Source organism: Adiantum capillus-veneris, chromosome 18 (assembly GCF_014529385.1).
Source record: "Adiantum capillus-veneris isolate H3 chromosome 18, ASM1452938v2, whole genome shotgun sequence".
Lineage (NCBI taxonomy): Eukaryota > Viridiplantae > Streptophyta > Polypodiopsida > Polypodiales > Pteridaceae > Adiantum > Adiantum capillus-veneris.
Window position 1 is genome coordinate 113,691,399 of NC_140948.1, and position 144,179 is coordinate 113,835,577.

The 144,179-nt window shown below is 44.5% G+C and overlaps 1 protein-coding gene across 1 annotated transcript; it reads left to right on the top strand.

The window, feature by feature from the left end:
• The first annotated feature begins 4,765 nt into the window (after positions 1 to 4,765).
• On the top strand, positions 4,766 to 106,793 carry APEM9 (3-phosphoinositide-dependent protein kinase-1). The gene is made up of 6 exons (XM_086489158.1): positions 4,766 to 5,082; positions 33,327 to 33,509; positions 66,732 to 66,809; positions 104,934 to 105,204; positions 105,400 to 105,815; positions 105,951 to 106,793. The coding sequence occupies exons 1-6, from the start codon at positions 4,958 to 4,960 to the stop codon at positions 106,096 to 106,098; spliced, it is 1,221 nt and encodes a 406-aa protein (XP_086345284.1). The 5' UTR covers positions 4,766 to 4,957; the 3' UTR covers positions 106,099 to 106,793.
• The last annotated feature ends 37,386 nt before the right edge of the window (positions 106,794 to 144,179 follow it).

The window sequence follows — 144,179 nt, forward strand, 5'->3', positions numbered from 1 at the left end:
TATCATCACCTGCAGTAGCGTCGCGGGTACCCTCCTTGAGATGATCCGGCCGGCCATCATTGGCAAGATCAGGCATACTTTGCTCAAAATCGAATGTCATATTGATATTCGAATCCATGGCGACACAGTGCGGTGCAAGGAGTAGTCAGAAAAAATACTTGAGATTGAGAGCACTAGCAAAGTGTGATTAGCCTTGCTAATTCCGTCAAAATTGATAGTATCCCGATGGAAATTGATTCGAATTGTCCGTCGTATATGGAATTCCACAAGTCCTTGATAGCCGAATCAATTAGACTTGAAAGCGTTAATTGATTTTACCATTTAATTGTACTTTGAACTCCCGTCGGAATGGTTTTCTTTAAATCTATGAGTTTCTGCCGATAATGCGCAGAGTATTTGGCTCGAAGTTTGTGTCGGCCTCGTCGATGCTATGCCGCACCTCTCCGGCCCTTGCCGAATCCGCACGTGGAGGAAGGGGGTGGGGTACCCCACTGTGGGTACCACCCCTTAGTGTTGAAATTTGGTTGTGGCCACTAACCCCCAAGGGGGTTGGGCGCTCGTATAGTGGGGAAAAAGCTTCACACAGCGGCTATGGCCGCTCAGAGTAGCGTGCGAGTAGGCAAAAACGCCATGGCCGCCACTGTGGTGAGGTAGGGGCTCTGGCCCAGTGACGTAAAATACTCCCCCGTTGCCTGGCGCGCAGTCGCAGAGCCCGCGAGTGGCATTTTTTATGCAGGTCCGCCTCGGCGGCTCCTCCTTGCAAGGGGGGTTGCCCACGGACTGCTTGCCTTGTCGTCCTCCTCTCACAGGAGAGGTGTTCCACGACTTGGTGACCCCGAAATGCAACTTGCTCATGCAAAGTTGTGTGGCTCCCCTCCTCCACGGCTGTGCCTTTCCAAAAAAAGAACCAAGCTCTTGATACCAATGTTAGACGAGGGGAACTAGAACCTAAGAGTCCACCACCCAACCACCAACTATATAGCATAGCCCCTGGCCCTTTGCCCTAGTTGGACTCCGTTTCCACACTACCTAGCCCGGCCCTACCCTTGTCTAGTCTGGCCTTGCCGGTGTCCTCACATCACTCTTGAATAACAGAATTTGATTTTGAGAATAATAAATCCGTGTTGTATGCTCTCCTCCTCTAAGTGATACACATGCTCTTTAAAATCCTATCATGGACTCTCTCTCATCTTCTTTGATTTGTTCAAAAGGTTCATTTTCTAAGTGTAAAGTAAAAATGCAGAGGGAAGGTAGAAATGAATAGGGTATTGTAGTTAGAAAGGTCATGCAAATTAAAAGAAATTTTGTGCAGAATCCTTACAAATCTCTTACTTTCTCTCTTAGTTGTCAAAAATTATTGGACAACAATAAATCCACATGTAACAAGTTTAGAGTTAGGCTTACCTTAAATTAGCACCAAAAAGCAAGCCAACCTTGATGCTTCAATGCTTTGTTTCAAGTGAGAGCTCCGATTTCTTGAGGTTGTCCATCACTTACCAAAGCTCTTTCAAAGTGAGAACAAAAGAGAAGTAAGAGGTAGTCAATTCCAATAAGAAGTAGATTTGCACAACTTGGGTTTTATAAGATGGGATTCGGTGTTGTGTGCATGCATCCACTTTAATGTTTTGGATTAGTAATGCATGGTAAGAACTTGTTATTTATAAGTTTACTTACATTGTCCCTCCTCCTTAAAGAAGTACCTGCTTCAACAATTGTTGAGATTTCAGGAATATACACGATCCTTGACATACATGTCAACCAAATGATGTATGTATATCAAGAGGAGGGTAGAAGATCACTCACCTTCAAGCATTTCATCTTGCAACATGTAGTTTCTTGGTTCATAGTCATAGCTATGTGGCAATAAATCCCTTTCCTCATATCATTATCACAAAGCTTCCCACATTGGAAAACATGAACGAAGTTTGCATCATTGTTCTCTTTACATCTATTACACCCCCAATAGTTTTCTGATCCATTTCTATGGGACATCCCTTGCAACCATCACATGACACATGCTTGTAATATGTATTAGCCCTTGCTTTGAGCTGCAATCTACTACTTTCATGCTTTCTTTGATATCCCCGTCTGATCATTCTTGCTATAATTTGCCAGTCACATCATCAAACTTCATTAGATTTTGGCACCTAGAACTAGCCTTGCCCATTTTGAGCATAACTCACATTCCAAGAGATGATGTTGCAAGAAGAATCTCATCTAGGACATTGTGCTTGGTAAAGGGCACCACCCTCGAGACCATGATGGTCCAACAACCTTGAGTCAAGATCTTAGCAAGGATTTTACTTCCCTTATAAACACCCCCAATCAAAGCACAAGCTTTCCTACTAATACACGCTTTGAATACCATGCAATGGCCCAAAACTTGCATAACCAAATCTATTTTGCAAGTTAGTGAAAGCTTTGAAAGGTTATGGTGAATAGCATAATGAGCCATTCATGCTGGAAATGAACACAATCATTGCATTCCATTTTCTTTGAGAATAAATAGCCTTCTTATGTAGGCAACACAAGTGACCTTTACACATCCACAAGGGACAATTGACTTTTCTCTTCAAGGTAATATTATAGCTTGACCCTTGACCCTTCACATGGCCGATAGGGCATCTCATGGCACACATGGATTATCACAAGGTTTCACATGGGTAATGCTTACATGGATTACACATTGGATAGAGGGAGTTCTTGGGGCGTTTAACAAACCCCCCACCTCACCAACCCTCCCTGTTGTGGTTTTTGTTGCACAATAGGTTGATGGTGGTAAGTAGCACTCACACAAATTGCGTTCAAAGCACACAAAGGGTGAGGTACATCAATTATCTCCCCTAACACAAAGGGTGTAGACACACAATCCTCCCCTAGAACACAACTAGTAGAAGGAACACAAAAGTACACACAAACTAGGGATGAGGAGAACACTTCTTCGGTGCGGCACACAAACTGAGGCTACACAATGATATTCATAGAGCTATATTTTGTTGTTGGTTTAGAGAGTTTTTAATTTTTTCCTCCACACATAAAGTTACTACTTTATTGTAGTCGTTGTTGCCATGTTGCCAATGTTGATAGTTTTTGATTGCTTGATGTTGTTTTGTCGATGATGTTTCTGACCAAGCCATATGTGGTAGTCTATCACAAGTGATTAATGCCTTTGTAGTTTTAGAATACATGGCAAAAGTGCTCGTTGTGTTTGCCTTTGAGGACGGTCTTATTGTTATGATGACAAAATTGTCTACTCTTACATGGTTGGACACAAGTGCAATGTCATAGGTACAATCATACATTGGGATAAGTGATGCTTGATGGTTTGTGGATATCTGGGTTTTTACAATTTGGAGTGATCAAAATTTGCATACACAACATGCTTTGTTCAGGTTTTCCATACAATGTTGCAGTTGTGACATTCTTGAAAATGTGCAAAACGGTGAAGAAATTAGCTTGACAAAAGCTTTGTCAAGAAAACGAACTACCTCTGTCGGCGTGAAAGTGCCCTTCTAAAGCGGTGTTAATATATTAATAGCTATACGGTAAGAAAAACCTAAGGACTTAAGGGCTTGAAAGGCCATGGGAACAACTCTTAATAAGAACTCAAGGCAAAGGGGCATGTTGGGGCAGTAGGGCCGCGAGCAGGGGGGACCCATTAAGGGTGGAACTAAAAGTGCTCTCAGTATCAGTTGAGCGCATGGACTTGGAATTTGAACTAGGGCATAAAAAGGTAGCACAGAGGCAGCGTCAATCGGCGGTGTTAGCACAAGGAATCTCACCGGATGCGACGGGTGGCAGCCAACTAGATTCGGATTTAAAATCTTTATCAACCCTAACTTGGTGCCGGCCTGGATTGTGCCAATGAGCGGGCAGTCAAATTTGGGATAGGCCTTTGTGTCTCTTCAAAAAAATCAAAAAACTCTTTAAATGGGGTATTCCCCACGTGGTCAACAAGCAGCAAAAGGGAATTTTTTCTTCTTCCCTCACCAAAAATAAGTGCTTGGAGCACTAAATGCTCTCAAATACACACACTTGCTCTATCTTTGATGCAGAAAAACAAAGAGGTAAGTTGGAAAAACTTGAGGCTTTATTTAATGGAGAATTCGATCATGCATGTGGAAAAAGCAGCATACAATGGGCTAGAGTGGGCAATATCCAATGGGAAAATTTGAGTGGAAGTATACACAATATTCTAGCAAACCTTGCCCAGAGACACATTTGTCTTGTAGACAATAATCTAGCAAATCCAACCTTGAGGCATAATAGCCTTCCATCCCTGTAAGACCTCCCTCTCCTTCTCTCACCATACTCTTGGGATTAGTTATAGTAGTTTCATTGTTGGATGGTGAAGAGCTTTCTTATACCTCCTCTCTCCAAGAATTTTGCGGGCCATTTTGAGACCTCACTTTATTATTTGTTATAGAATGCTAATGTAAGCCTTCACCTTGTTTATTATGTACCTTGTAGCAATAAGGGTCTTTACACAGATGGACAAACACCTCATCATTATCGTCATTTTGCTATATAGCCTTACCATGCAGTGCCTCATTAGTACCCCACACGAGGTCCCTTACGAGGGATGTTGGGCCCATATTAGGCGACGTGGTACACGCTTGATCTCCACCGTCATATAATCACGTAAACTAGGCATCAGTGAACTAGTGAGTAAACTAGGGTAGTGTACACCCACTAGGCTATGCGCTCGTAGAGCGTAGGTAAAGAAGGTGTGCCATTTGTGAGATGTTGACGTGGCGTTCAATGTGAGAAAAGCAGGTATCTACGTGTGTTTCCTCTCTAAAGCTTGGGCAAAGCTTGCGAACAGCAAAAGTAAGCGCAACAGACAGAAGTGATAGCGAGGGCGAAATTTGCAGGCGCGACAACACACACACACACACACACACAGAGAGAGAGAGAGAGAGAGAGAGAGAGAGAGAGAGAGAGAGAGAGAGCCGACATGGCTGTGGCTTCTTGTTCGTCTTCGGTCATGGAGTGCCGGCCGCTGCCGTTGTCATCATCAGGAGAAAGTGATTGTTCCTCATGGGACAATGAATTATGGAAAGATATTGATGTCGCTGAAAGGTTGGTCCATCTCTTCCCGTCCCCATTCTGCTTGGGTTGGAACAAATCTATCAAACTGGTGTTATCATAAACAATGAATTATGGAAAGATATTGATGTCGCTGAAAGGTTGGTCCATCTTTTCCCGTCCCCATTCTGCTTGGGTTGGAACAAAATCTATCAAACTGGTGTTATGATAAACGAAACCGCTTACATTGTTAAAATCTATCAACTGGTATTGTCATAAACAAAACCCATTACATCTATGTGAAGATTTTGGTTTACAACCTTCAAATCCGAAGATTCTTGGTTACGTGGAAGAGAAATTGGTTTGAAGTTGGAGAAAAAAACCGTCCCATTATTGTGATGAAGCTGCTGGGTCCATCCTGCATGCTCTTATTACAATGTTTCAGACACATAGTCGGATCCAAATTAAGCACCAATGTACCCAGTAATGCTCCATGTCCATAGTAACCTGAACTTATGGTAAAGGCAGGATTTTTTTCCACCAAATATTATAGTAGATCTGTACTTAGCAAGTGCTAAACTTTATCATGGCTGCCCATCATCTCGGGATTGTGATGTTTTGAAAAGTAGCTCTTTATTGTCATATACATGTGGTAGTGATGCGTGTGAAAACACTAATGACTGTCGGGGCATTTTTTCCCTCAGTAGGAGGTTTTTTTCTCCGTGCATTGTATATATGCCCATGACTCTAGGGCTATCTTATGTATTCAGTGCACACTAAGTAATACACTCTTTGCTGTGTGCCTTGAGCTTCCTTTGTCTTCTCCAAGGTGCGCGTGTTTCCTTGCAACCCTAATTCCAACAATTGGTATCAGAGCAGGTTGCGTCCACCCGGGCTTTCGCCAGTAGCTCTAGCACACGCTTGCTTACTTTCTCCGATTTCTGTGAGCTTTGGTGAGCGTTAGCAGGTCGACAAATATTTCGAGAGATCTCATAGAGCTTGGTATACCTAGAATTTTTATTTGGTCTTGTTTTGACCTCCGTTTCTACTACAGACAGTACTACGTAGGCTATTTCGTCATTTTGTGCAGGATTTCTGTCAGTGCCGTCTTCTGCATGATAGGTCCCTTACAATCTTCTACTGTTTGTGCTATATAGCATGTGTTGTTTCCGCTTCGTTTCTCCTTTTTTCGGACAGTTTTCACATCATGTGCAGCCATTCGCTATGACTGACAACAGCATAGATGTGTTCAAGATGTTTGCTGTTGAGGACAGATTAGATGGGGACAATTATCCTATGTGGGCTTACATGTCCTTGTGTCAAAGGGCGTTTGGAACATTGTGCAGGACATTGATGTACATCGTGGCTTGAGGATGTTGCAGGTTTTACTGTAAGGATTGTTGCTGTTAGAACTGTTTTGCCTACGGTTGAGCAAGCTCGTTGGGATGTAAGAGATGTGTAGGCTAATGCATTGATCGCATTGTCTGTGAAGCGCACTATTACTCCTCACATTCGTTTAGCAAAAATTGCAAAACAGTCTTGGGATATCCTGGTTGGTCTATATGTAAGTTGCAATGAGGCTAAAATTGCATTCTTGCGTAAAGAGATGAAACTGAAGATTATGCATGAGGAAGATGAAATGGACACTTTCCTTGCTGGTGTCAAGGTTATAAATGAGTAACTTATTTCTGCAGGCGAAGTCATTTCTGACGGTTTCCTTGTGCAGACTGTTCTTGATACTTTGTCAGATTCTTACGAGACTTTTGCTAGTACTTGGAGATTCTTGACCAAGGAAATCATTATGCACGTTACTGTTGCAAGAGTCACTTTCCAGAAAAAAACAGTGCAAACAGCGCGTGCAATTGAATAGGCCTTGCTGCTCAAAGAAAAAGTGGTAACACTAATGCAGTCACTTCTCATGGTTCTTTTGCGAGTCAAAAGGCACCTGTTCTTAATGCTTCTGCTGGCAACACTTCGTATGGAAATTCTGGTAAAAAGGGCAAAAAGAAGATGCGTTGCCAGTATTTTAAAGCTAATGATCACTTGAACAAGCAGTGTCCTAAATTAAAGGCAAAAGAGGCTGGTTCCACTACAAATGCAGCTATTGTTGAGTCTTCTGTGAAAGGAGATTATAATGCTGATGTTGATGCGAAATGGGCTTTTAGTGCAGAGTGCACTTATGATCCTTCTGTCCAGGATGTATTTATGTTAGTAACTGCAGATGCTCATGTGTGGTACTTTGACAGTGGTGCTACAAAGCACATTACGTCTCATTATGAATTGTTTACCTCTCTCGAGAATTTCCCTCATGAGAATTCAATCACTTATGCAAACAATACCTCTTTTCCAGTTAAGGGAGTTTGGAAAGATTGTGCTTACTGCTGCAAATGGCCGTTCTTTCACTCTTGTTGATACATTATATATACTTGGGCTTTTAGTGCAGAGTGCACTTATGATCCTTTTGTCCATGATGTATTTATGTCAGTAACTGCAAATGCTCATGTGTGGTACTTTGACAGTGGTGCTACAAAGCACATTATGTCTCATTATGAATTGTTTACCTCTCTCGAGAATGTCCCTCACGAGAATTCAGTCACTTATGCAACAATACCTCTTATCCGGTTAAGGGAGTTTGGAAAGATTGTGCTTACTGTTGCAAATGGCCGTTCTTTCACTCTTGTTGATACATTATATATACTTGGGATCAAGAAGAATCTTTTGTCTGTATGTGCACTTGCTAGACTTGGTCTTGTAGTCAAATTTGTTGATGACAGATGTACAATACATGATCTCAGTTTTGGTGATGAAATTGTTGCATTAGGCATTTTATGCCTTGGGCTGTATAAGTTCACTTTGTATGAAGGTAGAATTTTGCAAATGTAGTTCTGGATTCAAAGGCTGTTTCATATGCAAAACTTTGGCATGTACGTTTTGGGCATCTGAATCTTGTCAGTTTGCTGCGTTTGTAGAAATATGATATGGTTGCTTCTTTGCCGCCTCTTGAAGCGCCTGTCAAACATGTTTGTGAAGGTTGTATTTTGGGTAAGATACAGCGTCCTAAGTTTCTAAAGGATGGTTTAGTTAGGGCCACATGCAGGTTGCAGCTTGTGTATAGTGATGTTTGTGGGTCCATGCAAACTCCGTCCTTGGACAATTACCTTTACTTAATGAATTTCATTGACGATTACTCAAGGCATGCATGGGTATATCCGCTTAATGCGAAGTCCGAAGTGTTTATGTGCTTCAAACAATGTCTAGCTATGGTTGAAAATGTCTCGAAATGTACTATGGGCACCCTCTGTTCCGATAAAGGGGGGGAGTATATGTCTCGTGAATTTAATGCATTTCTGGCTAGTCGTGGGATAAAACACCAATGTACAATGGCGTACACACCTTAGCAAAATGGTGTTGCTAAGAGGAAAAGCATGTCACTTACGGAATGGCACGATGTATCGTCAAAAGTCAAGCTTTGCCGCATTCGTTTTGGCTTGAGGCCGCCACTTATGTACTTAACAGGTGTTCTACGAAAGCTTTGCAGTCTATGACTCCATATGAAGCATGGCATGATAGAAAGCCTTCTATTGAGCACATGTGTGTTTTTTGGTTGTTTGGCTTATGCTTTGGTGCCACAAACACAACACAGCAAGGTGGAATTTGTACATATGTACGGAACAAATCAGTACGGTACCGTACGTACCGTATTGTTCAGTACGGCAAAAAAAAATTTCGGCTGAAACTCCACGAACTGGTCACGCTAGGGTGGCTTTCAGATTGCGATGATATTTTGAAGGAGAGAGAGCCTTAGACTTTTTTAATCGACCAATATTATTAGAAGGCTCTCTGTTGTGTTACAGAGGAGTGCACAGAGACCTGCAGAGCCGAGCTACGCGCATGAAAAGGTACTGCTTCTGCCACCATGCACTCCGTACTCTTCTCGCACTCCGTACTCCTCGTATGTGCACTCTTTGGCATTTGCACTGTGCAAAATTCAATATGCCACGTAAAACCAACCACACCTGGTCGCTGCACATTGTTTGGATTTTCTCATGGAGGATATTGGAAAACTTTCATGGGTGTAGTCCATAGTTGCAGATGTAGTCAAGGTCACCACATTCTTTCGCAAGAAACATCAGGCTCTTGCTATCTTCCGCAGCGATAGCACTTTGGATATGGTGCGACCTTCAAAAACGAGGTTTGCCTACATTTACTTGGTTTTACAGAGGCTCTACAAACTTAGAGATCCACTACTCCAGACAGTGGTGGATCCAAAATGGCGAGACATGTCAAGATCGCAGGATGAATCTACAAAATACTTGCAGAGGAGGATCCTTGATGAGAGCTTTTGGCAGGAAGTGTACGCTCTTTCAGTGGATCTCAAGCCAGTCTACGTCCTCCTTCGATTGACGGATATGGAGGGATTGACCTTGGGACTAGTCTATCATCTGTTTATGCAGATGAAAGACCACGTTTCCAAATGCTCTCTATTGACTCTTGATCGGTAAGGGGTTCCTCATGTTCTAATGGTTATCTGTTTTAATCATCATGTTTAACTTGTATTGACTCATGTTTTGATATTTCAACCGATCAGATTTATTAGGGTGTGTTGAGAGCCGTTGGACAACCCTAAAGCAGTCCCATACATGCGATGGCTACCATGCTTCATCCTCTCTACACGTTGCCAGATCTATGGAGTGATACCTTGCTCAACACAAAACAATCAGAGTATGTTGGGCTCATGTTTTCAGAGGATGATCAGCTTGGGATAGACAAGGAATTCACCAACTACATGAATGGCATTGGCGCTTCTTTCATGAGAGTAGTTTCTTTGAGAAATGATGCCACAAAGTCTCCTTTGACGTGGTGGCACTCGTATGGGAGAGTTGGTCTTCCCAACCTCTCATGCCTTGCTCTTCGTATCCTTTCTCAGGTTAGCATCCTGCCATCCATGATTCCATTTATATATGTAAGGTGCAGCGAAAGTGAATGTTGAACTTTGCTCAAGATTAGTGCTCCGAACTGTGCTCAAGGGTTTCTTTTACTTACGGAAGGGAGAGCCTTCCGTTCCTTTAGTGAGAGAGTGCAATGGACATAAACAAAGTGAATAAACACTGTGAATGAAGGTGCATGAGACTGAGAGATAGAGAGAGAAGAATTCGACACCAGAATGTTGTCAAAACCCTCCTCTGAAGGCCCCACTCTCTATGGCGAGAATGGTCTATTATTGATTGCACAAATCTCTACAATGCTTCGGACTTGCTGACGATGAGGACGACGACGAGACTGGCTGAAATCTGAAAGTGCTAATGGCTGAAATTTGCAAATCTTTATCTGTTGAATTCTGACTCTATATCGGAGACGATGTCGATGGCGACGATGCAACGACGACGTGTTGAAAATGCAGATGCTGAAATTTGTGTTTTGCGGGCTGAAACTGTAAACTTCGTCGGATCTGACCGTGCGGCGAGGATCTGCTGCGGGAAGGTGAGATCTGCGAGGTTCGTGGGTTCTACTGTGGAAACTGACTGCTGAAAATTGAAAACGCTGAGTCTAAGGCTGATTCCGTTGCGAAGGTCTGCAAAAACACTGAGGTTGATCTGCAAACCAAAAACGCTAGGGGCTGAATTCTTGTCCTTGTTGCAAAAACGCTAGGGATCTGCTGTCCCGCTTTTGCGGGGCTGCTCTACACTGCAAAAACCCTAGGGCTGATTTGGTTACTGCTGTCTCTAGGAAACTGCAAGTGCAAAACGCTGGCTGATTTGTCTTATGGTGAAAACGCTAGGCCTTGCCTGTTGCAAAACGCTAGGGTTCCTCTGTTGGGGGTCCTGTTGAGAAGGTGCCTGTTGAGCAAGTGCTCCTGCTGCCTCTTTTGCTAGAAAGTGCTAGCTCTAGGTTTCTAATTATAGATACTTAGTGTATTTGCCCTACCCAGTTTCCAATAAAAGTCACTTAAAAATAATAAGTGAAAAATGTCAAAAATAGGAAAAATAGGTCTATGCACTGTAAAAATGCTCTTAATGGGTTCTGATGGAAATCTGATGATCATGCTGTGTGCAACCAGAGGATATGCATCTTCTAAGTGTCTGGACATGCACGGTCTACGAACAGACTCACAAAAGTGCCAGATCACTTCCTATTCTAGACTGACTTGATTGAACTGAACCTTGGTCATTGCTGTAGCTTGTCCACGGACACATAGTGTTGGATGTGTCACGTGACAATATACTACTTTTAACTTCATCTATATATTTATTTTCACTCTCCTAATTGTGTGTGCATTGATGATTGCGCTCTTGCTTGAGCACTGAGCAGGATTGCTCGGCTAGAGCATGTGAGCGCAATTGGAGTGCTTACTCTCTCATACACACGAAGATTCGAAATCACCTTAGCACTTCTCAATTGAAGAAGTTGGTGTATTGTAGAGCTAACATGAGGCTCGTGCGGAATTACCATTCTTTGGGGCAACCCAAATAGGTAAATTATCTTGATGTTGGCCACTTTGGACTCAAGCTGCAAGCATATGCCATAAATAAGCCATTTAAACTTGATTTTACTCCTCAACAGGTGGATACGACAGAGCTGAAAATGGTAGATGATCCTAGACCAGAGGAGGTGGACCAACAGATCAAAGACGAGCAACAACAGATTCATAGAGAGCTTGAGAGCGTGGATCGTCGTGTGACTAGATCACGTGCACGAGCTCTTAGCCTTCCTTTACGCATGGTGACTCCAGATCCAGGCACTGTGAGACGAGAGAGTATTCGTAGGGGGAAGCTTCCTATTCGCTCCTATCGCAGGCGAGCGAATGAAGCTGTCCGGCTCATCCATGCAGAGATTGTTGATATGCCTGAGGAGGCTTGTGGTGCAGAGGTGCTTGTACTAGAGTTGACATATGCTGAGCCTGACTCTGAGTTTGATGAGGAGGGCAATGTCCTTGATGATGGGGGCTTGCTCTCTACCAACCATTCATCTATCGCATCTGACACAGACTTTTGAGGCTGCACGTCTTAGTGCATGCTTTGGAGGGCAGGCTCCAGCATACTTTTATTGTTATTATGGCATTGTAGTATTTCACAGTACATTGTTTTGGATCTTGATTCAGTTTGTATGGTATATGCCGAATTCTGGCTGATGCCATGGACATGATGTTTGTAGTTGTTACTTGGATTTATGATTTATGGTTTTATCATTGAGTATTGAGGCTTGAGTCATTAAGTTTTATGATCAATATGTTCATTTTAAGCATTCCATTGTTAATTTGTTAATGAGGCTGAAGTTTGAAAGGTCTGTGAACTTAAATGTAGTGTAATTTTCTTCTTTTACAAATGGTACGTACCTATCACGTACCTAAAGGTTTGTTTAATACGGAAGTACGTTCCATATGTACCTAAACCGTACCGTACACTACGTACCTTTCCACCTTGCAACACAGAAAATTGGATGATAAGGGTGTCAAGTGCATTTTTGTTGGTTATAGTGCTGAAAGCAAAGGTTACAGGTTGTACCATCCCAAAACAAAGTGTATCTTGTGTTGGGTTAAAGACCTAAATAACCCCTTTTTTGTACATTTTTATACTTTGTCCAGGTTCATATTGAACCTAATATGAACCTGGACACATTTTTAAAAGGTCACTTATAATAAAAGTGGGAAAACCCAAAACTCACTTATTGAGTTTTTCCCAAAAACGTGAGCTCTCTCTCTCTCTCTCCCTCATCGTTCTGCTAGTGCTTCCTCTCCTGCTGGCTTTCGCCACCCCTCTCTGCACACACACTGCACTTCCTCGCGTGCTCTTTCACTTGCACACACCGCCGCGCGCTCAACAACTGGTATCAGAGCTAGATTATGGTTTCAGAAGCTTTGTGCAGGTGGTTGGATAGTAGGCGAAAGGCTTCTCTCGCGTCAAATTTCCGCTTTCATTGCGAAGCCCCTTACTTCCGGTGTCACCTAGGGTGATTAGGGTTCCCAAAACAGCCTAAAACAGGCTAAAATTAGGTCAAAACAGGTAAAACCCAGAAAATTACAGGTCAAAACAGCAAAACGCAGGTGTTCTAAATCGATTCCCGTGAATGCCCCTTGCTTTTCCCACTCAAAACAGGTCCATTTGATGCAAATTGATGCGCCAAAACAGTAAATTTGCAGAAAATTCAGAATTGGACTGTCTTTATGTACACAAATTGAGGTTTATGTACGCCTTTTGTGGGTTTATGCAAGTACGCATTGGGGATACTTGTCAATTGCTGAAATTTTCAGCACATTGTATGCAACGTGCGGTACATCGTGATCACTGAAAATTTTCAGATTTTGTGTAGACACTTTCTGCTGCATTTTTATCCGTGCAAATGGCCTCTACTTCCTCGTCGTCTGATGGCAAGAGCTTGATGGAAATCAAGCGATTTGACAGTACAGGTTTCGACCTATTGCAACTGGCCCGTACGGCGGTAGGCGTTGGCTTTCACCCGAAATTCTTTACTTTATACACACACACAGAGCACTTTGCAAAGGAGACCTGTAACGGGAGTTAACACTTAAACACACACACGGCTCGGAAGCTAGAATGCTCCGAGCAGACGCCGACAACCTGTAGGCCCCAAAATTGGCGCCCCTTTCGGTATTTCTTTATTCTTTAGGAGGGTAAATTACAAGGTAAGGTCTTGGGAATCCTTCACGTGTATCCACCTAGATACCATTTGATTTGGCCAAATTTCGGCAGCATAACAGCCCCAAAACTTGCGCGAAACCAATTCCCCTGTTGGAACTCGCTTGCACTGGCGTATACCCTCTGATTCCTGTCCAAAAACAGTAAAATCAGTCCAAAAACAGTAAAATCAGCAGGCTGTATTTACTGGTTTTTGCCCTGTTTTCAGCCCCAAACAGTCCCCTAACTGTCCTCTGCCAGTGGGGCACAATTCCCAATGGTCCTGGCGTCCGTACGGCTGAAAAACAGTGAATTTACAGCGCATACACAGCGCTGATTTTGCACCTGAACGGTGAGGTTATGACCCTCACTAGTGCCTGCTTTGGAGCAGCAGCTAGCTACCCCTGTTCCTGCTCAAGGAGGCTCTTGCCTCAGCACAAAAGCATGAACCCACACAACTGTACATCAGTCAAATGAGTAGCCCTCTTGTGGGGCATCACATAACTGCACGTAGGGGGGGGAGAGAGCAGTGTGTAGTGTGCAGGGCATCACTCCTAGCACCACACTGTACATGAGAGGGAAAGGAAGCACTCCATAGCTCTTAACCTGGGACAAAAGCTGAATGAGGCCTCTCCCAGCATAAAAATCAGCACCCATTTTTCTGCAAGAGGAAAGTTCACGAAAATGTGACACTTGGCGCATTTTCAAGCATTTTTCCGTTTCGGGTTTGCCGCTTAAAAATATCCTGACCGGTTGCCCAGTTGACTTCACGGCAGAGTTATAAAATGTTCCCCTAGTCATACCGGAGGTAATGACGCGAAGACATTTCACGGCCCAAAATAGCAGTTCCCTAAATTTTAGGAGATGCTTCCGTTGGGCTCCCACTGGTCTTCTGACCATCTATCCTCATTGGGACCGCATCCAAAAATGTAATGTGGCCCAATTGTCGGATACTTTTTGTTGGTAGTCCCACCTTGACTTTACGCCTTAATTGAGTTCACTTTCTAGTATCCACCAACTTGCTAAGTGCGATGGGGGGAACCTATATGATCTTGCTCTGAGCCTAGACATCCTCTTACCATACGAATTCCAGTGCCGACCACTTCCCGTCTGCGGGTGAATCTACCGTTCACATTGGCCATACAATGTCCGACCGTTTGCTACTTCAAAAAGAGGGTCTTAAACAAATAAAATAAACCCCATTGGAAAGAAACCGACAACCAAGGTTAGCAGTTGCCACATCTCTGTGACATGGTTAATAACTGCCACGTCCTCGTGACACCTATGGCAGGACAAGATGCAGGGGATTTTGTTCCTCAAGGATTGTGAGGACGCCCTTTTGGCTGTAAAGCCTGAGGATATGCCGGATGAGGATTGGGCCAAGCTCAACAAGAGGGGAAAGTCCTATATCAAAATGGCTGTGACCGATGACATTCTGGTGGACATAAAGGGCTTAGACTGTGCACATGCAATTTGGCATAAGTTGAAGGCCACTTATGAGAATGCAACCCCTGTGAATCAGGTGCATTTGATGCGCAAACTGGTGAACATGATGCTTGACGAAGCCCAGTCGGCTTCTGAGCACTTAAGTGCTTTCACCAGTGTTATGAGTCAGCTATAGGATACTGGGCTTCAACCTTTTGATGACAAGTTGAAAGCCATATTTTTTTGTTGATGACTTTGCCAGACTCTTGGGAAACGCTTGTGGTTTCTTTGAGTAATAGCCCCAACCTCACATATGATGGAGTGCGAGGCTCCATCTTAAATGAGGAAATTAGACGCAAGTCTAGTGGTGGGGAAGGTGGCAGTTCTGCTTACTGCGAGAGGCAGAAGTCAGAAGCAAAATACAGGTACCAAGACTCAAAACAGGAGCAAAAGCAAGTCTAGGGATAAGGATGCGACTTGTTACCAGTGTGGCAGAAAAGGCCATAAGAAGCCAGATTGCAGGTATTTCAAGAAAGAGCAGGAAAGAAAGAAGGAATCACAGGAGAAGAAGAAGACAGAGGATAAGAAAGGGGAAAAATCAGCAGGTACCTCCTCCAAGGATTCGGAGACTGTCAATGTATTCTCTAGTGTGGTTATCACAGAGTTATCCGACAGTGAGGAGATCTTGGTTGTAGCTTCATGCCCCTCATATTTTGTTGTAGCAATTGCAGAAGACATGCTTATCTCACGTAGAGATGTCATTGATGCATTGCTAAGTGCAAATGATGGCCTTACACAGTCTTGGATAGTAGACTCGGGTGCCTCATTTCATGTGACTCCATCTGTGGAGTGTTTTGCTTCTTATCATGCAGGCAAGTATGGCAAGGTTTACCTTGGGGATAACCATGCTTGTGACATTGAAGGAATGGGCACTGTGCGCTTGGCATTAAACAATGGTCAAGAGTTTATGCTTAAAGATGTAAGGTATATACCAGGCATCAAGAAGAGTCTATTGTCTGTTGGCCAGATGGATGCACAGGGTTATACAACCATTTTTGCTTGGGGTTCATGGAAGTTGCTTAAGGGATCAATGCTCATTGTCAAGGGATGCAAGAGTGGTACTTTGTACTATTTTCATGGCAAAGCTTTGCCTGGCAAGTTTCTTGCAGTGGCCGAAGTTGCTTCTCATTTGGAGTTGTGGCACAAAAGACTTGGCCATATGAGCCAGAAGGGACTTGATGTGCTCTCCTCTTTGAAGAGGGTTGATGTAAAGGGCACCAAGTTAGATTTTTGTAATGATTGTTTGTATGGTAAACAAAAGAAGTCTTCTTATTATTTTGGTGTCTCGCGCAAAGCTAATGCTCTTGATTTAATTCACTCCGATGTATGTTCAATGCCTGTTAAGTCTTTTGGTGGTGCATCATACTTTGTTACATTCATTGATGATTGCACTAGGAAAGGCCGTGCATATTTGTTAAAGAATAAGAGTGAGACATTTAATGCATTTAAGAGGTTTCATGCTTTTGTGACCACGCAAAAGGGTAGTAAGCTTAAATGTCTGAGATCTGACAATGGGGGGGAGTACACGTCTGCTGAATTTCAGCGTTATTGCGAAGAATATGGGATTAAAAGGGAGTTGACAGCCCCTTATAATCCATCTTCTAATGGTGTGGCTGAGAGGTATAACCGTACTTTATGTGAGAGAGTGCGTTGCATGTTGTCCACGGCTAATCTCCGTCATGGGTTTTGGGGAGAGGCTTTGAAAACTGCAGTTCATGTATGCAATCGCTCTCCTAACAGTATGCTAAAAAATGACATTCCAGAGGAGGTTTGGTCTGGCAAACCTGCCTCTTATGATCATTTGAGAGTGTTTGGCTGCGAGGCTTTTGTCCATGTTCGTAATGACTTGAGGACAAAGCTAGATGCCAAGTCCATCCAAGGACTCTTCCTAGGTTATGGGGAAGAGGGTGAAATGGGCTACAGGATATGGTTGCCTCAGTTTAAGAGGGTAGTACGCAGCCGAGATGTAGCGTTCAATGAGGCTAAATTGCTGAAAAATGCTACATCTTATGAAATTGACAAGAAATCGGTCAAATTTTAGCCTCTCTTGCCACCTATTGATGTTGAAAAAGAGCCTAAGGATGCATTACCGCAAGCTGAAATTGATAATCAGCCGGTCAACCTTGAGCCAGAAGAGGTAGGACATGATTTAGATGCTCCAAATGAGGATGGATAGCCACCTGTCATGGCTGAAAATGATTTTCAGCAGCATGAGCATGCTGAAAATGAGTTGCCTCCTGATGTAGAACCTGTGCTGCCTGAGAATGTAGATCATTGGGTACGCAGGTCTACTCGTGTCAGAAGGTTGATACAACGCTTTGACCCCTCTTTGCATCATGTTATGTTGACAGATGAGGGTGAGCCTCTTACATATAAAGAGGCAAAATCATGTGAGTTAAAGCAGTAAGTGGGAGCTTGCGATGCAAGAGGAAATCAAATCTTTGCATGCAAACAATACTTGGGATCTTGTGCCATTGCCTAAAGGAAGAAAGGCTCTTCCTAACAAATGGGTTTACAAGGTTAAATGTGTTGATGGAAAGCCCAATATAAAGCAAGGTTAGTTGCCAAAGGGTATGCACAGAAAGAGGGGATTGACTTTCAAGAGATCTTTTCTCTTGTTGTAAAGCTTACGAAATTGCGTGTCCTTTTTGCTCTCGCTGCAGTGCTTGACTTAGAATTGAATCAAATGGATGTAAAAACAGCTTTTCTTCATGGTGACATTGATGAAGATATCTACATGAAGCAACCTGAGGGTTTTGTAGTTCCTGATAGAAAGGAACTTGTATGCAAACTAAGAAGGGCACTGTATGGTTTGAGGCAGTCATCACGTCAGTGGTACAAAAAGTTTGATACTTTTATGCTGTCTCAAGGCTTTAAACGCAGCCATTCAGACCATTGTTTGTATACAAAGAAGGATAATGATGGAAGTCCTATAATCCTTGTGCTATATGTAGATGATATGTTGATTGCTGGGAAGCATAAGTCTACCATTGATGCTCTTAAACGTCAGCTGAATTCAGCTTTTGCAATGAAGGATTTAGGTGATGCTGAGCACATCTTGGGCATGAGAATCAAGAGAGATAGAAAGCTGAAATTGCTCTTCTTGTCTCAAGAAAAGTACATTGCTAAAGTACTTGACAGGTTTAACATGGCTGAAGCTAAGTCACTTGGAGTACCTTTACCTCCACACACAAAACTTAGCAAAGCCGATTGCCCAAAGGATGACGTGGCAGTGAATGCTATGAAGGGAATCCCTTATGCATTAGCTTGTGGTTCTCTTATGTATGCTATGGTTGCCACTCGTCCTGACATTGCCCATGCGGTGGGAGTTGTTAGTAGATACATGTCCAATCTCGGCAAAGCACATTGGGAAGCTGTGAAATGCATTCTGAGATACTTGTCAGGTACACAATCTAGGTGTATATGCTATGGCAAAAGTGACCTGAAGTTGCAGGGCTATTGTGATGCAGATATGGCAGGTGACTTGGATACCAGGAAGTCAACTAGTGACTATGTGTTTGCTATTGCTGGTGGTGCTGTCTCTTGGTGTTCACGACTGCAGAAAATTGTGGCATTGAGTACTACTGAGGCTGAATATATTTCAGCCACTGAGGCTTCTAAAGAGGCCATGTGGTTGGGCAGACTTGTCAAAGAGCTTGGTATGCCGGCTAGTACTCCTGTCTTGGGATGTGATAGTCAAAGTGCTGTCTATTTGGCCAAGAATGCCATGTTTCATGCACGGAGAAAGCACATTGATGTGCGATACGACTTCATACGACAGGTATTGGAGGATGGTCTATTCACCTTGACTAAGATTCACTCACAGGATAACCTTGCAGATGTTCTCACCAAGAGTCTTGCTAATGCTCAACATGAGCATTGCATACAGCTGGTGGGAGTTGGTTAACTTAAAGGCGTCATTTATGCCTTTAAGTGGGAGGTTGTTGGGTTAAAGGCCTAAATAACCCCTTTTTTGTACATTTTTATACTTTGTCCAGACACATTTTTTAAAGGTCACTTATAATAAAAGTGGGAAAACCCAAAACTCACTTATTGAGTAAACGTGAGCTCTCTCTCTCTCTCCCTCATTGTTTTGCTAGTGCTTCCTCTCCTGCTGGCTTTCGCACCCCTCTCTGTACACATTGCACTTCCTCGCTTGCTCTTTCACTTGTACACACCGCCGCGCGCCCAACATCTTGGTTTTCAAGGGATGTTGTGTTTGTGGAAGATTCTGTTTAGTCCTTGTTGTCATGTACTAGAGATAGTAATGTAAGCTCACAGGACATTTATGACAGTTTGTTGTCTCTTTTCAGTGGTGGAAGTTCGAATGTAAATTCAAATGAGGCAAATGTACAGTCTATGGGGGTTTTTGAAAATGTTACAGACCAGTCTATTACTGATGCAGATGTACATGATGTACTTGATGAGGAAAGGGTTGAGAATGAGCAGGCTAGAGGTATGCCAAAATGGTTGGTGCATACTTTGCGTGACAGTAAATTGGATGCACCGTTGTCTAGTCGTTCGCGTTCAGGTTCTTGCCATGCATCAGATTGTTATGGTTTGGCTGTTTCTAGCTTATGTGATGTTGAGGGACCTCTGTCTTTTTTGCTATAAGGCTCGACTTGTTGCAAAGGGTTATGCACGGCAAAAAGACATAGATTATGAAGAGATTTTTGCTCCCACTTGTCGTATGACTACTGTGCGTTTCTATGTGCATTGGGAGCTCATTTTGGTTGGGATGTACATCAGTCAGACATTGTTATTTCTTTCTTGAATGGTGACATATTTGAGGAAGTTTATGTAACGTAGCTTCGTGGTTTTGTCAAGAAAGGACAAGAGGATAAAGTGTGCAGATGTAAGAAAGCTTTGTATGGGTTGAAGCAATCTCCTCGTGCTTCGCATGAGAAAGTTGTAATGTGCAGCGGAATGAATGTTGTATTTTCTCAAGATTAGTGATCTTTATTGCTCAAGGTTCCTTTTAGTTCTTAGGGAAAGAGAGAGCTTTCCGTCTTATGGAGAGTGCTATGATCACGAACAAAGTGAGTGGATATTGTGCGTGCAAGTGAATGAGACTGAGAGAAGGAGAGAGAAGAGATATGACATCCGAGAGTTTGTAAAACCCTCCTCCGAAGGCCCCACTCTCGTCGGCGAGAGTGGTCTAACTTTGATTGCACAAAGGTGTACAATGCTAATGCAATGGATTGATGCAATGGGACTATGCCGATGACAACGACGGTGATGACGACGATGACTCGATGGCTGAATCAGTGATCTTTGGCTGGGCTGAAACTGGCTGTTTTACTGCTGTCTTGATGGCTGAAAATGATCGGCTATGTCGGGGGTCATGCTGAGGATGAAAACGCTGATGTTGTTAGCTGGAATTGTTGCAGATCTGCAAGATATGGCAGCGTTTTTAATGGGCTGCCAACCTGTTGCAAAAACGCCAACTTAGGCTGTGAAAAACGCTACAAACGCTGAAGGGCTGAGATCCAAAAACGCTAGGCCTTGGGGCCGATCTATAGGGAAACTAACGCCAGAAGTGGGAACTCCAATGGCGATGGCTGAAGCTGTGGAAAGAAAAACGCCAGGCTGGGGTGAAGTTGCAAAAACGCCAGGGATGGTCTGAGGGGGTACTGCCGAGAAGTTGCCTGCTGAGCGGGAAGCTCCTACTGCCTCTTCTGCCAGAAAGTGCTAACTTGGGTTTGCTTATATATTAACTTAGCAAAATTGCCCTACCTACTTTTGTTGGAAAGTCACTTAAAAATAATAAGTGAAAATACCAATAAATAGGAAAATAGGCTAAATGCATTGGAAAATTCCCCTGACTGAGCTAATGGATTCTGATGGGAATTCCGATGATCATGCTGTGTGCAACCAGAGGATATGCATCTATGCTAAGTGACTGTGCATGCACGGTCTACGAATAGACTCACAAAAGTGCCAGATCACTGCTAATCTAAACTTGACTTGATTGACGGGAACCCTGCTATGGCGTAGCTTGTCCACGGATGTAACTAAGTCAGACTTTGTAAATAATTAATTTATTTACGAGAAAAGAATTATCTAATTAGTTGTGTGCACACCAGAATAGACCTAGCAGTTCTAAGGCCTCAGGTGAGCTTAAATGCGGGCTAGAACACCTCAGAGGGACCTTAGCAGAAATTACCCTGAAGCCCTAGTGATTGGGAAATCGGGTCTTTAGAAAGGGGTAAGCAGTAGCCTCATATTTTAGGCTCAGGAAAAATACGCGCGTCAGTACAAGCACATGAATGAGATGGGGTCCTTAGAACAGTGACCCTAAGGCAAATAAAGCTAATAAAGCCTTAGGGTAAGTTTCGTTAAATTAAATTTAACGGTCCGTGCCCGGGCAGGCGGCCGGACAAGTGTGAACAGATAAAGGCGGTGCAGTGCCAGTGCGGCATTGCGCCGGTAAACCTTTGGTGTTCTCATAAAAGAATCATTGGTAGCAGTTGTTAGTTAGTTGCACATTTTTTTAAATTAATGAGCTAGAAGTTTTTAAAGTCAAAAGTTGAATGGTTTTTAAGTTTTTAAAGTAAGTGTGCCAAGTGGCACACTTACCAATGCAAACTAACTCTCTCTCACTCTCACTCTCACCCTCTCTCTCTTCCTAGCGCCCCCTCTCCCTGATGGCTATTTAGGAGCCCCCCCTCCCCCATTTTCAGGGCTGGCAGTGCACCTACCCCCCCTAATGTGAGCGTGCTCTACGCGGTGGTGCCCTCCATTGAAGCTTGAGAGCAGCCCCTTGCGACATATGTGGTAGCCTTGTGCTCCCATTGTCAAGAACAAAGGATCTCACAGTCATAGACACCTTCTGGTGAAGTTTCATCGCGAGAAGCTGCCGTAGACGCTCTCTTAGCAGAGTGCGGCTGCTGTAATTCTCTGTTTTCAGCCCCTAATCACCTCGATTAGGGCTGTTTTCAGCAGATCAGCCATAGAAATTCTCTTCTCTCTCCTTATCCTAAGTCTACATCAAGTTTGGCGCGATTCCATCGCGAAGAAGACCTCTGTTAAATGTTTCGGCATAGGGGTGTGCACAGGTAAGAATTTCAGGTTATGTGCAGAAAATTACAGCAAGCATGTGCGTGTGCATTTTGCTTGTTTCTCTTTTGTGTTCGATGCATGAATGAATGAGCATGAAGGCAACACATAACGGAAGATGGACTCTCCTCCGTGAGAGCTTCCGATGAGCTGTTTTGGAAGATAGACTCTCTTTTCGAGTGCTTCCAACCAGTCTCGCAGAAGATGGGAAATCCCCTAAGAAGAAAGAAAGTGGAAACACTTTCTCAGTCAGTAGTCAGAACAGAACAGAAGAAAGAATAGAGGACGGGCGTATGCCCCGTTCTTGTGCTTGTAAAGATTCTCCCTTAGTAATAAAGATATTCTCTTTATGGGGGGGGGACTAGCCCATCTTTTGGTCCCCAATGGAGTGTCAAGTTTTCTCTCTCCCACTAATTCTCTTGAGTATTTGAAGTGCAATTAAACGTCAGTTTACGCTTCCGTATCTTTGTGACAACGGACACATAGGGTTGCACGTGACATCCCCTCCTTTTCAAAGTGAGGTACTGATACCGAACTGTATGGCGTCGAGGGAGATCGCCAACAGCATCCGGAATCCTGGAAGGGACTCTTCGCCGGCCCACTCTGCTGTGTGGGTCGAGCGGTACTTGAACTTCATAAAGGTCTGCAACGCTTGCTTCTTTGGGCCGCGCCGAAAGCGACTCAAAATCTTCTGTGGCTCCTTTGATGTTTTAACTTCGTCTAGAGACCTACTTCTTTCGTCTTCAAGAATCTCCATGGCAGAAAATTCCTGAAACCATCTCCAACACAAAACCATGAACATACCCATTCCATGTAAAGTGAAGGAAAAAAATATTGTCTTCTCTAAAGACTGTGTATGCAATGTAGACGAACATAAAGACGGAGTGACAACCCGTTCATCAAACGCATGCAAACAATGAGGTCGAATCTTTTCTGTTTGATCGAAATCAATCAACTGTGGCAAATCACAATGGAAATGCCCATGCTTGGTGCTCATACTATCACGTGATCTTTTGGAAAGTGTGTCATGCCAAGGAAGAGACATGGAATGCGACTTCCTGACATACAAACTTTTCAACTTTTCATGAACAGTCCGCATATATTCATGCTTATCCATGAGAGAAATGTGCTCAACATACAATATGTCATGCCTAGTAAAAGGGATCACATAACGATGCTGACTAAAATACAGGAAACCTTCACGAATGAAACATTCGAACAATGCGTGTGTATCAATCATGCGAACACATAATACTTCCTATGAGGGTGCTTTGGACCAAGGCTCGAGAGCCAAGATCGGTTCGTCCTGAATGATCGAATCGTCCTGTGGGGGTTCTTTGGACCTCAACTCGAAAGCCAAGATCGGATCTTCGTGATTGATCGAATCTAGAACGAGGTTAGCTTCGCTAGAAAAAGCATCCACTAACACATTATCCTTGTGAACAATCACATCATCTTCATGCAACTCATCATGCTTGTGAGAAATCACATCCTGATCATGCAAATCATCATGCTTGTCATTTGCATCCAAATCATCATGCTTATCTTTGTCATCCAAATCATTGTGCTTATCATTGTCAATCAAAACATCATGCAAGTCATTGTCAATCAAATCATCATCATGCTTCACACAATCATGCAGATCCTGTGTGTCATGCTTTGGAGAAGAAGAGACTGAGAGAGTCTCCGTCTCCTGAATCTCTTGCATCTGTGTCGGCACGGGATACAAGAGTCGCAAGAACTCTTGCATGTGTCGATCTCGCCGTTCTTGTCTTGCCTTTCTTTCGGCTTCTCTTTCTGCTTTTTCTTCTGCGTGTTTGCGTTTCATTTCTAAATTCTGTTTCAAAAACAATTGCTCCAAAGCCTCCATAAGAGTTAGTGCAATCGGTGTCGTAGATGGGGAAGGGTCAGAAAAACCTCCTGTTGGGGAAAATTCTTCTTCGCCTCTCTCATGCTCATCACCTCCAAGCGAAGTATCCATTCCGCTTCGAGTGATGATCATTCTGAAGTCGTGGGTTCTTGTAGGTTCTTGTGGGTTCTTAAGTTCACGAGGAACTTGGGTTCTTGGGGGTCTTGGGTTCTTAAGTTCACGAGGAACTTGGGTTCTTGCGGGTCGTGGGTTCTTGAGGTTTCTTTTGCTTGCAAATCGCGTTGACAAGGATCTTCTCTTCACCCGAGTTCTACCCTTTTCTGCGGGCGCACCCCTTGGCGGCCTTGCGCTCACACCAAGGTTGCTTTTTCCCACCTCACGTCGATTAGCCGGCCGCTAAGTGCACGGTCCGCTCTCAATGAGTGAAAAGAGACACAAGGGGAGGTTGGACAAGCCCTTCTTTCTTGGGATTCCTGTCACTCTTCAACAAAACACGATTAGGAATCGCCATGCCCAAGTAAACTTGGGTTCGGGCGATCGCAACAAGCAAAAAAATTCTTGTGGTTCTTGTGGTTCTTTCCTTGAGTGATGCAGAACACTTCCAAAGCTCTGATACCAATGTAATGTGCAGCGGAATGAATGTTGTATTTTCTCAAGATTAGTGATCTTTATTGCTCAAGGTTCCTTTTAGTTCTTAGGGAAAGAGAGAGCTTTCCGTCTTATGGAGAGTGCTATGATCACGAACAAAGTGAGTGGATATTGTGCGTGCAAGTGAATGAGACTGAGAGAAGGAGAGAGAAGAGATACGACACCCGAGAGTTTGTAAAACCCTCCTCCGAAGGCCCCACTCTCCTCGGCGAGAGTGGTCTAACTTTGATTGCACAAAGGTGTACAATGCTAATGCAATGGATTGATGCAATGGGACTATGCCGACGACGACGACGGTGATAACGACGACGACTCGATGGCTGAATCTGTGATCTTCTTTGGCTGAATTTGTGGACTGTTTTCGGGGCTGAAACTGGCTGTTTTACTGCTGTCTTGATGGCTGAAAATGATCGGCTATGTCGGTGGTCATGCTGAGGATGAAAACGCTGATGTTGCTGGCTGGAATTGCTGCAGATCTGCAAGATATGGCAGCGTTTTTAATGGGCTGTCAACCTGCTGCAAAAATGCCAACTAAGGCTGTGGGTTTAGGCTGTGAAAAACGCTACAAACGTTGAAGGGCTGAGATCCCAAAACGCTAGGCCTTGGGGCTGATCTGTAGGGAAACTAACGCTAGAAGTGGGAACTCCAATGGCGATGGCTAAAGCTGTGGAAAGAAAAACGCCAGGCTGGGGTGAAGATGCAAAAACGCCAAGGATGGTCTGAGGGGGTACTGCTGGGGTACTGCTGAGAAGTTGCCTGTTGAGCGGGAAGCTCCTGCTGCCTCTTTTGCCAGAAAGTGTTAACTTGGGTTTGCTTATATATTAACTTGGGTTTGCTTATATATTAACTTAGCAAAATTGCCCTACCTACTTTTGTTGGAAAGTCACTTAAAAATAATAAGTGAAAATACCAATAAATAGGAAAATAGGCTAAATGCACTGGAAAATTCCCCTGACTGATGCTAATGGATTCTGATGGGAATTCCGATGATCATGCTGTGTGCAACCAGAGGATATGCATCTATGCTAAGTGACTGGGCATGCACGGTCTACGAATAGACTCACAAAAGTGCCAGATCACTGCTAATCTAAACTTGACTTGACTGACAGGAACCCTGCTATGGTGTAGCTTGTCCACGGACACATAGGGTTGGGATGTGTCACGTGACAAAAGCTGATACTCATTTGGTCACACGAGGCTTTCGTAACAGTCCAACAGAAAGCACATTGTATGTAAAGCGTGAGGGTGATGTACTTCTCATCGTCGTTCCCTATGTGGATGATTTGCTGATCACTAGACCAAATGAGAGACATATTGCTGAATTTAAGGCTGATTGAATGCTACTTTCAAGATGAAAGATTCGGGTTTGTTGCATCATTACTTGGGTATACAGTTTAAGCAGTGTGATGGTGGTATTGCCCGGTGTCAGATAAATTACATAGAGACATTGCTATGTAAGTTTGGACTTGAGGATTGCAAACCTGTTGCCACTCCCATGGAAACAGGTTTGAAATTGAGTCTTCATGATGCTAATGATCCTGCTGATTTCACTCTTTACCAAACTGCTGTTGGGCTGCCTTATTTATGTATGCAACACGAGGCCGGATATTCAGATTCCATTCTTACAGGTCAACAGATTTATGCATAGCCGAGGGTCTAAGCATTGACAGACTGCCAAGAGGATTTTCGCTACTTGAGTGGCACTTTACATCTTGGCTTGTTTTATCCCAGGGGAGGATCATTGCCGCCGGATTTACATGCTTTTTCGGACTCGGATTGGGCTGGTTGTTTTGACACGCGAATGTCCACTAGTGGTTTTTGTTTCATGCTCGGCAGTTCATGTATATCATGGTCGAGGAAGAAGCAACCTATTGTGGCCACTTCGAGTTGTGAGGCTGAGTAGAGGGCAGTCTTCACAGCTACGGTTGAGTGTGTATGTCTCAGATGCCTTATGAATGATTTGGATGTTGGACAGGACACTGGCAGCACTATCTACATTGACAGTTAGAGCGCATTCACAGTTGCAAGGAACCCAATTTTTCATGCTTGCACAAAGCACATTGAGGTGCATTACCACTATGTTAAGGAGAGGCTCTCAGCAGGATAAATCAGCTTGGCTTATGTCCCAACACAGGACAACCTTGCAGATCTTTTCACAAAGGCATTGTCCCGTCAGAATTTCGAAGCTTTCCGCAAAGCTTTGGGCTTACTCCCCTTTGTGGGCTGATCATGTTCTCAGGGCATGGCACTTCCCTATACTCTATGTGCCAGCTCTTGTTCACCCGCATCACTCCCAAGGGAGATTTGTTACCATATACATGTGGTAGTGATGTCTGTGAACACACTTAGGACAGCCGGGGCATTTTCTCCCTCACTAGGAGGTTTTTTCCCTGTGCATTGTATATACTGTTAGATTTACACCACTCTGTTGCTTCACAGGTCTAGGGCATACATGTACGGCTAGTATGTCTTTGGGCTTGCCACCCATAGTGTAGGTTGTACTTGGTCCGACCGCCCGAGTTTGGGACCGGCCGTCCACCTTGTCCTGGCGTCCTCATATGACATTTATTCCTTGTTGGGTCATCGGGGATTTTTGCAGGCATTGCCCTACCTCCCCTTGGGCTCCTATTTATCGGGCTAGTGGAGTACCCACTTCCAACATCTGGTTATTGTGTATTGGGTCTTCTGCTCATGATAGTCATAGGGGGCTGATCGCCCCCTCTTCACCATATTAGCGTTTTGGTGTTGTCTACTCTCTCTCTCTCTCTCTCACACACACACACACACACACACACACACACACACACACACACACACACAAACACACACAAGTGCACTCACATGGTATCAGTCGCCAATTGAGTCCAAGGCGCATCATCCGCATCAGGTTTTCCTCCAAAGGACTGGATCAGCCAGCTTTTCTGCAAAAATCTGCCAGCGTTTTTGTATCAGCCAGGCAAGGCTCAGGCGATGACTTTTTCAACCTGCGTTTTTTGCAAGAACCTGCAGATCTACTGGTTTCTCACCTAGCGCTGGCCTTTTCAGGCTTTTTCCTTGCCGGAAAACCCCTTCCTCTATCAGCGTTTTCTGCTGCCGATGCGTTTTACCTTGGGAGAAGCTGCGTTTTTGGGAGCATCTGTGTTTTCAGTAGAGAAGGGGAGCGCTTGGCCACGCCCTCTACAGATCTTGCCCTCCTACCCGGCTTGGCATCTGGTGCCTTGCCGGCGTGATTCCTCTTCATCTGCTACAGATTTCAGCCATATACACCTACTGTTTTCTCTGTTTTCAGCCCACCTGGGGCTGTGCCATTGATTCACCACCCTCCCTACACCCTCTGCATCACTCCGGACCCTGCCGGGAGGGTACAGGCATGCTGAAAATTGCTGGACAGCAGCGTTTTCATCACCTCGCCGTTGTGTTTTTGGGTGGACAGCAGCCACTTGGCTTGTGTTTTTCACAGAGGACGAAGTTACCTCCTGCTAGGACACCATCTGGTGGTGGTCCATGCGGTCTCTCAATGACTGCTGCAGTACACGGTATCTTCGACATTGGCTTGATCATCTACGGGCATACGACCCTTGGGAGACCCATTCATTTTAGCCATCATTCGGCAGTTGCAGACTCCAAAGGGGGTGGTGACTTGTGGTTTGCTATGGACACACCACCCATGCACTCATCAGAGGAGTTCACACGAGATATGGCTTTGCTCATGGCATATGGGATTCCCACATTCCCAGAGAGGACACCACCATCTTGGGTGGACGGACACTTACCACTTGACCTCGACAGGTCAGATCACTTGCTTGCACAAGAGCATCTACATGGACTTAGGGAGAGGATCTTGGATCCCTTCTCGGACAAGTTCATTGCTTGGATCTACAGACTGGATTAGGACTTCAGTGCTTTGGACTCTCTTGGAGAGTTTACCTGTAAGATGCGGGAGATCAGGCATCATTACGGGACTACATATGGAGTCACCCGGAGCTTGTCTTGGATGGTAGTGCAGTTGCTCTTCTACACTCCTGATCATTTGGATTGCTACCTTCAGAGTTGCCTACACTCACCCTCGGTAACCTCACAAGAGACTTATCCCCCGACGTTGGCATTAGACCACTCCCTGCTCATTCAGATTGAGAGCCACACCGAGATGCGGTTGGGTGGCACTGTTGGCGCGTATTCTGTTTTGGTTGACACCAGAGGATTGGAGGCAGGAGATACATGCAAGACGGTGGAGACAGATTGTTCTTACCACTTCTCTCCCCATAGATTATTCACAACGCAGACTGCTCAGTATAGCTTCCCTACTTCTACAGGATGATTACGGTGTAGACAGCTTTGTCTGACCACCCCTCTTCTCAGAGACCCTTCCTAGTGCAGACTATTGAGTCTGGCTTTCCCCTCATCTTGGATTGCCCTACCTACTGACAGAACACCATCCGGTGGTGGTCGGTGCGGTTTTCCGGTGATTGCTGTAGCTTACGGTAGCTTCTACAATGTAAATTGTTTAGTCTGGCTTTCCTTGATTTGAAGGAGTTTACGGTGTTGATTGCTACATTTGGCCTTCCTTGAGTTTTACGTAGCCTAGCCACCTGGCCACACTGGGTTACAGGTTCATGCGTTGACAGGCTTCCGATCATTCTCATGACAGTTCTTGGGCTTCCCCATTTGCTTCATACGTTTTGACTACAGACACCACAGATCCTATTGGGCAGGACACTTGCAGGTCTATTGGTACTTCTTTCACGACAAGGAGTTGTTTTCACACTCAGTTCGGGACCTTCACGCAGTATCTTCACCCTGTATCGGCGGAGTACAGCAGTTTGCTACACTGCTCGTGACGGCACTTTACCATGGAAATCTCTCGGGGACACCCCAAACTGCTGCTACACTCATGGAGTATCCTTCAGTGGACATTGCAATAGACATCTTCATCAATTGCGTCACATCTTCGGCTTCACGCGGTTTGTTCAGCATCAGGTGCTGAGAGGGGGTGCTAGATTTACACCACTCTGCTGCTTCACAGGTCTAGGGCATACATGTACGGCTAGTATGTCTATGGGATGGCCACCCATAGTCTAGGTTGTACCTGGTCCAGCCGCCCGAGTGGGGGACCGGGCGCCTACCTTGTACGGGCACGCTCATATTACATTTATTCCTTGTTGGGTCGTGGGGGATTTTTCCAGGCATTGCCCTTCCTCGCCTTGGACACCTATTTATGGGGGCAGGGGGGTACCCACTTCCAACATCTGGTTATTGTGTATTGGGTTGTGGGGGATTTTTCAAGGCATTGCCCTTCCTCGCCTTGGACACCTATTTATGGGGGCAGGGGGGTACCCACTTCCAACATCTGGTTATTGTGTATTGGGTCTTCTGCTCATGGTAGCCATGGGGGATTGATCGTCCCCTCTTCACCATATCAGCGTTTTGGTTGTCTACTCTCTCTCTCCCGCACATGCGCTCTCATATATACGCCCATCACTCTAGGGCTATCTTATCTTTCCATTGCACACTAAGTAATACACTCTCTGTTGTGTGCCTTGAGCTTTCTTCGTCTTCTCCAAGCTGTGTGTTTCATTGCAACCCTAATTCCAACACTCTTAACTCTACACAAATCTGTACCTATTTTCTGGTGCTAATGACGTGAGTAGAGATAGGCCACTCTGCTGCTTCATGATAGCCTAACATGCTTGTACGGCTAGTGTGTCTCTTGGGCTTGCCAACCACTGCATATGCATTTAGATTGCATGTGGTCTTGGCTGGATGCTTTTGGTTTGGCCACCCAGTTTTTGGTCGTGCACCCTTTCATCCTGCTTTCATAGGATTCCCGTATTGATGGGTTGTTGGGTTTATTGGTGGACAATGGACATTGCCCGACCCAATCCTCAGCTGCTAGGCGTGGTCTGGGGTCCCTTGACGACGACGTATCTGTGGTGCCAACCCCATGGGGGGTGCACCTTCATGGTCCCCCCCCCTGTAACCGGCCCGTAGGGCGGTAGGCGTTGGCTTTCACCCGAAATTCTTTACTTTATACACACACACAGAGCACTTTGCAAAGAGAACCTGCTATGGGAATTAACAATTAATCACACACACAGCTCGGAAGCTAGAATGCTCCGAGCAGACGCCGACAACCTGTAGGCCCCAAAATTGGCGCCCCTTTCGGTATTTCTTTATTCTTTAGGAGGGTAAATTACAAGGTAAGGTCCTGGGAATCCTTCACGTGTATCCACCTAGATACCATTTGATTTGGCCAAATTTCGGCAGCATAACAGCCCCAAAACTTGCGCGAAACCAATTCCCCTGCTGGAACTCGCTTGCACTGTCGTATACCCTCTGATTCCTGTCCAAAAACAGTAAATTCAGCACGCTGTATTTACTGGTTTTTGCCCTGTTTTCAGCCCCAAACAGTCCCCTAACTGTCCTTTGCCAGTGGGGCACGATTCCCAATGATCCTGGCGTCCGTATGGCTGAAAAACAGTGAATTTACAGCGCATACACAGCGCTGATTTTGCACCTGTACGGTGAGGTTATGACCCTCACCAGTGCCTGCTTTGGAGCAGCAGTTAGCTACTCCTGTTTCTGCTCAAGGAGGCTCTTGCCTCAGCACAAAAGCATGAACCCACACAACTGTACATCAGTCAAATGAGTAGCCCTCTTGTGGGGCATCACATAACTGCACGTAGGGGAGAGAGAGAGCAGTGTGTAGTGTGCAGGGCATCACTCCTAGCACCACACTGTACATGAGAGGGAAAGAAAGCACTCCATAGCTCTTAACCTGTGACAGGTTGCAAATGAGGCCTCTCCCAGCATAAAAATCAGCGCCCATTTTTCTGCAAGAGGAAAGTTCACCAAAATGTGACACTTGGCGCATTTTCAAGCATTTTCCCGTTTCGGGTTCGCCGCTTAAAAATATCCCAACCGTTGCGTCAGTTGACTTCGCGGCAGAGTTATAAAGTGTTCCCCTAGTCATACCGGAGGTAATGACGCGAACACATTTCACGGCCCAAAATAGCAGTTCCCTAAATTTTAGGAGATGCTTCCGTTGGGCTCCCACTGGTCTTGTGACCATCTATCCTCATTGGGACCGCATCCAAAAGTGCAATGTGGCCCAACTGTCGGATACTTTTTGTTGGTAGTCCCACCTTGACTTTACGCCTTAATTGAGTTCACTTCCTAGTATCCACCAACTTGCTAAGTGCGACGGGGGGACCTATATGATCTTGCTCTGAGCCTAGACATCCTCTTACCATACGAATTCCAGTGCCGACCACTTCCCGTCTGCGGGTGAATCTACCGTTCACATTGGCCATACAATGTCCGACCGTTTGCTACTTCAAAAAGAGGGTCTTAAACAAATAAAATAAACCCCATTGGAAAGAAACCAACAACCAAGGTTAGCAGTTGCCACATCTCTGTAACATGGTTAATAACTGCCACGTCCTCGTGACACCCCCCCCTCCCTCTCTCTCCTTGTCTCCTCTCACTTCTGCTCCACTCTGACAATAGTTTGTTGTCCAAGCTCAAGGTGATGATCCTCTTCTTCATGTTTGGAAAAGCATCAAAGTTAAGCACATGCTGTCAAGTTTTCAACATTGTGTTTAGCTTGTAGGTCAATAAATTTTCAATATAGTTGTATTAGCATCTAAGAATTTACTCGTTTGTCTTTTGTTTGTGTTACTGTATTGAGGTAAAATTTCGTCCTTGCACCATCTTGTCCTTTGTTCTGACTTCTTTAAATTTGAGTTCTTCTTCAAAGTTTATTGAAGTAAGCTTCTCTCATCTATTTTACCCAACCTCTTTTCTGTGAACAGTCTTAAGTAAGTAATATTTTCTTTCTAACTGATTTTTGGTTTGAAGCAAATAAGATGATTAGTGGTTTAGTTTTTCTTCATTTTCCTTTTCTGCCTACTGGCTTGCTTTTGTGTTTTGTGCGAGTATTTTAGTCCCTTTTTGAGTTCATAAATTCAAACTATTTAGACCTTATGAAGGTGTCTCTCTCCCCCCCCATCCCCCCCAGAAAAAACCACCACCACCTCTCCTGATCCCAATGTTGATGTTAGCAATCGATGTTAAGAGTTTTCTTGGGAAACACATACTGCTCTTAACGTATGGACCTTATCTTTTTTTTTTTCCCCTCTTGATTGTGAACAATGTCTTATCTATGGATGCTCATTTTCTTCTCGGACTTCAACCATACAAAGCATATGCTATAGAAATGGATGTCATAAGTGTCAGACTTGCATAATTTGTCCAGAGCAGCTATTTACACCTTGTAAATTGTCTACTTGGACTCAGAATGTGTAGGGCGATGCTAGCTACTGAGCATTTTTGAGCATTTCGTCTTGTTCTTGTATTCTTTGGGTTCACTTGAGAGGACATGAGATGTGGTTGTCTGTGGTTCTGCTTGCCAAAGGTGGCACCTCTGCTTGTTATTGTGCTCTTTGAGTTAAATAAGGCACTTGAGAGGATTATAAACTACATGGGATGTGGTTATGGGTGTTTTGCCTGCAGTTTTGAGGGTGAACTTTACAATATCTAAGTTGATTGTGAGTTTTTTGAAGGACCGCACCTTAAAGTTCTTCCTTTTTATTTTAACTGTGCAGGTATTTGGTTAGTTCACAGTTTAATGAAGCTGCAGAATTATCTTCTACAGTTTTGAGAAAGCTTGTGGTGACATGGGAATCCGTTGAGCATAGCATGCACACTGGCATTGATGACAATAATATGGAGGGCATCATGGAGGCTGCAGGAATGGTGCTAGTTCAAGCCTATCATGAAAGTGGCAGGTCAGTCTTTTTCTTTTTCTCGAAACTGTTGAGCTTAATATTTTTGCCCGCGAAGGCTAGTAGCTGAGGTGGGAATTCTTGTTAGATAGGTGTAAGACATACGTTGTGCATGTTGTCAAGAATTTCCAAGGATGGACCTGTGATCGATGTCAGTAGCCTCGAAAAAATAATTACGATATGTTGAACACCCATAAAATGTTTAAAAATAGTCATCTTACAAAATGTTACTCGGAATCTCGGACAATCAGAAATGCTATATCATTTGTTTATCATGAGAAACACACAAGCACTAGAAAACTGACATCTAGGATAAGAACTTCTCTGTTGGCTGCTATAAATTTCTGGCATTTTTTTTTTCAAGGAAAAGATCCTTCCATTAGTTAAGAACATTGCCCAATGGGCTACAATCTGCCCCTGCTAGAGAGGAGGCATCTCCCGATGAAAAGGTAAGATATGCACAAAGATGGCTAAATCAGGATATGGGAGGAGGAAACAACCACGCTGGTGGGGGGTACCACCATCCAGGCGCTCCACGAACCATGGTGACCCTGGTCGCCAAAGTCGCAGGAAGGCTTTGCGGTGCTCCCACATGTGGTCGGAGCTGCCCTAAAGTCTCTCAAATTGTCCCTTGAGTATATGGATAAGCTCCATTCAGATGTCATGTACTGTCTCCGTAGGTGGGACGGGTTGAACCTCGAAGATGCGGAAGCATTGGGCTCTCCAGATGAACCACAGTGTCAGGCTGCAGATGAGCTCCCAACAACTCTCTCTATCTCTGCTCCACTCTTGAGGTACAAGCTTTGTGCCTGGTTGGAGTGTAGGCGGGCCCTTCTGTATCGCAATCATCTTGCTGATTGAAGCCATCTCAAAACAAAGTGCTTGGTGGGGGGGGGGGGGGGGGGGGGGGGGGGGGGTTGAATCACCGAGCAAAAAAAACTGAGCAAAGATAAATCCGAGCAAATTGATACAAGATCAACAATGGTGAAAGAAATAGTTCATGCCATGCACATTACTTTCACTACCAAAAATATTCATAGAAAATGAGATTTTAAAACCATTATGAAAACTGAATACTCGAGAGACAAGCAATCTCTTTATACTCAAAACATATATACTTCAATTCCATGTGGCATATCTCCCTCAAAAATAGCCCACCAAAAATGTGGCACCTAGATTGTTCAAAAAAGTCAACACACAACCTCGTAAGCCTACAATACTATCCAAGAACCTCCTAAAGCATGAAACAACTCCACTTTTGTAAGCAAGCAAAACCAATACCGCACAATAACTCGATTTCAATTATAAAAGCCTACACGTCAACAATACCATACCATGCCCATGATTAGATATTGGTTAGTTAGCCTATGCGGATTACAAAGTAGCCGACCAAGTGAACGTGTAAATTAGTGCGTACAGTTCTAGATTGCACTCTACCAATCATGAAAGTCATTGCACTCGATCAAAACTTTGATTCATCAGTTTGCTTACGAATGTACCTTGAGAGGAGAACATGCAAGCTTTGTTCATTATAATTGAGCAACCCACAGTTCATTTTGACCACTCAATTGGACATTATGAATTCATGCCCACTTCTGTCTTGTTCACCTCTCAAGTGCTTAATAATAGGAATTGTTATCAAAGTCCGAAATTGTGTCAAAACAATACCAAAAGCTTCACTAGTGTGTTGTTTTTGGAATCAAATAAATAACATTAGCTTCATAGTTTTACGAGGGTTTCTTATTGCTGGTTTTTTGTTCCAACAAGACTATTTTGGTCCCACAGTTTTGAAAAAATGAAAAACGTTTCAAAACATCCACATGTAATAGAGAAGGGTGGTCGCATTGAAAATGAAAAACCAGAAGTCAATATTGGGAACTCAAAATGTATCACTCTCTTTATTTATAGAGGTTGTTAGGGTGCATATACCTTTCTACATTCTATTTCTCTCATCTTTAGCTTTCCCTCAACATTTTTTTTGTAAAATTATTGGTTTTAGGTGTTGAGGAGACATGTAAGACGATCAAGAAGCTGCAAGAGATCTGAAATGGATATTGTAGGAGGGATTAATTTACCAGGGTTGCGGAGGGAAGAGTTGGTGAGATGACCGTCGAAGGGGATGGGGCCCATGAAAGAGGAGGAGCCTCTTGCTGTTTTGGCTCTGGACATGCCTAATGCGCCGTTTTCTTTGCATGTGGTATTGCATGCCACAACAGATTCCCTGGTGTGCTTGGCGAAAAAAAAAAAAGAAATGACCCTACTCACATGACCCTACCCCTCCCTAGTCTTTTGCTGCAACTAGTCCGCGCCGGCGCAAACAGGTTGCAGCAAAAGACTAGGGAGGGGTAGGTCATGCGAGTAGGGTCATTTCTTTTTAAAAAAACGCCAAGCACACCAGGGAATCTGTTGTAGCATGCAATGCCACATGCAAAGAAAACGGCGCATTAGGCATGTCCAGAGCCAAAACAGCAAGAGGCTCCTCCTCTTTCATGGGCCCCATCCCCTTCGACCGTCATCTCACCAACTCCGGCGCGGACTGGTTGCAACAACAGAACATGGAGGAGAAGGGTCATGCGGTAGGGTATTCAAGGCGGCGGTGTTTGGGAAAATTGTGCCTCAGCTTACCCGGAGCTGGCAGTGTCGATGATAACCGTGAGGGGTATTGCGGGCTTGCCGATGTAGAGAACAACGAAAAATTGGCCGAACGTCGGCAACAATGTCACTAGCTTGGTTTGCAAAGCCGGCACATTTCGAGCATATAGATCACGGCCATGGTACTGTGTGGAGTTTATGCTCCTAATAGGTAGACAGGGAAGGTTAGGCTTCCTGAAGGATGGAGGGGGGAGCGGACTGGTGTAATGTAATTAGCTGCAGCAATGAAGGGGGTGCATAGGAAGAATCCGACCAAGCATGCTAGGCAGTACTGCATAAGCAGGAAATGGGTAGTTGAATATAGCAGAAACATTCTCTCTCTCTCTCTCTCTCTCTCTCTCTCTCTCTCTCTCTCTCTCTCTCTCTCTCTGCAACTGGAGTAGAAGAGTCTACTGTTCTCTTATATTCGTCCGGAGGTGTACTGCGCTGGAGCCTGGAGGCCTCTCTGCTTTTATATTGCCGCAAGATGAGGCGTCGCGAATGACTAGAATACAAAATCATCGGTAAATCGTGCTGGTAACGCTGAGCAACGTTCGTTGTATTATTATTGCGCCCTTCCCGCTATATTTAATTAAAGGCCAGCGCCAATAAAACAGTGCCAAGGCGTGCTCTTCAATTACACACCATCATAGGGAGGTTGCGCCATATCCAAGCTGGAAGCCCAAAGATTAGTAGGTGCTGCCCAAAGATGGGCATAGCTCATTGCGTAGCTGCTTTCCCGCCTATCTTTCAAGCCAAAGGAAACCTTCATCAACTGTCTTCGAGCTTCCTTGTATCTGCAACAACCAGCGCTTGGTGTGCAGTACGTCAGTTCATTGTTTCTGTCCGCGCGGACTGGTTGCAACAACAGAACAGGGAGGAGAACTGTCATGCGGTAGGGTATTCAAGGCGGCGGCGTTCGGGAAAATTGTGCCTCAACTTACACCCCTGGCCTCTCTGTTCCCGTAGTGTGAGACCCCTGGCCCCTCCTTTCCAGTCTGCAAGATGCGTGGACGTGGAGGTTGGCACTCCCTATACCTGACATTAGACACTGTTGTGCAGTAGCTCATAGAGACAACCTCCCTCCAGAGTCGAGCCCCTTCTCCTCCCTCGAGCACGTGGCCCTTGTGGCCATGCGCGTCGACAATCGACTGCAGCGTGTCCGCTCAATAAACCCCAAACACTCATCACCCCCCCAAAACTCCAACTAGCAATGAAATGGAGATGCAGTTGCGCAACGGCCTACATCAACTCCATGCTGCGCTTGCCATGCTTGGCCCAATCTTAAGAAGTCGGCTCCGCTTTACCGCGCGAACATGCCTCTCTGCTTTTCTGGAGACGACCTTATAATTAAAAAAAAAACCTTCATCGTATATCGTGAACCTGTTGGAACCGTTGCGCGGACTTGTTTCGACACGTTTCACTAGGGCCGAGACAATGTGAGAGACCAACAAGTAACCTTATTGCAGTGGTTTCCAATGCAAGCAAAAAGGCTGCGGTAAAATACCCTTATTGCATTGCTGCCAATGCGAGCAAAAAAGGCTCGAAGAGGCTTGCCAATCGAAGAGGCTTCGACAGTAAGTTTTTCTGCGTGCAAAGCTTTGAGACAAAATCTGTCAACACGAAAGAGCATGTGTCGTTTGTGAAAAGGGCACTCGAGATAGAGCTAAGTATGCACACTTTACACAGAAGGTGATTTCCACCTTATGATGCCAAAAACGTTAATATGCTTGCTTTTTCTAAATATACACTCACCATCACGGTGCCAAAGGGGAGGCCCGATATGGAGAGGTCTTCAATGGCCCCATATGCTTATGTCGAAGTCTCCACTTTAAACACAACTGTGACAACAGCCTTAGCAAGGACACCTACAATCCTCCCAATCAAAGTGTGAATGCCGGAAAAAGTACAAGAAACCAAAGCACCAAGAAGGAAATGGAGCGGAGAAGAACTAATCGGGTAGAAGCAAGACCCATGTCCATGTGCCAAAAATTTGTAGGAACTATATTTGAATGAATGTGTTCAATTAGAACAATTGCAGAGGCAGGGCAAGGGGCTGATTGCAAAAACAAAGGGTGTTATATGCACATGAGCCAAAGCTACTTATAAAGATACAATTGAAGAGCATGTTTTGTCGAAACCAGTCTTAATGTTAATAAGACAGGTGACTTGTTGTACATGTTACAATGATGCCGCAACGTAAGGCACCCACAAAAAGTAGCCAAAGTTTTGCACTCAGAATATAATCAGGGACATGCTTAACATGATCATTGCTAGTCAACATATTGAAAAGGATGTGGAAGACTTGGTGCATTTCCACATACAATAGGTACATTAAAGTTACAGTTTGCAAGCCCAGAAAGAGTTGAAGGAAGCTGACTGCTCGTCTAATCTCCCTCGATGTTTATTGCTATTGCCAGCCTGCAAAAAAAAGTACTTGGCCTATGTGTCCCAGTTAAAAAGAACATGTCCTTCAGCCTATTGATGGAAATGTATTCCTCATGGATAATACAATTGGAAAGTGTTAGAACAATAGACGGTAGGTGCCCTCAGCTTGTCGCAAGCACCGACAGCTCTGTCGTAACAGTCCCACACCCACGCGGAATGGTTCCGACAAATTCTCTGCTGACAGCCGAGGACTATTTCTTTTGCTCCATGATTGAAGGGATTTGGACATTTTTTTTGTTCTATCGAATAGATTTGCTTTATTTAATGTTATGAATGTTTTGATGTCATGAATGCAACAATTTATCTTCTTTCTTGATGATTTTGTTTATAAGTAGAGTGACTATTGATTTTGGTTCAAAAATCCCAAATAGCTAGCAATTGGTAATCACATTGAGCATGGCCATTGTTGTTAGGTAAAGTGAGCTTGAAGATAGAGGCTATGGAAGGAAGGAAAAGCTTCGATTTTCTTTTTATAATGATATTTAGATATATATTCTTCAATATTTAGAGCCGTTCTGAAATTGGTTAGTTCTTCACAATTACAAAGCCACTAGAGCTCAAACAGTGTCATGTAGTTGCATTGTGTGATAAAGCTTATTCTATTTGTGGCGTAAAGGCTTCCTAATCTCAATGTTTTTGATGTTATAACACTGCAACTTCATCTTTGGTATCTCCTCATAAGAATCAAGATATGCTGTGATTTTGTTATCACGGCTTACTGATAGCTAGACTTTAACTTATGCTTGGCGTTCAACATGGAATGAGTGTATTGATTACAACGAGTGTATTGATTACATGATAAATGACATTGTGTAAATTATGATTATTAGTAGTGATTAAACAATGATTTAAGGGGTTGTTTATATTTTTGAAAACTTGGGCGTAGTCCTGCAATTAGGAGATACTCTCAAAGAAAAGGAAGAGGGTATTGGGCTCACTATTCTCTATGCAATAATCAAGTGTGCTTTGTGTCAGTTATCATAGAGGACTTTGATGACAATGATCTTCATGGTGAGGAGGGCGACAACATAGATATTGGAAAACCCGCTTGCACTTTTGCAATTTTCTCTAAGTAATAAAGAATGTCTGAAGGAACTTGCTCGGTTATTTTGTTTCTCGAAAATACTCGCTCCCCAATTTGTATAACCAAGTGCTGGGCCCATGAGAGTGGACCAAGCTGTAGCACCCGAGGTGTCCGAAAGGTTGTCTTGTTGACATCTCCCTGCGCGATTCTAATTTGATGATATTTGCTTTTCAAATCAATCGTGCTGAAAGAAGAGGATCCCTGGAGTCGGTCAAGAATACCATCTATCCTTGGAATTGGAAATCTGTTCTTGATGGTGATTTTATTGAGAGCTCTATAGTCAATGCACATTCTCCAAGATCCATCTTTCTTTAAAACCAACAACACCGGAGAGCAGTAGGGTGAAGTACTCGGTTGGTTAAGACCCTTTTCCAAAAGGTCTTTCACTTGGTTCATAATCTCTTCATTCTGGGCTCGGTTAACACAATAAGGTGGCCGATTCGGTGGTGTGCTTCTAGGTATCAGATCAATAGTGTGATCCTCAGGATGAGATGGTGGCAACTCGCTTGGCAGGCCCTCAGAAAAGCAATCGGCATGAGTGTGGAGAAAATCTTTGCGTTCTTTATAAGTTCAGACATATTCGTTCTATGTTCATCATTTAACTCTTTCAAGTAGATCGAATAAACAAACAGACTGGGTTTCAATAATTTGGAAACGACCAAAGCCGATACGATAGGGACAAACTCGCCCTTCAATTTCACATCAAGTACAAATTTTCGACCCTTTTTATTTGTCAATGTCACTTTCTTTGCCCGATAATCGACCACGGCGTTGTTCTTATGGTACAAGGGACTCCAAGGAGGACGTCACAACCTTCCAAGGGCATTATGTAAAAGTCCTAGTGTCCCAAATACCCATGACAATGCAATCGAAGTTTGCCAATGACAAGTGTAATGGCTATGTCCCGTCCGGGTGCTTCTAGAACTGCCTCTGCTGGTGGTCCCATCCTATCCGGTGTAATCTCGAGCCGCACCGCCAATTTCGGTGAAATGAAGTTTGCCTTGGATCCTCCGTCGAAGAAAATTAGGGCTTCTTGATCTTTCCCTTTGCCCCAAGCTCGGCAAAGTTCTGTACTTTCATCAATCATTTCTGGGTCAGTACCCATGCAATCTGAAACCAGTCTTGCTTTTATCTTGCCTTTTCTGCCACGTTCCTTTGCTGCTCTCGAACTCTCTGGCCTGTCTTCATTCTGTTCTTGCTGTGTCTTTTTGGGGCACTTTGCGGAGACGTGTCCGTGTTCCCCGCATCCAAAGCACTTCCCATCTTTGATGTAATTGGCCCTCTCTCGAAGAGTGAGCCGGGGTCGTGTATCCTTGTCTTTCTTTTCTTGGGAAATCTTTCTCTTTTCTACTTTCATTGTGAGAGGTCTGTTGGGTTCTCTGAGTCAAGATCTCATCGGTGCGGCAAGTCAAATTTCTCGAATGTATTGCAAAACCCTTTTTCGCATGACCCATCAATTCTTGAATAGAATTAGACTTTTGTTCCAGGCAGTAGTCTCGGATCTTCTCTATAGGGAGTCCGCAGTAAAACCGCTCAATCTGTTCCTTTAAAGAGATGTTAAATGAAGATGTTGGTAGAAAAGAGTTCTAAAATCTCTCGCAATAAGCGTCCAAAGAATCTCCCTTGGTCATCCGAAGATGATTCCAAGCAGTTCGTATATCTCGTTCGTGCTCTCGAGTCAGCCAAGAAGAAATAAAGAGCCTTTTGAATTTCAACCATTTAACTGGAGCCTCCTTCAGCAAAAGAAGAGTGGACCACCATGTTCGAGCATTTCCTTTGAAGAAAGATGTAGCCCTCCTAATCTTGGAGTGCTTTGAGGAATGCCCTCCAAAAAAGGCTTTGTCAAATTGTTGAATGAAGGCCAAAGCCCTTGGAGCATCTCGGAACCCAGAAAAGGATTTAAATGTAATCGACTGTCCACCTTCTTTGAATTCTTTTACTTTCTTACGTTTTGGGACACAACATGTCAACAGCAGGAGTACAGATGGACCCGACCAAGATTGACACTATACGTTATTGGCCCGATTTGAAGAATGTTCATGAAGTAGAAGCTTGTAGGGCTTATGTTCTTACTACCGGTGGTTCATTCGAAAGTTTGTAGAGGTTGCTTCCCCTTTGCACAATATGACACAGAAAGGAGTCCCTTTCTCGTGGGGACCCACAGAGGTGACTGCCTTTCAGACATTAAAAGAGAAATTGACTACGGGACTAGTATTGACTTTGCCGGATTTGCAAAATTCATTCAAAGTGTATTGTGATGCTTGTGGTCGTAGTCTGGGTGTGGTCTTAATGCAAGAAGGCCATGTCATTGCCTATGAGAGCCGATTGTTTTCAAGGCCGGAATTGACAGCACAGATTTACGAGAAAGAGCTTTTGGCGGTTATCCATGCTCTTACTCAGTGGCAACATTACCTACTCGGAGCCGATTTTACGGTCTTCAGTGATCATATGAGTTTACGCTACTTCTTGTCACAGAAGCAGCTTTCGGAAAAGTAGATGCGGTGGGCTAACATCTTGTCACAGTTTCACTTCCAGATTGTCCATGTTCAGGGACAGAAGACATTGGTGGCAAATGCTTTGTCCCGGAAGCCGTCAGTCTGGGCTATTTCCGCGATTCATCATAGAAGCTTCGAGGACATGGTTGATTAGTACGCCACAGATCCAGATTTTTTCTGATGTATTCACTCGAATACAGAATGGGGAGGTAGTAGCCAGAGTAACAGGGAACAACCGGAACGTGCCCTTGCCATTACTGGAATGCGTTTCCACCCAAACCAGGCATCCGAAACGGGAACATTCACGGAACGTCAGTGGGAGCGGCGGAACAGCAGCCTGTCCAGCACGCCATTTAAAAAAATAAAACCGTTTAAAAAAAAAACAGAGTCGTTCAGCGAGTGTGTTTGAACGTTTTGGGGGAGGTGGGGGGGTGGTGGCTTTCTTATATAATGCCTCATCCCTCCCTCAAGCCTTCAAGCTCTCAAGACTCAAGTCTCAACCTTTAGCCTCAAGGCTCGCCGCCGCCCGCCACGTCGCTGAGCCTCAAGCCTCACATGCTCTAGCCTCTCTGCGTCCCTTGGGCCTCAAGCCTTCAAGCCTCAAGCTTGAAGCTCGGAGCTCTCTCCATTCATTCTCCCTCTCTCGAGTCTCGTCTACGGTCTCTCCCCCTCTCTCTTGCCACTTGGGCCTCAAGGCTTTAAGCCTCAAGGCTCAAGAGTCAACTTTCAAAGTTTCAAGCCCTCAAGCTTCAAGTCTCTCCCTCTCTCCCTCTTTTGCTCAAGCCTCAAGACTCAAGTTTCAAGCTCCATGCCGCAACCTCTCTCTCTCTCTCTCTCTCTCTCTCTCTCTCTCTCTCTCTCTCTCTCAAGCTCCCTCCCTCTCTCGAGTGACGAGTCTCATGGTCCAAGCTTCCACATCAAGTGACGTGTGGCCTTGGACGCGAAGAAGACGAAGGATGAAGCTTCATGGTGGGACGAAGTGCATTCCCGAGTGTTGGGAAAGGCTGGTGGTGCACGTGTATGGAAGTGCAAACTATGTGGCTTTAGAGCCTCTCATTGCATCCACGTCCAAGGTGGTTGCTTTTATCAACAACCACAACATACTTCGAGCCGAGTTCTTGAAGCGATCGGGGGTCTAAGTGCTTCTAAAGTATTGTGAGACCGGCTTCGTCTACAATTATCTAATGGTAAGCCGCTTTAAAAGTGCAATGCGGTAGCTCTTCATCAATACAGAGTTTGCTTAGACTTCCCATGCAAGTAAAGTCGTAGGGATCAGTTGTATAGGGAAGGTAGAAAATCCTGAGTTTTGGGAGTCTCTAAAGACTATTGACAAAATGGTGAAACCAATGATCCACTTGCTTAGAGTGATGGATGGTATGTAACCTTGCATTGGCAAGGTCTATGAAGCAATGGATCGCATGGTCGAGGCGCTTGAAGATCATGGGAAGGACCCAGATAGGCTCAAGAAATCAAAGAGCTTTGCTGGAATGCCTATAGTTCACCTCTTCATGGTGTAGCTTTTGTGTTGGACCCAGAGTTCCAGGGTGCAGGGCAGGAGCATGATTCCGAGGTACACATTGGAACACCATCTTGAAGAAGCTTCACCCTAATCGTGACACGCAACGCAAAATCAAGGATCAACTTGCATTTTACAGGGATATGCAAGGATCATTTGGGACAGCCGATGCCCAAATTGATTGCACCAAGATTTCCTCCGTCTTGTGGTGGCAAGAAAATGGTTCAGATGGTCCTGCTCTTCAGCGACTTGCCGTCTACATTCTCAACCAAGCGGTTAGCTCCTCTAGCTTGGAGCAATTGTGGAGTGTATATAGCCACATTGCATCTAGAAAGAGAAACCGACTTGGAGTGGAGAAAGCAAATGACCTTGTTTTTGTTAGTGCAAACTTAAGAATGCTTTGCAAGTCAGCATCCAAAGTGACAGATTCTACAGTGGGAGATGGAAGCAGAGGCAGAGGTGCTTGGAGAGGCAAGAAGATCTACGCATGAGGATGAGCCTATGCAGGTGGGTTGGGATGATATTCACGACGTACAAGACTCCACTACAGACTGCATTGGATGCGAAGTGGATGAAGGAGGAGGATCTAGCAGATACTCCTTAGATTTTGGAACTTTACCTTAAAGCATTCGGTTTAGCATAGTCTACTCCGACAGAACCCCGATTTCAACATGGGTGAATCTAGTGCAGCGGGCTTGCACAAGAGGAGAGTCACTCCGCTCCTTTGTCAACGGATTACCCTGATTTTTGAATAGAGTCACTTATGTCCCTTTGGGTTTCAAGGATATTGATGGGCTGACAATATTCTGCTGTACGACTTTATGAATTGGAATTCCCGAAAATGAAAGGAAAATGATTGATTTGTACTTGACTTGTTTGAGTGCAGGAACCGGAAGACGAAATGATTGCAGCCTTTCGGTCTCATAAATCTCTATAGACATGATTGTAATAAGGATTAGTTAATCGGGCATCTGTTAGGTCCCGACTTGATCTAGATGCGATTATTAAATATGTTGCCGATTAATCATGGTCTGAGATTTGGAATGAGTTTGAATGTGAGTTGTCATGTGATGTCTTGTGATGTCCTGTGATGTCCGGTGATGTGACTGCCGATTTGTACAAGTGCTAGATGTGTTGTGTCTAGTGCGTCGGTACTAACAATAAGTGTCTACTAAGACAGTTTATGGCCTCTGTTTGTTTTGAAAGTGTAATCGAGGGCGATTACAATTCTTTCAAGAGGGGGGTATGTCACAAACTAGTGAGGTGGTTGGCCCTTGAACACACTCACACCCTGTTGACGTGGCTGGACCCCGGGAATTGCGTCGACAGGCTGACCTGGTACTATACGGACAGCCGGAAATTACGCTGACATGCTGACGTAGTTGTGTACGGATGTCTGTGATTTTCGTTGACAGCTGTACGGATTTTTTGTAAATTGCGACGGCTGCTTTTGGAAGTTCAACTGCTTTTGGGAACTTTGCTTTTGAGTTTAAAGCTTTTGGGGGCTCTGCTTTTAGCGACCCCATGTAATCTCTATAAGTGGCCTTTGGGGCTCATTACTTAGAACATCTGGACGCAGAGTCGGAGAGTGAGCACCCGTGGGCCCTCTTTGTACTTTGCACACAGATTAATATAAAAAGAAATACCGAAAGGGGTGCCAGTCTTTGGGGTCAATACCTCTTGGCACGGAACTACGCCGAGCCGTGTCGTCTTTGTGAACTGTTTTGAAGTGATTCTCTGTTGTGTCATGGTAGAATCTTGATTTGGGGTGTCCCAAGTTTGTTACAACATCTACATGGACTTTGGGAGAGGATCTTGGATCTCTTCTTGAACAAGTTCATTGCTTGGATCTATAGACTGGAGTGGGACTTCAATGCTTTGGACTCTCTTGGAGAGTTTAGTTGCGAAATGCGGGAGATCAGGCATCCCGCGACAACATCCGGAGTCATCTGGAGCTTGGCTTGGATGGTAGTGCAGTTGCTCTTCTACACTCTTGATCATTTGGATTGCTACCTTCAGAGCTGCTTACACTCATCCTTGGTAACCTTACAACAGACTTAGCCCCTGACTTGAACAATATGCCACTCCCAGCTCATTCACATTGAGAGCCACCGGTTTGGTGGTGTGGTTGGCGCGGATTTTGTTTTGGTTTACACCGCGGATTGGAGGCAGGAGATACATGCAAGACGGTGCAGACAGATTGGTGTGGCCTTTCATCTTCCCAAAGATAATTCATAGCGTAGACTGCTCAGTTCTGCTTCCCTTCTTCATATAGGACAATTACGGTGCAGAGAACTTGGTCTGACCACACCTCTTCTCAGAGGCCCTTCACAACGTAGACTGGTTAGTCTGGCTTTCCCCTCATCTTGGATTACCCTATCTACTGACAGGACACCATTCGATGGTGGTCCGTGCGGTCTATCCGTGACTGCTATAGCTTACAGTAGCTTCTACAGTGCAGACTGTTTAGTGTGGCTTTCCTTGTTTCGAAGGAGTTTACGGCGCAGATTGCTACATCTGGCCTTCCTGGAGTTTTACAGAGCTTAGCCACTTGGCCACACTGGGTTAGAGGTTCATGCATTGACAAGCTTCCGGCCATTCTCATGATAGTTCCTAGGCTTCCCCATTTTCTTGAGTGGTTTGACTACAGACACCACATATCCTATTGGGCAGGACACTTGCAGATCTATTGGCACTTCTTTCACGACAAGGAGTTGTTTTTACACTCAGTTCGGGACCTTCACAGAGTATCTTCACCCTGTATTGGCGGAGAACAACGGTTTGCTACATTGCTCGTGAAGGTCATGACACCCCAGACTATTGCTACACTCGCGGTGTTCGCCGGAGTATTGTCCTTTAGTGGAGGTTGCAACAGACATCTTCATCATTTGCCTCACATCTTCAGTTTCATGCGGTTTGCTCAGCATCAGGTGCTGAGAGAGGGTGTTAGATTTACACCACTTTGCTATTTTACACAAGTCTAGGGCACTTCCTTTTACGGCTAGTGTCTTTGGGCTGGCCAGCCATACACTAGGTTGTACCTTGTACCTTGTCCGGCCGTTCGAGTTTGGGGCCGGCCGTCCACTTGAGTTGGGCGCCCACCTTGGCACTCGTATATATGGGGCCAGGGGGATACACACCACATATTATTATCATCTGATCATTGTACGGGTCTTCTGCTCTGGTAGTCGTGGGGGCCTAGTCGGCAATCGCCCCCTCTGCCACACACAGTGTTTTGTGTTGTCTACTCTCTCTCTCTCTCTCTCTCTCTCTCTCTCTCTCTCTCTCTCTCTCTCTCTCTCTCTCAGAGTCGCGTATATTACAATGCCCATGTTGTAGCACCAACTTATTGCGGCTACTTGCAAGAGCCTAGAGCAATACAATCGGAGGTTCTGTAAAGCGTTGCTCTCAGTAACCTCCTACAGGTTTGTGCCATTGACAGAGCAGATTGAGAAGTATTATTGTGGACTGCCTAAAGGGCTTCGAAACCACTGCACAATGAATAGAGTGGCCACTGTTACTCAGCTTATGGAGGTTGCCAACACTAGAAATGCTTTGTTGAGAGGAGAAAACAGTGGATTCTAGGGCAATGTGAAAGGGGGACCAGCCCAAGAAAAAATAAAGCAAAGAAACCTAGTGCAAAAGCGGCTCCCGAAGCGTCGAAGGGATCAGATTAGAGAAGGAAAGCTAAGGACTTAGGCGAGGCGTCAGAAGGACAGACCGAGAAAAAGAAAAGGAAGCCTTTTGTGCGCAAGTTGCTCAAGGAAAAGAAGGCTTTAATGGTTGAGAACAAATGTATCATATGTAAGCAACCTGGTCATTTTGCTGCAGATTGTCTACAGAGAAAGAGGCTGGAAGAGGCCAGTTGACTCAGCAAACAAAGAGGACAGGAGAGGCAAGAAGCCCAAACCCACGGCAACTATGGTGTCAAATATGGTGGGTGATAGGCCAAGTTCAGATGCCAGTGAGCTATGCAGAGCATGGGGTAAAGTTAGAGATGAGACAACACTTATCTTTTTTCATCCAAGTGCTAAAGCAAACTTTATCTTACCAGAATTGGCCATCAAGTTGGGCATCAAAGCTGAAGGGATGGGGTACACAGAAAAGGCAGGGTTGGCATGTCATGCCACTCAAAGTGTGTTACGTCTATCATTGGAAAGCCGCATCTGCATATCCAGTCATATGCGAACATAGAGGAATTTTACATCATGCTACTGGAAGGGTGCGATGTGCTGTTGGGAATCCCGTGGATGTTTCGTATACATGGAGTGCTGGATGTCTTCAACGAGAAGATCACCCTTTAGCATAGGGGCAAAACTCACATCCTTGATGTAAAGCTTAAAGGGGAGTCTGTCCCTATTGTTTCTGCTTCGGCTATCACTTCTGTAATTAAGAATCATCTTTCCGCGTACTTGATTTTTGCACGTGATGTTTTAGATAATTGTTAATCAAATTTTTGTGTGCTAGATAAAGAAAGGTCAGCATTTTTGCGAGAGTTTAGTCACTGTTTTTTTGATTCATTACTGTCGCGGTTGCCACCGGAGAGGCCTGACGATCATGTGATAGATTTGGTGTGTTAGGTGCACGGAATGAATCTTGAACTTTGCTCAAGATAAGTGCTCTAAACTGTGCTCAAGCGTTCCTTTTACTTACGGAAGGGAGAGCCTTCCGTTCCTTTAGTGAGAGAGTGCAATGGACACAAACAAAGTGGTGAACACTGTGAATGAAGGTGCTGAGACTGAGAGATAGAGAGAGAAGAATACGACACCAGAATGTTGTCAAACCCTCCTCGGAAGGCCCCACTCTCTATAGCGAGAGCGGTCTACTATTGATTGCACAAATCTCTACAATGCTTGGACTTGCCGATGATGTCGACGACGACGAGACGGGCTGAAAACTAAGAATGCTAAGGGCTGAAATTTGCAAATCTTGTATCTGCTGTATTTTGACTTTATGTCGATGACGATGTCGATGACGACGATGCGACGACGACGCGCTGAAAACGCAGATGCAAACTTCGCGGGATCTGACCGTGCGGCGAGGATCTGCTGCGGGAAGGTGAGATTTGCGAGGTTTCGGGGTTCTATTGTGGAGTCTGACTGCTGAAAACTGAAAGCGTTGTTGCTACTGCTGCTTCTGTGGCGAAGATCTGCAAAAACGCTAGGTCTGTGGCTGATCCAAAAACACGAGGCTGATTTGGGGTTTCGCGGTGGAAATCTGCTAATGCTAGGGCTGATCTGCTGTTGTGGGGGAATCTGTTAACGCTAGGACTGGTCTGCGGTCTACTGAAACCGGCCTGTTCAATCCAAAAAGGGCGGTAGACTTTACTTCAAACCTTGATTTAGCTTTCACCCATTATTAGTCGTCTATTTTAGCAGTACTTTCAAGACACAACAAAGGGGAGAGGGATACAGGCTGCTAGATTGCACCTGTATGAGTAGACAGACACCAGATTGGCCCCTAACTTAGGCGCCCCTTTCGGTATTTCTTTATTGTTCAAAAGAGGGAATAAACGCTGTGGTTCCCTACAAGCTGCCCCGCACAAACTCGGCTGAATTTCCTCTGTTCCAGCCCGATTTCGGCAGCATAACTGTACTAGAACCCTTCACGGTCAGTATTCCCACGCATTAAATGACTTTCCCGACGCATACGGGCACTTTGCAAAACCTGGCGAGAATCTGCAGCACGCTGAATTCTCTGTTTTCAGCCCTGAAAATGTGCCAGATCACTTGTACAGCGGTCCGCTTGCGTCCCCGAACCTCCTGGGGGTATTAGGGTCCGTTTAGGGCCAAAACCCTAAACCTGCAAAAATACACAGCAGGCTGTAATTCACTGTTTCGGGCTCCGTTTCGCGTGCCGGTCGCATCCGTAGCAAGTCCTCGAGCTCCCGCACCTGTAGGGCTACTTGCCCTTTGAATCGGACGAGATTTCTGGCATGAAACCTCTCCGAATTCACCTGTACCTGCAAGGGGATTAGCCGCTAGCTAATCCAGTACCTGTGCAAGAGGCTCTTGCCTCGGCAATCGCGCATGAACCCACACAACTGTACATTGGTCAAATGAAGAGCCCACTAGAGAGGCATTACATACTGCCAAAGGGGAGAGAGAGGGCAGTGCGTAGCGTGCAGGGCATCACTCCTGGCACCGCACTGTGCATAAGAGGGAAAGCAAGCACTCCATAGCTCTTAACCTGTGACAAAAACTGAAAATGAGGCTCTCCCCCTGCTAAATTCAGCGCCACTTCTTGTTGCATGAGGCAAGTGCACCAGAAGGTGCCACTTGGCACATTTATAAGCATTTTCCCGTTTCGGGGTTGCCGCCTAAAAATATCCCAACCGGTTGCCCTGTTGACTTCACGGCAGAGTAAGAAAATGTTCCCCTTGTCATTCCAAAGGTAATGACGTCAACACATTTTCAGGTCCCAAAATAGCAGTTCCCTAAATTTTAGGAGATGCTGCCATTGTATCTTTCTAGGTCATCCGACCCTCTTTGTACACTGCGGCCACATCCAGAACTGAAATGTAGCCTCTGTAGCAAAGGATTCCACTTTGGCTAGTCAATGACCCCACTTTGGCTAACCATAGTCTTTGTCCAACCTTAGTGCTCTCTTGTCCTCAAGCCTGGACTCCCTCTGGACAGTTCCACACTAGCTATGCAATGCAGGGCAGTTAGATTTCCCGAGGGGTGTTTCTAAAAAGTGAAAGTAAATAGATAATAAGAAAGAAATCAACAAAAAGGATAGATAGTAGTCACACGCTGGTGACATCTACTGTCGTCGTGAATCTGCAAGTGCAAAAACGCTGGCTGATATGATGCAAAAACGCTAGGCCTTCTGCAATGCTGAAAACGCTAGAGTTGTCGGGGGGGTTGATCTTGCTGAAAAGTTACCTGTCGAGCAAGGTGCTCCTGCTGTCTCTTCTGCCAAAAAGTGCTAGCTTTGGTTTGCTTATATATTATCTTAGCAAAATTGCCCTACCTACTTTCAAACAAAGTCACTTAAAATATTAAGTGAACAATGCCAAAAATATAGAAAATAGGTCTATGCATTGTTAAAATGCTACTGATGGGATCTGACTGGAATCTGATGGTCATGCTATGTGCAACCAGAGGATATGCATCTAATCTAAGTGTCTGGACATGCACAGTTTGCGAACAGACTCACAAAAGTGCTAGATCACTTCCTATTCTAGACTGACTTGATTGAACCAAACCCTGGTCATGCTGTAGCTTGTCCACGGACACAGAGGGTTGGATGTGTCAAGTGACATGGTGCCAGGTTGTAGCCCATCAAATAGGCCTCCCTATAGGGCTAGTGCGGCTCAACAGAAAGAGATTATGGGCCAAGTGGAGGAGCTGTTAGAGAAAGGGGTGATTCAACCTAGTTCTTCACCCTTTTGCTCCCGAGTGCTTCTAGTGCAGAAGAAGGATGGCTCTTGGCGCATGTGTATTGATTACCGTGCGTGAAATAAGAATACCATTAAGAACATTATTCCTATTCCTAGGATTGATGATATTCTTGACCGACTAGAGGGTGCTGCAATTTTCAGCAGGATAGACCTTAAGAGGGGGTACCATCAGATTCGTATCAGGCTAGAGGATGTGCACAAGACTGCGTTTAGGACGACATTTGGTTTGTATGAGTTCTTAGTGATGCCGTTCGGTCTTACAAATGCTCTTGCTACGTTTAATAGGATGATGGATCAGATTTTTCGCCCACATCAAAATGTTGTTGGCACATTCTTTGACGACATGATAGTCTACTCAAAGAATGAAGAGGAGCATAGGCGTCACTTGACTGTTGTCTTCTAAGAGCCGCGCAGTCACAAGTTGCTTGTTAATCCTAAGAAAAGTGAGTTCTTCTTGGAAGAGATTCACTTTCTTGGCCACATAGTGTCAAAGAATGGTGTCCAAATGGATCTTGCCAAGGTTGAATCAATTAGGACATGGCCAGATTTGAAGACTCTACATTATGTTCGCAGCTTCTTGGGATTATGCTCTCACTACAAAAGGTTTATCAGGAATTTTACCGAGATTGCTTCACCCCTTCATGCTCTACAAAAGAAAGAGGTCACGTTCAAGTGGACACAGAGAGAGATTTCAGCTTTTAATCTCTTAAACGAAAAGATGACTTTGGATCCACTAATTGTTTTACCAGACTTTAGGAAGTCATTTGTGGTCCAGTGTGATGCCTGTGGCAACAGTATTGGGGCAGTGTTAATGAAACCGGCCCGTAGGGCGGTAGTCTTTGGCTTTCACCTGAAATTCTTTACTTTAGACACACACAGAGAGAACTTTGGAAAGGTAACCTGCAACGGCACACACACGGCTCGGAAGCTAGAATGCTCCGAATAGACGCCGACAACCTGTAGGCCCCAAAATTGACGTCCCTTTCGGTATTTCTTTATACTTTAAGAAGGTAGATTACAAAGAAGAGTCCTGAGAATTTTTTACCTGTATCCAGTTAGATCCTGGATTCATCTAGGTATATAAAAATTTCGGCAGCATAACAGCCCCAAAACTTGCTAGAAACCAATTCCCCTGCTCGAACTCACTTCCACTGACATAAACCCTCTGATTTCTGCCCAAAAACAGTAAATTCAACACGCTGTATTTTACTGGTTTTTGCCCTGTTTTCAGCCCTAAACAGTCCTTGAACTGTCCTCTAGCTGTGGGGCATTGGTCCCAATGGTTCTGGCATCCGTGGCATCCGTATGGCTGAAAAACAATCCAATTTTAGCGCATAACCAATGCTGAAAACGCACCTGTACGATAAGGTTATCACCCTCACCGGTGCCTGCTTTTGGAGCAGCAGTTAGCTACTCCCTGTTCCTGCTCAGAGAGGCTCTTGCCTCAGCAAAAATGCATAAGACCTCACAACTGTACATGAGTCAAATGAAGCCCTCGTGGGGCATCACATTACTTCACGTAGGGAAGAGAGAGCGCAATGTCAGGTGTGCAGGGCATGACTTCTTGCTCCACATTGTACATGAGAGAAAGCTTGCAGTCAATAGCTCTTAACCTATGACAGCTTTGCAAATGAGGCTTCCCCAGCTACAAATCAAGCGCCCCCTCTTCTACATGAGGCAAGTTCATGAAAATGTGCCACCCTTGGCACGTTTACACACAGTTTTCTGTTTCGGGCTTGCCGCTTAAAATTCTCCCGATTGGTTGCCCAGTTGACTTTGCAATAGAGTTCTAAAATGTTCCCCTCCGGAATGACGCGAACAGGTTTCATGGCCCAAAATAGCAATCCCCTAAATTTTAGGGGATGCTTCCATTGGACTCCCACTGGTCATCTGACCATCTATCCCCACTGGGACCGCATCCAAAAATGCAATGTAGCCCAGCTATCGGGTTTCCTTTGGTGGCCCCACCTTGGCATTGTGCCTTTATTGAGTTCACTTCCTAGTATCCACCAACCTGCTAAGTGCGACGGGGGGACCTACATGATCTTGAACTGAGCCTATATATCCTTTTACTATACGAGTTCCAATCGACCAACTTTCCGTCTGCGGGTGAAACTACCGTTGACATTGGTCATACAATGTCCGACCATTTGCAACTTCAAAATGAGGGTCTCAAAAATTAAACAAAAATCATTGGAAAGAATCCAACCAACAACTAAGGCTAGCAGTTGCCATGTCCTCGTGACAGAGTTAACAGTTGCCACGTCCTCATGACATACCCCCCTCTTGAAATCGCAAAGGTCCTCGATTGCATACCATAAATACACGCCACTGATGATCTTGTGTTGTTAATACTCTTTTATCATCGCATGTATCTGCAAGAAAGGTCGTAACACATAGACACAAATGACTTAATGAGACCTTCATACTTTTGTCATTTCCATCTATTACATTGAATTCACATGTACATTTGATGTGCTAGCTCTATCATTACCCCTCCTTTACACACATTGGGTTGGGGCATAAGTAGGCTGTAACCTTAAAGGCTTCAAGGTAAAGTTGTAATACATTTGGTGACTCTGAGAGTTCATGCTCTTCCATCCACTTTGCATCCATAGGTGATAGTTCTTGAACTTCACCAAGTAGCGTCTTGCAACCTGTTCTCAACATATCGATCTGCCTCAAAGATCTTGTCCGTTGTATGCAAAATGGGAGGAACTTTTTTGCCGCCTTCAATGATCTCAAAAGGTGCCTTGCCAGTCGACAAATGTACCGTATTGTTGTACGCATACTCAAGCATAGGTAAATATTGTTCCCACTTGCCCTTATTATCTGACACATAGCATTTCAGCAGACCCAAGACAGTAGAATTAGTCTCTTCTGACTATCCATAAGTTTGTGGATGAAACGAAGAAGAGAATTTGAGCGTAGTGCCCATGTTCTCAAACAATCCTCTCCAAAACAAACTTGTCATGCGAGGATCACGATCACTGACAATTCGATTGTGGCATACCGTGGTACTTGAACACATTGTACATGAATAAAAAAGTAACCTGTGACTGCGTAGCTCTTCAAACACAATGGTTAAGTGACGCCTATGCTCCTCTTCATTCTTCGAATAGACTATCGAAGGTCTCAACAAATTGTTGATGCGAGCGGAAAATCCGGTCCATCATTCTGTTGAATGGGGCAAGAGCATTTGTTAGACCAAACGACATCACTAGAATCTCATAGAGACTAAATGTCGTTCTAAATGCAGTCTTGTACACATCGCTGGCCTTACACAAATCTGACGGTACCCACTCTTAAGGTCTATCCTGCTGTAAATTGCAGCACCCTCTAAACGATCGAGAATATCATCAATCCTTTGAATAGGAAACCTATTCATACACATGCGCCATGACTAGGAGCACTGTGGAGCAAAAGGGTAAAGAACTAGGCTGAATCAGCCCCTTCTCTAATAACTCCTCAACCTGGCCCATAATCTCTTTCTGTTGCCCCACGCTTTTGGTGGGCTACACCCTGGCACCAAATCTATCCGATGGTCCTTAGGTCTCTCCGGCGGCAATCGTGACGGTAATGAATCAAAAAAATAGTCACTAAACTCTTGCAAAAATGCCGATCTTTCTTTATCTAACACAAATAAATTTGACTGACAATTATCTGAGACATCACGTGTAAAAATCAAGTACACAGAAAGATGATTCTTTATTACAGAAGTGATAGCCGAAGCAGATACAATAGGGACAGACTCCCCTTGAGCTTTACATCCAAAACATGAGTTTTGCCCCTATGTTGAAGGGTGATCGTCTTGCCGAAGGCATGCAGCACGCCATGCACTCTGAACATCCACGGAATTCCAAGTAGCGCATCGCACCCTTCCAATGGCATGATGTAAAATTCTTCTGTGTTTACGTGTGACTGAATATGCAGACGCAACTTTCCAATAATGGGGGTAACACACTCTGAGTGGCCAGGACATGCCAACCCTGCCACTTCCGTGTACCCCATCTCTTCAGCTCTGATGCCCAGCTTCATAGCTAACTTTGTTGAGATAAAGTTTGCTTTGGCACTTGGATCAAAGAAGATTAGTGCCGTCTGATCTCTAACTTTACCCCATGCTCTGCATAACTCGCTGGCATCTTTACTGGGCTGTCACCCACCATATCTGGCACCAAACCTGCCGTGGGTTTAGGCTTCTTGCCTTTCTGGTCCTCTTTATCATCTGAGTCAACTGGTCTTTTCCTTTGTAGATAATTTGTAGCGAAGTGACCAGGCTGCTCGCATATAAAGCATTTGTTTTCAGCCATTAGGACCTTCTTTTCCTCGAGCGACTTACGCACAAAAGGCTTCCTTTTCTGTTTTTTTGCCTGCGCTCCAGAAGTCCCGGTTGAGTCCTTATCCTTGTTGGCCTTTTTTGATCCCTATGACGCCTCGGAAGCCGTTTTCACAAAGGGCTTCTTCGTTGAATTTTTCTTCTGCTGCCCTCCTTTCTCGTTGCTCGGAAACCCACTGTCCTCTCCTTTCAACAAGGCGTTAACAACTTCCATGAGTTGGGTGAGGGTAGCCACTCTGTTCTTGGTACATTAGTCCCGAAGCCCTGGAGGCAGCCCACAACAGTACTTTTCTATCTGCTCTATCAATGGCACAAATCTGTAGGAGGTTACTGAGAGTAACGCTTTACAAAACCTCCGATTGTACTCCAGCAAACTCTTACAAGTAGCCGAAGTAAGCTGGTGCCAATTTGTCATGACGTCGGCTTCAATTTTATTTGATAGCAAAGGAGATGCAAACATTTGCTTGAAGTAGACCCATGTGGCGGGTACCTGTCCTTGCATTAACAATGCCGTCCACCATGTAAGCGCATTGTCTTTCAACAAAGTGGCAGCTTTCCTTACCTTAGGCCTCTGTAAAATTCCCTCTTGCATAAGCTGTATCAAACTGCTGGAGGAAAGTAAGAGCCTTTGCCTTATCCTCGAAGCCACTGAAAGTACTAAACTTTACAGCTGCACCACCTTCTCTATAAGACGGTTTATGGCTTTTGTCGGTTTTGCAGGCGTAATCGCGGTCGATTACAATGCTTTCAAGAGGGGGGTATGTCACAAAGTGATGACGTGGCGGACAGCAGAAACCCTAATTTCTGCCAGAAACCCTAAAATTCATGCAAACCCTAATTTTTGCCAAAAACCCTAAATTCCGGAAATCGCGGAGGCGGATTATTATTATTATTATTTTTTTGGAAAATGATGAGCGACGCGAATTTTGCTTTTGCTTTTTTATAAAAAAAAAGAGAAAAGACTCTAAGAGAGAGAGAGAACTGATGCTTTTGATTTTGAAAGCTTTTGGGGCTCTGCTTTTGGGCATCCCTTGTAACCTTTAAATTAGTGGTGAGGGCCTCACTTCTCAGAGGATCTGGACGCAGAGTCTGAGAGTGAAACCCTAACCGCTCTCTTGTACTTTGATGATTGATTAATACAAAAAGAAATACCGAAAGGGGCGCCAGTCTTTGGGGCCAATATCTCTAGGCACGGAAGTCCGCCGGGCCAGTGCAAATCTATTGTGATCTGTGAATTGTTTTGAAGTGGTTATTTGGTGCTGTCGCGGTTGATTCTTGACTTGGAGTGTCCAAGTCTGTTACAGTGGTATCAGAGCACGGCCGATTTCTCTTCTACGGGAAATCCGATCCCCGAATTTTTTTTCCGCGGCACCTATGGCTTCAGGCAATGATCAGTCGACTCCCTCTGCATCTGGAGATGCGGGCTGGGATCACAACGAAGATTCAGGCAGAGAGTATGGCCCGCCTTGGCCTACTTAGGCGGAGTGGCAGAGAACCACAACACCACTCCCGAAACCCGCTCTCAAGAAACCTTCTGCCTCCAAGAAATATACGGAGAAGGAACTGGAGAACGTGGTTGATGCACGGATTGCTCAGCTTTTTGACACGCAAAAGAAAGCCAAAAAGCATGGCAAAAAGCAGAAGAAAGGCACTGACTTCCCGGGATATTTGGGTCGTCGGTCGACATTTGACAAGGCAAAGAAATTGAAGAAGCGCGTCAAGTTTGAAGACCTACCCAGTTCTTCTTCTTCTTCTTCTGACAGTTCTTCTAGCTCCTCGGATTAGAGCGAAGAAGACAGAAAAGGTAAAAAGCGAAGCAAGAAGCAACGCTTTGGAAAGGGCAAGCAAAAGGCAAAGAAGGCTACATCTCGCCCAGAGACTGACAGTTCTACTGAGGACTCGTCTACAGACAGCTCAGATTCCGATGACGGAAAGTTTTATGCGAACAAGAAGAATTTTTACAAAGCCAACCAGTATGACTTTCTCGAAGATAAAAGCAAGAAAGTCCGAGAGTTTAAGGAAGGTGGCCACTCGATCAAGTTTGATACTTTTTTAGGATACTCGGATGCTTCAAAGGCTGTGTCTTTTTTCAGCAGTTTGACATCGCTTTCGCGGGAGGACGCTATTCAGAGCACTCCAAGATTCGGAGAGCTGCCTCTTACTTTAAGGGGAATGCTCGTACTTGGTGGTCCACGCTTCTATTAAGCAAGACTGTGCCAGTTACATGGCTGAAATTCAAGAGGCTTTTTATTTCTTCTTGGTTGACTCAAGAGTTTGAGCGAGATATACGAGCTGCTTGGAACCATCTCCGGATGACCAAGAGCGATACAGTGAATTCTTATTGTGAAAGATTCTGGAGCTCTTTTCTACCCGCCTCTTCATTCAAGAAGATCTCGTTCAAAGAACAGATTGAGCGGACTACCTTGGGTCTACCTACAGAGATCCGAGATCACTGCTTGGAACAGAAGTCGGCTTCTATTCAGGAGTTGATGAGTCATGCGAAGCGGGGCTTTGCCATTCACTCTGGTAGTCTGACCTACCCCACAGATGAGGCCATGACACAACGAGCCGAACAGACTTCTGGGAATGAAAGTAGAATGAAAAAGAGTAACCCAGAGAAAAAAAAAAAGGATGCACGACCCAAGCTTACTCCTGAGGAGAGATCTCGCTTCATCAGAGAGGGGAAGTGCTTTGGATGCGGGGAACATGGACATATTTCCGCGAAGTGCCCTGATACGGCACAGAAAGAACAACATGATAAAAACGACGACAGGTTTGAGAGTTCGAGAGCAGCTGAGGAATGTGGCAGAAAAGGCAGATAGAAAAGCAGAACTGGTACCACATGGCGTGGGACGTGCAGCGAATCTAATGAATGAAAGTACAAACTTTGCCGCTTTCGGGGCAAAGTGAAGGATCGGGAAGCTCTTTTGAAGGAGCCAAGGCCAACTTCTTTTCACTTGGAATTGGTGGCTCGATTTGGAACTACGCCCGACAGACTGACGCCACAGGCGGAGGTAGTTCGACTGGCACCCGGATGGGATGTTGCCATTACACCGAGCATTGGCAAACTTCGTTTGCAATGACAGGGGTGTTCAGGGCACGTGAGTGATGTTCTACTCGGGATCCCTTGGTACCACAAGAACTACACCGTGGTTGACTACCGGACCGAGAAAGTGACTTTGATAAATGAAGGGTTTAGAGATTGTACTTGATGAACTTCAGTTTTCTTACTCATTCTTTTGGGAGAACTGAACGATGGATAAAGGTTGAATATGTTTTGACTTGAAGAAAAGAACGCCAAGATTTTTTTTCTCCACGCTCATGCCGATTGCTTTTGAGAGGGCCTGAAGATCATACCATTGATCTGATATCTGGAAGCACGCCACCGAATCGGCCACCTTATCGTGTGAGCCGAGTACAAAATGAAAAGATTATGAACTCAGTGAAAGACCTCTTGGAAAAGGGTCTTGTCCAGCCTAGTACTTCACCGTATTGCTCTCCAGTGTTGTTGGTTTTGAAGAAAGACGGATCTTGGAGAATGTGCATCGATTATAGCACTCTCAACAAAATCACCATCAAGAACAGATTTCCGATTCCTAGGATCGATGATATACTCGACAGGTTACAGGGATCCTCGTGCTTTAGCAGGATTGACTTGAAGAGTGGATATCATCAGATCAGGATAGCACCAGGAGATTTCTACAAGACACCTTTTCGGACGACTTTTGGGTTATTTGAGTTTTTGGTGATGCCTTTTGGCTTAACCAATGCTCCTGCGACATTTAACCGGATGATGAACAGGATTTTTCGAGAGTACAGGCTATTTGTTGGCACTTTCTTTGACGACATCATTGTTTTCTCCAAGAATGAGGCAGAACACAAAGATCATCTGCTTCAAGTCTTTCAAGCATTACGAGATCACACATTAGTGATTAATGCTAAGAAAAGTGAATTTTTCCTACCAGAGATACACTTTTTGGGACACATTGTGTCAGCAGCACAGCAGGAGTGCAAATGGACCCGGCCAAGATAGAGACTATCCGTGATTGGCCCGATTTGAGGAATGTCCATGAAGTTAGAAGCTTCTTAAGACTGTGTTCGTACTACAGGCGGTTCATACGAAAGTTTGCAGAGGTTGCTTCCCCTTTGCATACCTTGACACAGAAAGGAGTACCTTTTTTGTGGGGACCCACAGAGGTGACTGCCTTTCGGACATTGAAAGAGAAATTGACTACGAGACCTATTTTGACTTTGTCGGAATTGCAGAAGTCATTTGAAGTATATTGTGATGCTTGTGGTCGTAGTCTGGGTGCGGTCTTGCTGCAAGAAGGCCATGTCATAGCTTACGAGAGCCGTTTGTTCTCTAGGCCGGAGATGACAGCACAGATCTATGGGAAAGAGCTTTTGGCGGTTATCCATGCTCTTACTCAGTGGCGGCATTACCTACTCGGAGCGGATTTCATTGTCTTGACAGACCTTGAGAGTTTGTGCTACTTCTTGTCACAGAAGCAGCTTTCGGAAAAGCAGATGCGGTGGGCGAACATCTTGTCACAGTTTCACTTCCAGATTGTCCATGTGCAGGGACAGAAGAATGTGGTGGCAGAGGCTTTGTCTCGGAAACCGTTGGTTCTGGCTATTTCCGCGATACATCATAGGAGCTTCGAGGATATGGTCGATCAGTATGCCACACATACAGATTTTGCAGATATTTTCACACGGATACGGGATGGGGAGACAGTAGCGGGATACTCCCTTCGGGAAGGCTACTTGATGAAAAAGACTATGTTGTGCGTTACACAGCCGTTGAGGGAAAAGGTTATGACTGAATGCCACTGTCCACCTTTTACGGGTCACCGCGGCATTGCTACCACCATGAAAGGGGTAGAGAGATATTTCTTTTGGCCGAGACTCAAGAAAGATGTGGAAGAGTTTGTGCGCAGTTGCTTGGTATGCTAGAAGGTCAAGTTTGACAGGCATAAAGCACAGGGATTGTTACAGCCTTTACCCATACCCACCCGCCCCTGGGAAAGTATAGCAATGGATTTCATTTTTGATCTCCCGAGAACACAGAGTGGTCACGATGGTATCTGGACTGTTATTGACAGATTTAGCAAACAGGCTCATTTCATTCCAGTGAAGAAAACAGTCAAGCCGGATCACTTGGCGAGACTGTTTGTGGCCCAGATTTTCAGATTACATGGCATGCCTGAGACAATTGTCTCCGACAGAGACCCCAGATTTACGAGTTTGTTTTGGAAGGCAATTTGGGAGAACATTGGCACGCGGTTGCAGTTCTCGTCATCGTTCCACCCGCAGACTGATGGGCAATCCGAGATTGCCAATTCAGTGGTTCTAGATTTATTGAAGTCTTATATCTCAGATCAGAAGACTCAATGGGAAAGATATTTACCTTTGGTGGAATTTGCCTACAATAACACGATACACTCGTCGACAGGGAAGGCGCCATTTGAGATTGTTGAAGGTGCTGCAAAGGTTCCATCCTTCCTGAGCACGAAAGATAAGATCTTTGAAGCGGATGAATATACGCGAGATCTGGATACGGCTTTTGCCAAGGTTCGCGAGACTTTGCAGAAGTCTCAAGAACGACAGAAAAAGGCAGCGGATCGCCATCGTCGCGACATGAAATTGAAGGAGGATGATTTGGTGCTCTTACGTTTTGAGAAGGCACGCTTACGAAAGAACAAGGGAAAGGAGAGGCTTTTTCCAAAGCTTAGTATGCGATACTACGGCCCTTTCCAGATTACTGAAAAGATAAATGAAGTCTCCTTCCGACTGAAACTCCCAGATACTTGGAGGATTCACAATGCATTTCATGTGAATCTCTTGAAACCTTTTAAAGGTGATGTGCCTGATGATGGGGAGCCTGATGAGCAACTCGAAGTGGAAGAAAATGAGGAGATCCTTGTTCCTGAACAGATTTTGGCACATAAGGATACGAAGAATAAGGGTAAAGTCCGAAGGCGGTTCTTGGTTAAGTTCAAGAATTATCCTGCACTTGATGCGAAGTGGATGGAGGAGGAGGACCTAGCAGATACTCCTCAGATTGTGAAACTTTACCTCGATGCTTTTGGTTTAGCATAGTCTACTCCAAATGGAACCCAGAATTCAGCTTCGCCGAAGATCTGGTGCAGTGGGAGGCACAAGAGGGGAGTTACTCCACTCCTTTGTCAACAGATGCCTCGATTTTGATACTAAAGTCACTGATGTCTCTTTGAGCTTCAGGGATATTGAGAGCTGACAGTATTCTGCTGAATGACTTTATGAAATGGAATTCCTGATTATGATACTGATTTGTTCTTGACTTCTTGTGAGTGCAGGAACTGATAGACGAAATGACTGCAGCATTTTGGTCTACTTGATCTCGAATAGACATGGTTGCAATAGGGGTTAGTCAATCGGACATCGATGAGGTCCCGATTGGACCTAGATGTGATTGCTAGCTACATTGTCGATAAATTATGGTCTAAGATCCGAATGAATGTTGAATGTCATGTGATGTCCTGTGATGTCTGGTGATGTCCTGTGATGTCGTGCGATGTGACTGTCGATTTTGTACATGTGCTAGATGTGCGTTCCTAGTACGTAGGTACTAACAGTCAGTGTCTGCTAAGACGGTTTATGGCTTTTGTCGGTTTTGCAGGCGTAATCGCGGTCGATTACAATGCTTTCAAGAGGGGGGTATGTCACAAAGTGATGACGTGGCGGACAGCAGAAACCCTAATTTCTGCCAGAAACCCTAAAATTCCTGCAAACCCTAATTTTTGCCAAAAACCCTAAATTCCGGAAATCGCGGAGGCGGATTATTAAATTTTTTTTTTTTTTTTTTGGAAAATGATGAGCGACGCGAATTTTGCTTTTGCTTTTTATAAAAAAAAAGAGAAAAGACTCTCTAAGAGAGAGAGAGAACTGATGCTTTTGATTTTGAAAGCTTTTGGGGCTCTGCTTTTGGGCATCCCTTGTAACCTTTAAATTAGTGGTGAGGGCCTCACTTCCCAGAGGATCTGGACGCAGAGTCTGAGAGTGAAACCCTAACCGCTCTCTTGTACTTTGATGATTGATTAATACAAAAAGAAATACCGAAAGGGGCGCCAGTCTTTGGGGCCAATATCTCTAGGCACGGAACTCCGCCGGGCCAGTGCAAATCTATTGTGATCTGTGAATTGTTTTGAAGTGGTTATTTGGTGCTGTCGCGGTTGATTCTTGACTTGGAGTGTCCAAGTCTGTTACAGAGGAACCCTCTTCCATAATGCCTTTCCCTTTGTCGGCCATAGTGTAATCCCGCGTTCCTGTACTTTGTGTCTTTACCCAAAACAACCGAGGCTTACTTCTTGAGGAAAAAGTGATTTATGTCTCGACAACGGAACCTTGAAACCGGCCTGTAGGGTGGTAGCCTTTGGCTTTCACCCGAAATTCTTTACTTTAGACACACACAGAGAGAACTTTGAAAAGGTAACCTGCAACGGGAATTAACACTTAAAGCACACACACGGCTCGGAAGCTAGAATGCTCTGGGTGGACGCCGACAACCTGTAGGCCCCAAAATTGGCGCCCCTTTCGGTATTTCTTTATACTAACAGAGTAGATTACAAAGAAGAGTCCTTGGAATTCTTTACCTGTATCCAGTGAGATACCACCTGTTTTTGTAAAATTTCGGCAGCATAACAGTCCCAAAACTTGCCCGAAACCAATTCCCCTGCTGGAACTCACTTCCACTGACATAAACCCTCTGATTTCTGCCCAAAAACAGTAAATTCAGCTTGCTGTATTTACTGGTTTTTGCCCTGTTTTCAGCCCTAAATAGTCCTTGAATTGTCCTCTAGCAGTGGGGCACTGTTTCCAATGGTTCTAGCATCCGTATGGCTGAAAAACAGTCTGATTTCAGCGCATAACCAGCGCTGAAAACGCACGTGTACGGTGAGGTTATCACCCTCACCGGTGCCTGCTTTTGGAGCAGCAATTAGCTACTCCCGTTCCTGCTTAGAGAGGCTCTTGCCTCAGCAAAAACGCATAAGACCTCACAGTTGTACATGAGTCAAATGAAGAGCCCTCTTGTGGGGCATCACATTACTGCACGTAGTGAAGAGAGAGAGCAGTGTGAGGTGTGCAGGGCATGACTTCTTGCACCACGTTGTACATAAGAGGGAAAGATAGCAGTCAATAGCTCTTAACCTGTGACAACTTTGCAAATGAGGCTCCCCATTTACAAATCGAGCGCCCCCTCTTCTGCATGAGGCAAGTTCATGAAAATGTGCCACTTGACACGTTTACACACAGTTTTCCGCTTCGGGCTTGTCGCTTAAAAATCTCCCGATTGGTTGCCCAGTTGAGTTTGCAAAAGAGTTCTAAAATGTTCCCCTTGTCATTCCGGAGGTAATGACGCGAACAGATTTCGTGGCCCAAAATAGCAATTCCCTAAATTTTAGGGGATGCTTCCATTGGACTCCCATTGGTCATCTGACCATCTATCCCCACTGGGACCGCATCCAAAAATGCAATGTAGCCCTATGTCGGGTATTTTCCTTTGGTGGCCCCACCTTGGCATTGTGCCTTTATTGAGGTCACTTCCTAGTATCCACCAACTTGCTAAGTGCGACAGGGGGACCTACATGATCTTGAACTGAGCCTAGAGATCCTTTTACTATACGAGTTCCAGTGTCGACCAAATTCCCTTATGCTAGTGAAACTACTTGGTCATACAATGTCCGACCATTTGCAAGTTAAAAAAGAGGGTCTCAAAAATTAAACAAAAATCATTGGAAAGAAACCAACAACTAAGGTTAGCAGTTGCCACGTCCTCGTGACATAGTTAACAGTTGCCTTGTCCTCATGACAGTTAATGCAAGATGGTCGGGTAGTAGCTTATGAGAGCAGAATCTTGCAAGGGCCAGAAAAGACTATGTAAATCTACGAGAAAGAGCTTTTGGCCGTCAAGCACTACGTGTTAGGTGCTGATTTTGTTGTGCAGAAAAATCATCTGACCTTGCTATACTTCTTGACACAGTCAAAGCTATCCGAAAAGCATATGCGATGGGCAAACATTCTTTCTATGTTCCACTTCCAGATTATGCATGGGGAAGGCAAGAAGAATGTTGTGGCTAATGCGTTGTCAATGAAGCCACAAATTTCAGCTTGGTCAATTCCTTATCATCATGAGCTCGATGACATGAAGGTACAATATGCTACTGATTAAAAATTTGCACGGACCTTTGAACAGTTGCAAGATGGTCAACGCTATGAGCACTACCTACCTCCTCAAGGATGGTTTTATGATGATGCATGGCAGACTATGTGTAAGTAGACCATTGTGACATAAGGTTATGGTAGAAAGCCATGTCCCTCCGTATGTAGGGCATCATGGTATAGATGCGACAGTGAAAGCGGTCGAGACATTCTTTTATTGGCTTACTTTGAGGAGAGATGTGGATGCCTTTGTGCGAGTATGCGTGATTTGTCAAAAGGTCAAATTTGACATGCAAAAGGCACGAGGGTTGTTACAACCGTTGCCTATACCAGATAAGCCATGTGAAAGCATTGCTATGGATTTTATCTTTGATCTTCCAAGAACGCCGAGAGGGAATGATGGTATATGGACCATTATTTGCATGTTCAGCAAACAAGCGCATTTTATTCTTGTTAGGAAGAAGATAAAATTTGACTAGATGGCACAATTGTTTATGTACAATGTGTTTAAGTACCATGGTATGCCACAATCTATTGTCAGTGATCGTGATCCTTGTATGACCAGCCTATTTTGGAGAGGCTTGTTTGAAAACATGGGCACCACGCTCAAGTTTTTGTCCTCATTTCATCCACAAACTGATGGATAGTTAAAAGAGGCTAATATCTGCTGTCTAATATCTGCTGAAATGCTGTGTGTCAAATAATACGTGCAAGTGGGAACAATATCTACCCATGCTTGAGTATGCGTACAACAATACGGTGCATTCTTCAACATGCAAGGCACCTTTTGAGATTGTTGAGGGTGGCAAAACGGTTCCTCCCATTTTGCACACAAAGGACATAATTTTCGAAGCAGAACGATATGTTGAGAATATGGATGAAATGTATAAGAAGATTAAGCTTACCTTGGACAAGGGTTGCTGATCGTCACTGTCGTCAATTGTTGTTTTCACTTGATGATTGGGTACTTTTACGGTTTGAAAAGGCAAGGTTAAAGAAGATGAAGGGCAAGAAACGGCTGTTTCCGAAGCTCAGCATGTGTTACTTCAAGTACTTGTGAAGATTAGCGATGTTGCTTATAGGCTGAAATCGCTTGATACTTGGAAAGCTAAAGTCTACCACCCTACGGGCCGGTTTCACCTCAGCTCATTAGTGTTGTCAGTTTCAGCATCAAGACCAGCCTAGCAGTAGCAGTCAACATTAGATCCACACCGCAGTATCGTAGTTTTCCTCCATCAGTAGTAAATCAGCCCTGCTATTTTGCATTGATCAGTCTCAGCATCAGTTCTGAGTTTCAGCAATGAGCCCTTAGCGTTTTCAGCATCCAGCCTTAGCCTCACAGTACCAAGTATCTCTAGTAAGTACCCATCAGCCTAAGTGGTGAAGGGTAAAGTTGATTTAAGACTGTGGACGCCAGTCTTTGGGGCCTACAGGGTGTCTTTTTTTGCTTGGTAGCACTCTAGCTGCCAGGCCATGGTTGGTTTGAAGTGTTAATTCCAGTCACAGGTCTATTCGTGAAGCTCCTTTGTGTTGCAAAGTTCAATTAAAGTTTTAAAAGCGAAGAATCGGGTGAAAGCTAAAGTCTACCGCCCTATGGGCCGGTTTCACCTCAGCCCATTAGCGTTTTCAGTTTCAGCATCAAGACCAGCCTTAGCAGTAGCAGTCAGCATTAGATCCACACCTCAGTATCGTAGTTTTCCTCCATCAGTAGCAGATCAGTCCTGCGTTTTTGCATTGATCAGTCTCAGCATCAGTTCCCAGTTTCAGCATTCAGCCCTTAGCATTTTCAGCATCCAGCCTTAGCTTCTCAGTACCAAGTATCTCTAGCAAGTACCCATCAGCCTAAGTGGTGAAGGGTAACGCTGATTCAAGACCGTGTGCGCATCTGCATGGGGTGTGTGCTGGTATTCTAAACCTCGAGTTCCAGCCCTGTTTGTGACCGATTGATTCTTGAAATTCAACCTTAGGTGTTCTAACTTCTGGAAAGGTTTGCTACTTGTGTGACATGCTTCATTCTTGTGATAATTTGACTCATGAGACATTATGAAGTAGAAAAATACTGCTATTATCTTTGACAAAAATGACTTACACACTATCTTATCTTTGCAGGACAGGACTGATCTTCAAAGATCTAGAGACCATCTTCGGCTGCACTGCAAAGGTACCATCGTCAGTGTTGTTGGCAGGGTATGCTTGCTACACAAATTATCTATTTCTCTACAGTTTATCGCTTCAAATGATGCTTACCACTTGCTGCTTTTCATTGCAAGTATTGTGTGCTTGAATGCTGACATAATGGCATTGTCTTGGTGCATGTGCTTGATATCGAAACATAAAGATAGAAACTCTGTGCATCATGGAGTAGAGATATCCAGTTTTGCTTTTAAATACAAGAGTGTTGTTCATAACAATCAGTACAGTTCAAAATTTCCAGCAACTGAAGAGAGTTTTTCTTAAATTTCAGATCTGCAAAGAAACCTCGGCTTTGATGATTAAGAACAGTTGATGTTTTATCTAACGAAGTCTAAATGTTTAGATAAGTTTTATAGGTTAGAGGTGTACTAGCTCCATTGAAAGATCGGTGTTTCATGCCTAGAGACTTTTAACATTAGCCAGTAGGCTGGTTAAGTTGCTCTCATTTTTGTTCCTAGGCTCCTGTCTAGTTCTATGCTGCCCTTAACGACAAGTTTACAAGTGGAAGTCCTCATCGTGAAAAGCTGAATTTTGGAGTTCTGATGTGTCAGCTTCAAAGCTTTGCACCCTTCCAGTTCCCAAGGTGTTCAGGATGGTTGCAGCCTGCAAATATATTAACAGCCTGCCACAACGTGGCATGTTCATAGGTTGTTATCCACTGGCATAGTACTGTTTTGGTGGCATGTGGATCAAGCTGCAATGAGCTGTGCTGATTTTTTCATGGAAACGAACTCCATCGTTAGAAGAACAAGGGATGCTTATTTTATGTATTTGACACAAAATATTTGGGCTTGGTCAGGATACTTTCTATATAAGGGCCCCTGGGGCTATCACTTCGTATCCATGTGTTTAGAGTTAATTGGAGCAATCTCAAGCTTGGATTGTCAATCTCTCTCTATTTTCTCTTTCTCACTGTTTGCTGCCGCGAGTGTGTTTTGCATCTACGCTCGCATTGTGCTTTTTTGACATGTTATCAGACGTCATCGATGCTTGATCTTGCATGACGACGATGACAACAGAGGAGGAGTTCGCATGGAGAGGAGATGATGGAGGCACAGGCTAGATCTATCCTCTTGCTCGCGACAAAGGAGCCCAGAGAACATTGGAGCACCTCTTGACGGGCTCTGCATCACCGTGATTGCTAATGCTGGGTCTTTATTTCTTTTGTGCTCTCTCTCTGTGGCTGGCTTTTTTATAAAACGCTTCCACATCCCGTTAGCTTTTTTTTACAGCTGCTGCCAGCTATAGTATGAAGCGTTCTTTTTCACACTGGTTGTCACGATTGTGACTATGTTACAGTATTACATCTACTCCTAGTTGCAGATACGCAAAGTGCCATGCCAAGGAGGACCCCTACGCTTGGATGGTCAGGACCTTTCGCTCAAGAGACATACCTTTTCGCCAAAAGCCACACTCCTTCGACGATTGGTCACACCCCTTCGCTCTACTGTTGCGACTCTTCATCCGATGGTTGCAACTCTTTGCCAAAAGGATGTGTCTTTGCGCCTAAAGTCACGTCTCTTCACCATGAGACGTGTCTTTTCATTTGTGTCTCTTCGTCTCCTATATAAGGAGCCTATTGTACTCATTTTTCAAGCATTCATTCAATCAATCAAACACACATTTAGTCTCTTGAGTTTTAGTTTGATCTTAAGTATGAAGTTTTAGTCTTAAATATAGGATTAGCACCACTAATCCTCACAGTGGTATCAGAGCAAATTTTTTCCTGGGACCAGAAGATTGTGAGCCTCTCACCCTCGCCGCTACCCTCTCCCCCCCTCTCCTGGAGTTATATGGAATCCGAAGAACGGTGGCGCGCACACACACGAGCGTATGAGGTAACTTAAATTTTTTGTTCCAATTATATAAATAAAAGGACAGCAATACAGCTATGTGGGGGCGTATCGGTGAATTTCGAAAAATTTCCTGCTGGTGATTCTTTGCGTACCCCATCCCTTAGGTGGTAACCCTTCGAACCTGCCCTCACACCCCTTCCCGCAAACGGGCACACAACGGGCAGCATGCCCCCTGTTCCCATGCTCGTACCTCTTCCCAAGGCGATGTGCCCCTTCACATGCAGCCATTTTTGCCCCTGCTGAGTGCACCCCTTCCTTTACAGAAACGCTGAACTGAATTTGCCTCTTTTGTTGTGCCTTCTGCGCAAGTGTTGCATCCCTGCCCTTGTCACTATATGGCACGGCTCTGGCTCAGAGGGGATCTAGGGCCCAAATTTGGGGGGGGGCGAGGTAGCTTTAATCTCAGCCGTCGGATCATGCAGTGAACTGGAGGTGAACTAGGAGTGGGTGAACTGGGGGCGAACTAGGGGTGAACTAGGGTGTGATCATGTGCCACGCCAACATGGGCAGCGACGTGCGCTAGCGTGGTGGTAGGGCATCCGTGTGGCAATCGAGACGCTCGACCCACACCCCGCGAGGCGGGTGAACTAGGGGGGTGAACTCGGGGTGCCATTTTTGCCCCAAGTTCACCCTTAATTCACCCCCTAGTTCACCAAGTCGATGGTGGACGGCTGAGATTGCATTGCGTTTTCCGCTTCTCTTTCCTACCATAGATCCCCCTTGGTTGGAGCCGTGCCATATAGTGACGAGGCATCCCTCCCCCAAGAGTCATCCCTCCTCACCAAAGGCTGGCTACAATTGCTAAATCACTGGGTTGAATCACCGAACCCCTTCACTGGCTGCCCTTCGTTACAATCTTTCGCTGGCTGTTTTACGCATCACTCCAGCAGTGCAATACTTAAAAAAATTCACCACTAAGGTGTAATTGAAGTGGCCGGCCAACCCCAAATTGGCCCAACCGTCCCAAATTTAATAAAGTGTGGACAAAACAATAATGTGATGATTATAAAAATCACAAAATGACAAGCGGAAGCTAGATTTACTCCCTCTCCCTCAGCGCTGGCACACTCTCCGCCACCACTTTGCGTGGGTGATGGCAGACGAATTCTTCGCTGTGCCCATGCCGTACCAGATGAGAATCATGATTCATTATAACGTATTTAGCAATCACATCCAGATCTCACCGATCTCTCATGGATGTTTGTCACAATGTCATGTGACACATCCAACCCTATGTGTCCGTGGACAAGCTACAATATGATCAGGGTTCAGTCAGTCCAGTCAGTCTAGATTTAGAACTGATCTGGCACTTTTGTGAGTCTATTTGTAGACCATGCATGCCCAGTCACTTAGTATAGATGCATATCCTCTGGTTACACACAGCATTACTATTTTCCTATTTTTGGTTATTTTCACTTATTATTTTTAAGTGACTTTCCAAGAAAAGTAGGTAGGGCAATTTTGCTAAGTTAATATATAAGCAAACCCAAGTTAGCACTTTCTGGCAGAAGAGGCAACAGGAGCTTCCCACTCAATAGGCAACTTCTCAGCAGTACCCCCCTGCCCCCCAAGCACCCCCAGCGTTTGTGGACATCCACCTTTGCGGCATTCCCAGCAGATTTCCATCGCCAGCATCTCCCACCCCTGGCGTTTCCTCCCACAGCATGTAGCATCGCCATGAAGCTTCCCATGCCTGGCATTTTCCAACTGCCATAGCCAGCGTTTTCTCAACAATTTACTAACGCTAGGACTTGCTGCCATTTCAGCGTTTTTGGATTGCAGATTTAGATCAGCCTAGCGTTTTGCTAAGCAATAGGACAGCAGGTTAGCGTTTTTGGTTTCAGTCCCAAAGCACCGCAGATACACACAGTTTCAGCCTTAGACACAGAAGCAGATCAGCCCCAAGATGGTTGCAGATGTTCCTTCATTTTCAGCCATAAAAACGCAGCCGAAACAGTCATTTTCAGCCACCGAAACAGTCCCAAAATTCAGCGATTAGAAGATCCCAGATTTCAGCCCTAAGTCGTCGTCATCATCACCGTCGTCGTCATCGGCATAGTCCAAGTTGCATTAGTCCATTGCATACGCATTGTACACCTTTGTGCAATCAAAGTAGACCACTCTCGCCGACGAGAGTGGGGCCTTCGGAGGAGGGTTTTACAACCTCTCGGTGTCGTATCTCTTCTCTCTCCTTCTCTCAGTCTCATTCACTTGCACGCACAATATCCATTCACTTTGTTCGTGATCATAGCACTCTCCACAAGACGGAAGGCTCTCTCTTTCCCTAAGAACTAAAAGGAACCTTGAGCAATAAAGATCACTAATCTTGAGAAAAACAACATTCATTCCGCTGCACCTTACATTGGTATCAAAGCTTTGAAAGTGTTCTGCATTACTCAAGGAAAGAACCACAAGAACCACAAGAATTTTTTTTGCTTGTTGCGGTCGCACGAACCCAAGTTTACTTGGGCGGCGATTCCTAATCGTGTTTTGTTGAAGAGTGACAGGAATCCCAAGAAAGAAGGGCTTGTCCAGCCTCCCCTTGTGTCTCTTTTCACTCATTGAGAGCGGACCGTGCACTTAGCGGCCGGCCAATCGACGTGAGATGGGAAAAAGCAACCTTGGTGTGAGCGCAAGGCCGCCAAGGGGTGCGCCCGCAGAAAGGAGTAGAACTCAGGTGAAGAGAAGATCCTTCTCCAACGCGATTTGCAAGCGAAAGAACACCTCAAGAACCCAAGATTCTCACGAATCAAGGACCTCAAGAACCCAAGATTCTCACGAATCAAGGACCTCAAGAACCTCAAGACCCTCAAGAACCCAAGTTCCTCGTGGACTTAAGAACCCAAGACCCTAAGAACCCACAAGAACCCACGATTGCAGATTGGTCATCACTCGAAGCAGAATGGATACTTGGCTTGGAGGTGATGAGCATGAGAGAGGCGATTCCCCACCAGGAGGTTTTTTTGACCCTTCCCCATGTACGACACTGATTGCACTAACTCCTATGGAGGCTTTCGACAAGAGGATGATGGACAAGAAGTTAGAAGACAAAGCAAGAGATGCCGAACGAGAAGCAGAAAGAAAAGCCTATGAAGAAGACATGGCAGCCATAGAGCGTAACTACACAGAAAGAATGGCAGCCCTAGATCATGAGAACAAAGCAATAAGGCAAGAAATGTTGCGACTCTTTTCTCGAATGCAGGCACAGATGCAACAAGATCGAGAAAAGGAGACTGTCTCAGTCTCTTCTTCTCCCAAGCATGATACACAGGATTGGCATGATTGTGTGAAGTATGATGATGATTTGAATGACAATGATAAGCATGCTGATTTGGATGCCAATGATTTGCATAATGATTTGGATGACAATGACAAGCATGATGATTTGCATGATCAAGATGTGATTTCTCACAAGCATGATGATTTGCATGATCAAGATGTGATTTCTCACAAGCATGATGAGTTGCATGAAGATGATGTGATTGTTCACAAGGATGATGTGTTAGTGGATGCTTTTTCTAGTGAAGCTAACCTCGTTGTAGATTCAATCAATCACCAAGAATTGATCTTGGCTTTCGAGTCAAGGTCCACAGATCCCCCACAAGAAGATTTGATAGATCCGGAAGAAGCGATCTTGGCTCTCGAGCCTTGGTCCAAAGAACCATCACAGGAAGTATTATGTGTTCGCATGATTGATACGCGCGCATTGTTCGAGTGTTTCATTCGTGAAGGTTTCCTGTATTTTAGTCAACATCGTTATGTGATCCCTTTTCCTAGGCATGACATATTGCATGTTGAGCACATTTCTCTCATGGATGAGCACGAATGTATGCGGATTGTTCATGAAAAGCTGAAAAGTTTGTATGTCAGGAAGTCACATTCCATGTCTCTTCCTTGGCATGACATAGTTTCCGAAAGAGCACATGATAGTATGAGCACCAAGCATGGGCATTTCCATTGTGATTTGCCACAGTTGATTGATTTCGATCAAAGAGAAAAGATTCGACCTCATTGTTTGCACGTGTTTGATGAACGGGTTGTCACTCCGTCTAATTGTTCATCTACATTGCATGCACAGTCTTTAGAGAACTCAATATTTTTTTCCTTCACTTTACATGGAATGGGTATGTTCATGGTTTTGTGTTGGAGATGGTTTCAGGAATTTTCAGCCATGGAGATTCTTGAAGACGAAAGAAGCAGGCCTCTAGACGAAGTTGAAGCAAGGAAGGAGCCACAAAAGACTTTGTGTCGCTTTCGGCGCGGCCCAAAGAAGCAAGCGTTGCAGACCTTTATGAAGTTCAAGTACCGCACAACCCACACAGCAGAGTGGGCCGGCGAAGAGTCCCTTCCAGGATCCCGAATGCTGTTGGCGATCTCCCTCGACGCCATACAGTTGGGTACCAGTACCTCACTTTGAAAAGGAGGGGATGTCACGTGACACATCCAACCCTATGTGTCCGTGGACAAGCTACAACATGATCAGGGTTCAGTCAGTCCAGTCGGTTTAGATTTAGAAGTGATCTAGCACTTTTGTGAGTCTATTCGTAGACCATCAGTATTTCCTTCAGAATCCATCAGATTCAGTCAGGGGAATTTTCCAGTGTATTTAGCCTATTTTTCTATTTTTGGTTATTTTCACTTATTATTTTTAAGTGACTTTCCAACAAAAGTAGGTAAGGCAATTTTGCTAAGTTAATATATAAGCAAACCCAAGTTAGCACTTTTTGGCAGAAGAGGCAGCACGAGCTTCCCGCTCAATAGGCAACTTCTCAGCAGTACCCCCCCCCGTCCCCCCCCGTTCCCCCCCCCCCCCCCCCCCCCCTCCCAACACCCCCAGCGTTTGTGGACCTCCACCTTTGCGGCATTCCCAACAGATTTCCATCGCCAGCATCTCCCACCCCTGGCGTTTCCTCCCACAGCATGTAGTATCGCCATGAAGCTTCCCATGCCTGGCGTTTTCCAACTGCCATAGCCAGCGTTTTCTCAACAATTTACTAACGCTAGGACTTGCTGCCATTTCAGCGTTTTTGGATTGCAGATTCAGATCAGCCTAGCGTTTTGCTAAGCAATAGGACAGCAGGTCAGCGTTTTTGGTTTCAGCCCCTAACCACCGCAGATACACACAGTTTCAGCCTTAGACACAGAAGCAGATCAGCCCCAAGATGGTTGTAGATGTTCCTTCATTTTCAGCCATAAAAACGCAACCAAAACAGTCATTTTCAGCCACCGAAACAGTCCCAAAATTCAGCGATTAGAAGATCCCAGATTTCAGCCCTAAGTCGTCGTCATCATCACCGTCGTTGTCATCGGCATAGTCTAAGTTGCATCAGTCCATTGCATACGCATTGTACACCTTTGTGCAATCAAAGTAGACCACTCTCACCGACGAGAGTGGGGCCTTCGGAGGAGGGTTTTACAACCTCTCAGTATTGTATCTCTTCTCTCTCCTTCTCTCAGTCTCATTCACTTGCACGCACAATATCCATTCACTTTGTTCGTGATCATAACACTCTCCACAAGACGGAAGGCTCTCTCCTTCCCTAAGAACTAAAATTAACCTTGAGCAATAAAGATCAATAATCTTGAGAAAAACAACATTCATTCCGCTGCACCTTACACACAAACTGCTGACGTGTCAAAGCCCTGAAGAATGGAGCCAACTCGTAGATGTCGGCCGAGGGGCCTAAACCCTAAGAAGAACAAGTAACAGAAGAAGAAGTCGTACCAACTTATGGGGACCCCGTCCGACATAAAGGATTAAAATAAAGCAGGACTTGCGCCACACAAAAACTGATGACGTGGCAGTTTTTCGGAAATTATGCTGACAGTGCTGACGTGGCAGGCTGTTTGGATTTTTGTGTTTTGCCGCTGACAATGCTGACGTGGCAGTTGTACGGATTTCCGTGATTTACGCTGGTAGCTTTTGGGCCAGCTGCTTTTGAGTTTGAAGCTTTTCACTGTAATTGATTTTAAGGTCAAGGGCCTTTAAATATGTGCTAAGGGCTCATTCTCTAGCATGCTTCCTAGAGAAGGTGCAGAGTCTGGAGTACCGGCTTGTACAGTGTTGATGCAATATAAAGAAATACCGAATGGGGCACCGAGGTTTGGGGCCAATACTCTTTGAGGTGGAATTCCGCCACTCCGTGTCGCATGTCGTCTCTCTCTCTCTCTCAGTTCAGTTGTTATTGAAGTGCTAAAATTCTGTTCAGTCTGTTCTTTTCTATTGGCACGTGGTGCCCGTCTTGTGACAGCGGTGTCAGAGCATCAGGCGTGTGCTTTTCTGAAAGCATACCGGTCTCACAAAGAGTAGACAGAGCAAGATCGCACTTCCACAGTTCATTGGAAATTTTAGATTTGCGCTCCGATCCCGGACTCAGCAGCCACTCCCACCCTTTTTCATTGCGCATCGGGCGCGCTCCCATCTTCACCGCTTATGTCTTATAGGGCATAAGCCAAAAAGATCACTTGCAAAGAAGGATCCAAGATTTGTTTCGAGTCACTGTTTTTCTCAAAAGCAGTGCCACACACTCGAAGGACTTGGCAAGCTTTCAAGAATTTTTTTGCTCGAAGTTATATGGTTTCTGACATCTTCCTTCGGAGTGCAACTTCTGGTAGAGTGGGGTATCCTGGAATGCTTGCTATGGAAACCCTAGCAGATTATAACTTGAAATTCCCGACATCCCTCAGCAAGTGTCTCTCGTTGATAATCTCGAAGGTTTGATGTGACTGCTATCTTGGGACTACCATCGCCGCCAAAGAAACACTGTCTGTCCAAGAGCTGATGGACCATGCTGTGCTCGGCTACGACCTTGTGGAAGGAATCTAACCCTAATTTTTGGTGCAGGTTTTAGGATGGAAAGTCAGTCGACTTTTCGAGCTCGATTGATGTTGAGATTGCTTTTTAAGTTTGAAATCTGTTTGAGAACTTGTTTGGTGATCTTGTTGGAATTTGTTTGAAATGAATGGTATCCGTTTTGAACCTGTTTTGGTGCCGATTTGAAATGTTCGACTCTGGTTTTAATACTGGTTTCATTGATTGGTGATTTTACTCTCGGGTGGAGAAGTGAGAAATACTGTTTTGGTATTGTTTGAACCTCGGAACGACGCAGATCGATGCCTGGGGAGCGTTTCATTGTATGCTAGAAAACCTTCGAAGGACGCAAGCCGATGCCTGGGGAGCGTTTGGTTGTATGCTTGTAAAATAATAGTCGTTGAATATCTCCCGGCCCGGACCTTGTTAGGTTATGCGGGAGGAGTGTTCATCGGCGACTTTATGTTTCTATGTCTTGTAACATGCATATGTGAGCATTTGTGTTGCATTGTGATGTGCCAACCACTGAATTTTCCTAATTGGTTGAGATTGCTTGGGTATGTAATTTTAGTGTATCAAGTCCCCCGTGGAAGATCAATGCGGTTTGGGTGTGATGGCTAATTTTACTATGCCGGAATATCAAGAGTTCCGATCTGGACGAAAGGAGAAGCCAACTCCTTGATCAAAAGAGCCGAAAGGAGAAGCTAACTCCTTAACAAAAACAACAATGTGATTATCCCTCGGAATGTCCCTTGGAATGGCCCTCGGAAATTTTTGAGCTAACTTGAGTTGTTTTGCAGATATGCTGTAATCGCGGACGATTACTCTCTTTCAAGAAGGGGAGATGTCACAAACTGCTGACGTGTCAAAGCCCGGAAGAATGGAGCCAACTTGGAGATGCCGGTCGAGGGGCCTAAACCCTAATAAGAAACAGTAACAGAAGAAGAAGTCCTACCAACTTATGGGGACCCCGTCTGATGGGGCCCCAAGTGACATAAAGGATTAAAATAAAGCAGGACTTGTGCCTCACAAAAACTGATGACGTGGCAATTTTCTAGAAATTATGTTGACTATGCTGATGTGGCAGGCTATACGGATTTCCGCGTTTTGCGTTGGCAATATTGACGTGGCAGTTGTACGGATTTCCGTGATTTACGCTGGCAGCTTTTGGGCCAGTTGCTTTTGGGTTTGAAGCTTTTCACTGTCATTACTTTTCAGGCCAAGGGCCTTTAAATATGTGCTAAGGGCTCATTCTTTGACATGCTTCCTGGAGGAGGTGCAGAGTCTGGAGTACCGGCTTGTACAGTGTTGATGCAATATAAAGAATTATCGAAAGGGGCGCCAAGGTTTGGGGCCAATACTCTCTAGGGTGGAATTCCGCCACTCCGTGTCGCACGTCGTCTCTCTCTCTCTCTCTCTCTCAGTTCAGTTGTTATTGAAGTGCTAAAAGTCTGTTTAGTTTGTTCTTTTCTATTGGCACGTGGTGCCCGTCTTGTGACAATATCCTGATTAACTAAATCTTTGTTACTATCGTATCCACATCACCTCTCAGGTGAACAAGACCAAAAAACTGCAGTCATTTCGTCTTTCAAACATGCACTCAAACAATGTACACATGAGAGAGCACATATAACAGATTCATTTCAGGAATTCCCATATCAAAGTACTTCTTTTGATAAGTTCATACAGCTGAATACTGTCAGCACAAAATAGTTTAGTGACTTTATTCCAACTGGGCAATCTGTGACAGAGGAGCGGGGTAAATCCCCTCGTGCAGTCTCGACTGTGCAGTCTCGACTGTGCAGTCTCGACTGTACCATATTCAACCTGCTCGGAAACTTGTTGCAAGTGGGTGCTAGACCAAAAGCTTCAAGGTAAAGCTCTAACATCTGAGGAGTATCTGCTAGGTCCTCCTCCTCCATTCATTTCGCATCCAAAGCTGGATAGTTCTTGAACTTGATTAAATACCGGCGTGTCAGCATACGTTTCACTTTCCTTTCCTTGTGTGCCAGAAACTGTTTTGGAATGAGAATCTCCTCTGTCTCTTCCACTTCAGGCGGTTGCTCTAGCTCCCTGTCCACTGGCACCTCACCTTTGAAAGGTCTCAACAGACTCACATGAAACGCATTGTGAATCTTCCAAGTATCTGGCAACTTCAATGTGAAGGATACATCATTGATCTTCTCTTGAATCTGGAAAGGGCCATAGTATTGCATACTTAGCTTTGTAAAAAACCTCTCCTTACCCTTCCGTTTCCATAGTCATGCCTTCTCAAATCATGAAAGCACCCAATCATTCGCCTTCAACTGCAAGTCACGTCGATGCTTTTTTGCTGCCTTCTTATGCCGTGCTTGAGACTTGTCAAGAGCCTCTCGCACCCTAGCAAAAGCAATGTCCAAAACCCGTGTATTGATTTGCTTCAAAAATCTTATCATTGGTGCTTAGAAAGGTGGAACCTTTCTTAGCACCCTCTATTACCTCAAATGGTTCCTTCCGCGTAGAGGTATGAACGGTGTTGTTGTAGGCAAACTCCACCAAGGGCAAATACTTTTCCCATTGAGCCTTTTGATCCGAAATATGACTTCAACAAGTCCAAAACCACTGAATTGGCTATCTCAGATTGCCCGTCAGTCTGAGGGTAGAACGAGGACGAGAATTGCAATTGCGTGCCTTGCAATTGTCTCTCCACTTTGTAACCGGCTAAAGATGTCTACAAAATCAGGATCGGTCGCGTACTGATCTACCATATCCTTGAAGCTTCTATAATGAATCGCTGAAATAGCCAAAACCAATGGCCTGCGAGATAACACGTCTACCACCAAATTCTTTTGTTCTTGAATATGGACAATCTGGAAGTGAAACTTGTGTAGCCCACCGCATCTGCTTTTCCGAAAGCTGCTTCTGAGATAAGAAGTAGCGCAAACTCTGATGATTGGTGAACGCAATATAATCGGCTCTAAGCAAAAAATGTCGCCATTGTGTAAGAGCATGGATGACTGCCAAAAGCTCATTCTCATAAATGTGTGCAACCCGTTCAAGACGTGAGAACATCCTACTCTCGTAAGCTAGAGCATTGCCCTTCTGCATCAAGACTGCTCCCAGACTACGACCACAAGCATCACAGTAAATCTCATAGGGCTTTTGCAAGTCTGGCAAAACCAATACTAAACTTGTTGTCAACTTTTCCTTGAGAGTCCTTTTCCCTAAGAAAAAGGACCTCTTTTTGAGTCAACACATGCAATGGAGAAGCTATCTCCGCAAACTTTCGAATGGACCGTCGATAATAAGAGCACAAACCCAAAAAGCTTCAAACTTTTTCAAATTTGGCCAATTAGAATTGTCTCAACTTCGGCCGGGTCTAGTTTTACACCTTCTGCTGAGACAATATGTCCCAAGAAGTGTATTTTTGGCAAGAAAAACTTACTCTTTTTTCCATTCACTACCGATTGATGTTGCCGTAGTGCTTGGAAAACCTGTAACAGATGGTGTCTGTGCTCTACCTCAATCTTGGAGAAGACGATGATGTCGTCTAAAAAAGGTGCCCACAAATGATCTACACCTTCTAAAAATCCTTTCTATCATGCGGTTGAACAGAGCAGGAGCATTTGTGAGGCCAAAATGCATCACCAAATACTCATACAAACCAAAAGACGTCCTGAAAGTTGTCTTGTAGACATCCCCAGGAGCAATTCGGATCTGATGATAATCACTCTTCAAATCAATTCTGCTAAAGCAAGTAGAACCCTGAAGTCTCTCTAGTATATCATCGATGTTGGTAATAGGAAATCTATTCTTGATGACAAAGATCTCGAGCTCGCTACTGCTGTTGCGCTACCCACTCGCCATCGCAACCTCCCCCTGCCCCTCCCCCCCCTGCCCTCGCGCGCCACCGCTGCCCATTCCCCCCTGCCCTCGCCGCCCGCACCTGCTGCGCGTACGCCAGCGCGCTGCCCAACCTGCCCGCAGCCCTATGCCCGCCTTGCCCACCTGCTCGCCAGCTTTCCCCCACTCCCGCCTGCCGCCCCGTTTTCTGCCTCAGCCCCCCAGCCCCGCCTCCCAATCCTACCTCACGACGGCCATCCTGCTTGTCGAGCCTCGCCAGTACCAGTGACGGGTTCGGTCCTGCAAAAGCTTCGTTTTTCGACTACGTTTCTCCGCCCCTCCCCTACAGCAGCAGACACAAATGGAGGCTCCAGCTTCGCCACAGAGGGACTCTGATGAAGCCCCCTCGCCCGACCCCGCTGAGCCCACCATTCGACTTGCTCTCTCGCCTACAGAGCAAGCGAGCCTTGCTGCAGAGGTAGAGAGATTGCAGGCGACTTCGGTCATCTGCAAGGTTCTCGGCACTCGACCTAGTAGAGGAGGGCTGCGAGACCTTCTCCAGGCCCGCCTTCTCTCAGAGGTGGGCAAGATCTTGGATGTCCAGATTCTCGGACGAGGGTACTACCAGATTGAGTTCGAGACTTCCGAGATGGCTTCCAAGGTCATTGCTATGAGTCCACTGGCCATCCGAGCATCACGCGCCCACTTTCGACAGTGGCGACATGGTTTTGACCCGACTTCGGATGTGCTAGTAGAGGAGGCAGACATCCCCATCTCAGTCTGCTTTCCGGGTTTACGGAGGGAGTACCTTCCACTTCTCTCCAGGATTGGCTCCGCCATCGGGACAGTCCTGGAGACACCTCGTACGGCAGCATCAGTAGCTGCCAAGGCGGCTGGCATCCCTTCAGTTCGAGTTTTGGTCAGAGATACCCACACGCTCCCGAAGGTCATCCTTTTGCCTCGGGTGAGTGGGGGTTGGTTTCGACAGAGTGTGGAGTACTCGGGTCTCCCGAACCAGTGCTTCATTTGCAGACAGATGGGCCACCTAGCGAAGGCCTGTCCACGGAGGAGACCACGACCCGCACCCCAGCCTCAGCCCCAACCTACCAAGGCTGGGCCGCAGCCACAGCCAGCGACACAGAGCACAGATTCAGCGCCACCCTCCGAGCCTGGGGCTCCAGCGGAGGAGGGGTGGCAGCAGGCCCGTGGCCGTCGACGCCAGGGGCCACAGCGTCAGCCTGGCACTCAGAGTGGCCCCCAGGTGCCTACTCAGCAGCAGTGGGTTCCCACGGGGAACCGCTTTGGGCCTCTTGAGTAGGAGGAGCCTCCTTCGCCAGCCTTCACCTCCGCTTCACCCTCGCCAGCCGCTCCGCCTTCCGATCTCCCCTCCTCCTCCTCATGCCCTCCCCCGCCCTCTGCTACCGCTCACCCCCCACCTCGCCCCCCCCCATGTCTCTGCCGCCCCACCCCGCTTCTCCTGTCCCCCGCCCCCCCCAGCCCCTTCTCCCCCTCCTCCTGCTTCAGTACCTCAGTCGGCTCAGGAGACTGGACCCTCGCCGGCGGCTAGGAGATCTCTTGGCAGCGCCTTTGCCACGAGTCGCCTAGCGAGAGAGGGTCAGCCCTTCATGCGGCCCCCTCTGCAGATTCAGACATCTTCTCTTGCAGCTATCCCGCGTGGTTTGACGAGCATTGACCTCCGACGCCGCTGGGATTTCTTCGATTACGGGTTTACTCGTTTTCTTGGCGACTCTGCAGCAGACCACGAGGCAGCCTTCTTCAGAGTCCACGCTTTGTTCCTCGCTGCTAGGGGGACAGAGGCCTTGGACTCAGTAGTTGTTTTCTCCTTCCCCCTCTGTGGCAGGACTGAGACAGAGTGGTCCCTCGACTCAGTGGTGGGATGGTTGCATACACAGGTTCTTGAGTTCTCTCACCACATGGGAGAACTTGGCGTTACAGATTTGCTGCAGACGTTGTGGCCACTGGCCAAGTTTGCGGTGACACCCCCAGACTCGGCAGGATGTAGACACATTGTGGTGTACTTTTTTGCTGATACGCAGTGTTTGCCTTGCTATGTACTCATTCATGAGGACTCCTAGACAGAGGAGGTTGCTTTACGCACGGCTCGCTCTGCTTGGGCTTGGACTAGGCACTCACTGCAGTCTCGCCTATCTAGAGGACGCTCGGATGCGGATTACTCCCCATCCAAGCCTGCTTCGAAGATAGCTCGTCTTGCTGCTGCGGCAGCATCTGTTCTCTCTCGCTCCCCATGAGGATCGTCTCGTGGAACGTGCAGGGACTAGGTGGGCCCCAGTTTCAGCGACAGCGGGGCCGATTGCATCAGGAGCTTCAGCGTTGCCTTGTGGGAGGAGAGATTGATCTCTTTATGCTTCAGGAGCACCATTTGTCTGAGAGCCGCATTCGGCGATGTGGTCAGATTTTGCGTGGATGCTATGATACCTTTTGGTCAGCTGCTTTTGGACCTGGAGGCATCCAGGGTAGAGTATGTATGACTATTGCGGACGCACTACAGCAGGCCATTGTGGGCAGAGGGATTATTGTACCAGGTAGGGCTCAGTGGATTACTATGCAGGTTCAGGGTAGCCTTGTGGGTTTCCTGAACATCTATGCGCCCAATGTGGCGAGTGCTCGTGCAAAGTTTTGGTCACAGATTGTTGAGTCTTTGCCACAGGTTGACCAGTGGTGTGTAGGAGGGGACTTCAACATGTTGGAGGACCCTTCTGACAGGATCGGAGGCAGCCATGCTACTGTGCATGGAGTCGAGTTAGCAGCTTGGGAGAGGTTTTGTATGACGCTGAGGGTCTCGGATACATGGCAGCATTCTGGCTTTGTGAGGCCTCCAGAGAGTCTTACCTTCTCTAGATCGGACCGCAGAGTGGGAGGAGTGAATCTATCGCGCATAGATCGCTTCTACACTAGTGACCACTTCAGTGACTTGGGGGGATCAGTGGGCATCCTGGCAGGGACATCCTTCTCGGACCATGCACCAGTGATTCTCACAGTGGCAGATAGGCAGAGGAGTGGGAGCACGATGCTTCGCATCCCAGAGCGGGTCTTGTTGGACTCAGCACTCAGAGAGAGGGTCGAGGCTCTATGGACAGAGGGCATGGACAGCCAGGCTCCACCTGCAGACAGAGTGGCCTCAGGCCTAGCTCAGCTTAGCCACTTCTTTCTCCAGGAGTCTCTGGCTCGACGGGCTGCAGCGAGAGAGGAGGAGCAGCGTCTCAGACGAGGCATTGCTTCACTACAGAGGATGCAGGAGCAGCATCCAGACAGTCCATGGTTGGAGGAGCAGTTACAGCAGGCTTGAGAGGAGCTTGCTTGCACAGAGGAGAGGCGCCATGAGTTTGCCTTTCATCGATAGGCATCTCAGTGGACTCAGGTGGGTGACAGGGTGACAGGTGGTTTTTTTGAGACAGTGGGACCTCGGCACTCGCATGCCAAGGTCAATCAGTTGAGGAGACCCGATGGGTCAGTTGTTTGTGAGCCTGAGGATATGCGTGCAGTCGCTACTGACTTTTACCGTGAGCTACTGTCGGCTGAGCCCGAGTCAGAGAGACAGGATGTATGCAGGGAGTAGGTTTGGGCACAGATGCCCTGTCTTGTGACTCGGGAGATGCGGCAGAGGCTTGAGTTACCTCTTCAGCTTGAGGAGCTGCACTCGGCTCTTAGGGCCCTCCCTCGTGGTAGCTGTCCAGGTGAGGATGGGCTGACTCCCAGCTTCTTCTTGGAGTACTGGGACCTGCTTGGCCCAGATCTTTGTAGTGCCTTTCAGTACATTCTGCACACAGGAGTGATGCCGGATAGCATGAGTGAGGGCCTGATTTACCTCATTCCAAAGGAGGGTGGCTCCTTGGATGAGATTCGATAGTGGCGCCCCATCACCATTCTCAACTCAGCCTACAAAATTCTTGCCAAGGCTCTAAGTTTGAGGATTCAGCCACTTTTGGAGAGCCTTATACATGGGACTCAGACAGGTTTTGTCAAGGAACGTAGTATCCTTGACAACATCTTCACTTTTTGGGAGGCTTCTGCCCTTGCACGGCTCTGTGGGGAGGACCTTGTGATTCTTCTTCTCGATTTTGAGAAGGCATACGACAGAGTCGACTGGGACTTTCTAGAGGGCACGCTACGCAGGATGGGCTTCTCAGAGGCTTGGATCAGAGGGGTGTCAGCTTTGTACAGACAGGCTCACAGTCAGGTGCTTTTGGCAGGAGGTAGAGGTGAGCGCTTCATGCTCACACGATCGGTCAGACAGGGTTGTCCTCTTGCCCCCTTTCTCTTTCTGTTCTATGCGGAGGCGATGAGCAGATTTTTGGTGTCACAGCAGGTTGGTTTGAGGGGCTTAGCACTCCCTCTACGGGGAGATGAGCTTCTGGACGCTGAGTTTGCCGACGACTCAGCCTTGTGCTTAGAGGGCCAGGAGGCCAATTTACACAGATGTGGGCAGGCTTTGGAGACCTTCTGCTGTGCATCGGGCGCACTGATCAACTGGAGAAAGACAGTGGCTTTCTCGGTTGGTAGTGCTCCTGTGCCAGATTGGATGCCAGGAGAGGGTTTCAGGTGGATTCCTCCAGGGACTGCAGTTCGGTACTTGGGTTGTCAGGTTGGTTTGGATTTGTCCCCCGAGTAGCAGATTGCTCCTCTTCTCCTGTCCATCAGGAGAAAGCTGTTACATTGGAGCTCAGCCCGACTTTCGCTGGCTGGTAGAGTAGTAGTTGCCAACCAGGTGTTGTTGGCGACTATGTGGTACATCACGTCTTGCTGGATCTTCTCGAGATCTTGCATCAGCCAGGTACAGAGGTTGATCAGGAACTTCCTTTGGTCAGGTCGCGACACTGAGATTGCCCGAGCCAAGGTGGCTTGGTCGGTCATCACACTTCCTTGTTCTCAGGGAGGGCTTGGGATCATTGATCCAGCACAGCAGAGCAGAGCCCTTCTTGGGAAGTTCGTCGTCAGAGGACTTCTTCCAGGTGAGGAGCCCTGGAAGGAGTTCTTGTTGCAGAGGCTTCGTGCCAGGGTGCCTGAGTCAGGAGGCCCTTGGCAACCTTCGACCAGATGGATCTTTACAGAGTTGCGTCGAGTTGGTTTGAGCAGGAGACTGGAGGACCGATTCGCTGTGAGTCTGCTTCGTTCTTGGGAGCTATTACGGCGTGGCCTAGAGCAGAGACAGTCGACGTGCACGGAGGAGCGCCTACGGCAGCCCCTCGTCTGGAACCCCATGGTTAGCACTCAGCGAGGCCACTTGGTTGGGAGTAGGCCTCATGTTTCTTGGGGTCCCATGGCAGCAGGTCCAGCGCGCTCTCTAGGTGACTGGCTAGAGTTCACAGGTTTGTCAGAGGAGGTGCAGGTTGTCCAGCTACAGGGCATGAGAGGGGTTCAGAGCATGTGTCAGGACATCTCAGAGTCAGTTCCAGCTGACTGGCTCATGCCTCTCGAGCCAGTGGCACCCCGGTGGATGGGAGCCTTCACACGACTGGAGGTTCTCATTTCAGTCAGGGCTTGCTCAGAGACTGTCCCAGCCCTGTTCTTCGAGCTTCAGGGTGGGGGACGACTACAGAGAGTTGCAGTAGAGGCCCCGCAGGTAGCAGAGTGTTGTTTCCAGAGGATCCGAGTTGTGGGCATCTGTGGGAGGACTTGCGTCATAGACCCTGACCCAGCAGCTCTTGAGGCAGGACACTGGAGGCTATGGGCTTGGGAGTGTTGTCCACTGGCACGAGTACAGTGGGATCCTGGTGAGTGGCTATGGAGGGACCCATTCTCTTCTGCAGACCGCCCAGGAGTCCCTTTCTTTCAGTACACTGTTCGGCTTGGACGTCATATACTTGCAGCACAGAGTGAGGCCCGCCCCGCTGCAGCACGTCATTGGCAGGAGGAGGGTCTCACAGTTGAGTTCTTGGCAGCTTTTTGGCAGAGGCTGTGGGACTCCAGACAGCCGAGGCGCGTCACCTTGTTCCAGTGGTTGGTTGCACACAGAGCCACAGCAGTAGGGAGCTGGCTTGTACATAGTGGTCTCTCGGCCGCATGTACAGCCTGTGACCAGTTGGTGGAGAGTCAGCGTCACTGTCTTTGGGACTGTCCCTCGTGTTAGGGAATAAAGGCCTAAGTGCCTTGTACTTATTAACTTATAAGTTAAAAGACTTATAAGTGAGGGGGCCCAAGTGTGAATGGCTCCCTAGTCACTTACTCATATACTCAAAGGTCAAGCCCAAATAAAAAAAATCGTGACTTCTCCCAGATTTCTACGAGCGTTCTCTCTCTCTCTCATGTTTTCTCTCTGCATGAGCTTCTTCTGCGCCACTCTCCTCTTCTCCTTCACTCTCATTGCATAGGACAGCAAGTGGGCTCTCTCTCCTGCTCCCCCACACATGGTATCAGAGCTTTAGGGTTTCCAAGAGAGCCATTTTCGCAACACAAATCAGAATTCTGTTCTTGCTCGCTGCGGGAAGGATATTCAACCGTTTTCGATCAACTCTGTCGCGAAGGGATCCTCTCACCGTGTAGAATCGACCTCCGGTAACAGTTTCCCCAAAATTAGGGTTTCAAAAACTGGCGAACAGCAGCCTATTTCTGCTGAAATTAACCAATTTCGGGGTCAATTTGATGCAATTTCATTAGGGCAAGTCTCACAGGTCAATCTTACAGGTGTTTCCACCAACGAGGTTCTGAAAATTCAGCAAAACAGGTGTTTACAGGTCTGATTTTTGCCCTAAAACAGGGAATTTCAGCAAGCAAATGATGTATACACCTTGTGGAAACCTTTGGTAAGGGTTTGGCAGTGAATGTACGCCATTTTGGGATGATTTCGCGTGAAATTTGCTCGCTGTTTTTCTGTAACAGCAAGCTGTCTCTTGCCCAATTGCGCACATTTGGGCGTGTTTAGGTCGGCAAAACAGGGTTTCAGTGTTTGCAATCACTCAGAATGGCTTCTAGCAGTGAAAGTGGCAATTTGTTGCACATTCGCAAGCTTGAAGGGGCCCATAACTTTGCTATATGGAAGAAGCAATGTTATAATGTGATGTTGCAGAAGAAACAGGCGAAACCTATTAAGTTACAGGGTGTGAAACCGATTGATATGGAGGTTGAAGAATGGGAAGAAGTGGACGAGTTGGCTCGCTCCACGATCATGCTTTCGGTGTCTGACAATTTACTCTTCAATGTAGAGAATGAGCAGACAGCATGGGGCATGTGGAAGCGTTTAGACGAGTTGTATGCACAGCAGAGTGCTGCCAGTAAAGTGTATTGGCTCAAGAAGCTTATGGATCTCCGCATGAAGGAGGGCACGCACATGTCAGTGCACCTCAATGAATTCAATTCTATTTTCAGCCAACTGACAGAGCTGAAATTCACGATTGATGAGGAGTTCAAAGCTACTTTTCTGCTATGCACATTGCCCGAGAGTTGGGATGTATTCCGGACAGCTCTTAGTAACTCAAGTGCATCACTTAAGTATGCAGATGTAGAGAGTTCTCTCTTGATGGAAGAGATGAACAGGAAGAACACCACAGGTGGGTCTTCTAATGCATTGCACTTGAGAGGCAGGTCTCAACAGAGGGAGAAATCTGACAGTAAGGACAGGGCACGCAGCAAATCTCGTAGGAAAGATGTTGTGTGTCATCATTGTGGAAAGAAAGGGCATTATAAACGGGAATGCTATGAGTGGAAGAAAGAGAAGAACAAGGGTGCTGAAACTGATGCAAAGGACAAGGGAAATGCCAAGAAGAGCACTGTGTTGATTGAGGAAATCAATGTTGCTAGTAGTTGTGACAGTGACAGCAGCACTGATGTACTCAATGCCTCTTCTGTGGATGCACATACCCATGCTATGGGTTCTGATGTGGACATGCATACTTGGATTCTTGATTCAGGTGCCTCCTTTCATGTAACACCTCATAGGGATTGGTTTACACAGTACTCAGGTGAGGTGCAGGGCACTGTTTATTTGGGAGATAACTATGCATGTGACATTGCAGGTATTGGCAGTGTCCAGTTTTCCTTTGCTGATGGTATGACTTTTGTTTTGCACAAAGTGCGCCATGTGCCACAACTCAAGAAGAGTTTGATTAGTATAGGGCAGCTAGATGATGCAGGCTATCACACCACTTTTGGTGATAGCAAGTGGAAAATTTGTAAAGGGGCCCGGATTGTAGCCAAGGGTTGTAAATCGGACACTTTGTATCCTTTGCATGTATCTAGTGTGCGTGACCATGTTGTCGCCGTAACCGAGCAGCCAAGTGTTTCTTTGTGGCATGGCCGGTTGGGACACATGAGTAAAAGAGGAATGGAAACTCTGTCTCGTTGTGGTTATTTGCCGTGTTTGAGGTATGCTGATTTTTCTCATTGTGAGCACTGTATTTATGGTAAGCACAGTCAAACACCGCACAAAAGGTCTCTTTCTTTGAAGTCTGACAGGTTAGACTTAGTGCATTCCGATGTATGTGAAATGCCACAGTTGTCCTTAGGGGGAAAGAAATATTTTGTCTCGTTTATCGATGATGCTACACGTAAGGTGTGGGTGTATCCAATACGTGCTAAAAGCGATGTTTTGGATACTTTCAAGAAGTTTCTTGCGTTTGTTGAGAATCAAACCTACAAGAAGCTTAGGTCTTTGCGCTCAGACAATGGGGGGGAGTATGTATCAAAAGCATTTATTGACTTTTGTGCTACTAAAGGTATTAAAAGAGAGCTCACGGCTCCTTTTAATCCCTCTCAGAATGGAGTTGTAGAGAGGTTGAACCGGACTATCCAAGCTCACCTAGCAAGGCTTTGGGTGGAAAGGTGCCTGAGGAGGTGTGGTCTGGCAAGCCACCCTCATATGCACATTTAAGAGTGTTTGGTTGTGAGGCCTATGTTCACATCCGGAGTGAACTGCGCACCAAACTAGAACCAAAGTCTCATAAATGCATTTTCCTAGGATATGGTGAGGATGGTGAAATGGGGTATAGATTATGGGATCCCGCATTACGGAAAATCATACGCAGCAATGATGTCATCTTCAATGAGAATTGCATGCACAAACAGCCCACAAAGGTCGAGGAAGTGCGCCGGGTTGTTTTTCGTGAAGATGTTACATATGGACAGCCAAGAAGGCCCAATGTTCAGCAGCCTTTACATGCTGAAAATGGTGCTGAAAATCAGCCATTAGCTGCTGAAAATCAGCCCCAACAAGTTGCCATTGATGCACCACAGGTAGGGGAACAGGTTGATGCTCCTAGACCGCCCGTTGTTGCGATGCAACCGGCTGAACAGCCTGCTGTTTTTGATGGTTTACAGGCTGAAAATCCACCTGTTATGGATCATTGGGTGCGTAGGTCTACTCGGGTGACAAGGCCCCTCGATAGATATGAACCGTTTTTGGACTATGTCATGCTTACTGATTGTGGTGAGCCGTCTTGCTATAGAGAGGCTATGCAACGGGAAGACAGTAAGAAATGGTTCAAAGCAATGGTTTCGGAAATGCAGTCTTTGGAGAAAAACCATACATGGGACTTGGTTGATTTGCCTAAAGGGCATAAGGCTCTGCCATGTAAATGGGTTTACAAGACCAAGGTCACATCTGATGCTTCTTCTAAGTACAAAGCACGTTTGGTTGCTAAAGGATACAAGCAAAAGCATGGTGTTGATTTTGATGAGATTTTTTCTCCTGTTGTAAAGCTTGCCACATTATGTCTTGTTTTAGGCCTGGTTGCTTCTGAAGATATGGAGTTAAAGCAAATGGATGTCAAAACAGCGTTTTTGCATGGCGATTTGCTTGAGATGATCTATATGATGCAGCCAGAAGGTTTTGTGTCAAAGGGGCAAGAGAAGAAAGTATGTAGACTCTTGAAGAGCTTGTATGGTTTGAAACAGTCTCCCCGTGCATGGTATCACAAGTTTGATACATTCATGAGGTCTCAAGGATACAAAAGAAGTAATTCTGATCACTGTTTGTATATCAAAACGGCAAGTGATGGATCTCTTCTATTGCTGATTTTGTATGTTGATGACATGCTTATTGCGGGTAAAAATGTCACGGAGTTGGATGCATTACAGCAAAGCTTAAAGAATCGCTTTGACATGAAGGATCTTGGTGATGCTAATCATATTTTGGGCATGCGTATCTCTCGAGATAGACCCAACAGGCGTCTGTATCTATCTCAACGAGATTATGTTAATAAGGTGCTACATCGTTTTCATATGGATGGGGGAAAGGCACTTGGTACTCGGCTGCCTCCATATGTAAAACTGACTGCACATGACTGCCCAAACACAGATGATATGCGGGCTGAAATGGCCAAGATTCCTTATGCATCAGCCGTTGGCAGTTTGATGTATGCTATGGTTGCTACACGTCCGGACATTGCATTTGCGGTGGGAGTAGTAAGCAGGTACATGAGCAATCCTGGTAAAAAGCATTGGGAAGCAGTGAAGTGTATCTTGAGATACTTGAAAGGCACTAAAGACTTGTGCATTTGTTTTGGGAAGAGTGAGACATCTGTGCATGGCTTTACAGATGCAGATTTTGCTGGACATCCAAATTGCAGGAAGTCTACCTCTGGATATGTGTTTACATTCACAGGAGGTGCAGTTTCTTGGATTTCTAGACTGCAAAAATGTGTTGCTTTGTCTACCACTGAGGCTGAGTATGTGGCTGCCACTGAGGCATGCAAAGAAGCTTTGTGGCTCATGCGTTTGGTAGAAGAGCTTGGCATTAAGTCACCGGTTCCTGTGCTACACTGTGATAGTGAGAGTGCTATTATGCTTGCAAGGAATCCTGTTTTTCATGCCAAGACAAAGCACATAGAGGTGAAGTATCATTTTATCAGGAGTGTGCTTGATGACAAGAGCATTACACTTGTCAAGGTGCACACAGATGACAATCCTGCAGATCTTTTGACCAAGAGTCTTCCAGCAGAGCGGTTTGCATATTGCCATCAGATGATGGGTGTTGGATGAGTAAGTGCATGATCAGCTGATGTATCATAGTTAGCTGATTCTTTGATCTCCCAAGGTACATTGCCTTTAGGTGGGAGGTTGTTAGGGAATAAAGGCCTAAGTGCCTTGTACTTATTAACTTATAAGTTAAAAGACTTATAAGTGAGGGGGCCCAAGTGTGAATGGCCCCCTAGTCACTTACTCATATACTCAAAGGTCAAGCCCAAATAAAAAAAATCGTGACTTCTCCCAGATTTCTACGAGCGTTCTCTCTCTCTCTCTCACGTTTTCTCTCTGCGTGAGCTTCTTTTGCGCCACTCTCCTCTTCTCCTTCACTCTCATTGCATAGGACAGCAAGTGGGCTCTCTCTCCTGCTCCCCCACACCTCGGCTCAGCAGGTGTGGCTACGAGTTCTTTGGCTGATGCCTGCCCTCTCCACGGCTCGACAGTACACTTGGGGGGCAACGGCTTGGTCCACCCTCACGGACCCGGCACTTCAGTTTGAGCTATCTTCCACCAGCAGGATGATAGTGATACAGGGGGGTCGACCTACACTCCAGCCTGCTACAGACCTTACTCCACAGGAGTGGAGCAGTGAGAGAGCGGAGTGTTGGGAGCTCATCAGCGGCCTAGCTCTCTGGTTCATCTGGCGGGCCCGTTGTTTCCGCATCTTTGAGGCTCGCCTTGTACCACCAGCAGAGACTGTTCGTGACTTTTGGCTAGAGCTGATCCATACTCTCAGAGGACAGCTTGAGGGACTACAGGGCTGCTCCGACCGCATGCGGGAGCGGCGCGAGGCTTTCCTTCGACTCTGGCGCCCTGGGCCGTTCTACTCCATGGTCCAGGGGGTGCTCAGATGGCACTACTGTCCACCTGTGTGGCTTTTCCCTTCTCCCATCTCTTGATTTAGCCCCATTGTACATATGCTGTTTTTTCATTGGGAGAGTCTCCCCACCATGCTTGTTGTAGCCCTCTCTTGCAGAGGTGGATGTAGCCCTATGGGCAGTTTTCATTAACTAATAGAAGGATCTTTTTCTAAAAAAAAAAAAAATCTATTCTTGATGACGATTTTGTCGAGAGCTCTATAGTCAATGCACATTCTCCAAGATCCATCTTTCTTTAGAACCAATTACATAGGCAAACAATAAGGTGATGTATTGGGCTAGACAAGACCCTTTTCAAGAAGCTCTGTCACTTGGTTCATAGTTTCTTCATTTTGGGCTCGGCTAACTCGGTTCCATGGTGTACTGCTAGGAATCAAATGAATCTTGTGATATTCAGGATGCTCAAGAGGTAACTCTCATGGTAAGCCTTCAGAGAAACAATCAGCCTGAGCTTGCAGAAAATCTTGTCGTTTCTTCTCTAGGCTGGACAATTTGACGTTTTATTGTCATTGAACTCTTTCAAGAAGATCGAGTAAACAAATAGACTAGATTTCATTAATTTGAAAATGACCAAAGCCGATACAAGTGGGATGGACTCGCCCTTCAGTTTTACATCAAGTAGAATATCTTTACCCTTCTCATTCTTCAAAGTAGCTTTTCTCACCCTATAGTCGACCATTGCGTTGTTCTTGTGGAGCCAAGGGATTCCTAAGAGGCGTCACAGCCTTTCAAAGGCATAATGTAGAAGACCTCGTGCCCTAAATATTCCTGGCAATGCAACCGTAGTTTGCCAATGATAGGTGGAATGGAAACATTCCGTTCGGGTGCTGCTAGAACTACCTCTGCCGGTGGTCCTATTTTCTATGGTGTAATTCCAAGTCGAGCCGCCAGTCGTTCGAGATGAAGTTGACCTTGGCTCCTCCATCAATGAAAATAAGGGCTTCTTGGTCTTGCACTTTGTCACACGCTCTGCAAAGTTCTGTACTCTTGTCCATCTGATCAGGGTCGGTCTCCACAAAATGTGCTACCCGTGCTGCTTTCGTGTTCCCTTCCTTTGCTCTCTCTTCTAGTGCACTAAAGATCTCTGGATTGTCCTCTTCCTTTCCTTTGGGTGCCTTGTTGGGACACCGGGTAAACACATGCCCCTGCTCTCCACAACTGTAACACTTCCCCTCCTTGTAGTTCTCAGCTCTTTGCTTTGCTAACAACCGAGGGCTTGAAGGTTTTTTTTTTGGAAGCTTTCCGCTTCTTCTGTTATCGTTGTTCGAGTTTTGTACAGTGTGACCGGTCAAAAGTTGATCAGTGGGATACGTAAGAGTACTCGCGTGCATTGCAAACCCTTGTTTGGGATGCCCTATAAATCGTTGCATGGACTCGAACTTTTGCAAGAAACAATAGTCCCGTATCTCTTTTGGTAGACCACAACAAATTCGCTCAATCTGCTGCTTAAAGGTGATCTTTTTGAAAGAAAGAGGCCGGTAGAAAGGTATCCCAAAATTTCTGACAATAGGTGTCCAATGTGTCTTCCTTGGTCATCTGCAGATGTTTTCAAGCTATGATCACGTCACGTTCATACTCCTGGGTGAGCCATGAAGAAGTAAAAAATTGTAGCCTGAAACCGGCCCGTAGGGCGGTAGGCGTTGGCTTTCACCCGAAATTCTTTACTTTATACACACACAGAGCACTTTGCAAAGGAGACCTCTAACGGGAGTTAACACTTAAACACACACACGGCTTGGAAGCTAGAATGCTCCGAGCAGACGCCGACAACGTGTAGGCCCCAAAATTGGCGCCCCTTTCGGTATTTCTTTATTCTTTAGGAGGGTAAATTACAAGGTAAGGTCCTGGGAATCCTTCACGTGTATCCACCTAGATACCATTTGATTTGGCCAAATTTCGGCAGCATAACAGCCCCAAAACATGCGCGAAACCAATTCCCCTGCTGGAACTCGCTTGCACTGTCGTATACCCTCTGATTCCTGTCCAAAAACAGTAAATTCAGCAGGCTGTCTTTACTGGTTTTTGCCCTGTTTTCAGCCCCAAACAGTCCCCTAACTGTCCTCTGCCAGTGGGGCACGATTCCCAATGGTCCTGGCGTCCGTACGGCTGAAAAACAGTGAATTTACAGCGCATACACAGCGCTGATTTTGCACCTGAACGGTGAGGTTATGACCCTCACCAGTGCCTGCTTTGGAGCAGCAGCTAGCTACCCTTGTTCCTGCTCAAGGAGGCTCTTGCCTCAGCACAAAAGCATGAACCCACACAACTGTACATGAGTCAAATGAGGAGCCCTCTTGTGGGGCATCACATAACTGCACGTAGGGGAGAGAGAGAGCAGTGTGTAGTGTGCAGGGCATCACTCCTAGCATCACACTGCACATGAGAGGGAAAGGAAGCACTCCATAGCTCTTAACCTGTGACAAAAGCTGAAATGAGGCCTCTCCCAGCATAAAAATCAGCGCCCATTTTTCTGCAAGAGGAAAGTTCACGAAAATGTGACACTTGGCGCATTTTCAAGCATTTTCCCGTTTCGGGTTCGCCGCTTAAAAATATCCTGACCGGTTGCCCAGTTGACTTCACGGCAGAGATATAAAATGTTCCCCTAGTCATACCGGAGGTAATGACGCGAACACATTTCACGGCCCAAAATAGCAGTTCCCTAAATTTTAGGAGATGCTTCCGTTGGGCTCCCACTGGTCTTGTGACCATCTATCCTCATTGGGACCGCATCCAAAAGTGCAATGTGGCCCAACTGTCGGATACTTTTTGTTGGTAGTCCCACCTTGACTTTACGCCTTAATTGAGTTCACTTCCTAGTATCCACCAACTTGCTAAGTGCGACGGGGGGACCTATATGATCTTGCTCTGAGCCTAGACATCCTCTTACCATACGAATTCCAGTGCCGACCACTTCCCATCTGCGGGTGAGTCTACCGTTCACATTGGCCATACAATGTCCGACCGTTTGCTACTTCAAAAAGAGGGTCTTAAACAAATAAAATAAACCCCATTGGAAAGAAACCAACAACCAAGGTTAGCAGTTGCCACATCTCTGTGACATGGTTAATAACTGCCACGTCCTCGTGACATACCAAAACTTGCTCAGGTACCAGGATCTCATCAAGTTCCTCAACTTCTGGCTGATCCTCAATTGGCATATCTTTTGGCACATCACCCACGAAGGGTCTTAGAAGACTCACGTGAAACGCATTATGAATCTTCCACGCATCAGGCAATTTCAGCCTGTAAGCCACATCGCTGATCTTGTCAAGCACTTGAAAAGGCCCATAGTAACTAACGCATGCTGAGCTTAGAAAACAGCCGTTCCTTGCCCTTCATCTTCTTTAACCTTGCCTTTTCGAACCTTAAGAGAACCCAAATCACCAGGTGATAGTAACAATTCACGACAGTGACGATCAGCAGCCTTTTTCTGTTTTGCTTGAGTCTTCTCCAAGGCAACTTTAATCTTCTTATACATCTCATCCATGTTCTCAACATATCGATCTGCCTCAAAGATCTCGTCCTTTGTGTGCAAAATGGGAGGAACCTTTTTGCCGCCTTCAACAATTTCAAAAGGTGCTTTGCCAGTAGATGAATGCACCGTATTATTGTACGCATACTCAAGCATAGGCAAATACTATTCCCACTTGCCCTTATTATCTGACACATAGCATTTCAGCAGATCTAAGACAGTAGAATTGGCCTCTTCTGACTGTCCATCAGTTTGTGGATGAAACGAAGACGAGAACTTGAGCGTAGTACCCATGTTCTCAAACAATCCTCTCCAGAACAAACTGGTCATGCGAGGATCACGATCACTGATAATCGATTGTGGCATACCATGGTACTTAAACACATTGTACATGAACAAGCGTGCCATCTGATCAGATTTTATCTTCTTCCTGACAGGGATAAAATGGGCCTGCTTGCTGAACCTGCAGATAATGGTCCATATACATTCATTCCCTGTGGGCGTCCTTGGAAGATCAAAAATAAAGTCCATAGCAATGCTTTCCCATGGCTTATCTGGAATCGGCAGTGGTTGTAACAACCCTTGTGCCTTTTGCGTGTCAAACTTGTCCTTTTGGCAAACTATGCATGCTCGCACAAAGGCATCCACATCTCTCCTCAAGGTAGGCCAATAGAAGAATGTCTCTACCGCCTTAACTGTCGCATCAATGCCACGATGCCCTGCATACGGTGGGACATGACTCTCTTCCATGACCTTATGTCGTAGTGGCCTAGTGACACAAAGGCTGCCATGCATCATCATAAAACCATCTCTGAGGAGGTAGTGCTCGTGATGTTGCCCCTCTTGTAACTGTTCAAAGATCCTTGCAAAATCTTCATCAGCAGTATACTGTTCCTTCATGTCATCTAACTCATGATGATAAGGAATTGACACAGCTGAAATTTGTGGCTTTCTTGATAACGCATCAGCCACAACATTCTTCTTGCCTTCCACATGCATAATCTGGAAGTGGAACATGGAAAGAATGTTTGCCCATCGCATATGCTTTTCGGATAACTTTGACTATGTCAAGAAGTATCGCAAGGTCTGATGATCTGTTTGGACAACAAAATCAACACCTAAGAGGTAGTGCTTCCAGCTAGAAAGCGCATGAATCACGGCCAAGAGCTCTTTCTCATAGACTTGCATAGTCCTCTCTGGCCCTTGCAAAATTCGGCTTTCATAGGCTACTACCCGTCCATCTTGCATTAGCACTGCTCCGATGCTACTGCCACACGCGTCACACTGGACCACAAATGACTTCCTGAGATCTGGCAAAACAATAACTGGATCTGAAGTCAACTTTTCCTTTAAGAGACTAAAAGCTGAAATCTCTTTTTGGATCCATTTGAAAGTGACCTCTTTCTTTTGCAATGCGTGAAGAGGCGATGCTATCTCTGCAAAATTTCTGATAAACCTTCTATAGTAGGAACACAATCCCAAGAAGCTTCTGACATCGTGCACGGTCTTCAAGTCTGGCCATGTCTTGATAGCTTCGACCTTTGCGGGATCCATTCTAACACCATCCTTTGAGACTATGTGGCCCAGAAAGTGGATCTCTTCGAGGAAGAATTCACTTTTCTTAGGATTGACAAATAACCTGTGACTGCACAGCTCTTCGAACACAATGGTCAAGTGACGCCTATGCTCCTCTTCATTCTTCGAATACACAATCATGTCATCGAAGAATGTTCCAACAAATTGTTGATGCGAGCGGAAAATCCGGTCCATCATTCTGTTGAACGTGGCAGGAGCATTTGTTAGCCCAAACGGCATCACTAGAAACTCATAAAGACCAAATGTCGTTCTAAACGCAATCTTGTGCACATTCTCTGGGCTTATACGAATCTGATGGTACCCACTCTTAAGGTCTATCCTGCTGAAAATTGCAGCACCCTCTAAACAATCGAGAATATCATCAATGCGAGGAATAGGAAACCTATTCTTGATGGTATTCTTATTCAACGCACGGTAATCAATACACATGCGCCATGAGCCATCCTTCTTCTGCACTAGGAGCACTGGGGAGCAAAAGGGTGAAGAACTAGGCTGAATCAGCCCCTTCTCTAATAACTCCTCAACCTGGCCCATAATCTCTTTCTGTTGCGCCGCACTAAGCCTGTAGGGAGGTCTATTTGGTGGGCTACACCCTGGCACCAAATCTATCCGATGGTCCTCAGGTCTCTCTGGCGGCAATTGCGACGGTAATGAATCAGAAAAACAGTCACTAAACTTTTGCAAAAATGCCGACCTTTCTTTATCTAACACAGATAAATTTGACTGATCATTATCTGAGACATCACGTGCAAAAATCAGCTACACAGAAAGATGATTCTTTATTACAGAAGTGATAGCAGAAGCAGATACAATAGGGACTGACTCTCCTTTAAGCTTTACATCCAAGATGTGAGTTTTGCCCCTATGCTGTATAGTGATCTTTTTGTTGTAGGCATCCAAGACTCCATGCACTCGGAATATCCACGGGATCCCCAACAAGGCGTCACAACCTTCCAGCGGCATGATGTAAAACTCTTCAGTGTCCACATACGACTGAATATGCAGACGCAGTTTTCCAATGATGGGAGTAACACACTTTGAGTGGCCAGGACATGCCAACCCTGCCTCTGCGGTGTACCCCATCTCTTCAGCTCTGATGCCCAGCTTCATAGCTAACTCTGGTGAGATAAAGTTGGCTTTGGCACTTGGATCAAAGAAGACGAGTGCCGTCTGATCCCTAACTTTACCCCATGCCCTGCATAACTCACTGGCATCTGTGCTGGGCATGTCACTCACCATGTCTGGCACTAAACCTGCCGTGGGTTTAGGCTTCTTGCCTTTTTGGTCTTCTTTATCCTCTGAGTCAGCTGGCCTTTTCCTTTGTGGACAATTTATAGAAATATGACCAGGCTGCTCGCATATAAAGCATTTGCTCTCAGCCATTAGGACCTTCTTTTCCTCGAGCGACTTGCGCACAAAAGGCTTCCTTTTCTGTTTCTTTGCCTGCGCTCCAGAAGTCCCAACTGAATCCTTGTCTTTGGTGGCCTGTTCTGACCCCTGTGACGCATCAGGAGCCGTTTTCACAAAGGGCTTCTTCGCTGAATTTTTCTTTTGCTGCCCTCCTCTATCACTGCTCGGAAATCCACTTTTCAACAGGGCAAGACCAGTGTTCGCAACTTCCATAAGCTGAGTAAGGGTAGCCACTCTGTTCTTTGTACAGTAATCACGAAGCCCTTTACGCAGCCCACAACAGTACTTCTCTATCTGCTCTGTCAATGGCACAAATCTGTAGGAGGTCACTGAGAGTAATGCTTTACAAAACCTCCTATTGTACTCCAGCAAGCTCTTGCACGAAGCTGCCGTAAGCTGGTGCCAATCTGTTAGGACATCGGCTTCAAATTCATTTGATAGCCAAGCAGATGCAAACATTTGCTTGAAGTAAACCCAAGTGGCGGGTGCCTGTCCTTGCATTAACAATGTCGTCCACCATGTAAGCGCATTGTCCTTTAAGAAAGTGGCAGCTTTCTTAACCTTCGAGGCCTCTGTAAAATTCTCTCCCGCATAAGCTGTATCAAACTGCTGGAGGAAAGTGAGTGCCTTTGTCTTGTCCTCGAAACCACTGAAGGTACTGAACTTTACCGCTGCACCACCTTCTTTGTAAGCCTTCGGCTTCTCTAGTGCCCTCAAGTTGTCATACGGAATGGTCTGCAACATGGGCACTGTACTAGGCATGATCGGCACGCCTTGGCCATTCACATTTTGGTTCAGAGGTGCGATATCTGGCTGCTGTCTAGAAAAACCAGCCATGCCAAAATGACCCTGTGGCACCCCAAACTGGCCCTGGTTGCCGTGGAAACCTTGCTGCATGCCGATAGTACCATACATGGGGTTTGGCATGATGCCTTGCATACCCCCGAACACTGTTCCTGGCATGTACGGCTGACTTCCAGACGCAAAACCAGCCATACTTTGGAACACTGATCCACCCCCAAAATACCCAGGATGTACCGTGGGTGGTGGAAAAACTGAGTGCATAGCTTGGTATCCAGCTCCCTGTCCATTCAAGACAGCATGTTGGCTCTGAAAGGTGGCGGGCTGAACTGGCATAACCTGTGGAATAGGCGTTCTAGCCACCTGTTCAAGCACGGGAGGAACTTGCTTTGGAGCCCCTGACTCCGCAACATGCGAGTGTTCCCTTTCCTCCTGCGCCTCATGAAGTACCTGCGCTTGAGCTTCAACAAGCTCCGTACGCGGCGTAGGTTGCCTATTTTGCTGTTGCACTGGTGGCACTTGCAAGAATTCCATAAACCTCGGATTCTGCACCAGTTGCGAAAAGACATTCACCGCGGCAACTAACTGAGTCTTAAACGCATCATCCTCAAGTTGCCCTGTCATAAAGCCCTGTACTACTGGAGGGAGATTCACGTTGACAGGAGGTACAGACTGACGTGGCCGTGAGCTCTCGCCAATCTCAAAAACCATAGGAATCTCCTGCCTGTCCTTTGGAGAGGAACCCTCTTCCATAATTCCCTTCCCCTTGTCGGCCATAGTGTAATCCCTGCGTTCTTGCACTGTGTGTCTTTACCCTGAACAATCCAGGCTCACTCTTTGAGGAAAAAGTGATTGATGTCCACGGCAATGGAACCATGAAACCGGCCCGTAGGGGGGGCACCCGAAATTCTTTACTTTATACACACACAGAGCACTTTGCAAAGGAGACCTCTAACGGGAGTTAACACTTAAACACACACACGGCTTGGAAGCTAGAATGCTCCGAGCAGACGCCGACAACTTGTAGGTCCCAAAATTGGCGCCCCTTTCGGTATTTCTTTATTCTTTAGGAGGGTAAATTACAAGGTAAGGTCCTGGGAATCCTTCACGTGTATCCATCTAGATACCATTTGATTTGGCCAAATTTCGGCAGCATAACAGCCCCAAAACTTGCGCGAAACCAATTCTCCTGCTGGAACTCGCTTGCACTGTCGTATACCCTCTGATTCCTGTCCAAAAACAGTAAATTCAGCAGGCTGTATTTATTGGTTTTTGCCCTGTTTTCAGCCCCAAACAGTCCCCCAACTGTCCTCTGCCAGTGGGGCACGATTCCCAATGGTCCTGGCGTCTGTACGGCTGAAAAACAGTGAATTTACAGCGCATACACAGCGCTGATTTTGCACCTGAACGGTGAGGTTATGACCCTCACCAGTGCCTGCTTTGGAGCAGCAGCTAGCTACCCTTGTTCCTGCTCAAGGAGGCTCTTGCCTCAGCACAAAAGCATGAACCCACACAACTGTACATGAGTCAAATGAGGAGCCCTCTTGTGGGGCATCACATAACTGCACGTAGGGGAGAGAGAGAGCAGTGTGTAGTGTGCAGGGCATCACTCCTAGCATCACACTGCACATGAGAGGGAAAGGAAGCACTCCATAGCTCTTAACCTGTGACAAAAGCTGAAATGAGGCCTCTCCCAGCATAAAAATCAGCGCCCATTTTTCTGCAAGAGGAAAGTTCACGAAAATGTGACACTTGGCGCATTTTCAAGCATTTTCCCGTTTCGGGTTCGCCGCTTAAAAATATCCTGACCGGTTGCCTAGTTGACTTCACGGCAGAGATATAAAATGTTCCCCTAGTCATACCGGAGGTAATGACACGAACACATTTCACGGCCCAAATAGCAGTTGCCTAAATTTTAGGAGATGCTTCCGTTGGGCTCCCACTGGTCTTGTGACCATCTATCCTCATTGGGACCGCATCCAAAAGTGCAATGTGGCCCAACTGTCGGATACTTTTTGTTGGTAGTCCCACCTTGACTTTACGCCTTAATTGAGTTCACTTCCTAGTATCCACCAACTTGCTAAGTGCGACGGGGGGACCTATATGATCTTGCTCTGAGCCTAGACATCCTCTTACCATACGAATTCCAGTGCCGACCACTTCCCATCTGCAGGTGAGTCTACCGTGCACATTGGCCATACAATGTCCGACAGTTTGCTACTTCAAAAAGAGGGTCTTAAACAAATAAAATAAACCCCATTGGAAAGAAACCAACAACCAAGGTTAGCAGTTGCCACATCTCTCTGACATGGTTAATAACTGCCACTTCCTCGTGACAGTAGCCACTTCATTGGTGCTTCCATCTGTAACGGACTACCATGTTTGCGCGTTTTATCTCGAAAACCAGAAAAGGTATCAAATTTCAATGCTTTGCCCACCCTCCTTGAAATCCTTCGGCTTATTGCCCTTATCGCAAAAGTCGGCGCCAGGGCAACCAGCACAAATCAAGGAATTCCGTACGGTGCCATGTCAGTAGTCAAGGCAAAGTGCGGAGTGTCAGTACAATGCTGCAACATCAGCATCTTCACGCAATATTGGCTCGAGCTTTATTTTAAAATAGGTTTCAGGCCCCTCAGTCGGGATACCATAAGTTGTACCAACTTGTACCAACTTATAAGCTTCAAGATCTTTAATTTAGGCCTCTCTGATAGGCTCTGTAAGTTGGTAAAACTATACTTGCATCCTTCACTAGGATTTGGACCTCCCTCTGTCCGCAATACGTCCAATGGGCCATGCCATGTCATCTTTGTGACATAAACCAACCTTCTGCAAGGCCAAAAACCTGCTCATCGCGTCTTCGTAGAATAGAAACAGGAATGGGGCAAGAGGGCAGCCTTGCCGCACTGAGCGTGTAAGAATAAAGTGTTCCCCTCGCCCTCCTGATAGCAACACGTGATTGTGAGCACACCTGTAAAGAGCAGACACCCCTCTGATCCTTGCATATGAAAAACCCATCCTCCGTAAAGTGCCCTCCAAGAAGTCCCAGTCAGCTTTGTCATAGGCCGTCTTAAAGTCGAGAAGGAGCACCACAAGGTCCTCTCCTTGCAGCAGTCGCCTCCCAAAAGGTGAAGATGTTGTCAAGGATACTACGCTCCTTGAAAAAACCCGTCTAAGTCTCATGTATGATGCTCTTAAGTAGTGGCTGAATTCTCAAACTCCGAGCCTTTGCAAGAATTTTGTAGGCTGAGTTGAGAATGGTGTTGGGTGGTCACTGTTGAATCTCCTCAGGAGATCCCCCCTCCTTTGGGATGAGGTAGATCAATCCCTCGCTCATGCTGTGAGGCATCTCCCTAGTGTGCAAAATGTGTTGGTATGCACTACATAGGTAGTGTCTAAGCACCTCCCATTACTCAAAGAAAAAGTTGGGAGTCAAACCATCTTGATTCCTCTCCTGGGAAACTACCATGAGGGAGTGCTCTGAGAGATTTCTGAAGCTACTATAGCAGGAGAGGTCTCTCAAGCATCTGTCGCATCTCCTCAGTGCTGAGGCAAGGCATCTGTGTCCATACCTGCTCTCTGCATGCATCCCTGCGCTCTGAGTGCGGCTCAGTTGAGAGAAGCTTCCAGTAAAAGTTAGTAGCTATTGCCCATATGTCCTCAGGCTCTGTGGCAACCGTCCCATTGTGTCTCCTCAATTTGGGAACACTGGCTTGTGCATGGCAAGGGCCTACCATCTCAAAAAACTCTCCAGTAACTCTATTGCCCGCTTGGGTGTATTGAGATGCTTGACTGATGGCGTCGTTCCTCAATGGTGATCAACTCCTGTCGATCCTGTTGCATTTGGTCCTCCATCCAGGGACTACCTGGGTGCCCCTTTTGCATCCTCTGTAGGGAGGCAATGCCCCGCCGTAGTTGCTTCTCCTCCTCTCGGGCCGTAGTCAGTCGTGCTCTCAACTCCTAGAGAGAGAACTGACTAAGCTCCTTGAGGCCATTGGCCACTCTTAACGGCAAAGTCCCCCTGTGTATCTAGACTCTCGGTCCACAGCGTAACCACATGCTCTGTGAGCTCTGTATCTAGCAAAATCCTCTCAGGGATGCGTAACATAACACTGCCACTCCTCTGTCTGTTGGCTAGAGTAAGGATCACTGGCACGTGATCAAAGAAGGTAGTCCCTGCAAAAATGGAAACTGAACCACCCAAGTTGCAAAAGTGCTCACTAGCATAAAAGCGATCTATCCTGGATAGATTCACTCCGCCTCCTCTGCGGTCAGATTTGGAGAAAGAGAATCTGTCTGAGGGCCGTGTAAGGCCAGCACTCTGCCAAACATCCGAAATCCGCAAGGTCACACATAACCGTTCCCAAGCAGCCAACTCAGGCCCATGTACAGTAGCATGACTGCCCCCAATCCTGTCTGAGGGGTCCTCAAGCATGTTGAAATCCTCCCCAAGGCATTACTGCTCTTCATGAGGTAGAGACTCCACCAAATGTGACCAAAACTCAACCCGTGCACTCGCATGGTTGGGCACATTAATGTTCAGAAAACCCACAAGGCAGCCCTGAATTTGCATCGTGACCTACTGGGCTTGCTTGGCACATTGATGCCTTTGCCCACAATGGCCTGCTGCCATGAATCCGCAATAGTCATAGCGACTCACCAAAAGATCTCATAGCGACCACACAAGATCTATCCCCAGCACTTGATGCGGCTTTCACACAAGTGATGCTCCCAAAGCATAAGCATATCAATCGCTCCACCCACAAGGCATCTCTGAGAAAGTGAGGTCCACCTAACCCCTGCACATTCCATGGGACTATCCTCATGGGGTCAATTAGAGAAGGCTGATGTTGCCATCGCAACCAATCTCGCAATCTTCGAGGCAGGCTTGGAAGGGGAGTAATCCGCATCCAAGCGACCTCGTGAAAGTCGCGATTGGAGTGTCTATTAGGACCCATGCCCAAGTTGGGCGTGCAATCGTAGAGCTACATCCTCTGTCCAAGAGTCCTCATGAACTTATACATATCAGGGTGCACTCTGCATGTGTGCAAAAAAGTGTACCACAATGTGTCTACATTGCTCTATCTGGTGGTGTCACAGAGAACTTGGCCAACGGCCACAGAGTTTGTATCAAATCTGTCACCCCAAGTCTCTTGTGCGCCTCAACATGAAGCCAATCCAGTGCTGTATGCATAATCCACTTAGTGTGATCCCTGTCACTCAATGGGAAAGAGAACCCAACCGTTGTGTCCAAGGCCTCTGTTCCTCTGGCTGCTAGAAACAGTACATGGACTCGGAAGCAAGCCGCCTCTAGGTCAGGAGAAGAGTTACCGAGAAAGCGTGTAAAGCTGTAGTCGAAGAAGTCTCAGCGGCAATGGATGTCGAAATTGGTCAGCCCACGAGGGACTGCCGCAAAGGGCGACGTCTGCACCAGCAGGAACGTCCGTAGGTATGGCTGCTCTTCTCGCGCCAAGCGGCTCGTGGCAAATGCACTGCCAAGAGACCACCGAGCTGCCGAGGAGTGACGTATGGGGACTCTTCGATGTAGTGTGGTCTATAGTTCAACTTTCTAGGAGGCAACCAGTGCTCAAGATGGCATTTCTTTTTGGTAACAGGTTGGTGGTTGAAAATCCGAGGTGTATCCATCTAGTCCGTTGGGGTGTCCATGGTACCTTCTTCATCAACTTGGTCCTCCTACTTAGGTCCACTATGAGCTACAGAGAGGATGTTAAAGTTTATGCATCTCACAAGTGAATGCCATGTGTGATCCTATCTATTTATTTTTTCATTTTAAGTATTTATTTATTTGACAGTCTGGGTCGGGCAATTTATGTGAGTGGTACTTAAGGTCCCCCAAGAGAGTATATAAACAACATTCTGCCCACATTGTATAATCATCTAATTCATTGCCATTTCCCTCTTGAATAACAAGTCTTGAGTTCGACTCTACTCGTCGGCTAGATCTTTAAGGTCTCTTGGGATAGTTTCCTACAACGTTAAAACTCTCTTCTTCTTCTTCTCTTCTCTCTCTCTCTCTCTCTCTCTCTCTCTCTCTCTCTCTCTCTCTCTCTCTCTCTCTCTCTCTCTCTCTCTCTCTCTAGGTCCAAGAAAAATCCACTATTTCAACACAAAAGCATTCAGCTTTTTTGGGCTCCTTAAAAGCATTTCTAAAAGAAAAAATCAGGATAGAGAAAGTTTTGTTCTAGACACAGTTTTGTGGGTCCTTGTATGTCGGTCTCCTCTTTCTATTATCACATCTGTACATGATTCATTTGCTCACCACACCTCTGACTTCACTTTTAGTTGTTGTTGGGGTTTCAACATGTACTATAATCATCTGCAATTAATTTTCTTGTGCATGTCTGAAAGGGGAAACCAAATTGAATTGTTTTCTTTTTGCATACTTGGGTTGGTTATTAAGAGTTCATTTTGCAAACCTATTTGAAGTATCATGGTATTAGTGGTTCACTAACATTATTTGCGAAGATCGTACTTACTTTGGTTTCTTCTATGCATGCTGGCTTCCGTCTGGTACAGAGTGTCCTTGCAGATATCAGCTAGACTTTATTTGAAGGCTCAATTGTTTCTAGAATCCTTCCTGAAGCACTGGGCTTGCACACGAGCGAGTCAACAATTCTGCACATTGAATCCAGGAGGGCACAACCACAAATGTTTTCGCTTGAATTCTGAAAGATACAATAAGATTGTGGATATATATTGTGTCCAAGTGCTGGCTAAGGGGCTTGGAAGGTTAGACCTTGCACTGCAATGGGTCGAGGAAGCAGATGTTCCTTCAGAAAGGAAACAGGTAGCGAGATGGTTTGTTGGTGCATTGAATTATTATATCTCTGTGTTGTGCATGGATGCTTGAATTTTCCCTTCTAGAGGGCCCATGCCAGTGCCTATACTCAGGCATCTACTTGCCACCGTTTTACATTACCCTAGGATAGTATTCATGCTTTGTAATACCTCTCTTGATTATGTATATTCGTCTTGCTGCCAGGACATGCATGAGAAGCTAGACAAGTTTGAGTCGAGCCGAGGCAGGAAAGAAGAGACAGAGACATCACTGGTTTGTTATCCTGACAAAGTGACCAGTACCATTCCAGAATCTGGCGAATATATCAGTGGCTCACAAGTTTCGGAAGGTGTGGAAGCCAAGAGTGGTACTGGATTTTCGAAACAAGCTATTAAAACGTTCGACTCACATTCTTCGTCTCTCAAGAGCATTTTTCTCTTCTCCCCTTTTATGGATGTGATGTCTCGCTGGATGACTCATTCTTCTATAGTTTACTCGAATTACAATTCAAGATGGAAGATTCTGCCCACAATCGTGTCTGAAAACAAGCTGTCTTTTGGTGGAGCTGCAGCCGTTTTTCTCACAATTGCAATCTATAGGCAAAGGCTTCGCCTATCGAGGTATGTCTACATGTGATAGCTCGTGCACACATATCTGGTTGTGCGCGAGTTGTGGATACTACATTAATTACAATATTATTTGGGTTGGGTTATTGCCAGAAGAGAGCAGGCTGTTGATATCTTTCTGAATTGCAGGTTGTTTGGTGGCTTTGGCAGAACACTTCAACTAGTGCTGCGTGCTATTTTCACAAGTCTCTATGATTTCTGGCAGTTGGCGTTCAATGTTCAACTGAATCCTCTTGCAGCTGTACAGCCGTTGCCACCTACACAATATGGGAGGTGATTATGCTTGACAAGCCTTGCTAGTCTCAGGTAGCACGAGTCCACCTTCAGCTGCTACTCTGCTTCTAGTTACACAGTACAGGAGGTGATTCTGCTTGACTAGCCTTGCCAGTCTCGGGTAGGACGAGTCCACCTTCAGCTACTGCTCTTCTTCTAGTTACTGTGTCGTATCACAAGAGGCAGGGGTAGAAAGCTGCAGCCATGATGTTGAAATGTGAGCTTGCCAATATCATCCTTCACATGCTAACCACAATCCTTATATAACTTCTTATCCGTTTTAAATTTCGTGCGCCAGGTAAATGTGAAAGGACTGTATGTACGTGAGTGTATATCATTCCTGTGCGTTTCATCTTTGGTCACCTCCATAGCAGAATCTGGAGTGAAAAGCTTTTGCGGCTTTTTGCCTTGGGGGGGGGGGGGGGGGGGGGTGTTCCGCCTTTTGAAAATTCCTATAGCACGTGCGATCAAGACATATTTATATAACCCCTTTACACACACACTTCACCATGAATTAAAAGATCCCTTCAACATGTAACCTTTTTTAAAAACTTTGATTTTTTAAAGCCCCTTTTGTATGCTAATGTACGGCTGCCTTCATGCCCAATGAGGTGGAAAATTCTCCGTCTCTTGTAGTTGATAGAAAATGTACTTGTTAGGAATTTTTAGAGCTTGAAAATGAAGTAGTCTTGGTGTTTTGATTGTGGATTTTGGGATTACATCTCTATGGTGATTGGTCGGCATGTGTCGCTAATTCCATTTTAGCCATTCCCACCTCAATTGGTTAGTCTTTTCACAGCCAGTGCACCTTATTTGCATATCCTACCCCCTTACGCGGATCCCATTCCTGTACACAGTCCCGCTTAGCAGCCTTTCTGCTTAGGGTATCCCATTCCTCTCCCCTCTTTGTTTTTCTATTGGAAGGAGTGCCTCTTACCATCGAATTTCATTGGTCTATTGTGGAGGGCTGTAAGCTGCTACTTTTGTAAGGAATCCCATCCCTTACGATTCATTGAATTTTTTGGTTTGCATCGAGTGCTGCAATGTTCCTGGAGGTTAGAGACTTTTATTCATCGTGGCTTCTGATGGTGATCCGGTTTGGGTTCAAATTTTTAGCAGAGACTTTTCACCATTCACAATTTAATGGCTTCACTGGAGGACTATTTCTTGGTGTGCAAGGTGGTGGGATAGAGGTTGTCTGGTGTAGTTGGACGACCTCGATGCCTGGAGGTTGCTTTTGTGGATAGACCTACTCCTAGGATTTTGATTGTCTTTGCATTGGGGAGGGGATATCTTGTTATTTGATGTTATTTGAATAGATGGAGGTAGGGGATATATCTTGCTTTTCTCGAGGATTTAGGCTGTTAGTAGTGTCACAGCTAGGTGGGCAATTAAGGAATGTTTCTTCTATTCTCAAATTTTTTCTTGAATTCAATGTCTCTTCTATTCAATGTTTCTTCTCAACCTCTTTGTTGCTAATAGACTCCATTACTATCTAATTACCTGTCATTTCTTTGCTTGACCTTTTCCTCTTGTTATTGGCTACTACAATGAACATCATATCATTATGATTCCTATGCTTAACATGATTGTACCTTGTGGAGTGCAAAATAATATCATCTCTAGGCTACACATCAGCAAGAATAATTTTCATAGAACGACACTTATATGTAAAAGAAATCTATGCCCAGGCTTGGTCTTTGCTTATAATAGATTTCACTTTGCTATACGTTCTTATTGCCACAAATCAGACTTGTCTAAACTAGGGATGCACATTATTTGAGCTTGTTTTTATTGCTTAATGAGACTTGAAAAAGGAATTTTCTCATTTGATTTACGCATGAAGTAAAAGAAAAATATGGCAAGGATAGAAGACATTTTTCAAAAGCTATCTGAGAATGCATATAGATGTTAGTAATTGTTAGCTATTTTTATGGTTGTTCTTTTCCAATTTTAACTAGCCAACTACAGCCGTTTCTTTTCTGCAAAAGCTAATAGGTACACCGACTCTTTAGGGGTAGATCTACACCTCGAAGTAGATTTTAAGAATTTCCGTCTCTTCTCAAATGCCATAAATGCTTGATTGCATGAATTGACACCACCATTGCTCAAATTTTTCCTTTGTTGTAGACATGTAACTACCTAGTAGACATGAATGAAAACCCTCATGGTAGCAAGAATTGGTCCACTATTTGTTGGATTAAAGACATACCAATGACATGTCGCACCATGTCCAACCAAAACATGAGTTAATTGTTAAAACCAGCTTTGCACCACTCTTTGAATTAAGCAGCTCATGACAATTGTATGCCTATTGAAGTGCTCACCACCTGTGGTTCTCTTCTTTGTGTGTGTGTGTGTGGTGACTCACTCATGCAAGATAATGTAAATGCTACTTAGATATCTGAAAAAGATAGTACAACGTTGCAAATGCAACACCAACTTTAATAAGGAAAGGTGCCCAGGCAAATAAGTGAATTAGAGAGAATCCTAAGGTTGGGACCTTGAAACTTAAAGCGATACTAGTGCCTATACAAAATCTGAAATCACTAGCGAGAATTAGTGACAACATCGTTTTCTCCCAAATTGGGTGAATTGAGCATGAAAGGTGCAGACTGGGCAATCACTTGAAAAGCCAGTGTTTTCATATCTTTAGCTAGTGTTGAAGAGTTTACAGCTATAGTGAGTTCACTGAACAATGGTGTTTCATTTGGATTTTTTGACTTAAGCAATGCAAGACTTTTAATACAAAATGTAGGCAACATACAAACATAGCAAGAGATAAAGTCATCGTAGTAGTGCAAAGTGTAGGCAACATACATAACAAAGTAGGACAAGCTTGTCGCTTGGTATACCCATCTGATCACTCCCTCTTAAGTAGTTGTTTTGCTTTTGCAATTCTCCAATTATGCTCCTTGCCTCACATCTCCACCTCTTGTGTAGCCTTGCTTCTCCTCTTACGTGCACTTCTTAAATTGCTTGACCTTCAATAGCTTTGTTTTCTTCTTCTATGTGAGCTTTGCTTTACATGGTGTTTGGCCTCCACACTTCTCTACCACACTCTATCCTTGGGTCCTTGCCCTCAATGTCAGCCATAAGAACCCTAGCGAAGTCTAATTCTAGGTAGATGTTAAATCCACAATAGGTAGTGATAGAGGGGAAGATAGCTGACGTAAGCCACAGACAGATACCATGCAAGAGAGAGAGAGAGAGAGAGAGAGAGAGAGAGAGAGAGAGAGAGAGAGAGAGAGTAGACACTTCTAAAATGGGGTCTATTTTTTGGGAAATTATAAAACCTACGATGTTGATAGCAACACCCCATGAGGTCATGAGGGGTATATATTGGAGTTGCTAGGCCATAAGGAAATTTGTATGGCTATATGAAAAGTTGTCAATGTTTAATAGTGTGTGTTAATCTTGGGAAGGGCTATCGATTTTCAAAAAGAATAAAATAATAGAAATACATTTATAAGAGATTTTTTTAATAAAAAAATCCATTAGGGAAAAACCGTTCATTCAGAAAAAAGAGTGGTGAATCTCTTCATTTCAACATTTGAATGGAGGGGTTTTTTAAGTACCCAATAAACATACATTATATTGGGGGTTCTTAATATAGTGGACCCCCTGAGCATAGACCACATAGGAATAGTGATAAAAGAAAAAATGTGAAAATTTAGAGTAGATTCACAAGAATGTTTGTGCGCCTATGCCCACATTAACTTTGGGATGTGCACAATACTTTCTCCCATTGGTAGTCACTCACGGAAGGTGTGTGTTTATCCTTTGAAACAGAAGGATGATGTATTGCAAGCTTTTCAAATATTTTTTGCACTAGTGCAAAATCAATATGGTAAGAAGCCTAAGTCTTCACCCGTCAAAATCTACTCTTGCATAGCTTATAATGTTTAAAAATCGTATGTGTATACATATAGCATATTGTAATTGTCGCTAAAAATGGTTGAGAACATCGCTAACGCCTGTCAAGATTTTTGTGGCTTGAAGAATATTGACAGAGTGATTGTACCTTAAATCCCTCCACAAAATGGTGTAGCTAATAACAATAATATAGCAATTGAAGATAAAGTACATATAATGTTGTCAATTGCACAATCACGTGTGGTTGAAGCAAAGGGTGTGGGATATCGTCCATGGGATGCAAAAGCAAATAGAATATGTGAATAATGATGTTTAATCCAATTGACCATTGGGTTAGACACTTAGAATTATTCTCGATAATTACATTGATGAGTTTATAAAGAGGCTTCCAAGATACCAATCTTTTTTTACTGGTCATATGTTGAGATTCTCCATTATCTAAACTCCAAAAACTATCAACAATTGGATTTTTTGTTGAGCATACCTCTTCTGTGCAAACCTATAGTTCAAGCTCTAGTTCAACCATTGTTGGCTTTTTTTTTTTCCAAGAATTTTTCAAGGCGCCATTCTTCTCATCTGCTTCCTTCTTTTTGCTACTTTTAATGGCATGACATTTCTTGTCACAATAGAAATAACTACAAGTGAGCTGCTTCTTCTTTGAAACATCTGGAGACAAAGACCTTAGACCCCTTGCCGTTGCCTTCACCCCTCCCTTTGCACACGTTCCTGCAGCCCCTCTCCCTCGCCATCCACACCCCCCCCCCCCCCCCCCCCAACAACACCCACACCCGCTCTCATGTTGCCTTGCCCTGTACTCTGTGCTGCCTGCCAGTGTGCAGCTTGCCCAGCCCACCTCTGCCCTCAACCCGCCTTCAACCTTCAGCCTGCCCCAGCCCGCATTGAGCCCGCCTCAGCCCTCAGCCTGCCCGCCCGCCCCTAGCTCTCTCGCCTCAGCCCGCCCGTGTGCCACTTGCCCCCCCCCCCCCCCCCCCCAAAAAAAAACCTCTCTGTTAAGCTCGCACGAGTGTGTCCTTGCAGCCTTCTGGGAGCTTTGCGTCATTTTCGCCTTCTTCGACTCTGTAGCAGACATAGAATGGCGGCTTCTGTTCCACCTCAGAGGGACTCCACTGAAGCCCCCTCGCCTGACACTGTGGAGCCGACCCTTCGACTTGCTCTTTCGCCAGAAGAGCAAGCGAGCTTGATGGCTGAAGTGGAGTGCTTGCAAGCCACTTTGGTTATCTGTAAGATCATTGGCACTCGGTCCAGTCGGGGCGAGGTTCGGGATTTACTACAGGCGTGTCTTCTCTCCGATGTGGGCAAGATCACCGATGTCCAGATCCTCGGGAGAGGGTGCTACCAAGTCGAGTTAAAGTCTGGAGATATGACGACCAAGGTGATTTCGATGAACCCACTCGGCATTAGAGCAACTCGAGCTTACTTCCGACGTTGGCATCACGGTTTTGTCTCTACTACAGATGTGCTCGAGGAGGAGGCAGACTTGCCGATTTCGGTCTGTTCCCAGGCTTGAGGCGAGAGTACCATCCCCTCCTACCCAGGATTGGTTCCATGTTCGGGACAGTTCTGGAGTCTCCACGCACGACAGCTTGAGTTGTGGCCAAGGCCGCAGGTCTACCTACTGTGCAAGTTCTCGTTCGAGACACGCACTCCCTCCCCCAAGGTGGTACTACTGCCTAGGGTGAGTGGGGGATGGATCACAAAGAGTGTGGAGTATTCCGGTCTCTCGAACGAGTGTTTCATTTGCAGGCAGATGGGCCATATGGCAAAGGCCTGTCCTCCTAGGAGACCTTGACCCACAGCGTATGCGCAGCCTCCCAAGGCTGAGCATGCCAAATAGCCAGATACACAGGATGCATAGGCTGGTACTTCAATAGAGATGAATGATTAGGCAGCTGATGGTTAGCAGCAGGTGCCTGGCCGCCGCCATCAGGGGAGGGATCACCCCACTGCTCCCCCAAGTGGCCGACCTTCTGCAGCTTAGCAACATTGGGTTCCGACTGGGAACTGTTTTGACCCCCGGCAGCAACAGGACATGCCTAAGGAGGCCCCCTCCACTTCAGTTCCTCCACCACCGCCTCCTTCTCCCTCAGCCCCGCTGCCATCAGGGGAGGGCTCACCCCACTGCTCCCCCTAGTGGCCGACCTTCTACAGCTCAGCAACATTGGGTTCCGACTGGGAACCGTTTTGACCCCCTGCAGTAGGACATGCTTGAGGAGGCCCCATCCACTTCAGTTCCTCCACCACCGCCTCCTTCTCCCTCAGCCCCGCCGCCATCAGGGGAGGGCTCACCCCACTGCTCCCCCTAGTGGCCGACCTTCTGTAGCTCAGCAACATTGGGTTCCGACTGGGAACGGTTTTGACCCCCTGCACAACAGGACATGCCTGAGGAGGCCCCCTCCACTTCAGTTCCTCCACCACCACCTCCTTCTCCCTTAGCCCCGCTGCGGCCCCGCCTCCCCCTCACCCCACCTCCACCTTCACCTCCCGCCCCTCCTCTCTCCCCAATGGGACCCACAACCTCGTCTCCCGACCCTTCCTCCACTCCTCCTCAGACGCAGGGTACTGGACACGCTTCTATCGCGAGGCGTTCTCTTGGTAGTGCTTTTGCTACAAGCCGTGTGGCTCGAGAGGGACAGCCCCACATGAGGCCACCTTTTTTGGTGCACACTTCTCCCTTTGCAGCGGTCCCTAGAGGTCTGATCAGTTTCGACATTCGCAGATGTTGGGACTTCTTCGACTACAGCTTCACTCGATTTCTGGGTGACTCCTCTCCCGACTTGGAGGAGGCTAGCTTTCGAGTCCACATCCTCTTTCTTGCAGCTAGAGGCATTGAGGCCTTGGACACAGCGGTGGGTTTCTCCTTTCCGTTGTGTGGTAGGGATCTCACAGAGTGGACCCAGCACCCAGTCCTTGACTGGCTCCAGATCCAAGCTACTAAGTTCTCACACCACACAGGGGACTTAGCGGTGACAGATCTGGTGCAAACACTTTGGCCTCTTGCCAAGTTCAGTGTGACACCTCCAGATGCAGCGGTTAGTGTTATTATGTTAGTGGTTAGTGTTAAAAAGTTAATGATATATTTACAATGGGTAGAATGAGGTGGATGGTTGAATGAAGTGAGGGAATTCTTGTGATGGTGAAGTTTTGAACTTACTTGTGAAGGTTCTCAAAATGACTCCCAATCCTATTTTTCTTATTCTCTTCTTACGTCACCGCCGTCGCAAAGGTTGAACACCATGAAAGTGACGATGTTGGTTGATGAGAATCCACTAGTTTGCAGAGATTAAGCATGGTTTTACATGCTGAATTTTTTATATATGGAGAAGAGATAAAAGGAATTGTAACCTAGAGGTAATAGAGAAAGGCATAGATGGTGTCTGTACATGTAGAGTTCATATAAAGGCTATGGAAGTGAGAGGGGAGGTTAATGGTGAAGAGGGTAGAGAAACCATGGAAGGTGCAGGTTTGAGGGAGGGATAGAGAGAAATGAGTGTGTGTGTGGAAGTGTGAAGGAAGGTGAAAGAAGGCTAGAGTGACTTGTGAGAAAAAGTGGGCAGACTGTGGTCCACCAAAAAAATCATATCTTATCGGTGACAGCTCCAAAATTTATGAAAATTTTTAGTTGATTATTCCACTTGTGAGCTAAATTTTCCTTTTTGGGTCACTTCCTCATTTTCGGAGTGGAGGTGGACGCCAAAAATCTCACCAAAATGTTCGTTTTTCCTCCTATAAAAGTATTTAGTGGTTCCCCTTTTGTTGAATTTGCATAATCCTCCAAGAGTGAGTCCCTCCTTGCATGAGAGCATGACCTAATGGATTCTTGAGGGTTTGAAAATATGCATGGAGTAGGATTATTCACAAATATGATATATAGATATGATGAAAAAATATATAAACAATTCGTGGAATGTAGAATAGTGTCAGCTATATATAAATATAAAATGAAAAAATATATTTAAAAATATAGGAAATCAAATGAGGGGGCTCTCATTTGTTTTATTGATTAAATACTATTTACAAGAAGTAAGAAAAAATGCATGTAGAAAAACGGTAATTTAGTAAAAAGGAATGACTCAATGAAATGTATTTTTGTGAATTTTTTGGGAGTGGGTTCACACCGAGATTTGGAGAGGCTTGCATGAAAAATTATTCATATACTAAAGAGTATGCATATTTGTAAGAAAAAAAGTGGTAATATGAGTATAACATACTTAGACAAACAACGCACACCTACGTATAAATATTAATAAATACAAAAATAAGTCAAAAAAATCCCTATATTTAGGCCCTATATACAATGAAATATTTACACACAAACGGACCATAATATTTTTTTAATTTTTTGTTTTTGTTTTTTTTTTGCTCAACTAGCCCAATAACTAGCTAGCTGAAGGTTTTAAGGAGATATGGGGAAAGTCCCCTAACTCACACTTACCTATCTACAGTGAAAGGGTGAAGATAGCCAGAGTGTTTGAGTGATTTTGATATGTGAGGTAGCTCACTATGGCAATTCTGGATAGCCAGAAAACGGCTATCTGTAGTTGGGGCTTATATGGGTCGTGTGATGTATGAAGCGTGACCCACCAGATTCCTCCCAAGACTAATACATTGGTGTTGTAGTGAAGATTCATTCACTTGGGAGTCTATTAAGGCACCACATAGCCAGAATTGGAAACGACTTCTTTATGTCTTGCTTCCATGCCTGGCTCACAATCTTAATTTTATGCATCTCTTGAACTCTTCTACTTGCTTCCCATGCGGTTTTAGAAAGTCAATGTGAGGGGTTTTGATGCATCTTTATCATGTACTGCACAACCCTTTCCATGCCCATAACCTTTTGCTTGATTTTCATGTGATTTTAGGAAGTCGATGTGAGGGGTTTTGATGCATCTTTATCATGTACTCCACAACCCTTTCCATCCATAACCTCAATTGGAAGAGATCCCAACTGAAGTAGTAGAAGCATATGTTGTGTTTGTGTCTTAAATTGGAGAAATTTTGTATCAGAAAGCCTTTTGGATGTTTTCAAACTCTTTCCAAGTAGACTTTGAGATGCTCCCATCCCACACTTTGACTCCATAATGAAGAACATGTGTCATAAAAAAGGTACTTCTTAAGAACCCAACATTTGACATCCCATGTGAAAAGAAGTTGGCCTTGGCTCCTTCAAAAGACCTTCATGATCCTTCACTTTGTCCCAAAAAAGCGGCAAAGTTTTTACTTTCATTCATATTCTTATATATTTCTTTATTGCTCCGTAGTAGTTTGTAGAACCACACATGGTTCAAAGTACCATTAGAAATCAGTACTAGATTGACATGTAGCATAAATGTCAACATCATAGAGAGATACTAAGGAAAACATCATTGATCATTTGAGATGATGCTCCTAGGGTTCATAGACATGATTTATGCAATAGACGGGAGCATAGAGGGTTTGCAATAATACACAAATAGCCTTTGATAAACAATAAAACCACAAATATGCATATACCTGAAAGACCGTAGACACACAAAATCAAGAGCAAGATTGGTATGAGGGAAATAGAGAGTGAGATATAGCATCAGAGAACATGCGAGTGCATCTCCTAGAGCAGAGTGCTACACCAACACCTAGAGAGTAGAGGCAAGAGAAGAGAAGAATGACACATACACTAGGTGCAATCTCCCCCCATGTAAGAGTGAGCATTTTCCTCTTGCACATATTTATTGATAGATTTCTTGAATGCTCAAAATGATTATAGATTTTCGGCCTGAACATAAAGTGACTATGGATCATAAAGAGGACTTAAATAATAAAATATTCATAAATGTGATATCTTCTTCCATAGTCCATTGAACTCTTATGTTATTTCCATCTACCAAGGGCAATAAATAAATATATTTCCATTTCCATTACATACCTCATTGTTAGAAAAGCAACTATCCTCAGTTGCTAAGTTAAGATTACAAACTTGTCAAAAACAATGGTCAAAATTGTGTGTAAAAAATATAATGTATCAAAATAAAAACTCATAAACTTAAACAAACACATTGGCTTATGCTTGTTGTCATCCACAAAATGCATATTCTAGTGTCCCATATCACAAGAATAGGCAATATATGTCATATCTTGATGTATCTGGATACCATGAGAATAGGAAGTATATGTCATGTCTAGATGTTTTTAGAATATCATTGGTCATGATCATTATCTAATAATCAATTCTCATACATTTCAAGTCTAATTTCTAAAACAGCGTTGACAATCAATAATCATAAACCAAGTCCAAATCCAAACCCAAATCAATTCCATTATATATATATTTTTTGGATAACAAAATCATAGTAGGGGCAGTGGTGGCCAATTAACTGCAACATGATTTTGTGACGGGTGTTGCCTAAATAAAATAATTGACACCAATGGACGTGCTGCCTAAATCAACAAATCTACACTTGCGCTTCCTAAACCGACAAATTTGCAATGAATATTTTAAACTAGTGCGCTCATTTATTTATAGATTTTTTAAATGCTCAAAATGATTATAGATTGTCCACGTGGACGTAAAGTGACCATGGCTCATAAAAAGCATTTTAATAATAAAATATTCATAAATATGCTATGATGGAAATGGATATATATTTATTTATTGTTGTTGACAGCTGGCAAAAGCATAAACGGTCAATGGAGTATGTGAGAGGATAGCACATTTATGAATAATTTATTGCTGAAGTTCTTTTTATGAGCCATGGTCACATTATGTCCGGGCAAACAATTTGTAATCATTTTGAGCATTCAAGAAATCTATAAATAAATAGGTGCAAGAGGAAAATGCTCACTCTTGCATAGGGGGGAGATTGCTTGTGCCGGTGTCGCACTCCGCTCTAGGAGGTGCACTCACATGTACTCTGATGCTATATCTCACCCTCTATTTCTCTCATACCAATCTTGCTCTGGATTTTGTGTATCTACGGTCTTGCAGTTATGCATATTTGCAGTTTTGTCGTTTGTTGTAGGCTATCTGTGTATTTTTGCAGGCCCTCTGCACTCCCTCAAAAATGATTACAGATTGTTCACCCGGACATAAAGTGACCATGGCTCATAAAGAGCACTTTAATAATAAAATATTCATAAATGTGCTATTCTCTCGCATAGTCCATTGACCGCTTTTGCTTTTGCCACCTCTCAGTTGCAATAAAAAAATATATTTCCATTTCCATTACACAAACAGGAGCATAGATGGCCTTGAAAAATAGTAAAAATAACATGCTACAAACCAAAAAACAACAAGTCTACTTACCTTTCAAAATCCACAAGCACATAATCGATGCTATACACGATTTGAGAGCGATAGAGAGAGAAAGCGAGCAAAAGAGCACATGCAAATGCACCTCTTAGAGTGGAGTGCTACACCAACATGGAGAGAGTAGAGGCAAGAGAAGAGAAAAATGACACAGACATTGGGTGAAATCTCCCCCCGTGCAAGAGTGAGCATTTTTCTCTTGCACATATTTATGTATAGATTTCTTGAATGCTCAAAATGATTACAGATTTTTGGTCCGAACATAAAGCGACCATGGCTCATAAAGAGAACTTTCATAATAAAATATTCTTAAATGTGCTATTGTCTTGCATAGTCCATTGACCGCTTATGCTTTTGCCACCTGTCAGCTGCAATAAATAAATATATTTCCATGTCCATTACAATTTTGAGACCCTAGATAAGACTTTAAGAGACATCATGCAACCTTGTTTGTTGGAAAGATAATATAGCTTAGAGGTGATTTCAAGGAAATTTTACATGTTTTTTGGTGTGAGGAATGTCGCGAGGATATAGTGGATTCTTCATTATGCCATTCATATCTCTAGAATTATACTAAGTCTTTATACCTCACAAAAATATGCATTGGGAGCATTGTACGGTAGTCAAAAGTAAGAGACTATTTGCAAAAGGGTGCTTGATATTGATAATGGTGATGTGTACATAAATAAATAAATAAATAAATATATACAGAGAGAGAGAGAGAGAGAGAGAGAGAGAGAGAGAGAGAGAGAGAGAGAATTCCCATAATCCATCTTGATGGACTCAAGAGCCTCTGCTCCTTGATGTAAGGGAAAAACCCTAATATCAAGAACCTTCATTGCTCCAAATCCTCGAGAGCTATTACTCTCACCTTTTCAAAACCCATAACACTTGATGGAAAAAACAATCTTAGCATGAAAAAGAATCATCTACCAAGACTTGGAACTTGGAGGTGACTCTAGAGAGAATCAATCCTATATAAAGAAGCTTTTGCTTTGATCCTACAAACTAGAAAGGCACTGTCTCAGGCACCTATGGGCTAAAAAGAAAGAATAATGTGTATCATGATGGATGAATGTCCAAAATACACTTCTTGTCAATTGAACTCTTCTACTTAGTCAATGCATCTTCCTGGACAACCAAGGGTGGGCATTTGCAAAGTTTGAACCATCTTCATTTTCCTATCCTCAAGAACTTGGGGGGCCAAAAACTGGGTTGAGTGAGGGAAAGAGAGCCTTCTTTTGTAGCTTTGAGCAACCCCTAAAATGGAAGGGTTGCCTCATACTTTTTTGCCTAAAGAGGCGAACAACGAGGGGGGGGGAGAGAGAGAGAGAGAGAGAGAGAGAGAGAGAGAGAGATATATATAAATTTTCAAAGAAGGAAAGGCATTGTAGAGAGAGAAAGAGGTTTAGGATAGAAAATCAAGGGTGCCTCTTTTTGTGGGGCGCCTAGAGTATGGGGTTGCTCCTCTCTTTTAAAGTGGATACAGTCATCTATAGGTTGGTTGCTAGTTGATTTTTGTGACCTTTACATACCACAAACTTAGCAAACCTTGGTGAGATACACAAATACTTGCGCGCTCACACACACACAACCCCCCCCCCCCCCCCCCCCCCCCACACACACACACACAAAACCCAAGAATCCCTAAAGGCTCACACATACAAAGATGCCAATGTTGACATAGATTCTTCACAAAAAAACTTGTTTTTTCAAAAATCAATTAAAAACAAACTTGCTTTTTTTGGAAAGCAGCCAAATTTCCTCAAAGCTATTGGGAACCCAACCTAATTCATGTGCTTGCGTCTTGTGCACAAATCTTACTCACTTTAGAATTTCTGGAATATTCCTTGCTTAGTGCTCCCATCATCCACCTTGTGATGCATTGTGATTACCCATCACTTCCGACTCACCAAAATTATGGAGCAAATCCTTAGCAATGCTGTCATCCATCCTACTATTCATTAGAGGTCTAAGATAGTTGAATACTCCTACTCAATGCTCTAGTACCCATCCAATGTGACACATCAAAAGTATATGCTCTTGGTGGCCAAGTAGATATTCTCATTTGCAGTGCTCTCATCGTTCCCCTTAAATGATGCACTAGGAATATCCATACTCGGATGTCTTAAGAGAGATTTTATCTATGATGCTCTATATCATCCTTCTCATTACACATCCAAAAAGCTCTCTTCTTGTAGATCTAATCCGCTAACTTAACAATTCTAATGCCGCATAAAAAGAACCACGTTTAATTTCAATCACTCAACATCCTTTCACTTCTAACATAGTTGTCCTTGATTAGTGGTCTAACTCAATTGGCCAAGGAGTATGGGGTGGTCTATAATTTCTCACTCAATTATCAAATGAGCCTTGTCTTTGGCGTAGAAGGATAAAAATTTCTTAAAGCCTAAACTCTACTCAATACATATTGAGTTACTTCACCATTTGAAAACCACTTTTGTTGATCTACTATGTCAGGAGAAACTATTGTATTTTATTTGTTTCCTTGAGGATAATCTTTCACTTGGAGACTTGGCAATATAGTCTTTCAAATAGATTGAACGTTTCCTTATTTGGTCTCTCAAATAGATTGACTGTTTCCTTATTCATGAGGATTTTCTTTTTGCAAGCTTTCCTTTTTGTGCTTTTGTAATTGAAGCAACATTTTTCAAGCTTTTTGCCTCTATCTCAATACAATTGTGGTGCTTCCCTCAATGTCATGGTTTACAGTTTAGGTATAGACATGCCAACACTCTGATCACAATGCAAGAAATGTAGTTTTGACACTTTCTCTTAATGCTACTGCAAGTCATCATGTGAAAAATGGAACGGGAACTTTATTAGAAATTTGTTTGTGGGGCATAAATTTTGTGAGCTCTTCACTCTACACGCACAATTTTTTGAGCTTTTAAAGCACTTTCATTTGTTAAGATATAGGATGCAAATTCTTATATTAACATGGCATATCCGTGGGATTATATACCTATGTGTGTGTGTGTGTGTGCGCACATGCACACACATGCACGTATGTGTGCACACACACAACACACATAATCAAATGTTTACCATTGAATTGAACTCTATGAAGTATGCCTAGAAGTGATAGTTGGGTGGATTAACCTTTCATCATCATTCTTATGTTTACTTTTCTTTCATCGATTTGACATTCTAATGGTTGGGGATGTATACAAGAGGTCTTGTGAAAGAGGATAATGCAAGATGCCATGCAAGCTGCCCCTCCAATAGCTCCACCACACAACTAACACAAATATTTTTAGGAGCTTCTATTTGCAGATACAAAAATCATGACATGAATGACTTTTTCCTACATATCAGTTTTACCATGGCTATAAACAGCCTATGCATCATGAATTATGATGAATCCATTGAAGGAGTGACTGGCAAGTAAGAAAGTCTAACCAATCCTAAGAGAGATCTATCGATACTTTGGATTTCCTAACCACAAAAAGACTATAATTTCATATGGTCATCTCTAAAGCTGCATATACAAATATTTTTGGGCTAATAATTTTACTCATAATAATTGCAATGGATCTTAAAGGGCTAGCCTTGGGGGGTCCACCTCAAAACGTGTAAGTGTAGCATGTGAGTTCACCCAAAGAGGTTTTGAAATTTTTTAAAAGAGTTATAGAATTTCATGTACAAGAGGGTTTAAAATCAAATTTAAAAAAGAGTTATAGGTTTATGAAGAAAAAGGATTCATTTTTTTATAGTGAAGTTTCTGTGTAGAAGGACTTTATACCTACGAGTCTTGAATGCATATGCTATAGGTATTTTTAGAAGGTGATCCCCTTAGGGGGGCTAGCTGTCTAAATCATTTGCACCTTGCACACTTGCTTATATGCATGCAAACTTAAGGACATCAAGTTGTAAATGCATAGATCTTTTTGAAACAACCACTCTGTGAGAGAGAGAGAGAGAGAGAGAGTTCTCAATAACATGGAAGCAAACTTAGGCAACATTCAGACTACTCAATCTTTCACTTTTTTTGTGGTATCAACCAAGCAGTGCAAGCGTTCGTAGGAAAGAAACTCACTCTACACAAAATATAGATGAGGTGGATCCAACCCAACATGGTGACTTCCAAACCAACAACACAAAACATGTTCTGTCCTAGTCATGCCATCCATGGGGAAAGTGAACCCCGACCAATGAGCAAGCACAAAGATGTGACAAGCATCCTCTCTCTCTCTCTCTCTGAGAGAGAGAGAGAGAGAGAGAGAGAGAGAGAGAGAGAGAGAGAGAGAGAGAGAGAGAGAGAGAGAGAGAGAGAAATGTCTAGGACTATATGTGCCTGATTCTCCAGTGTTGATTTATGCATTATATAGGCTAGGGAGGCTGAACTACCAAGATTTGTTTCAACCCTACATCTGACACACCTTGAACTAGCTGACCAGCGTAGCTTTATCAAGATAGTCAATGAGCTCAGAGACTGGTATGAAGGAGCCACCATTGAATGGATGGCCTAGAACCAAGTTTTGGATGAGGCTTTCAAGAAAGACCAGGATAATGATATGGTTAAAGCTTTGCAAAAAATTAAGCTGAAGATGGGGATGGTGGCAAGTTCAAATTTGTAGACTAATAAAGATCACTAACTGCTACAACTCATAGTAGAGGCGTCTAAGATACTTGAAAAGGACTTAGCTGACAAGGAAACTTATGAATTGTAGTTCAGAGAAATGGTTGAGATTCTCTTTGAAGCTTGTATCAAATGCAATCAACCTCTTCCTCAAGGGTGGATACACACAAACTCCTACTGCCATAAGTTGGCCATAGCCCGCCTGGCCATAGCCCGACTAACTAGAGGCAAGAGGACTTTGTATGACCCTGATACCAAGACTTGGAATTCACTCACTCCTTATGAATTTGAAATGAAGATGGTTCAAAAGGATCAGCTGGAACATGAAGCACTGTATCAGCTCATTCTCTAAGAGAATGCTGGTCCGAGTGTTCTAGAGCCACCAAAAGTTCTCGATCGACCATCAAAGAAGAAAGATCCAGACAAAAAGAAGTGTGTCACTAGACTATGTGTATGTAACTCATCAATGCTTTCTAAAATTTTTGGCATATGCCAAAATTCAAGAAAAGGGGGATGGAATGTAGATGGCAAGAACAATTGCTTAGGTGGGGCGACTGGATTTGGTAATTTCCAAAGACAGTTACCACAGTAACTGGTATAGTGCAGAGTCGGTCAAAGTCCGGTCAAGAGATTATAAATTGGGGCCACTACTTCATTTTAAGGGACACTAGATACCCTTGATCCTTGTAATCGCTTCTTAGCTAGAACTTTGTGTTTCACATCTCAGAGCTCTTTAGGCTCTTGTAATTCTAATTAAGCCCAGAGCATACTTGAATTTTTGATGCATTTGTATACATTGATCCAATTTGAATAGAAATTCCAGTTTTAGTTCTAGTCCCTAGTGTCTATTCTCATTTCTAATTGCAATGTTGAGTGTCATTTCCAGTTCCAGTCTGATATTTCATTTCTAGTGTTGTTTGATCTGAAGTCCGATACTAGTCTAAACTAACTCTAACTACCAACCTGGAATAGTTGTCTTAAGGTGTAGATGATTCAGACATCTTCATACTCTATAACATATTTTATGATAATCTTTGGTCAAATCTCCCAATTGCATATTTGGTACTATACCAGTCGTCTCTGAGAGTGACCCATCAACACTGGAGAACAAAACTAGGTGAAAATGATACCGTCTAAACATCATACATATGTTTAATTAATCCTTAACAATTAATCTAAGCTTTACCCACTATATCCATTTTTTGAATTTGCTAGATTAACTCTCTATCAGCCCTTCCTCCTCTACTATTTGCATGACACAGGCTGTATTGAATGCTTGTCTTTGTAAGATTTTAAAAGTTAAGCTCTATCAATTTAGTTAACATTAGTCTTGTAATGGACCACAATAATAACTTGAGGCGCTGATGTGATACCAAAATTCTAGTAAAGAATGCATAGTTGTTATATATGACATAAAAACTTCATGAAACTAAAATGTCGTTAGTATTGACAAGAGAATCATAAAATCTTGATAGCTCTATTACATACATAGAGAGAGATTACTCGAAGATCTTAGAGTCTGCTCCAAAAGAAAATTGAGACATTGTTGAGAGAATTTAGTAATAATTTGTGCGTCTTCACTTATTTGTCCTTTCAAATAGCCATAGACAACCATCTTTGCCCCTTGATTTATGTTCTTACTTATTTTGATTGACTCTGCACTCCATGAAATGAATGAGACTATAGAGCAAAGCATGAGAGTAGAGAGAAGAGCACATCATCATAGCTTGTGATTGAAATACACCATGATTAGTGAACTAAGAAATGAGATCAGACCATGCACCTCCTTAGTCCCTTCTATCCACCATTTTTATCGTGTGCCATGATTATATTACCATACAAAAATATTCTCTCAAGAAAATCTGCATTCAAGCGTATAAACATACTTATGCATATTAGTCGCAACACTTTTTTACAAAAATCAAATAACCAAGAGATTCCCCCCCCCCCCCTTCCCGTCCCCTCCCCCACACTCCTCCATCCTGCCTCCATCTATTTCCACGGAGATACACACAGAGTGCACCTACATGGGGCTGAGAGAGAGAGAGAGAGAGAGAGAGAGAGAGAGAGAGAGAGAGAGAGAGAGAGAGAGAGAGAGAGAGAGAGAGAGAGAGAGAGAGAGAGATCGAGAGATCTAGCATCTTATTTTATGCATTGGAGGCATGTTGCAGACACATAGAGAGAGATTGGCGATCCTTAAAAATGAAGCGAAGGGCTTCTACTATACAATCTACACAAGATTCCTACTAAAAAGATTTTACTAGAAGCAGCAGCACCATGAACTTACTTCTTTAAAAACAAATTTTCCATCCACTGAGTATATAGCCTCTAGATTTACTTTGCTTTTGGTATTAAGTAATTAAACCTATGTCTCCATAAACTTAAATCCCTCATGGTAGGCTCTCTTTTCTATATGACATGCAATAAATATTAAGGGGATCAAGGATGGCTACAGGAAAAATAGAGACCATGAATTTGGAGCTCTAAATTTACAATTGCTACCTAAGCACCGGAATTTACCAAATCATTCCAAATTTACAATGGCTTGGAGATACAAAACCATGAAGACTTCCATTATTTTCAAGTAGCACGCATGGGTGGGTGATTAGGGTATCGGGCTGCCAAGCGGGTGTCATGGGCCAATTCTTGAGCTGGGGGGAGGAAGGGCTTGGGCGTGAATTTACATTTTGCCAAAATTTAGGCCTTTCACCCAAATTTACAATACAAATGTCCAACGGCCCGATTTCACCCGCAGTCATCAGATGCACCCCCACCCATGATCCCATCAATATCCATGGCATGTCAAACAAGATGTCGGTGGGGCGAGGGCACTGGCAAAGAGAGAGATTGTTATCATACATATGTGGTAGTGATGTGTGTGAACACACTTAGGACGGTCGTGATATTTTTTCCCTCAATAGGAGGTTTTTTACCCGTGCATTGTATATACGCCCATCACTCTAGGGCTAACTTATCTTTCATTTGTGCACTAAGCATTGAGCAATACAACTCTCTGTTGTGTGTCTTAAGCTTCCTTCCTCTTCTCCAAGCTGTGTGTGTTTTCTTCAATCCTATTTCGAACAATTGGTATCAAAGCAAGTTGCATCCTCCCGAGCTTAGTCGCCAGCATCACCATCACAAGCCTGCTCACTTTCTCAAATTTTGGTAAGTTTTGGTGAGAATCAGTAGATCAAAAAACACTTTTGGCAAGCTCATAGAGCTGAATGTGCTTAGAATTTCCATTCGGACTCATTTCAGCCTCCGTTTCCACTACAAGAAATATTGCAGAGGCAATTTCATCCTTTTGTGCATAACATGTCGCTCACAGTCTTCTTCAAGTTGTTCTTTATAGCACATGTTAGTCTTGCTTCATTTCTCCTCTTTTTGGGTAGTTTTCACATCAGGTGCAGACACTCGCCATAGCTGACAACAACACAGATGTGTTCAAGATGTAATTGGATAGGGAAAATTACCCAATGTTGGCTTACATGATCTTGTGTCAAAGGGCATTTGGAATGTTGTGCAGGACATTGATGTACGTCTTGGTTGTGTGGATACAGGGGATGCTGAGGATATTGCAAGTTTTGGTGACAGGGTTGCTGTTGCTAGAGCTTTTTTGCCTACAGTTGAGCAAGCTTGTTGAGATGTGAGAGATGTGCAAGCTCCTGCATTGATTTCATTATCTGTGAAGCACACTATTGCTAGGTAAAGGCGGTGTGCCTCACCATGCTTTGCCCATGTCCGTCGGCCAGTGTCCGGCTGCCCACATTTATCTCCTTATTCTTTATACATACAAAGAATAAGGTGCTCTCACTCATTCTCACATTGTACTCATACGGTGAGATTTTGGAGCTCCATCCACAACGTGTGTTCTCTCTCTCTCTCTCTCTCTCTCTCTCTCTCTCTCTCTCTCTCTCTCTCTCTCTCTCTCTCTCTCTCTCTCTCTCTCTCTCTCTTCCCTTCTCACTCTCCACACACGCACTGCATTTGCGCACTCACAATTGGTATCAAAGCTTTGGCAACGCACGTGTGACGGCTTCTAGGTGAGACAGAAGCAACGAAGATCGGCTAAGGCGGCTTGAGCTCAGCGGAGGTGGATATGGCTCGACAGTGTCAGATTTCAGCTTAGGCATGTATATTTAGCTTGTGTAGAGCTTGTGTAGTAAGCCATTGCTGAATTTTGCAGAAAAAGAGCACGAACAAGAAGTGTCCCGAAATAGTGTTTTTTGCATATCTCCGTCACACGGAGTCAGATGGATATGATCTAGGAGTCTAGGTTGGGATTTTGGCACATTCTAGATGCTATGGTGATGTCCATTTTCTGAAATTATGCTTTGAATTACAGCAAGTGCAACAGCAGCAAGTTTATGCTGCATTTTTGGGCCGAAAACAAAGGTTTTTGGCATATCTCTCACACCCGGACGTGGATACACATGATCCAAGAGTCTATCTAAGGTTTTGGAACATTTCAGATGCGATGGTCATATTAGAATTTTGAAATTATGAGTGTTGATTTTTTTGCAGCAGCCTATCAACAATCTCGACATATCGAGGTTTTGTCGTTTGATTCCTACAGTGTAGAGAGTGATGCGGTTTGCATCTTTGGCTATGTATGGCACACTGTGGTGCTATTTGAGAGAGAATTCACCTTGTTTTTATGCATGCAAGTGATACTTTGGGATGTGACTTTCGGATCGTTGAATTTTTTGCAGCAGCATGTCAACAATCTCGACATATCGAGGTTTTGCCGTTTGATTCCTACAGTGTAGAGAGTGATGCGGTTTGCATCTTTGGATATGTATGGCAACTGTGGTGCTATTTGAGAGAAAATTTTCCTTGTTTTTACGTATGCAAGTGATACTTTGGGATGTGACTTTCGGATCGTTATACATCTGGATGCGGTTTCATGCGCACTGTTTGACTGTGTGGGGCATTTCACAGAGCTTTTTTAGCACGATTTTGTGGAGTTTCATGCTATATATGCATTATGAGGATACAGTTTGAGCTAGCCATAGCTTGCCAGGAAGCAGGTTTACAGATTTGCAATGTTTTTGGACAGGTACACGTCCATAGAGCTACTCGGTCAGGAGTGAGTCAGCTTGCCAGGCTTTTGGCATTACATGTAGACCATTTGTGGATTTTTGCTAATAAGACAATGTCTATTGTCATGCGTATTTGGTGAGATTTTTTGAGTATTTGCTCAGTTTCTAGAGAAAAATCTGTCAAATTTTTCTCAAGAGTTCTCGCTATGGTTTGCGTATTCGTAGTTTGCTCTCTGATGATATAGTGGTTGATATATTCCCACTTTGACAGTGATCGAGTTTTTATTCTCACTTTTGACAGGTTTTGTCAATTTGGACACGGTTTGGTGTTCTTGTACCCACTCTCGCAGGAGTGAGGATTTGCGTATGCTTGTGTGGCTACTATATAGGTTAGTCACAGGTTTCACAGGTGTTTTGTATATTTTTGCATGCAGTTTCTCTTGTTGGACACATTTTGAGCTAGTTTGTTCTCTACTTGCATATATGGTTATGCGCTTTATGCTCGGTTGAGCAGTTTGTCCCAGTTTATGCTTGCAAAGTTTGCAGATTGTGGAGTTGTTTTATGCATATATGAGCATCAATTTTGATGTGATTGAGCATGCTTTTGAGCATTGTGTAGTGATTGAGTTACCTCCCACTTTATTTGCCATAGTTTTTGGCATGGATATGGAGACGCTTTAGGTTAGAGGAGGTTCTCGCTCATGATCGCAAGACTGACATGTTGGCACTGCGACCACAATGGGCATAATAGGCGTCGTTGGTTCAGGCGTACGGGGCAGCGGAAGAGACAGATGCATGGTGCTACTATGAGGATAGATGCTAGAGAGTATGCATGTGACGGGCATGTCACTTTTGAGTCTAGCTTGCCTTCAGACTACTTTGTGTCTTGGGATAACACATTGTTTATGCGTTTTCTACTAGACGAGCATGCAGTTTTTCAGGTGACACCACATCGTGATTTTTTTTTCTCTTTCTCTAGTGGGAGACTTGGTTGTGTGCAGGGGGATCACTGGTGATAGCCAGAGGTGCTAGGAGTGGTATGGTATACCCTTTGCATATTTCTGACACACGAGGTGGTGTAGTCTCTGTGTATTTGCAGCCATGTTTGGAGTGAGAGACGAGGTGTGTCTCTTTTGTGGATGTGCTACATGGAGAGCACGTTGTGCATTTGTCTTGTGGTGAAGTTCACACAGACAGTGGTATCTTTGGGGGATACACAGCTTTGTTAGTCACATCAATTGAGGTGACATCAGTTGAGCTAGAGACTGATGCATTGTTCTATGATGAATCTGATACATTTGAGGGTGACAGTGTCCTTTAGACAACTGTGTGTGATTGTAGCGCTGTTGATTTTTTGTTTTTGTAGTCTTTCTCAGGCAGATATGCCTTTGCCAGACAATGCTGACATGGTGATGCATAGTCAGGTGGTTCCTGAAGATGAGAATGCATATGACACTGAGGTTGCTGACAGGGATAGGTCGGCATACATAGTGTATGCTTTGTCGACTTTCGAGTCTCTCATGTTTGACCTTTTGGTCTCGAGACCTGATCTTGCTTATGCGGTTGGTGCATTTGTAGTGGGAGTTGTCAGTCGTGCGATGACTGACACTGGCATTGTGCATTGTGGAGCCATGTAGGTTGTCACTTGATACATGCATCAGGAGTGTCATCATAGCTCTAGCCCTAGTGGTATGCATGTTGCATCTACACTAGAGCGGTTATGGAGTGAGCCAGTGGGCATAGGTTGAGAGCCGTCTCCTCTCACCTCTTGTATATACTAGTTGTAGGCTAGTCTTCTCGCCACTTATCGTCACACAACCTTTAGTGGGAGAATGTTAGGTAAAGGTGGTGTGCCTCACCGTGCTTTGTTTGTGTCCATCGGCCAGTGTCCAACCACCCATATTTATCTCCTTATTCTTTATACATACAAAAAATAAGGAGCTCTCACTCATTCTCACATTGTGCTCATATAGTGAGATTTGGGAGCTGCATCCACATCCTGTGTTCTCTCTCTCTCTTTCCTTCTCACTCTCTGCAAACTCATCACATTTGCGCACTCACAACTATTACTCCTCACATTCACTTGACAAGCTAAACAACCTTGGGATATTCTGGCTGGTCTTTATGCAAGTTGCAATGAGGCTAAAATTGCATTGCTGCGTAAAGAGCTGGAATCAAAGATTATGTATGAGGAAGATGAAATGGACACCTTCCTTGCTGGTAACAAGGATATTGATAAGTAAATTATTTCTGCAAAGAAGTCATTTTTGATAGTTCCCTTGTGCAGAATGTTCTTGATGCTCTGCTAGATTCTTACAAAAATTTTGCTAGTAATTGGAGACTTATGTTAGGGGCGCACAGCCCTAACAGGTAATCAATACAAGAATGATGCAGTGTAGGGATAAACGAGGCAAGAGATTGCAAATTTAATCACAAAACTGCAGAGTAGATGAAGAAGAAGCACCATAATGAAGATAAGAAAGTATTGCATTCAATGTATATTCATCATCACCATTGAACTATAGAGAAAAAACAGTAGTACCACTATAGGGAACTACAAAAATTGCATGTCAGTTACATCCAAAAATTGGTACATGCCATATGACCATTCGAGTATTCAAAACTACCTAGGCATTAGGTACTTGTGTAAACATGCCTCTAAGGTTTAAAGCTAAGACCTTAGTTAAAGTCCAAAAAAGTGTAGGCTGATAAAAAGACAATTGGACCCGTCATCATCACTAAGATAATCATCAAACTCCTCTTCATACTTCTCTGAAAGACCTTCAACTGCTTCTTGCAACCTTGATATCCGCCTTACAGTTGAACATGACTTCCTCTTTTTACCAACTCGACTATTATGCCAATTGTTTGCACCATCAAGAAAATCTGAAATACAAATCTAGATCCTCTTTATCATCGCACATGTCTTGATGACATGATGCATCTTGAAAAATTTGCATAATTTGATACAACTCTTTGCACAACTTTGGCATGCAATACTTGACACAAACATGCTCTTTTTGACAAGGCCTACACATGTAAGGACATCGCTTTGCATACTGCCCATCTTTTTGACAAATAGCACACTTTTCTTCTTCTTCTTTGCCGCCATAAAGAAAAGATCAAAGCAATAGAGAACAATAATAATCCCATATTGAAATAACCTTCAAAAGGCTGCATAAAACTATGTACTGCATAAATTGCATTGCAAACTGAAATACCTGAATTTGCATTCTATAAACTGAAAAGCTGAAACTGCATTCTACAAACTGAAATGCTATAATCTGCAATATATAAACAGTTGAATTGCAAACTGCAAACTGCAAAATGCAAACTGCAGACTGCACATTGTCTAAAACTGTAGACTGCAAATAGCAAACTGTAGATTCCAAATTGCTATTTGCATGCTGTCAGGGATCTGAAAATTAATAGAAACTTGAAGAACAGAACCTTGAACACATTTCTCTTCTAGGTTGTGCCTTTTTTTGGCACCACAACAAAAACGGGCAGGAATCAATATAAGAAGTTAACATTCAAGAACTTGGAAACGAACCCAAAGTCTCTCCTTTGCCCAATTTGTTCCTCTTCAGCACCATGGCCAAAGCCAACAAGATCATCAAAGTGTTAGGGGCTCACAGCCCTAACAGGAAAATTAATACAAGAATGATGCAGTGTAGAGATAAAGGAGGCAGGATACTGCACATTTAATCACAGAATTATAGAGTAGATGAAGAAGAAACACCATAATGAAGATAAGAAAGTATTTCATTCACTGTATATTCATCATCACCATTGAAATACAGAGCAAAAACAGTAGTACGACTACAGGGAACTGCAAAAATGCATGTCACTTACATCCAACTATTGCTACACGCCATATGACCATTCGAGTATTCAAAACTACCTAGGCATTAAGCACTTGTGTAAACATGCCTCTGAGGTTTAAAGCTAAGACCTTAGTTAAAGTCCAAAAAGTAAGTGCCCTGACACATCATGCACTAACAACTTATGACCCAAATAAATCTGGATGTTGTCAAGTTTGATGCATGATGCACATTGCTGTTGCAAGAGTCACTTTCAAGAAAAGATAGGGCTAAACAATGTGTAGTTGAACATGTCTTTATTGTTGCTCAAAGAAAAAGTGGTAACACTAATGTAGCCACTTTTCATGGTTCTTTGAAGAGTGGTAAATCACTTGTTTCTAATGCTTCTGCTGGCAACACTTCGTTTGGGAATTCTTGTGAAAAGGGAAAAAAGAAGATGTGTTGCCATATTCGTAAAGCTAATGATCACTTGATCAAGAAGTGTCCAAAATTGAAGGCAAAAGAGGTTAAAAAGAAAGAGGCTTGTTCCACTAAAGGTGCAACCATTGTAGAGTCTTTTGTGAAAGGAGATTGTGATGTTCATGTAGATTCAGAATGGGCTTTCAGTGCAGAGTGCACTTACGATCCTTGTGTCTATGATGCATGTATGTTAGTTGCTACATATTCTCATGTGTGGTACTTTGATAGTGGTGCTACAAAGCACATTACCTCTCATCGTGACTTGTTTACATCTCTCAAGGATATCCCTCATGGGAATACAATCATTTGTGCCAACAATGTCTTTTATCCGGTCAAGTAAATCTTTCACACTTGTTGATGCACTTTATGTACTTGGGATCAAGAAGTATCTTTTGTTTGTATCTACACTAGCTAGACTTGGTCTTGTTATCAAATTTGTGGATGGCAGATGTACACTTCATGATCTCAATTTTGGTGATGAAATTGTTGCATTTGGCATTTTGTGTTGTGGTCTATATAAACTCAATTTGTATGACAAGTGTGGGTAGAATTTTGCAAATGTAGTTGTGGTTTAAAGGTTGTTTTAGATGCAAAACTTTAGCATGCACATTTTGGGCATCTGATTTTGCCAGTTTACTGTGTTTGCAAAAATTTGATATGGTTGCTTCTTGGCCGCCGCTTGAAGGACTTGTGAGGCATGTTTGTGAAGGCTCTATTTTGAATAAGATGGAGCATTCGAAGTTTCCAAAGAATGGTTAGGACTACATGTAGGTTGTAGCTTGTGCATAGTGATGTTTGTGGGCCTATGCAAACTCAATCCTTGGGAAATTACCTTTACTTTGCAACTTTCATTGATGATTACTCCAGGAATGCATGGGTGTATCCTCTTAAAGCTAAGTCCAAAGTGTTTATGTGCTTCAAGGAGTATTTGGATATGGCTGAAAATGTCTCTAAATGCACTATGGACACCCTACGTGCATATCGAGGGGAGGAGTATATATCTCATGAGTTTAATGCATTTTTGGATAGTTGTGGGATAAAACACCAATGTACAGTGACGTATACACCTCAACAAAATGGTGTTTCTAAAAGGAAAAGTAAGTCACTTACAGAGATGGCACGATGTATGGTCAAGAGTCAAGCTTTGCCACATGCATTTTGGCTTGAGGCTATCATGTGTGCTACTTATGTACTCAACAGGTGTCCTACAAAATCTTTGAATTCTATGACTCCATATGAAGCATGGCATGATAGAAAGCCATCTATTTGTCACATGCGCATTTTTAGTTGTTTGGCTTTAAGTTATGCTTTGGTGCCACAAATACAACGCAGAAAATTGGGTGATAAAGATGTCAAATTCATTTTTGTTGGTTATAGTATTGAAAGCAAATGTTACAGGTTATACCATCCACAAACAAAGCGTATCTTGGTTTCACGTGATGTTGTGTTTGTGGAAGATTGTGATCAGCATGTGCTGTTATATACTAGAGATAGTAATGTAAGCTCACAAGACATTTATGACAATTTGTTGCCTCTTTTCAGTGGTGGAAATTTGAATGTAAATTCCAATGAGGCAAATGTACAACTGTCAGCCTATGGGGGACTTCAAAAAATGCTATGAATCAGCCTATTTCTGATGCAGATGTACATGATGTACTTGATGTGGGAAGGTTTGAGAATGAACATGCTAGAGGTATGCCAAAATGGTTGGTGCATACTTTGCGTGAAAGTAAATTGAATGCACCTTTGTCTAGTCGTACTCGTTTAGGTTCTCTCCATGCATCCTATGCATTAGATTGTTATGCTTTGGTTATTTCTAGTTTATGTGAAGTTGAGGAACCTCTATCTTTGGATGAAGCACAAAATTCAAAAAATTGGATGGCTTCCATGTAATCAAAATATGATGCACTTATGAGAAATAACACATGGACTTTATGTGATTTGCCTTTTGGCAAAAAGGCCATTGGTATGAAGTGGGTTTACAACTTGAAACGCAAGCCGGATGGTGAGATTGGTCGCTATAAGGCTCGACTTGTTGCAAAACGTTATGCACATACAAAAGGCATAGATTATGAAGAGACTTTTGCTCCCACTTGGTGTATGACTACTGTGCATTTTCTATGTGCATTGGCAGCTCATTTTTTGGTTGGGATGTACATCAATCAGACATTGTTATTGCTTTCTTGAATGGTGACATATTTGAGGAAGTTTATATAACACAACCTTGCGATTTTGTCAAGAAAGGACAAGAGGCCCGGATAAAGTGTGCAAATGTGAGAAATCTTTGTATGGGTAGAAGAAGTCTCCTCGTGCTTGGTATGAGAAAAATGACACTCATTTGGTTAAACGAGGTTTTCATAACAGTCCAACAGAAAGCACTTTGGATGTAAAGCGTGAGGCTGATGTACTTGTCATTGTTGTTCTATATGTGGCTGATGTGCGCATCACTGGTCCGAATGAGACACATATTGCTGAATTTAAGCCTGATTTGAATGCTACTTTCAAGATGAAAGGTTTGGGGCTGTTGCATCATTACTTGGGCATGCAGTTTAAGCAATGTGATGATGATACCGCCTTCTTGTGTCAAACACACTACATAGAGAAATTGCTATGTAAGTTTTGACTTGAGGACTACAAACCTATTGCCACTCCCATGGAAATAGGTTTGAAGTTAAGTCTTCTTGATGCTGGTGATCCTGCCAATGTCACTCTTTAGCAAGATGTTGTTGGATGCCTTATTTATGTATGAAATACGAGGCCGAATATTCAGTTTGCAGTCTCACAGGTCGGCAGATTTTGCATAGCCATGGGTCTCAACATTGGAAATTTGTCAAGCGGATCTTTCACTACTTGAGTGGCACTTTACATCTTGGGTTATTTTATCCCAAGGGGAATCATTGCCGCCGGATTTACATGCTTTTTTTGACTCGGATTGGGATGGTTGTTTTGACACGCGAGTGACCATAAGTGGTTTTTGTTTCATGCTCAAAAGTTCATGCATATCATGGTTGAGAAAGAAGACGGTCCACCATTGAACCAAAAATCGAACGCTTTATTGAGACTCCTTATGTAGTCCAAAAAGGATAGTGCTTTAAAGCTATACCAAAACATAACCCTATCATTAGCCCAACCACCAACATTGCAAGTTGACCAACATAGCTTGTATGCTTTTTGCATCTTGCCATTAGATATGTCAACTCTAGGACAAAAGAGATGCCATGAGCTATCGGTGATGCTCGAGGTAAATCTCATCCATCCAAGAGCAAAGGAGTAAAGACAGGCTCAAGAGCATGTAGTTGACTATGTGCTCATTGCAAAGAAAATGAACATACTGCCCTTAAACAAAACATTGGAGACCTCTTGATTATCTCACAAGCCTTTGTATTCCATCCCAGTGGGAAGGGGAAGGTCTATAGTTTCCACATTCAGAGTGCACATACCAACCATGTCTCCATTGCTTCTTTCACATTTAGAGCTCTAACCTAGTTAAAAATTGCTACTCTACAAGTAAGGTAAGAGGAACTAAAAGTAGAGTCTCCCATCTAGATAGTGAAAGCATTATGATGGAAACTTTAATCCTCATGAGGGGCAAACTATCACCAATTACCATAGCCTACTAAAACATGAAAAATATTATCTATAATGCAAATTCAGCATATGGTTTTTGCCTCGGCTACAAAGTTTTGCAATATAGATACTCCTTGAAAATTGTACAAAAAACGGAAAGAGATAGTTTTGTTGTCTATGTTAGTTTTTGCATAGCTTTACTATATTAATACTCCTTAATAGTTCCAGGGTTGTGGTTGATCCCACCTTTAAAAATAAATAAATTTACAAGTCATTTTTGCTATCAAACTGGTATTTGAGTCAATGCTCACAAAAAAACCACCCTTTAGTGTATCCCATGGCCTAAAATTGCCAAATTTGAGCTAGATTCCAAGTTTGCCTTGAAGAAATTTGGTGAAATTCATCCTTCAAAATTTTGACTAAAAAACGGAGAGGTATTGAACATCTTTTTGTCTCCTCTTAGAAATATGTCATTGGTGGGCCTAGGAGCCTTGATTAGGACTAGGGTATGTACATAGCCCAAACATGGAGAAGCCACCACTTGCATGGAGGAGGCACAATGTTAAAAAAAGTGTCTTAGCTTACAAGTTTTCCGCATTAAGATTCACCAATTTCCAGTTGAGAGCAAGAGCGAAAGGAAAAATCCCACCTAGATTGATTTTGAGAAAGTGTAATGATACTAAATAATAAATAGGAATTGTGTATGGTTGGGAAAACAAATTTTCCCAAACATTGACGTTGTGAGGGACCAAAGGGATCCATAATACCAAAGAAAATTAGGAGTTGCAGCTTTGGGCAACGGTCGCTTGTGTGTGGGGGATGATGAGAGGTCGCTCCCTCTGGTAGGGAGCTTGCCATGAGGGGGCAAGTAAAGAGTATCCCCAAAGGGGCTAGAGGGGAGGGCATCGAATCTATATTTTGAGGGGCCGTTACCTTGAAATGTATGGACTGTGGATGATGGACAACCAAGGATCAAAGTGATGCTACTCAAGGTGGGCCAAGAGGAGAAGAGATTGAGAGCGAGTGTGTCTCCCTAACCATTGTTGCCATTGCACACCTTTGACACTATTATTTCTAGCAGGACCTTGGGATTCCTTCATGAATATGTCATTGTAGCAGACTCTAATTAAGGCCCCATGTTAACTTCATTGCCATTGTCATTAGACCATCCCACCCATCTGCATTATATAGCATTCAATTGAACTTCAACAAATCACTAATTTTTTTCCATCAAAAAAATAGTGTTGTGTGAATGGAGCAACTTCAACAAAAATTGCAACAATGACTTTTGCATGATATGCTATTCGAAATACTAAAGCAAGGGCAACCACATCCACTCCCATGAATGGAAATTTATTGCATCAACAAGTAAAACCAACTACAAGAGCTTTACATAGGCACACAATATCTAAACATGCTAAATTCAACTTGCTCCATTCATAGTTGACACAATCATAAACACTTGTCCACCAAATTTCAATAGAAAGGGATTTGAATCCCCACAAGTAGGAAATTCAATTACATAGGCCTGCTCTATTTATCCTGTAGATACATCATTGACTGCATAAATAATTCAAGAGGTTGTAGTTAACAAAATTTATAAACCGTAAACCAAATTTTTGTGAACAAGACATAGCATACAAAAGCTACCCCAACAAAACCAAATCTGGCCGTGAACACCAAGAGCCAACAAATTGGCACATGACCACAAAAATGGCAAACAAAGGACTCATGAGACTATGCCTGTAAGAACTTTCGAAGTGGCAATTAGAATGCATTGCCAAGCAAGTAGGGGATGATAAATTTTTGTGTCCTCTACTATTGTACTAGCAATATCTTCATCTTGCACAAGTCCTCGCAAAACGTACCATGTGTAAAGCCATACTATTGCCAGCTCAAGAGCATGACCATTGAATCCCCAAAGCCCACGCCATTTTCTTGGTTGCACGAGCACGAGTCGAAACTACCTTCTCTGTTGCACATGCCAAGTTCTTAAATTTTAGCTCGTTTGTCAAAGCAAAATGATTGGCATGAAATCTGGGTCATTTATAGTATGACAAAAAAACATGCGACAAATACACCAGTTAGTTCAATCTCACTGATGTAGCAACTTGCCAATGGTGAAGACAATCTACAAAATGGAACAAAGGATGTTGACGAGGATGAGGGGGTTTCATAAAAACTTCATCTCATCCTAGCAAATGCAACAAAGCACTTTCTCTACCACCCTCTCTCAAGGAAAATCCATTGTGAGGGTGGGGGATATCCTTATGAGAGAATATGAGGCCGCATGATTATCAATTGCCGCACAAATGGAAGGAAGCGGCTCTAGTGTAGTGCTATTTGTTCGCTCTCTTCTCTAGAGCATTGGATATGTTGTAGGGCTATGAGGTTGCATTTCTAGTTGCCTATGTGCCTAAGGTCTTGGGATCAATACCCCCTTGGAAACCTGAAGACAAGTTCTAAGTCATTAGGGACTGTTCCCATATGCGGGTGTGTGTGTGTGTGTGTGTGTGTGTGTGTGTGTGTGTGTGTGTGTGTGTGTGTGTGTGTGTGTGTGTGTGTGTGTGTGTGTGTGTGTGTGTGTGTGTGTGCGTGATGGGATGCCTCTCTCCCTACCCGTGAGGCCGTTGTACATAGAGTGTGTGCATGTGTTTCAAAGTTCTTGTACTCTCTCAAAAAAAGAAAAAACAAGGTGAAAGATCATGTAGGCCTGCAACACAACAAATGAATTGGGAGTGGAAATGTTAAAGGTGGTCACAAGGTAGCATAATGTATGTTGCGGAGTGGTCATACAAATACATGTAGTTGGATCTAGCTTCGTAGTTGGAGATTGATGAGCTAGCCCAAATATGGTCTAAGCAAGATCCATAGATAGTTGTATCATCTGTTATGAATTGTCTGATGTTTTATTTTTTCAGGAAGAGGAAAGTTGGTTGTAAGAAGTATTAGGAACTTTAGCGTCAATGTTCAAGTCACCCAGGATAATGATTGAAATTTCCATAGAGTGCTATTCAAGCAATGGTTTTAATGCGTCAATTAAATTTGTTAGTCGTGCTGAAGGTGAATTGTAAAGAGAGACAATTTTGATGATTTTGTTGTTTGTGAACTTGATTGTTGTATGCAACATCTCAACTCCTGGACGAGAGATATTGTCGTGGTCAAAGTGGATTAGTGTTTGTTGGTGGAGAATGGAGACAACGACTTTTGCATTAAATTGGTGTCGTAGAAAGCCTGGTATTGCATGTGGTATTGTTTTTGTTAGTCTTGTCTCTTGCAAACAGAGTATATGTGATGTGATTAGTATTGAATTTGTTGCAATCTTGCTTATGTGTTTATTGAAGCAGACAAAGATTGAATGATGATATGTTTGTTTGAGTAAGGTTGTAATGATTTTAGGGTGGAGGTCCATTTAGCTTCTAAAGTTTAGGCGATCTAGTTCTTGTAGTACAGTTTGGTCAACTCTGATGTGGCAAGGTTGTATTCTTTTGAGTAGGTATGGATTAGTTGGGTCTCGAACACATGATAATGCTGTGTATGCAAGTCCATGTGCTCTTATGTGTCCAAGATTGAAGGGTAGTGTTTGCAATGTAAGGCCTTGGGAATGATGAATGGTTCGAGCACTAGCTGCTTGCAATGGAAATTGATATCTGGAGATGATGTTCAAGTATTTTTTGCCGACTTGGAATTCACGAACGACACATTCTATTGGGGTCCATTGTTTGTTAATGTTGATGAATACAATGTTTGATTTTCATAACATTTTCTCTTTCCAATGATAGGATTAGAGAAATGAACCCGTATTATTGTTTTTTTGGTTGTTTGTGTAAAGTTTTTGTATTCCCCTTCTGCTCCATTAACCAATCCGTCAAGAATATACAAGTTTCCTGCACATAGCTCGACAACAATGCCTGTTTTTAGGCTTAATGTGAAATGCAATCCTCCAGTTAGTTTGGGATCTGTAGGAATGTTGATTGTTTTGTTGCATGACTTGTTTCTTTTATCAATAGTGATGAAAGTTTGGGGTGTTCCCTCATTTGGTTGAAAATAGTAAGATTATGAGTGTCCTTTTCTTTGTTGGAGTAAAATAGATGAGAAACTTGATGGCTGATTGGAACAACTCTATGGTAATTGTTGTTAACGTATTCCAAATCTTCAAAAGTATGTTGTGCAACTCGAAGTCTATTAAGGATATCTATGAACATTGGATTGTTTTGTCGCATTGTTAGTGTAAGCTTGAAGCATTGTGGATGAGTGTGCCAATACAATGGGGAAAATGCTTCTAAAATTGTATGTTTTTTTGTGAAGATCCAGCTATCCTTAACCGGGCTTGCCTGACATAAATCACCGTAAAGAATGACATCCAATCCACCAAATGGTTTATTATAGACATGCTTGATCGCTCGCAAGCGTGAGTCGGCCATGGAGAAGACGCTTGAACCTATCAAGGAGACCTCTTCAAAAACTACAATTCCTAAGTCTTCATATATGAGAGAAAGTGCATCCAACTTTTCAGTAGTCAAGCTTGTTTGTGTAGAAGTAATCAGAGGCAAGTGAAGTGCAGAGTGGATTGTGGTGCCACCAATACTAAAAGCCACCTTTCCTGTGTATGCCATTAGTAATGCTGTTGGAGATTCTGTATGTGGCAAGCTTTTATGATTGTAAAATCTTTGTAATCCTTCTACTAACAATAGTAATGTGAATGTTTTTCCTGTTCCTGCACCTCCTATGAGAAAGAGGTGTATTTGTTTGTTGGGTTGAATTCGTTTTTTCAACATTATGTCGTTAAATATGTGTCGTTGTTGGTCATTTAATTTTTCAATGCCTACATGGAAATCATCATTTGTCATGGATGTGCATTTGAAATGTTGCAAGCGGAAAGTGTTTTTAGAGCGCACATTAATGTGCAAGTCATTAAGAATGTCTGCGTGATGTGATGCATGTGAGTCGTTGTTTGTTGTGTTAGTTGTGGTTTGGGAGGAAATGTAGTGTATTTCAATTTTTCTATTGGGCTTGGGTCTTTATTGAACTTGAGTTCATTTGATTTTATCACTTGTAGGAATTGGTTATATACATCACTCCATGCAGGGTCTGTCAAATGTTGGTTTTCATTATTGTTCCAAGGAAGATATAGCAAGTATTGTTCCCTATAGTGATCTTCCGGGTTTTTAAGAATGTTATATTTGACGAATCGTATGATCTTAGGTTTACGCAATTCTTTGTATGTTATTCCCTCTTGTTTAATTTTTGATGCATATTCATCCAAACATAGATGATGGAGACTTTGTGGTCTTTCAGCATATTTATCAATAATGTTTTGGAAAAATATTGACGGGCGCAAAGCGCAACACGGACCCCGACGGCCTCCTAAACCTCGAGAGCCAATGCACGCCGCAAGCCGGTCACGGTGAAGCGAACAGGGGGCACCACCTAGCTTTGAGCGACTAGGAGGCAGACAACGGTGATTGGAAATATCATGGATTCTACACACACACACACACACACACACACACACACAGAGAGAGAGAGAGAGAGAGAGAGAGAGAGAGAGAGAGAGAGAGAGAGAGAGAGAGAGAGAGAGAGAGAGAATATGACAGGTGATGAAAACCCTCGAGGGTGTGAGGGAGAACTATTTTCTTGCAATATTTACAGTAACCTTATTTCCGACGAGGTGGCAATCATGGTGATAGAGAGATAAAGGGAGAGATAGTGAGCCTACTAGTGCGTTCTCTAGAGATGACTCACCGACACAAAAATCTTGCTAACATGAGTGTGTGTGTATCGACCATTGGAGTCGATATGTAGACATAGCTTCTTTTACATAGTACAAATTCCCAAAGAAAATCGCCACACTAAGTCCCCTCTCTTGTGATGCAAATGTTGCCAATCCCTCCCACCAAAATACTACCAAGTGCTGACCTCTGATGAACATGCCCCCTCCGATAGTGACCTCTCAGTGCCTTTTTATAGGTGCTGACTGCTTTAGATTAGGGTAATCTAATTAGATTAGGGTTCTAATCAGGAGGAGACAACGCAAGGCGATGGGCCCTGGGTGGTTGACCTTGCTTTGTCTTGGGAAATATTATAAAGGAAAACCTCTAGGTGGGCCTTTGTGACCATTACCTAGAGAGAGATGAGAATTTACAAAGATTGGGATTTTTTACAAGATTTGGTTTGAAACTGGAAAAATGACGACAACCTACGGATTTTACTGAAGAGGGCATCATGGATGCAATGCCGTTGAACGACGGCCTAGCTGGTGCGTCGGTGTAGCGCATTCATCACTTTCAGAGTCGGCCGGGGCGTGCCTTCGGCACCTTTGCTTGTTTTGGTGTTGGCGGCACGCGACTTGGTCGTCTCCTTTCGTTTTGTTGATGACGTCAATGTCCTTCGGTTTTATCTCTTTTTTATCAGTGCGTGCGTGTTATTTGGTTGTGTGGGTGCGCGTGCCGTGTATTTATGTATGTATGTGAGTGTGCGTTTATGTGTGTGTATATATATATGAGTGTGTAAATGCGTGCCGTCTGTATGTAGGCGGGAGAGTGTGTGCGTGGGAACAAAGGAGTGCAAGATATATATATATATATATATATTTATTTATTTATATATTTATATTTATATTTATATTTTTCTTCTCTTTGTTTTTATTGCCTGCTGCTGCAGAGGACGCGAGGACGAGAATGGGGAAGAGAGAGGGGTCTCGACGGCTATACGAGGGAAGGGAGTGTGTGTGTGTGTGTGTGTGTAGGTGTGTGTGTTTAGGAGAGAGAGAGAGAGAGTTTCTCGGTTGCGCCTATATAGGCTGAGAGCACGGGAGGGAGAGAGCGAGATGGTAGTGAGAGTGTGAAGGGGAGTGTGTGAGGGTGTGTGTGTGTAAGAGAAAGGGAGAGAGAGTGAGTTGTTGCGCCTTCGAGCCTGAACTGGGAGCGAGAGAGGGCTCGACGGGCCAGCTTATGCCGACAGAGAGCGACGGAAGGGGGGGGATAAAGTCAACGAGATGGGGAGGGGTTGAGGACGAGCAGCGATCGGGGAGGGATTGGAGGGGTGTGTGGGTGTGGTTGTAGAGGGAGAGAGAGTGAGTTGTGCCCGCGGGGCTGTGGTCTCCATAGAGAGCGAGGGAGAGAGAGAGAGAGTTGTGGATGGCCGAGAGGGGTGTGTGAGGAAGGAGGTGTGTAGGGAAAATGAGAGAGAGAGGGTGAGATATTTGGCATGGCGGGTTCCTACACCGCGGAAAAGAGAGAGAGTGTGTGAGTGAGAGGGGGGGGGGGGAATAAGAGGAAGAGGGTATGTGGGGGTGAATAGAGAGAGAGAGAGAGAGAGAGAGAGAGAGAGAGAGAGAGAGAGAGAGAGAGAGAGAGAGAGAGAGAGAGAGAGAGAGAGAGAGAGAGAGAGAGAGAGAGAGTTATTCTATTCCATGCCTGCGGGCCGCTCACTCAGAGGGGGGAAGAGAGTGAGAGCTAATTGAGGGAGGGGAATATAGGGGAAGATAGAGCGGTGGTCTGCCGGTGGGAAGAAAACAAGATGCGAGAGATGGAGGGGAGAGTGAAGTCGAGGGGGTGTGGACGAGAGGGAAAAAAAGGGGTGAGGTATGGCGGCCCGCCGGGCTGGGATATGGACAAGCAAAGAGAGAGAGAGAGAGAGAGAGAGAGAGAGAGAGAGAGAGAGAGAGAGAGAGAGAGAGAGAGAGAGAGAGAGAGAGAGAGAGAGAGAGAGAGAGAGAGAGCTTGTGAATAATGAAAGAGAGAGAGAGGGAATTTACAAAATTGGCGACCCGCCATGGAATATAGACAGTGGAAATGTTTTTTTTATGCGTCCATTGGGCCGGGTGATGCAAAAGCAGGGTAAGTGAGAGCGAGTGGGCTGGCGGAGCCGAGTAGCAGGAGAGAGAGGGCTCTAATCTTCTGGCAATAATGGAGAGATGTGGCCAAATTGGTGGCGCCCTGCCAACGGTTAAGCCTAGAGGGGTGGTGAATGTTACAAAAACTCTTTTCTTCTTTTTTTTTCCCCCCTTGGCAATATGCTCTCCCCCTCTTGGGGTTTGGTTCTCGCGGTCGCGGTTTTGAAAACCGGCCATCATTAGCCCTCTCGTGTGGCTAGAGGCATTCATGCTTCTAGCCCTACCTCTGATTCTTTAGTTGTGGAGTTGGAGGGTGCTCCCTCTTCTAGAATATCTAGCATGAACTCTGGATCAAACTTAAGGAAATACCTTTTTAGCCTCCATCCATTGACTCTAGTCTTGTGAATTCTCCCATCTGCTTCCATTAGCTTATAGCTGCTGTTTTCATAGCGCCTTGTGACAATGAATGGTCCTTCCCATTGGGGTTGAAATTTCTTTTCCTTCTTGGTGTCAATCTGTTGTCGTATCTCAATACTAACATGCCTTTTTCCAGGCTCTTTTCCTTAAGCCCTTGATTGAAGGTGAGACGGTGTTGCTCTGCCTGCGCTGCATAGTGATTGATTGCATCTTCCCTATCTAGTTGGAGCCTTTCCAGATCCAGGATGTGGTTGCAGAGGTTTACAATTGGGTGCCGTAATTGGCTAGCCATGAATCGAAGGATGGCTAGCTGTACCTCAATGGGTAGAATTGTCTCCTTTCCGTACACTAGATGGAAAGGGGTGAAACCTAATGATGTTCGGAACGTCGTTCGGTAGGGCCATAGAGCGGCCATGAGATGTTTATCCCAGTCTCCTATGTGGTTATTCACCTGCTTTGTGATGATTTTGCATATCATTCCATTTACCTTTTCTACTAGGCCATTACACTGTGGATAGTATGGTGTGGAATGTCGGCGTGTAAAGCCTAACGTTTTCATCAGTTCTCCCACCAGATCGCCTCTGAAACCTGGTCCCCTATCAGATATTATCTCAAGAGGAGTGCCAAAACAGCAACAGATGTGCTCAAATATGAACTTTGCTACCTCTTGGGCTGTAATGCGGGTAGTGGCTGCTACTTCCGCCCATCGGGTCATGTAGTCTACACCAACTAGAATGTATACTTTACCTGATTGGGCCCTTGGTAGAGGACTGATTGCATCTATTTCCCATTTCTGAAACGGGCTGTATGAGATGTAGGAGTCTGTGGTTCATAAGTTAGTGTGCGATCACTAGCCACTTGACATGCCTTGCATGTTTTACACCAGTGATGTACATCCCTGTTCAGGCTAGGCCAAGAGTATCCTGTCTGTAGAATCTTCCTACTGGTGATATCTAAAGCAAAATGACCGCCGCAGACACCATCATGGAAACTTGAAATTACCTCTGTGATCTCACTGGAGGTTGGTACTCGCCTGAGAATTTGATCCTTGCCCTTACAATACAAGTGGTCGTTTACAAGGCGGTATCTTGTAGCCTTCCTTACCAGCCACTGTTTCTGGCCCTTAGTGTACCCTTCCGGACATTCTCCTCTTTCTAGAA

Bases quoted from the DNA above. Each gene is read 5' to 3' on its own strand.
- APEM9 (XM_086489158.1), top strand. From the start codon at position 4,958: ATGGCTGTGGCTTCTTGTTCGTCTTCGGTCATGGAGTGCCGGCCGCTG. The intron at 5,083-33,326 runs GTTGGTCCATCT...TTAACTGTGCAG, and splicing joins GATATTGATGTCGCTGAAAG to GTATTTGGTTAGTTCACAGT. The intron at 105,205-105,399 runs GTAGCGAGATGG...TCTTGCTGCCAG, and splicing joins TTCCTTCAGAAAGGAAACAG to GACATGCATGAGAAGCTAGA.